This window comes from Equus asinus, chromosome 9 (assembly GCF_041296235.1).
Source record: "Equus asinus isolate D_3611 breed Donkey chromosome 9, EquAss-T2T_v2, whole genome shotgun sequence".
NCBI lineage: Eukaryota > Metazoa > Chordata > Mammalia > Perissodactyla > Equidae > Equus > Equus asinus.
In genome coordinates, this window is record NC_091798.1 from 24,521,620 (window position 1) to 24,665,798 (window position 144,179).

The window sequence follows — 144,179 nt, forward strand, 5'->3', positions numbered from 1 at the left end:
ATCTGTGCCCATCTTCCTCTACTTGATATGTGGGACACCTGCCACAGCATGGCTTGAAAAGCAGTGCCATGTCTGTACCCGGGATCCAAACCGGCGAACTCTGGGCTATTGAAGTGGAACATGTGAACTTAACTGCTGCGCCACCAGGCTGGCCCCTCAGAGAGACTTTTTTTTTTTTAAAAAGTCTTTTATTAAATATTTCAAACATTTAGAAAAAGTACATACTGGAATAACCGGTCCTAGTTTTGTCACCTGCATGCTCTTGGGCATAGAGAGATACTTTTCTTGACTAATACTTTTCTTCCTCTGAGTATTGCTTCCTCTTTGTTGATACTAGGAGGATAAATGTCAGAGCTCTTGCAGGATGTGTGTGGTGTGACATGACAGAGAACTGGGGTTTCCTTTGATGTGACTGTGGCCTTGGTAGTGTGAATAGAGGAATAACTGACAGTCAGACGCCCTGGTGTGCTGGACTGGCACCCAGGGGAGTGGCCACCACTCCTGTGATTGTGGAACAGAGACGGTTGCAGGAAGTATCCAGTTCAACTGGAGAATTGAAACGGCACCTACACAGAGCCATTCTTTGACTTTTCTTCTTCGGAACACATGTTTTCACATCTTTCCTTTGACTGTGTCCTGCTGTTGCTGCTACTACTTACAAGTAAGTCTGGGCATAGACATTTGCAGTTGGATAGTGCAAGATAAAGATACGAGGATGGACATTGTTTGTAACAGCAAAAGCTTGGAAGTAAACTAAATGTCCACCAGCAGAGTAGTGGGTAAATAAATTGCAATATATCCATGATGCAAACAGTGAAGCTGCTAGACATAATGATATGAAATGTCTCTAAGTCATAATGTCAATTGGAAAAAGCAAGGAGCAGAATAATGCATATGTTAGACTTCTATTTGTGTGTGTGTTGCAGGGGAGTGGGAATCCATGAATGCTTCTTAATGCTCAGGCTCTGGGAAGGGCAGCTGGGAAGTGGGAAAGAGCAGGGAGAGAGGAAGCAGACTTTCATACACCTTTTATACTGTTTGAATGTTTTACTATGTATGTATTTTTTTTTTTAAAAAGGCAATTAATTTTAAACCTCAAAACAGCCATATACTAGCTTCTTATTCAGCCAACGTTTTTATTCATCATGTACCCGGTGCTTTAAAAAAAAGGAGAGAGACATTTATATTAGGATAATGACCCTTTGTTGCTGAACAGACAACTAGCCCAGATGGATGAGCTGTTTTCCTGGCTGACAATGGCCGGTTTTCTCATTGTCTGTTTCCATCAGCCTTGCCCTCCGGTGTTCACTGGCCTGGGCCACAGGTCTCTCCTAGGGCTTCGGTTCTCAAAGTGAGGTTCCTAGACCAGCCATGTAAACAACTCCCAAGAGCTTGTTAGAAATACAAATTCGTAGGCCGCACCCCAGACCTATTGAATCAGGAACTCCAGCAGGTGAAGCCGGCCATCTGCATTTTAACAGGGCTTCCGGGTAATTCGGATGCCCCTCAAGTCTGAGAATCATTGTCATCGTGAATTATCCTCCAACAGGATAGCAGCAGTGGTTTCGTTTTTATTCTACGAGGCATTATTGGCAGTTTTCCTGAAATGGACCAATCTCACTCGTTGCCTGTGTCTTGCTCTCCTTCCTTCTTTCTTCAGGGTCTTTGGAAGGGGAATACACAGCCAAGGTGGGTCAGAATGCGCATCTGCCCTGCCACTACTCTCCAGCCCCCTCTGAGGATCTCGTGCCTGTGTGCTGGGGCCGGGGACCCTGTTCTGTGTTTGAATGTCATGGTCTAGTGGTCAGCACTGATGGAAAGAACTTGAAATACCAGATATCCAGCAGATATCGGCTGATGGGGCATTTATACAAAGGAGACGTGTCCTTGACCATAGAGAATGTGACTTTAGCTGACAGTGGGACCTATTGCTGCCGGATCCAATTCCCAGGCCTAATGAACGATAAAAAAACAAACCTGGAGTTGGTCATCAAACCAGGTGAGTGAACCTTTGTATGCCTTCTTTATGAACAAGATCCACCTGCAAATCATGTTAAATACACTGATTGCCCTCACCTCTGACCTCCCCGATTACAGCGTGGGTCCCTAAGACCTAAAGTTTAACAGGCCCTGTCAGTGATGCCCAGCCACGTATAATTCCCTCCGTCTGTTTTGAAACTCATAGATAGGATCTAGAGAATGGGAGCAAAGGCCTGGATCAGTTGTTCGAGATGCTGGCCACTCATTAGAATCACCTGGGTTGCTTTTTAACACCTATAGATGCTTGGGCCCCACCCACGAATCAGAGAAATCAGCATCTCTGGAGGCAGAGCCTGAGCACCAGGATTTTACAAAGTTTCCTCCAGGTGATTCTTCCCCACGTGCAGCCAAAATTGAGAATCATTGGACTGTGTGTGTGTGAGGGGAGCATGTGCTTGTGTGTTTGAAGATTTATAGAGCGTGTACTTTGTGGCGAATGGAGCTGAGTTCAAACCCAAATCTGCCTCTTACTATCTGCGTAATCTTGGGTAAGTTATATTTAAATGCTGTGACCTCTTCCTCTATAAAATATAACACCCATCATATAGGTCATTGGAAGGATTTTAGCAGAAGTTTTATGAAAAGCATTTAGTGCGGCCTTTTGTGGCCGTTAGTTCTATTATTAACAACGAGACCGTGACAATGATGACTGTAACGTCCTTCTCAAAATGTATAAGAAACATTTTAAGTGTGTGATACACTCTCAACAAGCCCCAGCGAGGTTGGAAAGTTAAGCATGTGTTTCTCTTTCTGTGCCATGCTGCCCCTCTGATTCCCCGAAACAAACGCTCTGCTCTCATCCTCACGTTGGTTTCTGACATTAGCCAAGGTCACCACTGCTCCCAGTCCATGGAGACATTTCACTACAGCCTTTCCAAGGATGCTCACCACCAAGGGACATGGCTCAGGTAATTACACATGGGGTGTAGGAGGAAGCCTTTGGCCAGTTTCTGAGTTCAGAGGGTTTTGAGTATGCGAAAAATATGAGAAAGTTTAGGAGTGGAGGCATGAATGTTTCTGTGCAGCTGAAACAGTGTTTGAGGGGAGGGAGGTGGTGGAGACAAAACTTTGCAGGGGAAAAAGGAGCCCCAGGCTAGGATTCTGGATTAGTCACGACTAACCCTGTGGGCTGGGCCAAAGCCTTTCACTTCTCTGGATCTCACCTTCCTCTTCTGTCCAAGGAGTAGGTTCAGAGACTTTTGGATTTCATGACCCAGTAAAATTCCCAACCCCCCAAAAAGAATATTGGTGATCCACATATTTTGCCAAATAAGAGAAGACAAATTTCTATCTACTCTTACCAACACTGCACCAAAAAAGGGACAGTCTTTTAAATTAAGTAAGTTTAATTTAATGGAAAACTCATTACAGAATCATTATTTTCTGATTTACTCCCAGACTGGTGGTGTTTTGTCGTGAATTGGCTCCAGTCCATATTTGGGGTTGGTTTAGGTGATTTGTAGGATCCCTTCTAACTGGAATAAAGCCCATCAGCTTCCTCAGATTCCAACCTCAGAAGGAGCAGCTAAATTCTTTAATTAATTCAGCAAGGACTTTTCCACGCTGCTCTGGAAGAGAAGATAGCGCCAGAAGGGCAGACATCAGATCACACTGATCAGGGAGGTTAATCTTAACTATTTCCTGTAAGAGTCCTAACCTCTCTGGAGCTCAAGCTTTTGTTCCATAAAATGAGGTTAATAATAGTTAAGTCCCATTTCCTAATCTCATAAACCTCTTATTTATGTAAATAAGAAAATGTGTCTAAAGTGCTTAGCCTAGTATCTAATCATAGTACGTATTCAACGCATGTTAGTTATTGTTATTAATATTATCAGTAAGATCCGGAAGCAGAATGAGATTGTGGTTAGGTGCTTCAGTAAGAGGTAGAATGGGTGTTAATGTCAGCTCTTCATACTGGCTTTATGAACTCTGTAAAGTTGCTCAAACTCTATGAGGCTCAGTTTCCTCACCTCTACAACGAGGGTAATTCCAGTGCCTACTTCATAAGATTGTTGTAAAGGTTGAATGTGATGATGTATGTAAAGTGGTCAGCATAGCACCTGGCCCACAGGAAGTGCCCACACATCAGTTATTATTATAGTTATTAACTTCAGCTCTCTAAAGTTTCAATCTTTGGTTGTTCTTTAGCGATTGGTAGCCAACAGCTCTTACGCAATTAGTGAGGAAATTAAATATGAGGGGGACAGATGATCATCCTCATTGTGGGCTAATCGAGTCATACCAGATGTTTATTGTATGCCATTGTTATGTTTTAAAGAATCCTACAAACGTAGACCCAGAAGGGACCTCAGGGATCATTTAGTCCCACTTTCCGATCCTGTGCCCCAAGGCTCTTTACAACATCACCAAGTGGTCATTCACTGCCCACACACCTTCCTGGATGGGGAGTTCACTTCCTCCCAAGGCAGTGCCTTTCCTTAGAATTGCCTACACTACGAGCAGAAGTCTCCTTCCCTTTAGCTTTTACTTGTTAGGCCATTCCCTCTAGGACAACAAAAATGTAGCCATTTCTTGCATCAGGGGGTATAGACACAGTACCTATAGTCTCTGAGCTTTTCAGAGGCCCGAGAAAATATTTAAACAAACAAAAAATAGCTCCAAATAGGAAAATAAAATGAAAAATTGAAATTGATGAATATTTAATGGCATTTCTTTTTTTTAAAAGGATTTTATTTTTCCTTGTTCTCCCCAAAACCCCCGATACATAGTTGTATATTTTTAGTTGTGGGTCCTCCTAGTTGTGGCATGTGGGATGCCATCTCAGCATGGCTTGATGAGCGGTGCCATGTCCGCACCCAGGAGCAGAATGAGCAAAACCCTGGGCCGCCGCAGTGGAGAGTGCAAACTTAACCACTTGGCCACAGGCTGGCCCTAATGGCATTTCTGTAGTATGTAACATTATGTCAATTAGTTACCTGCCAGTCAACTCATCTGTAGTTATACCTATCTTTTCTTGAATGTGGAATGTGGGTACATTTGGTATGTTTGCTATAAAGTGGAGTGGAGCCTTAACAAGTAAGAGTCCCAAGGATTCTGGAAGTTCCTAAATCCAACTTGAACACAGAACAAATGCGATCTCTCTTCTACCTGAAGGAGGTAGGACCGGGTCATGGGTGAGTCCTCAGCTCTGAAGATAAACTTGGTTTGAATTTCAGCTTTGCCAATTAATAACTGTGTGATCTTGGGCAAAGTACCTCTCTGAGACTCAGTTTCTTCATCTGAAAAACGTGAAAATAATAGTACCTACCTACCATGGTGGAGATTAAAAGAGATTGTACATGTAAAGTGCTAAACACCATCTCTGGCACATAGTACTTGCTGGATGGTAACGACTGAATTTTTATACTTATAAGACCATCACTTCCACCCCCACTGTTGCCTCTACCCCAGCCAAGTCTTGAGTTCTTTAGGGAAAATATTGCAAATTCCTCCAGCTGTCCCATTCATCTTTGTTGATGGCTATCTATGTGAAAATAAGCCACGATAACCCAGCAGTGGTCTATTTTATTGATTATTTTCACTGTAAAATGAAGCAAAAAAAAAAAATGCCATCAGACAAGAAAAAGTCATCATCATTTAGACCAAGAAAAATAATTACAGGGAAGCAGAAACTGGGTTTGAATTAGAAAATCTCATGTGTGGTTAAGATTCATGTTTACTTAGCCATTCCACCAATGTGGTTTTTATACTTTAAATTCCTCTTTTTTTTAAAAAAAAATAATTTTAGGCAGAGACTAACCTTTACAATGTTTAATTAAGTATGCTTTTAATACTATAAAAGCATAATCTATGAAAACAGCAGTTATTCAAACCCTTTACACACAAGGGTTTTACATTCAAAGGTTTAGACTTTTAGGTTTCCAGAAAGTGATCATGACATTTAAGAAGTTTCAGGGACCGGCCCTGTGGCTGAGTGGTTAAGTTTCAGTGCCCCCAGGGTTTTGCCTGTTAGGATCCTCGGCGCCGACATGGCACCACTCATCAAGCCATGCTGAGGCGGCATCCCATATGCCACAACTAGAAGGACCCACAACTAAAAATATACAACTATGTGCCAGGGGGCTTTGGGGAGAAAAAGGGAAAATAAAATCTTAAAAAAAAAAATAAGTTTCAGAGTCTCTGACTCAGCCAGAAAAATGAGTATGCATGCTTAGTTTTTCCAAAGCTGACGACCTCATCTTGATTTTCTAGAATGCAGTGTCCATGAAGTCAGGGCCTGTACCAACTGATCACTGCTCTGTCCCCCGTGCCTGGCATAGAGTAGGGGTGTAGCACAAGTTCATAGAATAATGGATAGGCAGATAAATTAATAAACCAATGAAAAGGAAAGGAGGTGGGCTGGCAGCTGGGCAATGTGATGTGCTGAGCAGTAGTGACAATGTTCAGGTGAAGGTTGTTGAGGGCAGCATAGTTGAGTATATGCTTAAAGCCATGTGGACCTAAATTGGAAGGCCATTTTTGTCATTCACTAAGCTGTGGGATCTTGGGTAGATCACTTACCTTACTAATTCTCAGCTCCTTCATCTGTGTGATGGTGCTAGTAGTCCCTATTTTAGGATAGTTGTGTTGAATGCTAAATATTTCATTTAAAGAGTTCAGCACAATGCCTGTTCATGGTAAATTGTAACTGTAGTTGTTATTATATTCATTTTTAGGCAACCAAATACTCTATCAAAATAAATTATTTTTAAGTTTAATAATAATTTTTTATAAAAATAAATAATTTTTAATATTTGCATAAATGTTAAACTTTTTCAAGAAAATTAACCTTTGTTATCTTTTGAAGTCTAATTAGAATATAATGCCTGCCTGAGTGTTATCACTGTTGTTGGAATTTTGTAGACCCCATTAGGGTCCTGTGGACATAACAAACCACATATTCAACACAGGGCTTCCTGGCAGAAGTCTCCATTTCACAGAGATTAAGTAGCTGGGTTCATTATCTAGATGAGAAAAACGTGGGCATCCTAAAGTTGATTTGTAAGTGTTCAGTAAATTTTCTTGGGCTCCCAATTAATTATTGTAAAGGTTATGGGAGCAGAATTAATTTCAGATAGGATTATAGGCATCTTTAACATTTTTTTAAACTCAGATAAAATAAAATGTTCCTAACTCTTCTATTGGCTGTTTTTCCTCTTTGTCGCAGAGACACAGACATTGGAGACCCTCCATGACAAAAATCTAACAGTAAGTAACTGTGTGTGTGTGTGTAAGAACTAACATTGTGTTCAACTTAGAGAAAAGAAAGCGTGGCTTTAGCCTTCCTTCTTGCCCACTCCTTCCTTGGTCTCCCTTAGCTTCAGATTCCTTGGCTGTAACATGCTGCTGATGACAATTCTAACCGCAAAGGCCTGTTGTATGGAAGGAATGAGGTGATGCATGTAAGATGCCTGGCACATAGTAAGTGCTGGAAAACCAAAAAGAAGTAGCATTAGCATTTTGTCCCTCTTATCAAATTTCACAACTCTATACCACTGGGGAGGATTTGAAGACCCTCCATCTCCCCAGAATGTTTCTTCTTGCTTCCATTGCAACCCTAATGAGAGAGATTATTTGTTTGTTTAAATTTATTTATGTATGCCAGGAGACTGGTCAGGAATATTCTAATCCAAGAATTTATATGTGTAACTATCAGCAAAGCAGTATTACAATTAACCACAATTTTAGTGTCCCCTACCTTCTCAGAGTAAAAGAGAAAATCACTAGAAAGCAACCTTACAGAAGTGACTTAAAAATTCTTTGAGGACGTATCCAGGAGTCCACAGTCACCTGACTCAATCTCTTTTGTGTGTTCACAACTGAGGCTCAGCATTTTGTGTTTGTCCCTCCCATCTTTGCGATCAAGGACGGCCTTTAAGTACCTCTGTGTGCCCACAGTGCTTAATGCACAATGCCTCACACACAGCACTCCTGCAGTAAATGTTTATTGAAGGAATGGAAGATTAATTTCCTTGACTTCCTTGTTTTAAAAGTGTTTACTCTTATTGTTTAAAGGGGGAACATGGACTGAAATTTTAGAAGCAGATGGACTTTCTGTGTGACTCTCAGTTTTTAAAACATCAACTTAATTAGAGCAATAGCAATAATAGCTACCACTGATGGAACATCTATCATGTACCAGGCCCTGTGCCAAGCATTTTATATTTTTTCTCACGTAATTTTCTCAGTAACTCTACAAGATGACTCAGCTCTTGGCGACAGCGCTGGGATTTGAACTCACAACTGTCTGGTTACAAAGTCCTGGCTTTTAAATCACTGTCTTTCTGTGGAAATAGGAGTTTCATTGCAAGACACCAAATTTAGACCCCTCTGAAACTCCTTGGGAAGAACAAGGGATCGTGAATGAACAGGACTCAACTCTCAAGCCCATTTTTGTTTGGGGAGTAGGGGAGCCCATTTCTAAGAGCTCCTTCTCCACCCACAGCAGAGGACGGCACATGTTATTCCCTTGATAACTCCAAAGATTAAGCTAATCCCTTTCTTTGGGTGATTTGAGGCTTGTCTAGAAGGGGACAGATCAAGGGTGGTTTCAAGGTCCCTGCAATGCTGTGATCCTATGAAAGGGATAGTCTGAGGCACAAGTCATGAGATTGGCTGAGTGCACAACCGATTTCTGGCCATTGGCTGCAATTCTGTTTGTGTTTCCATAGCAAATATCCACATTGGATAATGAGTTACAAGACTCTGGCGCGACCACCAGAATAGGCGTCTACATCGGAGCAGGGGTCTCTGCTGGGCTGGCTCTGGCTCTTATCTTTGGTGCTTTAATTCTCATATGTAAGTCATCTAATGTTGCTTCTCTCTCCCTCTGACAACAAACTGCTAATATAGGAACCAACATAATCCTAGATAGAAATATAAATTTACATTTGTGCCTAAAGGTCATTAGAATAAATAGCCTTTAGATCTTTCAAACCCTAACAACAATAATAGCTAATTTTTATTCAGTGCTTACCATGGAACAGGCAGGCATTGTGCTAAATGTTTTATTTACATTTTCTCATCTTCACCATCTTATAAGGTAGGTAGTATTGTTATCCCCATTTTACAGCAGAGGAGAGTAAAGCTTAGAGAGAGTAAACCACCTCCCAAGGTTTCAGATTCAGTAAGTGGCAAAGCTAGAATTCAAATCCAGGCTGGCTGATTCCCATACCTGTTCTTTTATCTTTTGTTAAGTAAACAAAACTGTTTAATTCATGAATACCTCCAGGTTTATTAGGAAGCACGACGAAGAAAATCACGTCTGTGCATTTGTCCGTCTTGTTTCTCAGGTGTAGGTCTTTAGAGAAGGGCTGCAAGTCCTTTTAACACTGGTTCATGGCCAGGATTGCAGCATTCGTATTTCCCTCCATCGTGAAACTCAATACATTCTTTTTTTTTTCCCGCAGTTACTTATCTTTATTTTTAAAAAAGTTATTAATGTATAATTTGTATACAATAAACTGCATATTTAAAGTGTGTTCAACTTGATGAATTTCAATAGATGATTACACCTGGGAAACCATCACCACAGTCAAGACCCAAACACTTCCATCGCCCCAAAGGCCTCACATACTTTTCTAATTGTGATATATTCTCTTCTCTTTGAGGGCAGATGCCAAGGTCTTATACCCCAGGGCTTCGTGCATTCTGGCAGCTTTTCTCGCTAATATACAAGCATGGAGTTCCTGGAGGGTGGCCAACTGTCCTAGATTTGCCCAGGACTGAAGGGGGTTCCTAGGATGTGGGACTTCCAATATTAAAATGGGACAGTCCAGGGAAAACTGGGATGAGTTGGTCACCCTAACTGTGTAGCTTGAAGCTACTGAGGGCTTTACAGGCACTAAATCCTCATAACTACCCTATGAGAGAGGTATTAATACTATTCTAGTTTACCAAATGGAGAACCAGCGTGCTGGAAGGTTAAGTAACTTACCCAAAGTCACACAGTTAATTGATTTGTATAGGGTTTGAAACCAGGGTTGTCCTATTCCTCACCATTAAGTTGTTCTGCCATTATCAGTAGATGAATTGTTCGGAGAAAGAAACTACCCCACCCACACTTACTTGATTTACACAGAGGTAGCAGTGGAGTTTGTGAATTGATCACCCGAATGTTAAGTCTAGGGGTTGATAAGGAGCAATGATAACACTCACTATCTTTTTGAGTTCTGCCAAGGCCTGGATACTAGGGATCATTCTAGTTTGTTTAAAGGGGTTTGAAAGGAGGGTAATGAGGAGTTAGAAAAGTCTGATGCTTTGCACAGACATATTACTCCAAAAAATATGGCTACTTAGAAGAACAGATGGGAAAGTCCTGTTTGATTTATAATCTTTTTCTTAGAAGCTGCTGGAGAAAATCTTATAACCAAGGTGACAGGTTTTTAAGTCATGACATCAAAGCCATAAAGTGGCACTCAATAATGGCCAGCAATCCTATATCTTTCTAGGGCACTCTCTGAGATGAGCTTCCATACTTCACTGCTACTCACACCTCCCTCCTGTCTCATTCAGCTGATGAAGTATCAAAAGCCTGTTCCATCTCCTTTGCCTTAGCCTAGACTTCAGTCCTCCTTTTATCCCTTTCTCCAGAATCATCTCTCCCTTTCTATTTATGCTTTTTTTTTTGAGGAAGATTAGCCCTGAGCTAACATCTGCTGCCAATCCTCCTCTTTTTGCTGAGGAAGACTGGCCCTGAGCTAACATCCGTGCCCATCTTCCTCCACTTTATATGTGGGACGCCTACCACAGCATGGCTTGCCAAGCAGTGCTATGTCCGCACCCAGGATCTGAACTGGTGAACCCTGGGCCACTGAAGCGGAACGTGTGCACTTAACCGCTGCGCCACCGTGCCGGCCCCCTATTTATGCTATTTTTAATAGCATAAAAATATGTTCTAGTTCACACATTCCTTTCCAGTTACTCTCATATCTCTGCTCTCCTTCACAGCCATATTTCTCAAATGAATTGTCCCTACTTCTCACCCCCCTGAATTCTTCAACCCACCATGTAACTTCTACCCCTGAAGCACCATGGAAATAGTTTTAATCAAGCTCACCAATGACCTCCATTTTGCTAAATCCAATAGACATCTCTGTCTTCATTGTAGTCAATCTTTCAGCAGTATTTAACCAAGTTACTCTCACTCATTCTGGAAAGTATTCCTTCTCTTCACCTCTGAAATATCACTCTCCTACTTCATTGGCCATTCCTTTTCAGTCACTTTGTTATTTCCACTTCTTTGGTTTGACTTTTAGATGTTGGGATTCCTTAGGGCTGGCCCTTTTCCTCTCTATACACCCTCTAGGTGATGACCTATATTCCCATAGACTTAAATGTCATCCTTAATTTCTCTCTCCAACTCTCAGAGTATTGGTACTGATTTCCAACTGTCCAAATGCTATCTCCACTTATATATCTCCCACATTTAACATGTCCAGAATGGAGCTCTAGATGCTATGTTCCACCTTCCCAGAACCCAACCTCTCCCTCTCTGATCTTCCCCATCATAGAATTTCACCACCATCCATCTGGTTGCTTAGGCCAGAAAGCCAGAAGACATCCCTGAATCTTCTTTTTCCTCACTCCCAACTCACAATCTATCTTCAATTCTTACAGAGTCTTTCTCAAAAATATATCTAAAATCCATTCATTATTCTGCATCTCTCTCAGTCACCACCTTACTGTGAGGCATCATCATCTCTACTTATCTCCTTATTTTTTATAACCTCTTTTAATCCATTCTCTGCATAGCAGCCAGAGGGATCTTAAAAACCCAATCATATCATATTTCTACCTTTCAATTATTTCTTACGGGTCTTAGAATAAAATCCCAACTCTTGAATATTACTTAAAAGGTCCTATAGGATCTTGCCCCAGCCTGCCTCTCAGATCTTATCTTGGCCACTCTCTTATTCCAGCCATGATTTCAGTTTCAGGCACTCATCACCATCTTTACCAGGGGTTCTCTCTACTTGGAATGTTCCCCTTGTCTCTTTACTTGCCTGACTCATTCTCTTCTTTCAGAACTGAGCTTAAAAGTCATCTCTTCTGAGAATTCTTTCCTGACCACGCTCTCTATTATCTGTTCCAGTGCACTCTTGGTTTTCTTTATAGCACATCATAATTTGAAATTATTTTATTTTCCTGTTTACTGTTCTTTCTTTCTTTTTTTCTTAAATGCCTCCCTCACTAGAACATAAGCTTCATGAAGTCAGGGCTCATAATTCACATTTGTTTCCCCAGTGCTTAGCATACTGCCACATAGTAGGTGCTCTATATATTTTTTGAATGTGAAAAATGCATCTTTGTTGCTTTCTAGCATGGTTCGTGTAATAAACCAAGACACACACTGGTAGTTTGACTCAATTCAGTATAAGAGGAGACCAGATTTCCCTAAACAATCCTTGCCTCCAGCGAGCCCATTTTATTTCTTATCTCATTTATTTTATGAAAGCATTTTTAACTGACTTCTCTTCCCCCTTTTACCTAGGGTATTCTCATAGCAAAGAGAAGTTACAGAATTCAAGGTAAGAATGATGGGTGGGGTAGGGGAAGGGGGGACTCTTGGAGACTCCTACTCTACTATGGCTTTGATCTTTGCTCTAGAAGTCGTGCCCTGGGACTTTGGGATATAAACTTACACTTCCTTTTTGCTGTAGGCCTAGATTTATGGAATGCAAATTCAACACATTGCTCTGTTTACCGCCTGATCCTTCTAGCTTCCTTAGTCCTAAAATTACAGATATAGAATTTATCTCCCCATTGATAGGAAATGTTTGTTTATTTCTGAATTAAGGATTTTTTCGATGAACTAACCCTTCAGTTGATTGAGCACCTACTACATCCAGGCTCTGGGCTGGCCATTGGGTTACAGAAGTGAACAAGAAACCCAGAGTCTACTGTCAGGGCTTTTACAGCTCAATCCATGTGTTCTTAACTCTGATTGCCTATTAGAATGACCTAGAGCATTTAAACATACTGTTGGCAACCCCAAAGCAACTATATCAGAATCTTTGGGGATGAGACCTAAGCATAGGTATTTTTCTAAAAGCTTTCCAGGTGATCCTTGCAAACAGGGATGAGAACTACTGGTCTATTATATCTCGGTCTTAGTCTCCATTCCTAACTATATATATATGTATATACACATATATACATATATATACACATATATATATATATACACATGCACCCATTCCAAATACACATAGCTTACATAATTTTTACTAGATTTTAGTGACATTTGGTACATAAGTAGAATACAAAGTATTTTAAGAAAAAAATGACTCTGTCCATTGAGTACTATCTAAATCACTAATAATTTTAGACTAAGTGTAGACAGTATAATTATGAAGAAGAAATAGCCTGCAGTAAAAAAGTCAAATAAGGACAAATAAAATATTTAATTATCAATGGTTTTAGATCATCTGTGCCAGTATTCTTTATTAGAGCTGAAATCTGAAATGTGATAATATCCATAGGTAACATTTACATGCATGAATTCTTTAATTTCACAAATTATTTGTGAAATTATTTGATTGCTATTCATCTCTGCCTATAATTAGCCTCCATAGAAAACTAGGAACTTGTCTGCACATCAATAACTGTATCCCTTAGCATAGCACTTGATACTTAGTAGGCGCTTAATAAATATTTTATGATTGAATGAATAAATACTCCTTTACAATGGCCCTGTGAGATAGAGCACTTATCATTCCCATTTTGTAGACGAGGACCCTGAGACACAAAGTTTACTGATATGCAACCTCTATGGGATTTCTGTGTTTTGTTCACTTCTGTACTCTTGCTACATAGAACAGTGTGTAACACACTAAGAATGTCTTGAATGAATGAATGAAAAAACCAACCCAACTTACCCAAGGTCAGATGGCTGGTAAGCGACAGAGACAGAATTCAAACTCAAGTCTGATCGGATCTATCACGTATTCTTTGTTTTTTCTTTTCGAAATTGTTCAAGCCCACAAAAGAATTGAAATAACAGCACAAGGAACAATAGAACCCTTCACCTAAACACGTGATTTAATGTTTTGACACGTTTGCTTTATCTGCTTCTTTATTTATGTAATACATGATTTTTTTCTGAACCATTTGTAAGGATGATTCAGACATCTTGACACTTCACTTAAACACTTCTCTCTGTACTTCCTTAGAATAGGGATGTTCTCTTAGATAACACATGCCATTTTTATACCTAAGAAAATTAGGGTTAATTCAGCTTTCCTCAATTGTTCCCCAGTTATTCTATTGCTGTTTTATGGGGTTTTTTCCTCCAGCCAGGACCCGATCAAAGATCATGTACTGCATTTGGTTGCCATCTTTTCAGTAAAGCCTATTCTCTTAACTCTATTCTATGTTGCCTGGGAAGTGCTAAACTCAACTGCAACATTTTATTTCCACAGCCTTGTCACTTTGGCCAACCTCCCTCCCTTGGGATTAGAAAATGCAGGAGCAGAAGGGATGCGCTCAGAGGAAAACATCTATACCATTGAGGAGAACATATATGAAATGGAGGATCCATATGAGTATTACTGCTCTGTTAACAGTGAGCAACAATCCTGACAACGTCTGGGTTGTCACCTTTCAATGCCATCAGATCCAACTACTTCATTTTTGAGCTTGGTATTCTTTGAAAACTGTGAAATGTGTCAGCTGACCGGTTTTAGAGGCTCTGTCCATGGCCACCAAGCAGAGTTTTTCCATTTTCTGAAGATAATTAGCTCACTTGGGGATTGAACTGTGACCTGCACTCTACTTATGCCCATCACTTCTGTATTCCAGCCAATGGTGCTACCCAACTCAGAGAGTGCTAATCAAGGCATTAGAGATCTAATGAGCTTTTATACAAAGGAGGAATTCTTAATATGGGAGCTCTGAAATTCCGGGAAATTCCATCTTATCATGTGTCCATGAAGTTCCCGAAAATATAGGGAAAATTATGTGCTGAGATATATGTGCATGTCTTTTTTGGCACAGAAAGTCTAAAGGAGTCACTGATTTTCAAAGAAATCTGTGACCCATAAAAGGTTAAGAAACTACTGGAGTAGGAAGATGGTCTTGGAAGTTCCCTCTGAGTCTCAAGGTTTATGCTTCTTTGAATGTTGATTCTCCAACAGTAAGTGCCACGGCACAGCTCTGCTTTGCCATTTGAGAAGACTGCCCAGCAAGGACTGTGTTGTGGCAGGCGTTCCCGAGAAAAAGGAAGTGCACTTGGTGTGTTTTGCCAAGTTTTGCTTGTGGTGCACTCAGAGTGAAATATCTCTGACCAACTTCTCCATTCATGGAAAGGACTGGACCTGTGTTTTTCACAGAAGAAGAAGCAGTGACTGGGACGTAAATTCTGTTTCCTGGTGGGAAGAAGACAAAGGACTCCAGCAATCTGTGTTTGTCGGGGTCAGGTCCCTTACGGAAAGACAGTGTTCCTAAGGTTCAATTCCAAGATGGTGGCGACTAGGTCTGCTTTGCTTATTTTTTGCCTTCCCAGTGCCTGGCACAGCTCTGACACATAATAGAAATTTACTAAATATCTTTGGAGTGAAAAAAATTAAATAAGCAGAAAGGTAGCTTTCTAGAAAGACTTTTCCACTGGAAGCTTAGACAGATCTCTGTAACTTCTCTTCTTGGAGAAATCACAAATACCCTTACGCTCCCATATGTGCTCTTATCTAGGCCGAAGTGGCCTTTGTTTCTCAGCCTCATCTCCCAGCTCAGACCCTTGGAAGTCTGTTACTCTCTTGCCTGTTTCTCCCTTTCTGCCGAACCCTCAGCAGCACATGAAGAATCAATCAACAATACAACCTGTTGCTGCCTGAAAACTGCTCCTCCCCAGGTGGTGACTAAAGTGCTACTGTGCCACATGCAGAAGATCGTGGTCACCAAAGATGCAGGCAGCCTGTTTGTTTGTTTCTAGACGTCTTCCTGGCAGTTTTGTTGTGTGCATTATAGTGTTTGGGCTGCATCTAGACAGTTTTGGGAAGCACTGGCTTTCTAGAAGTTGATATGTAAGGGAGATCATTTTGCAAAGTTATAGGCAGTTGCTCTTATACATGCTGAAAAATTAATCGTGTAAATGTTTTAAAGTAACGAAATTCTAGGGGGGGGACTTAGAACATATTTGGACCAAATCAGGGGTTCCCCCTGAAAGAGATTCTCATTACAAAAATCTTTATACAAGGGTTAATATACAAGAATGATCATTGCAACGGTGTTTGTAAGAGACTCCTTCCATCAATGGGGGAATAATTGATTATTATGGTGTGTCAAGACACTGGTGCAGTTAAAAAGAATACGTGGTTTCATCATTGAGCTATTTTGCTAATTCAAGAAATATTTATTAAGTGCTTACTATCTGCCGGGTGCTCTGGTGCTGAGATCATAGAGACCAAATAGACACATCCCTGACCCCGTACAACTTCTAGTTGATCTGACAGGAAGGAGGACTCATTCCCTTCATTCATTCAGTGAACATTTACGGGCACCTACTTCGTGCCAGACGCTATTCTAGTCCCTGGAAATATAACAGTGAAAGAAGCAGACACAATCCCTACTTTCACAGAGCTTAGGTTACCTGTCAGAGGGAAATACTATATAGCTAAGTCAAAAGAAAAAAACAGTTCTAAAATAGTGTATATAGTCGGTGCTAATTCTTTTTTTCTTTAAAAAATCTGGAAGAATATACCCAAATTAATATGGTTAGCCCGTAAGGGCAAATGGTCAATAGATAGATTTTTCCTTTTTCCTTTTATGTGCTTCTGTAATTGTTTGAATTATTTTCTCCATTTTCTTTTGTAATAGAAAAGTTAGAGTTAAGCATGATGACAATGTTTTCCTGTCAGCCCACCCTCCTCATCACAGAAAGAAATGAAGAAATGAATACGTTAAGTTCAAGGTCATGGCCGACAGTAGGGTGTGGCAGCAAGCCAGGACTAGAACCCTGGTTTCAATTATTTGGAATGGGGACTCAGTTGAGAAGTGGCAAAGAAAAGGGGGATAGCTGGAACATTTGGTTGGAGGGTTCTCAAGCTTGACAAGGGCTCAGATTTTGGCCAGTTTTCAGAGGAAACTTGTACAAAGGAGCAGTATGAGTCAAAAATGTTAGTTTCAAGCTTCTAGATCCTCTTTTTCTCAGTCATATTGACTGCAATGATTAAGGTCATTCCAAGTCACTCATTGACTGGTAGCAGTGATTTCTTTTGTGAATTCTTATTCAGATTCCTTCTGCTTATGGTTGTGTCTCACTTTTTCCAGAGAAGGCAGTGATATCTATTTTTTAAATGGTTATTTATGCTACTCACGTGTGGTAGTGGTGGTGGTGGTGGTGGTGGTGGGACATCTGTTTAAATATGCATATTATTTTAATATAATTGTTTTGTGGGTGGGTCACCTTTGGAAAATATTTCACTATAGCTTTATAGTCTACACGAAAACCTGCTTCATGATAAGTTGATTTACTGTTCTTTATAATTTCTACATTTTGTATTTGTACTTACTCATTTTAAACCTAGTTCATGTAAAACAAATATTTTATATTCCAAAGCAGTGTTTATCTTCTCTTTGTCAGCTCTGAAATGTCCATATGTCTATATCTAATCTGTTTTCGATATTTTTATCCACAATGTTACTTGCCACTACTACTCAATTGCACACTGAATTTAGTTCTTGTTCAGAAGCACTTAAGTAAAAAGTGACAACTATGTAATGGTAGGTGAAGGTTGTTTCACACGGTTTTGCTATACCAGTGATATAGATTTTTGATTCATTTGTTTATCCCAAAGTTCACCACTAAAGCTTAAAAAAATCTCTTGACCTTAGCATTGGCTAAATCTGAGGGTTGAAGTAAGGATCCAAGGGCGAGGGAGCTTTAAACTCTGCCAGCTGCCCAGGCCTCAGCGAAGTCCTCCGAGCAACGTGCCTTTCCTTACTCTCCCAGCAACCCCTCTACTCCAGCAAAAACTCCTCTTACATAAGCAGCAGCCAAACAGCTTCTAATCACCATGAGAGAAATAAGTTATCTGAACTGATGGAATTTCAGGTAAAAATTAAGAAATACTGCATTTAGTTATCTGGCTGCCTTATTTCAAGAAAATGTGTGGTCTTCCTTCTGCTTCTAGAACAAACCAAGTTCTTTCTGGCTCCAGCGCCTTTTCATGGAGTCGTTTCCCTCCGTTTGGAATACTTCCCTCAGACTGTTTGCAGAGCTGTCTCTTTCCCATCTTTGTGTTTCTTGCTTAAATATTATCTCAGAGCTTTCTCTGACTACCCTATCCAAAGTATCAACCTCCCCATCTCTAGTCCAGTTTATTTCCTACGTGGTTTACTCAAATCTGAAATTATCTTATTTGTTTACATTTTTGGTGGTTTGTCTCCCCTGATCATCAACTAGAAAGTAAACTCGATCGTTCATCTTAAGCCCCAGGGAGCCAGTATAATGCTTGATTTGTAATGGATACTGAATAAGAACTTGTAGAATGAATATATGCCTGCTATATTGCAAACTCAAGCCGTGGCACAGGTGCCACAGATAGAAACATTCGTGTTTGCCTTCAAGGAAGTCCAGCAGGGCAGCCTGATGGCCAAGCAAATGATGACAATCAAAGGCAGTAGGCATTGACAGATCTGCATACTAGATTCTGAATGATACAGAAAAGAATTTTTTGATGATTTCTTTATTTTTTTCTTTCTTCTGGAAATACTAATTCTTGTCTTTACCACTTGTTTAATTTCACTCTATAAAATTCCAAGTGACTCTCAGAGAATAAGGATTGCCTGGCACACAGCAGGTGCTCAATAAATATTAACCAGGTGAAGGCATGAAGTGATACAGGTGACATGGATTCTAAGAGCAGACCCCCAAATAAATATAGAGTGACCTGCTGTGTTTTCTGCTTTGTAGAAAAACATGTGCATTGCCACGTTAGCGCTTGTATGGTTATTGAAGCATTATATCATAACCTTCCATGTTTCTAGGTGCTTGACGATGTCTGAATGTAGCTTTAGGCAACTTACGGTGCTTTCTTTTCTGTCTATCTTGGATAAAGAAAAGAATGGTTGTGATTAGACTGTGAAAAATACGTGAATGTAAAAGACTTCCACTTTTGTAGGAACAGACAGTTTGGGGACTTGCTTGTTTTGGGGGCATTTTTCTTTAGTTAAAACATTTTAGGGCTGGCCCTGTGGCCAAGTGATTAAGTTCACGTGCTCCACTTCAGCAGCCCGGGGTTTTGCTGGTTCGGATCCTGGGTGCGGACCTAGCACAGCTCGTCAAGCCATGCTGAGGCAGCATCCCACATAGGACAACTAGGAGAATCGACAACTAGAATATACAACTATGTGCTGGGTGGCTTTGGGGAGAAGAAGAAAAAAAAGATTGGCAATAGATGTTAGCTCAGGGCCAATGGTTAAAAAAGAAATTTTACATACTCTATATAAGCAGTACATTGATATATTGTTTGGAGTCCCATTGCCCACCACCACTGATACAGTGCCTTGACAAGGGTTTTGACAAAGCTCAGTGTACATTTGGAATAATTGCCACTAGCTCAGGAGGTTCAACTTGGTTTGCCGTCCTGCAGTGGTCTTGGTTTGGGAGAGTACAGAGTCCCTTAGAAAACCACCCTACCTCTTCTTGGTAAAATCCCATGCTATCACCACCGGTCTTCCCTAAAATGGATGTGGAGGAAATGTCTCACAGTCATGTGATAATGCAGCAAGGCTCACTGGTTGAAAGTGAAAGTTTTAGTTCAAAACCAAATCCGTGATGTTATCAATATTTTTAAGTAGACAACAGCCATCGTTTGGGGTGGGAAGTGAAAAAAGGCTCCCCCTCATATCAGAATTTCTTGGGGAAACATTCTGCTTCACACAAGTAGCACCCTCTAGCTGAAGGATTTCAGCTCTCGTCCAGTTTTCTGACATCCTTGTCAAACACTTCCAATGCTTCAAAACTGGAGTCTCAGTTGACATCTTATTAACATGTGAAAGATGTGTACAAATTATACTGGTGCACAATGTGGCTCTACCTCATTCTTATTAAAGGTGGAAGCTTGTTTTCCTAAACTTCTCAGGGCAGAGAGTATAGGTTTGTTGTTTGTTTCGAGTGTTCCATGGCTTAGCATGGGTGTTCAATAAGCGTTTGGTGAAGTCATATTTGTTGAGTGACAAGACCAGTGGAGTAGAAGTAGGCAAATCTGGCTTTCACTTCTGCATCGGCCCCAAGTGACTTCTGTGAGTCCCATACTCTATTCCTCTTTTGGGTCCTCAGTTTATTTATCTAGAAATGAGAGAGTTTGCCCCAAGTAATTTAACGTCCCTTCATGTATAAACAATCTCGAAGTCTGTATGACTTTTCAGGCCTAGAGTCCGACCTAAAATCAAGATGTGTGCTAGATCTTTTAAAAATGGCCTAGCAGAGAGCAAATACTGTTCTAGCCCACTAGTGTCTCCCTATAATCTATTTAAGTTATTAAGTGGATCAAACCCAGCAAAAAGATTGGCAGACTTTGAAGATACTTCCCAACATTCTTATGTGAAGGTGTGGCAAAGAGATAAAGAATGGAATTCTGGGAGAAAGTTGTCTGTATCCATAAAAACCTTTGGAGAAAGGATCAGTCACAGACCACCAGTGGAGCTGGAAAACTACCTCCTAACTCATCTGTAAGTACAGCCTCCTGGAAACCTATGCCAAAGAGAAAACCAGAATTTTTCTGGTTGAACTTTCTCAGTATTATATGGGATATTAGGACAATGATGATTGAGCTAATAGAAACTAGGGGAAATTCACATAAAATAGAGTTCTTTGGATTTCTTGGGAAATCGATTCTCATTTAAACTGCAATAATCGATTTACACATTTGAGTTGTTTAACCTTCTCCTAGGCAACACCAGCAAGAGGAATAGAGAGGAAAAATTAAACCACAGTGGGAACACTGTGGTGCCTTTGGAGGAAGCCATACTTATTTAGGTTTACTTGAAAGCTGTTTGACTTTAGAGTCAACACATACCTTTGCTGGGCCTCTCCTCATCTGTGAAATGGGTATTACATAATATTATGGAAATGGGAATACATGTGTCTAGAGCATAGCTCTATTAGCAGTTTGGTTCATTGACTTTTGTGATTTGTAAAGTAAAAATATTTGTAAATTGTGAAAAATAACCAGTTGTGTAAAGTGTAATCTTCATTAAAGGAGGAGCCTAGTATTGGCTTCTGACTTTTCGAGGTTTGATAGTATGTAGTTTCTTCTGTGTTAGAACCTATGGAGTTTGCAAAGATTAGAATGTACAAATGGTTTGGTTTGGTTGGAGTTTTGTGAGGCTTGAGGTAGAAGGGCGTGGCCAGCTTGCAAAGGCAGGCAGCTTTCAGAATTTGGACTTTGGCACCGGGAAGACATTGAATGCTTCTAAGGTGGGGGAGATACCCGATTGGATTATTTAGACAGATACCAGAGAAGGTTAAAAAAAAATGAGCTCTCCTGGGAAGTGGCTTCTGCTAGTCCTCCCCGACAGCCTGCAGCTGCAGGGAGCTGGAGAACAACATCAACCTCGTGGGCTGCTCTCGCTTTCACGACCCCTACCTCCAGTAGCACCGGAGTGCTACCAGATGGTTGTGCTTTGGTCCCTAGTCCCTTCGCTCTTGCTGACATGCTACCCCAGGCCATGTCTAAGCGGAATCCTTTAGTTGGGCGCTGGCTTCCATCCCTCCTTTGCTGTACAGATTTTCCTTTTCCCAAATCAATTTTATTTGCTTCACTGGATCATCTCCAGATCATACAAACATGCTGTTATTTTTATCATCCTAAAAAAACTTTCTCTTGACCCTACTCCCCAACTCCCCCGTCCTTTTTTTTTTTTTTTTGCAGCAAAACTCCTTGGAAGAGTTCTCTGTCTCTAATTCTCTCCTCATTTTCCCTTTCCTTGTGAGCTTTTTGAGGAGTAACATACATAGGGAAAGTGAACAATTGCTTAACTGCTCTTTCCCCAAACTGCTTTTGTCAAGGTCGTTAATGATCCCCAGCTTGCTCAGTCCTATAGACAAACCTCCTCCCTTGCTGCCGGGAGCCCTGTTACCGACGCCTATACAGCCGTCTGACAGGGTCTGGGCTGAGAAGGGCCGAGGGGCGCAGGGACGCCCCTCGGTGAAGAATGGCCGGCCGACACCCCTGATATTTTCTGAAATGTATGCATGCTTTCTATCAAGGTTATGACTATACTTGTTTCTGCTTTTTATTCTTGAAGATATATAATTTAACTTAGCTTTTCAGCCTGATGCCTTACTAGCAAAATGATATTTTCTCCGGGCAGTGTGCTCAAGGGACAAATAGTCCTACCCCCTGAAAGACAAAGAAATGCTTTCACCCCCTAAGGGGCATGGGAATGTAAAGATGTTTAACTGCCTGCTGAGAACGCACGTAGTCCTGGGGATAAGATACCTGGGAGTTGCTTTTTGTTCCCATTAACCATCTGAACAATGACTAGATGATCAGTGGGGGCAAGGGTAGCTCCCCCAATTCGTGAACAGATGGGATGCTGTCCTGTCCCAATGTCTGGACCTTCTCTCTGCCTTTGATCTCACTTTACCATAAATTACTTTTGTTTCTGAACCCATACATCTATACATGAAGAACAGAAGATTCAAATAGACCCCATCCCTGACATCCATGTATATTCGTCCCAAAATAGTAGAGGAAGTCATTTCTATACCCTTTAAAGTTTAGAAGTTAAATTTAAACATAGTCTACGACAACAGATGTTAAGCTACCTATCTCCTTTAGTTTAGAGACAATAAATAATAGTTAATTGCGGAAAAGATGATCATTAACCTTGTGCTCTATAGAATGGAATGCTAGTAAAAATTCTTGTGCTCGCTTTGTACTTCCTGATCTCTCTGAGAACATTTGTAGAGCTATTTCTGTACTAATCCTGAAAAATATAAAAATGACACTTGTGCACAGTAAAGACAGACTTGATTGCACCGACTCAAGTCTCACGTCTCCTTCTTCACTGCGCCGACTCCGTCCCTCCCTCAGGAGCCTGGACTCAGCTGGAGCAGAACTCCGGCACCTTGCCTTTGCAACATTTGATTCATGATCACTACTGCTTCACTGATGCATGTGCTTCACCTGGCTTCCAGCATGCCATTTGCTTTCTGCTTTTCCTACTGCTTCCTTGGTTTGCTGCTGCTTTTTTTTTTTTAAGATTGGCACCTGAGCTAACATCTGTTGCCAATCTTTTCTTTTTTCCTTCTTCTTCTCCCCAAAGCTACCCAGTACTTAGTTGTATATTCTAGTTGTGAGTGCCTCTGGTTGTACTATGTGGGACGCCACCTCAGCGTGGCCTGATGAGCAGTGCCATGTCTGTGCCTAGGATCAGAACTGGTGAATCCCTGGGCCACTGAAGCGGAGCATGCGTACTTAACCACTTGGCCATGGGCCCGCTCCTTTGGTTTGCTTCCATTTGTGCGTTGGTGCCTCTTCCGCCTCAGCCTTTTGTGGAACATGCCAGGGCCTAGTCCTTTGCCATAGGCATTCCTTTGAGCATCTCCTTCAGGTTCATGACTTTAAAATACCATTTCTATGCCAATGACTCCCAAATATGTATCTTTTGCCCAGACCTCTCTCCTGAACTTGAAGAGTCTTCACTTGAGTGTCTAAGACATCTCAAATTCAACATGTCCAAAATCCAGAATATTTCCTCTCAAACCGGTGTAACATGCAGCTTTCCCTGTCTCAGTTGATGGCACCTCCAGTCCTTCATGTTGCTCAGGCCAAAATGCCTTGGAGTCATCTTTAGGCTCCTACTTTTCACATCCTGCAGGAAATCCTGTTTGCTCTGCTTTCTAAACATCGAGAGCTCTGGATGTTCATTGATCATCTCCGCTGCTATCCTTTCCTCTCTCCTGAAATACTGCCGTAGTCTCCTGACAGGTGTTTTTGCTTCTCAATCTAGCAGCCACAGCATTCCTTCTCAAAGGTAAGCCTGGGGGCTGGCCCGGTGGTGCAGTGGTTAAGTTTGCATGTTCTGCTTCAGTGGCTCGAGATTCGCTGGTTTGGATCCTGGGTGCAGACCTACACATCACTTGTCAAGCCGTGCAGTGGCAGGCGTCCCACATATAAAGTAGAGGTAGATGGGCACGGATGTCAGGGCCAGTCCTTAGCAACAACAGGAGGATTGGCAAGCAGATGTTAGCTCAGGGCTAATCTTCCTCAAATAATAAAAAGAAAAAGGTAAGCCTCATCCTGTCACCCCTGTGCACCTGCAGGGCACTCCTTCTCATGTGGAATTAGCAGCTGGGAGTTCGTGCTGGGTGTCTGAGCCTTATCCCTTAACTGGGCTGTATCCTTCAAGGGGTCACAAAGTTGACTCTAAGGGTAGTGATTTATGGAGGTTGTATAGCTCAAGTACAAAAAATCCATCGTGCTGTTCAGGAGCCTCTAGGGCACAGTGGAGGCTCTTATGGGAGATGGGCTTGTCAGAAAATTCAATGCTACAGAACAGTACAGTTTTAACATCTCAGAGCCTTGGTTATATGTTCCTGTCTTGGCTCTTGCTCATCATTTCCTCTGCTTAAAACGCTCTCTGCCCCTTCCCCCATTCTCCAACTGTGAACCTCACACATCACTTGTGTTAGAGATTTCCTCCCACTCCCCCGCTCACTCCCCCAGCTGATGAACGGTCTCTCCCTGTGCCTTTGTCCTTCCATTAGTGTATTCAGTCAATATTTATTGGGTCCCTTACAACGTTTCAGGGATAGAGCAGAGGATGGAAGGGAAGAGCTCTGCCTTGAAGGCGTTTATGGTCCAGCGTTGAGTGCTGTCCAACACAGTAGCCATGAGCAGCTGTAAATTACTTAGAAAAAAATGTAAAAAATTTTAAAAACCCCAACATCAAATTAAATGAAGAAAAAATTAAATTCCTCAGTCATACTAGACACATTTCAAGTGCTCACATGACGCCCACAGAGACCATCTCCATCATCACAGAAAAGTTCTACTGGATAGCAGTGTACAAGAGGGAAGAGAGATGGACAACACACACACACACAAATATTTCACAGGAAACAAGGTAGTAAATGCTATGTGGAGAACTGAAATAGAGTGATACAGACAGAGTGACTGGCTACTTTAGATGGAGGGACCAGAGGAATGTCTGAGAAGGTGACACGTAAGCAGTATCAGAATGAACAGTAGAACTCCAAAATTGAGGGAGTGAAGGAATGGGGATCTAGGCAGAGTGTGCCACAAGGGAAATGTCCTAGAGTGGGGATACGTTTGAGAGAACCCTGAGCGGCTAAGCCCTTTGGGCAGGGGAAAGAGTGGTAGAAAAATCTGAGAAGAAGGCAGGGCCAGATCCCTGGGGCTTTGTAAATCTGGATGAAGAGTTAGATTTATGTTTTCTCAGAAAGACCCATGGGAGCGTTGTAAATGGGGGAATGCCATGCTCAGATTATCTATTTACTGTTCATATCATTCTGCCTGATTTTATTAGTTACTTGCTTTCTTACCTGTGTCTCCACCTGATTGCACAATCCTGGAATTTTTCATCCTTAGTATGTTGAGTCATACCCCGTTAGCCTCAGTATATTGGTAATAACTATGGAAGAACTGAATTAAATTAGAAAAATTCTTATCACTGACCTATTGACCTTTGGCTGAGTATCAGAGTATAACAAAACTAGCCATAAAATATTTTGCCTCCCATATAAATAAGGCATGACTTACTTCTGTGTGAGGCATTTCAGAATTTGTTTCCCCGCCTTTGATGGTGGTTGCGGTGGGGTCAATAGTGTCCCCTTGAAGTGTGTAAATGCAGAGAATAAGAGGATGACAGGTATCCAAAATGTGCTTATTCCATGGTAGAACTCATCTTGTGACTCAGGTGAATTCAAGCGCAAGGCATCGTAAAGCCAGAAGGGCTATTACAGATCATATGGTCCAAGCCCTTTATTTCATGGAAGAGGTGAATTTTGCCAAATAGGCTTGGGGACAGTCTTTGTGAAGCCCCAGTGACAGGAGACATCTTGTGTTCAAGGAGCTGGAGGAAGGTCTAAGCCAGGGGCCTCCTCCAACCCAGGCCAACTTCAGACACCGAAGCTCCCCAGGGAGGCGGGGGCAGGGCAGGCTGGAGAGGGTATACCTGAAGAGGGTAAGGTATAGGGGCCCCATGTTGCCATCTAATTTTATTTCACAAAAAGCCAAAAAGCTGAGTTTTAATGTGGGCTCTCCAGATTTTAAAATTCTAGCCTTCGAGAAATGAATTTTTCAACCCTGTCTTATAAAGCCTTCTACAGGCCAAATATGGTCTTTGAGCCACCAGTTTGTAGCATCAGGCTTTAGATCTCTTCCAAGTGCAGGCGCTGCCGGGAGTCAGGGGTTTGTATTCCAGGGCAGGACTTACAGTATACCGAGGCCATTATCCACTTCTCCATGAAGCCTGTCACGGGCTTCAAGAAGGCTAGAAATGGAGCACCAGCTTCCCTGGGAGGATGTCACTGAATCTTTAGACCAGAGAGGAGTTAATGAAGTACTAGGCAGTGTGACACATGTTTATATGGTTTAATGATTAAAAGCAAAAGTCATGGGACCAGCCCAGTCGTGTGCACATTCCGCTTCGGCAGCCCGGGGTTCACCAGTTCGGATACTGGGTGCGGACAAGCCATCGCTTGGCACGCCATGCTGTGTTAGGCAACCCACATATAAAGTAGAGGAAGATGGGCATGGATGTTAGCTCAGGGCCAGTCTTCCTCAGTGAAAAGAAGGGGATTGGCAGCAGTTAGCTCAGGGCTAATCTTCCTCAAAAAAAAAAAAAAAAGAGCAAAAATCAGAAGACCTCGTCTGGAATCTAGGTTCACTTGACCTCTCCAAGCCTCAGCTTTCTCTTCCATGAATGGGGTTAAAAGCAACACCTGCCTAAAGGACCCTGTAAGGATTAAACGCATGTCGATGCTTGGCACAGAGCCCACTACTCAGTAGTCTCCGAAAACCTTGTCTAGTATTAATGCGTATTTAGATTTAGTTTTCAAAGTTGTCCCACAGCACTTTTGCTCATTATAACAATCCTTTGAGGGAGATACAGCAACTATTTTTAGTGCTACTTTACAAATAAGAAAGTCAAATCTTGGAGTTACTCAGTAACTTGGAGGGATACTCTGCTTCCTAAGTGGCAGAGCTGGGATCTGAACCCAAGTCTGGTCCAGACTCTGCTTCCTGAAACATTCTCTTGACATCACTCAGTGAGATGTGGTCTGAGTCATTGCTTCCTGTAGCATTAATGGTTGGACACAGTGATTCACATTCTTGCATAATTCTTGCTAATGGCAAACTTGGCCGAGTGACTGAGGCTGGGGACTACTCATTGTGGCCAAAAAGGAGGAAATACTTTGCACTCGCCAAAAGGCCAGTTGACTCTCATCTCAGGGGCCCAAGGTAAATGAACCTTGGCCACAGGAAGACTAGTCTTTGCTCTGGTGTTCCCCCAACTGAGTCAGCCTCTGGTTTCCTTCCTGTTTGCTCCCTTGTCTCCTTTGTCAGCACCAGGAGTCAGTTTGGATTCTGTGTGCAGAAGGAGCTGGGAAGTAAGGGGCTGCTTCCGAGAACAGCTTTGCCAGTCTATTGGAAGGTACAGATCACTCAGCCACCCTGGAGCTAACAGACATCTAAAGTGTGCATGTGTGTGTGGTTTCTCATTGCTAGTAGGGCTGGCTCATGTGATACGCACAGTCAGGGTGAAAGGAGAAGTTGCACTCTGAAGATTAAGACTTGTTCCTATACTGTCGGATAAGGGGCACACCAACCAGCCTGTTTTCTCTTTCCTTCAGGCCAGTGCCATCATGTGTCCTCTGGTAGCCATCTCAAGCCTCATACTACTTCTGACAGGTAAGTGAATAGGTGGGCTGGGGTTTGGATGCCCTGAGGAGAGGGGACTGCAGAGGGTGTGTGGGTGTGGTGCAGGAAGATGGATGTCCTTGGGCTTGCTCTTGGAAGGTAATGGGTCACGTAGTGAGCAAAGAATCAGGCTGAAATCTTACTCCCAAGAGATTACTTAAATGCTACGAATTACAAAATCCATGAATAAATGTGCAAGGCACAATGCAGAACAGTGTGTCATGTGCTGCCATGTGTGTATAAACATAAAGAGTGAGTAGGTAGTTGTGTATGCACGGATTACTCAAGTGTATGTAAGAAATAGTAACAGTGTTAGGGTGCAAAAGAGACGAGTCCATTTTGTGCTGTTTGACACCTTTTTTTAACCAAGTACAACTAATTCTTTTAAAAATAAAATATTTTAATTCAAAACATTTTATGAGATAGGGGAAAAATTTAGAAATAGACCCATTCTAAATTTTAAAAACAGTAATCTCTAGACGTGGTATTATGGGGGAAAGTTCATTTTTTATTATATTTCTACAACTTGGTTTTTATAATTAGAATGTCTTATCTTTGTAATCCAAAAATGGTACTGGGCAAATTAAATATTGTAAGAATTCCAGTGAAAAAATCGACTCTTATTTTATGTAACAATGACCATTTTATTCCCAGAGCATTTCCCAAATTCATAGCCCAGTCTTAAATATGATTGATTAGTTGCTGAGTCTTAGACCTCTTTTAAGGGCCACCTTGACTGCATTTGGCAATATAAGATTTTTATATTGCTGCCACAGGATAGAGTTTTCGTGTTGGTTTTTAAGTGACATGATTGAGTATTTGATTGAATACTTTCCAATTCTCTGGTTTCACCGGGGTAAGTGGACCTTGCTCAGTTGTAGGGCTGTCAACAACTTGTGAGAAGGGATTCCTGCTTGAACATTTTGGATGGATCCTAAAGCCCATGATAAGCCTCAGTTCCTCCTGGAAGGATTAGGAACCAATTTTCTAAAAACTGGTTTCTGAAGAGTTGACTAGACTTCCGCCTTTAAGCCAACAACACTTTAAACAAACCATTAGCTGTGCTTTTTTTTATGAGATGAGTTGTAAGGTGACTTCATTTGCAATAGCAGTTTCAAAAACATTAAAAATTAAAACTTTAAATGCAATGGAATTTTTAAACATATTTCAACTGAGACAGTGATTGAATCTAGAGGAAAGGAAAAGCCACGTGTATGTATTACCTGCTTAATAAGTAGATAGCTGGACACATGATCAAATACATGGCTCATGTATTACTGGAGTGTCATTTGGTTCAAACCAAATGGTTTTGGAAAGAAATTTGGCTATATTCATCAAGAGACTAACACATTTCTGCCCTTTATACTGGTACTTGCTCTCTTAGAAATTTATCCTATTAGAAAACAATCTTGAATACAGAAAAAGTTTGTCATATTTTGTCTACAAATATAGCTAATAAACAGTAATGCTGATAAAGAATATGCTAACATAGAAAAATACTTATAATAAATTAAAAAATTTGAGATATAGTCATATGATTACAAACCAAATGAACTTTACAAAGAAAACAGTCAAAATATGTTTAAAATTAAATATTGAGGCCGTGTGCTCTGTTTTCTCTTTATTTGTAGATGCTGTAGTTTCTTATACACAAGTGAGTGGAGTGGTGGGTCAACCTGTTACGCTTCTCTGCACCTACTCAACGGCGAATGGAGCCATCACGACCATGTGCTGGGGCCGAGGGGCATGTCCTATGTCTCAATGCTCAGATGAAATTATCCGGACTGATGGAACCCATGTCACTTTTCAGAAGAACATACGTTATAAGCTAAAGGGAAACCTTTTGGAAGGGAATGTGTCTTTGACCATAGAGGATGCAGTCCAGGCTGACAGTGACCTGTATTGTTGCCGTGTTGAGCACAGGGGGTGGTTTAATGATATGAAACACACCATATCGTTGGAGATAAAACCAGGTGAGCTTGTCTTCCTTCTTCCTGTGATCACTTCATGGGGGTTAACTGAGCTAGAATTTTCTGTTTGGTAGTAATTTTCTCTTCCTTTCATAGGGAAAGAGGACGTTCCTACTATCTTGTTTTCCAGTGACTCTTAGAAAATAGAAGAACTTTTACTTGTGTAGAATGAAGTATTAAGACCAACCTTGATTCAAAACCATAGACTAGAGGGTCTTCCCAGTCAGCAAACCATCTCTTAAAACAGTGCTTCAAAAATGCTAGTAGAGGGACCAGCCCCGTGGCTGATTGATTAAGTTTGTGCCCCATGCTTTGGCTGCCCAGAGTTTGCAGGTTCGGATCCTGGGTGCAGACCTACACTCTGCTCATCAAGGCATGCTGTGGCTTCATCCCACATTAAGGAACTAGAATGACCTACAACTAGGACATACAACCATGTACTGGGGCTTTGGGGAGAAAAAAAAAAGAGGAAGATTGGCAACAGATGTCAGCTCAGGGCCAGTCTTACTCAAAAAAATGAAAAAAGTGTTTTCTTAAAAAAAAATGCTAGTGGGTTCCTGATAAAGCATTCAGTATTCCATAATGAAATATAGTGAACATTTTTATCAAACTGAATTTATTCAACTTAAAGAACTGCCCTTTTCTCTGAGATTATGTCTTAGAAGAATTTTAAAATATCCTTTCTTAACATTTTAAAATGATTACAGAGAATTTCAAATATCTAAAGTAGGTAATATAATATAAGGTACTGTTAAGAAGATATATCACCCAGCTTTAACAATTGTCAACTCAATCTTGTTGCATATACGTTTATAAGCATACATAGTTCCACCCCCTCCCTCTGCCCTTCTTTGGATTTTTTTTTTTAAGATTTTATTTTTCTTTTTTCTTCCCAAAGCCCCCCGGTACATAGTTGTGTATTTTTAGTTATGAGTCCTTCTAGTTGTGGGATGCCGCCTTGGCGTGACCTGATGAGCAGTGCCATGTCCACGCCCAGGATTCGAACTGGGGAAACCCTGGGCCTCCGAAGCGGAGTGCGTGAACTTAACCACTTGGCCATGGGCCAGCCTCCTTCTTCAGATTTTTTGAAGCATATCTCACATATCACAAAATCACTTGTTTAAAAATTAAAATGATTTTATTGCCATATGAAAATATATGTATCCCAATATCTGTTCACTAGTTGCTTTTAAGAATTTCATGAAATCTAAATATCTGGGAAGTTCACATTTTCCTGTCTTGATGTAGACATCTTAATTTTCTTTACCATTCGATGAAAGGAGTAGGTTCTTCAGGATTTCCTGGTTTCTGGTGTTCTTTCCTAATGAATCTCCATCCACTAAGGTCTTCTGTTGGTAACAGGACCCAATACGCTTGGCCCTAAGAAGCTATGTCTCTTTCTTTCTAATTGAGAGGAACTTGATTTTGCAATCTCCCAACTTTTGGACTCGGCTTGTTTCTTTTATGAGGGCAAGTAAGATAAGGTCATTCTGAGGGAGAAAATAGCTGACTTTGGGGAAACGTAATCTAGAAGGCAATTTAGGGAAGCCAAAAGAGGCTGGGGATATAGTGTACTAAGGATGGACATGAGGAGGCAGCATGTGGAGAAGAGATTGTGGGTACGACTTTTTTGGAGTTGTGAAATTGTATTATTGTTCTGGCTGACTTTTAAAAAAATGACAGAAAGAAATTAGTAGGAGAACTTTATAGTGCTTAGAAATTCCTTAATAGGCAAGTATTTACAAAGCCACTACTCTGTCCAGTGGGAAGGAGATCCTCCAATAAACCAATTCTTTGCTTGAATTTTCTTGCACTTTTCACAGGCTGCACATACTCTTCAACTTTCTGTTAGAGCTTTTCCACACCCTTTCCACACTCAAGCATCTACCCTTTAGTTTCCTAGCTTCTTCCTGGAGAAAATATTTACTGCTGAGGAAGACAAATTCGCTAGTCATGCCAATTAGGTTTCCTCCTCTTTATTGTTTCTGTTATGATTCTTTGGTCAGATTTTTTGCTTGCTTGCTTTTTTCTCTAGATTAGATTTTAAACTGGAGGGAGGGGATTGGATTGTCCTCTTCTTAAAAGCCTCTGACTACACATTAGATCAGGGTCAGTAAACTATAGCCTCTGGGTCAAATCAGATTACAAAACAGGCCAACCAACTCTTTTATAAATGAAGTTTTATTGGAACACAGCCACACCCGTTGTTATACTATTCATGGCTACTTTCATGCTGACAGTTGAGCAACTGCCACTGAGACCATAGTGCCCTCAACGTCTAAAACATTTACTAGCTGGCCCTTTACAAAAAGTTTGCTGACCTCTTTAGACTAATGCCTTGCACATAATAGGCACTAACAAGTATTTGTTGAAAAACTTTTTTTTCTCTTCAAGGGGAAAATTGGCTAGATGCCAAATTAAATTGGGTCTCTTAGAAGACTTTTCAAATCAATTGCCCCCTATCCGAGGAACCCGAGGTTTTCTTTTATCGTTACTAGAGTTGAAATTTAAAAGAAACTTCTCACAGGAAAAAAAATGTGCCTAATGAGAAAAAAAGTACACAATCTTGATTTAGCCCTTCACTGACTTTCTTTTGTGCCAGGTACTGTGTTTGGGCTTAATTCTGGGTTCAGCTTACCCTCTGGGTAGCTCTGAGACCTTCAGTAAGTGGTTTGGAATCCTATGCCACTTCCGGTTCTGGAGAGAGTCGAAGTTGTCACCTCTCCTTGTTATCTCTTAGGTGAGAAGGAACCTTAAAAGGTCTAGTCCACCTTCTAACCAAATGTATAGATCATCTGTGTGGTCTGGTATATGCTAGTGGGTGTGAGTTAAGCCTCATTTAAGATGCAGGGTCCTTGGGAACTGCATTGGGTCCATCAGAACTGACTGAGCTGAATGCTATTTATTTGGTAACTATTCTGGGCCTGGAAACTACTATTTAAGTCTTAGTCATTCACCACTGAGAGGACAAAGATAGCTCCAACTCTAGACATTTCCCCTTACCTCACAGATGTTTAAGAAGATACAAAAATCTAATATGCATGAGTGGTCTTTTCAAAGTGCTTCAATGCAGATCCCAGATGCCATTTTTCACCTCCGAGCCTTCCTGAATATATACCTTTCAATGCAACTGTTTCCTTTTAGCAAACACGTCTTCAAGCCCTCCTTAGTCACAAATTCCAGTTGACCAAGGACAAGAACTCTGAGTTCATGGGAAATTAGTGTCCGGTTCTGCCTGGGGACAGTCTCTCATAGGTTGTGTTGGTGTATGTACAGGCCCAGCACAAGGCTCTTGTTTCCTGCAGCCTGATTGATCCTTGCTTTCATGTTGATTTCTAACTCTAGCTGAGGTCAGCAGTGTTCCAACATCACCTAGGGTCCCTACCTCTGCTCCTCCAATGCCAGCACCTATGCTGAACCTCAAGCCAGGTAAACAGATGTGTTTCTGAGCCCAGAGGCCTTCTAACGAGAGGCTGTCAACCATCCAGGGCATTGTGTTAAGGCGGAAGTACAATTTATGGTAAGGGTTCTTACCTGGGTTCCAAATGAGGGCTTTACAGGGTCTATGAATCCCTTGGCCTAAATTATGTGCACCTTTTGAACATATAAGCATTTTCAGAGTGAGGGGACCCATAGCTTATTGTCACATTCTCAAAGGGATTCATTATTAGCCAACCCCCACCCCCTGCCACTCACAAAACAAAAGCCAGACCACTGATCTTGGACATCTAATGAGAACGGTGTGGATTTGGCCCAGTTGAGCACAGATTTATGAGGAAAGTATAGGGAATGCTGGAGTACAAGGGTCAGGTTAATGAGCTTCTCTCCTCACAAGAAGTCATTTCTCTTCTGAAGTCAGACGTTCCACTTGAGGATAAGATTTCAGTGAGGTTAACTAACAGAGTGAGGTTACTCTGTTTCCTGTGTACCAGGAACCATGCAAAGTGCTGTATGAGTATTATATTGCTTAATTCTTAACCCTCTGCATTGTAGATGTGATTCAATCCTATTTTATAGCTGTGGGAAACGAGGAACAGAGTCTAAGTTCATTGTGGAAAGTCATATGGATAGAAAGTGATTGAGTCAGGATGCTGTCTCCCTTAATTTGAATTTGGGGCTTATGCTTTTCACTCCTGGATCATGCCTTCTATCACAAGCATTGAGCTCATGTTTGGATGAATTTGTCCTGATCTGACATTCTCGCTGAAAAAGCCTTTATACAATTACCTTGTCTTTTCAGGGCAGTCAGTGACTTACACAGTTTTGCTTCTAGCATCCTTTAATTTATTTATGTAGCGTGGAAATTGCAAAAGATGCTATTTATACTGATGAAAAAATGAACTTCAGATTTAAGGACTTCAGGGTTTTAAAACTTACACGTTTGTTTCTTCAATTCAGGCCATATGGTTTGTGCTTCACATTTCTGATAGGTATGACTTTAGATTTAATACAAATGGAGAATAATTTGACATATAGGTGGAGAAATAGCTTGCTATTCTGAGGACAAGTTTAGGTTCAAATCTTCTATTTCTAGGATTAAAAAGATAACTTTTAGTGGAGATTCTCAAAGCCTCCAAAACTCTTTGACCCCTTTTGAGCCCTTGAGGTGGCTCAGGATTCTGAGGAGTAACAGAGATGTTGCAAACTTTTAGCCAGAAAAATCTGACGGAACACATTGATTTCCCTTGACTCTCATTGAACTGTGTGTGTATTTCACCAGGAGGATTGGGCTATGAGCTGAGTTTGGAAGAAAGGGCTTTAGGTTAAAACCGAGATTTTAGAGCCATAAAACTTTGCAAGAAAAACAGCTTTGTTCCAGGCAACTGAACACGCTAGAGAATCTGTTGACTTTCTCAACATTGATTTAGTTTCTCAACACTTAGTTTAAACCTGCGAAGGTGGATGGATTAGTGGACCTGATTTGGTGAATATGCATTAGTTATTGACTTCATTTAAAGCAGAGATTTAAATAAAAGTGTTGGTTTATATGTCCATGGAGGATGGACCTCCTGGGGGATGACATTAAGTGAATTGAGTCTTATCCTTATCCTGATAGTTTCCTAAAGTGTTTGAGCTTAGAGGTGAACTTTATAACACAGGAAGGAAGTGAATACTGGAGCTAATCCACTACAGGGATGTTTATCTTGCATCCACTCCCTGGCTGTGCTCACTGCCTCTAGTACATGCTACTTGCCTAAAATCTTCATGGAATGTTTGGATGTAAGGTTGTAGGAGAAGAGGAGTAAAGAAAGATGCCCACAAAGACCCAACCTTGGGAAAAAAGGTAAGCTCAAGAGGTCTTTTGCACAGATCTAAGTTGGATAAAGAATCTGATCATCTGCCTTTCTTGTATTGTTCTGTTTTTAGTTCCTAAAGAGAGCTACATTCTGCTAGAAGTTTGAGTATTAGAGGAAAAAAGGAAAACATTTCAGAACATGAAAAAGGGTGATGTTGAAATGTGAAGACCATCGTGAGGGAGAGGAAACAGAAAGACCAATGAGAGGCAATAAGGAAAGCCCAGGTTTGAGAATTCTTGTCCAGCCAGCACCAGTAATTTGCTCTGAAATTCTATGGTGCTATAAGGGGAAGGAACATAAATACCTTATAAAGAGGCAAGTGACCAAGTCTGCAGGTAGGGGGAGACAGCTGATAGAAAATAAAGGAGTAATTTCAAAAAAGGAAAGGGAAACACAGCCTGGTATTGGAGAATGCTTAGTGAAGCTTTCAGGTGAGAAATGGAAGATGGATCAGACAACACAGGAAATCAGTTTTAACAAAAAGAGTGACCAGAATGCCACTGCAGGAGGAGCCAGGGTCAAAGTCTGCCGAGAACATTGCTTTGAGGGTTGTCAATCTTTACCAAGGCTCAGATGTTGGATAATATAGCTCGCTTGAAGAGATCTCAGGGAATTAATTGGTGTGAGGATGTATTCTGTGCTGGTGAGTGTGTGCATCTCCCTGGAAACGTGTGGATGGATAATTGGGAACTTGACTAAGGCGAGGAAATCCAGATTAGGGTTGTTATGAAGGAGCAAGGGCAGATTCGTGCAAACTCCCAGGCCCTGTTCTGTGAAAGTGAAATGTCATTTGTATGAATAAAATCTTAATTGGGTGTCCTGCATAACATGCACTGTCGTAGGAATTATACATTTAGGGGGATCCTAGGAGTATAAAAAGTGTTAAATAATTCTATCTATAGGTAAGCTATCCAGATCATTATCTAGCTCAGATTTATTCATGATAATGGAATACCTAGATGCCAGTGCAATGACTCAAGGCCATCTTTGAATAAATTTCTAAAAGGGAGTTGAAAAGTAATTCCTGATTTTAGTTTTCTTTTCTGTTTTTGTTGGGGATGGGAATTTTCCTCCACAAATAGAACATAGTTATCTCCTTCTTTTCATTCCAGTAGCTACTTCATCTTCTCCAACGCAGACAGCAGAAACCCAGCCTACCACCCTTCAGGAAACAAGTACAACTGGGGTAGCAGTGCTCTTTTGCCCAACAGGTAACTTCATTTACTTTCCTGAACACCTAGGAGCACTCAAATTGTGATAATCATTGACAGATTGTTAACAGCACATATTCTGGAATAAGACGGATGTGTCTTGTGTGCCGACACTGGCCACTCTAATCAGCTATGTGACTTGAACAAATGTCTTACCCTCTCTGAATCTGTTTTCACCATTTGTAAAATGGATGGAATATCTACTGATCTGGTAGAATCCTTGTGAAGATTACATAAGATGAAGCGCTTGGGACATAGTCAAAGGGAGAAAGTGATAGATACAATAGCAACTATGACTATTACTTAGAATGTCCAGAATACAGATACCTGACTGGCATGGGTAGCTTGTACGATTTGGGAACACCCACATGCTTATCACTATTTTTCTAAATCAAATGAACCAGTCTTCACTCCAAACTTATTACTGGGGAGCCTTAAAACAATTAAATCCAGACCAAACTGGTCACCCAGTTATGCTTCGCCTAAGCCCCAGAGCCTAAATACAGTGAGGAGGCTCCCCTGCTGCCTTATCAAGCTTGTATCTGGTCATTTTGAGATGGGTTGAGGACACCAACACAGGCATCAAAGAGGCATGCCCCACCAAAAAGTCTTCCCCACTCTCCCCATTCTGGGCGGGTCCCATATAATCTCTGCTCTTTTGAAATATAAGATTGACCTGTCTTTACTGTGGTAGAGACAGGTGATACTGAACCTTGTCATCTTTCCCAGCTAGCTTTGTTACCCATAGGGGTAAGTTTGGGGAGTGCCACACACAGAACCCCTTTTAATGCAGAGCTGGCTTACATGTCCTTGTGCCTGTGCTCCATCCAGACAAGGTCAAGTCTTGCAAGACTCCTCATGTGTGTGACTCATTTGTACCCAGGACTTGCCAATCTGTAGGGGGCCCCCATTTGACCTGCCTTTTGCCAATCATTCCTGGAAGCTGGTTAATTTAAAATGGACCTGCCGGGAGACTCACAGTGGGCCCATTCAGATGGGATTAGATAACGGTGATATTTAGTTTTGAAAGTGGAATCCTTAGTGTGAACTGTTTCCATGCTCAAAAACAAAGTGAAAACAGCTAAGAACAGAGGATAACAGTGATAGGAGCAGCTGCACCCCACACTTTTGGGGTATGAGGAGAAAGAAAGTGGGAAAGGGGAATCATTCTCTAAAATATCATGTCACTAAAACCTGGTCAAGGTAGAGCTTTCCAGAGCAGAGCAGACATTGGAGCAGCTGTGTCCCCATGACTGTGTGCCTGCTGCCATCTTGGCGACGTACGTGAGGCTCTGGAGCCAAGTCCTCGCTGTGCCTGAGTCAACCTTCAGTAGGCTGAAGCCTCACAGAAGCAAAGAATATTCGTCTGGAAGGGATTTTCATCGTCATATGGTCCACCACCCACCTTTGACAGATGTATGTGCCAGGAAACTGTCATACATTATCTCATTTAATTCTTTCAAGGCAGGCCTTATTTATTGCCATTGCCAGTTTGAGGAGGCCCTATAGTTCTGCTTTGGAGTCAGACAGCTCCCAATTCAACTGCCAGTTACTAGCTGTGTGCCCGTGGGCAAGTTGTTGCATTCACTGGATGTTTATGATGCTTGAAGGGCACCATATTTGGAAAGTGCATTTCACACTGTTCCTCCCGAAACTGCTCCTTCCATTATTACATCATTAGTAGTAGCTGATATTTATCTACTATAGTGTTAAATGCTTTACATGCAATATCTAATTTAACAACTTTATGAGATGGGTACTGTTAATAGCTTGTAGTTCAAGGTTACACTAGATTCTATCTATGTCTATATAGATACACACAGACATACATACATATATGTGTATTCAAAGGACCTTGATTAAGGTCACATTGTTAAGGGACATTTTCAGCATTAAACTCAAATTTTATCTGATTCCCGTCCCTGCTATTTTTACTGCATGATGCAGTTCTACACCTGAAGGGCTACCTAAGGAAATAACACAAGTCACAGACAGAGCCTAGACTGTAGATATTTCTTAAACCTAGATATTCCCTTTGGCTAAGAAGTGGTCTCCGAATGAATAAAATGTAAGCACAATAGTAATGTAAAGATTTTGGGGGATACGGTTAGTCCAATTTTATTACCCCTGAGATTCTATGGCTTTGTCAGTAGTTAGGGATTCCGACGACCCGTAGTATTTTCATTTGATGGGAGTGCAAAGTGTGTGCTGGTTATGAGCAGAGGCTCTTGTCCTCTGCTAGAGTTGGAAACTCGTCTGACCACTCCAGGTCTGTTCCCTCATGTATAACATGGGAAAGGAAATTGTTATAAGCATGGAAAGTGCTTAATAGATGGTAGATTTTTTTTGTTGTTAGTACTGTTGAGTTGATTCTGACTCTTAGTTCAACAGAGCAGAACTCTGCCCGGTCTTTTTGCGCCATCCTCTAACCTTCTAGCGCCATATCAGACAACGCTCCACTGCTATTCACAGGGTTTTCATGGCCAATGTTTTGGAAGTGGGTGCCGTGTCCTTCTTCCTAGACTGTTTTAGTCTGGAAGCTCCACTGAAACATGTGCACCATGGGCAACCCTGCTGGGATTTGAAATACTGGTGGCAGAGCTGTCAGCATCACAGCAACACACAGCTGCCAGCATGGCAACAGACAGATGAGTGGTGTGGTTTCTTGACAGGGAAATGAACCTGGGCTGCAGCAGTGAGAGCACCTAATCTAAACCACTAGACCAGCAGGGCTGGCTATACCAGTAAACACTCAGTAGATACTCAGTAAAAAGAGAATTCTGTTTTTGACCTTAGTTGCCCAGGAAGGCCAACAACAGATGTTCGGTATTACAAAATAGATATTTCAAAACTGTTAAAATTTGAATTTTCAAAACTTTAAGGCATAATATCCTTTTCTATTTTAGCTTTAGGTAGTATAAGGTACATTGGCCTTGTGGGTGATGTAACAGGTATTTTCTAAAGTTCTCCTGGATTACCATCTAGGCACACTGGCATATAGTGCAGGAATTGTATGCCACCTGTTTTAGATACCTTAGTACATTTTGCTCACATTTTGAATGTAAAGCCAATGTAATGTCCATTCTAAATAGAGTGTTGCTGATCTCTGAATGTGCATATGGCCTCTGGGCATTTATTGACAGGTTCTCAGTTGGCATGAAAATATTGATTACCTACCTTTAAGTGGCACTTTTAACCTGGTTCCAAGAATGAGCATCTGTGACTCCCCCAAAATTCTAGGTAAAACTTTGTGTGTACTAGCACTTTTTTCCATAAAGAAGAAAGCAGGGGTCCATTTTCAAAAGGTCCGTGACAAAATGGTTAAGAAACACAAACTTAGAGGATAAGCTCATAAATGTTAGTAACTTGGTATAACTTTCGCAATGTCTGCAGCATTTGATCATATTATTAGTCAGCTTTTCATCCATTACCAGAAGGCAATGTGAATATATTTAGTGTCTGCGGTGAAAATTCAATATTTTTTGTAATTCTAATTAATTTTCCTTCTTGTCGAACAGATGCGAATGACACTGTGACAGAGTTTTCAGATGACCCTTGGCATAGCAATCAAACTGTAAGCATATTTCTTCCTACTTTATGAGCCAGATTCACATGTATATTTCTCTGGAAGCCAGTTACATTTAGAGATTACTTCTGTAAGACTAGCCCACAGACTGATTCTTTCCAGTTAAAAAAAAAAGGAAGAAAAGAATTCGCCTCTTAAGTACGGATGTTTCAATTAATTTGCAAAGTTCATAGAGATGGACCAGTTTGTTAGAAATACCTGATAAGTGATATTTTACTCTGTACACACACACACTCTTGGCCAAAAATTGGAAAAACAGAATGAACTAATTCAAAGAGAGTGAGTTAACCCAACGTACCAAGGAAGACTTCTTACTGTTAGGGAAGTAACATGCTTTGCATCCATGTTGTAGGGCGGAGGACACCCCAAATAAAATATTACATAAGTGAAAGTGTGCTTACTTAAACCCAGGCCCCATAATGTTCTTTTCCAACCCAATTGCTCTCCTATATGGAAATTTGGAGACCACTGCTGAGTTTTTCTATCCATAAACCTCTTCATATGGTTACTTATTAAGGTTTTAGAGTCTTAAACGCCTTTGTGATTCTGTAAGTTGTTCTCATGCTTTTTCCACAGTGAGCTTGGAAAAATCTAAGGGGCTCTAGTCTCATGATGCACATCCAAGTCCCATCTTTGCAAATAAGTCAGATAAATTTATCAATAGAACATTTTCTTTTAGCTTCTCTGAGAGATACAATGTTTCCTTTTACTATGTGCAAATAACTATTAGAAACAATAAACAAAAAGAGTTTGAGGTATGAGAATAATCCTTCTGGTTGCATGTGGTGAAAATGACAACGCAGCCATAGTAAGGCGAGTTCAAGCTCAGGCAAGGTGGAGTGATTTAGTGTTGGGTCAAATGGCTTTATCTTGTATACCTTTGTGACGATGAGAACACTACATAGGAATGACATTAAAAATTTTAGCAACTTGTATGACATGGGCACTGATTGATCTGATGGATGTCGGCTGAATTCGTATATACCTGCTAAATGTCAGAACTGCCACCATGTAAATGATTGTTATATTGCTATATGGCCAGATTTATGCTGGATTTTCAAAATACTTCTGAATGGTGAAATATTTCTTGACCTCAGTTATCTATGGAAAAGTTATGCTTAGCAGCAAGTAGGAGCAATTTAGAAGCAAGTTCACAATAGGCGGTAGCAAATTCATGGGCCTTTTGTACCTTGACTCTGAGGATGTCAGAGTATCTCCAGGTATCTTGAAAACATGCAGCATATATTTTGACCCAGTAGGTCAACTTCCTGGACTCTATCTTGAGGAGAGAATTGAAAAGATGCATGAAAATGTATGAGAAAAAAAATGTTCATGACTGCTACTTATAATCATGAAAATGTTGTAAACCACCTAATGTTCAGGGGTAAGGGATTAATGATGTGATCAGCATGGTGACAGATAAAAATTAGACTACTGGGGGTGAGCATGATCAAGTATATTCAGGAATTGATAAACAATAATGCACACCTGAAATTACACAATGTTATAAACCATTATAATCCCAATAAAATTACTTGAAAAAAAAATTAAGCATGCCCACATATCGCCATTAGGAATATAGTCACTATAGTGCATTTTCAGACATGGGAAGACAGTTACTATTGATTGTTAAGTGAAAAAAGCAACTTTTAAAATAGTATATATCCTGTCGTACGTACTGAATACGGTAATCGTTTCTGATAAAAAAATACCAGAAGGATAAAATTCTGGAAGAGTATATAATGAAAAATTATAATAGTGGTTGATTTTGGAGGTTAGGATTACGGTTGATTTTAGTTTCTTTAAGCTTAGCTGCACATTCTAAATTGAACATGCAGCTTTTATGGAGTATAATATTTTACAAAATGAAAGCAAAGCCTGCCTCCTGCAACCCCAAGTTCCATCTAACCACTGTACCGCCCAGTGGTAAGGTAATAACAACATGACTTTTTCCTGCCAGACACAGATCATTCCTGCTTTAAGCAAGGATGGCTCAAACACTGTTACCTGTGCCTATGTTCCTCACTGTGTTTATCGGGAAATACCTGAAAGTTCCTTTCCCAAGAACTGTATTTAATCTGTAGTTGATGGACATAGAAACAGAGGTTCAGAGACGCTAAATAACTTGTCCAGGGTTGCACAACGACTAAGTAAAACAGCTGGGATTCTGACTCTAGAGATTAAACTCTTACACAGAAAGAAACTGGATCCTTCTCTCTGATCTTCCATTTCCTTTCTGTTAAAATACCTGCGCTGTGGGATCTCTTCAGGATTAGAGCTAAGCTATGAAGAGAGGCCAAGCATAACGCCTGGCATATTTCAGGCTTATTCCGGGAGGTGGTGATCCCCTATGGACTGCACTAGGAGATTTCAACAAAATTCCGCATTTCTACCCTATTGCACACCATTTTAAGTTAATTGTTAATTGGGGCCATGTCTGTGAGCAGATACTTTCAAGTCCATTTATGTAGACATAGATAGAATCTTAAATGATAGTTAAAAAAAAAAGAACTGTAATCATGGACCAAATTCACTAATTGGGCACATTCAGATAACATCACCAAGTCAATTTATATATGAACAAAAATTGTTTTTTTTTATTTTTTAATAAGAGGATGCATTTACGGAAGTAGCTTACTGATCTTTTAAAATACGTATAATAAAATGCACCCATTGGAAGTGTACAGTCAGAGCTTTGACAAATGTATACAGCTATGTAAATGCCTCCCCAAGCAAGATAGAAAACATTGCCAACATCTGCAAGTACATTCTGAATTTCAATAGAACTTCACCATATGCTGACAACCTCAGATCCTTTGGTCTTACCCTTCCTGGTCTAGAAGTAGCCAAGGGCTAATAAAGATAAATGGGTCTGGGTATGTCATTTTAGGAACTGTTTTCTACCCATAACTCTAACAAGATGCTTTTTCAATCTCCTGATATTTCCTCAGCGTGTGCTGGTGGCACAGAACGCACGGACGACCAGCAGTGGGGGGCTGTACATTGGGATCAGCATTACTGTCATGATATTGCTCACTCTTTTGGTGGTCATGATTATCAAAAGTAAGTCATTTCAGAATTATGTGTAAGGGAACAATGCAAGGGTTCTAGAGCCAGACTGCCTGGGTCAAGCAGTGCCACATGGCATGTGATTTTGATCTCACATAACTTCCCTGTTTCTTCACCTTGCCCTTTTTTTTTTCTTAAAATGATTGACCTGTAAAGAGAAAAGTGAAATTTATATTCTCTGTAGGAGAAATTAAATACTAAGGAATAAGAGTTTGTTGGGTAGAGTTGGGCTTTGGAAGGCAGCACTCCATTGTAATATATAAGATTTGTAGGGGGCTGGCCCAGTGGCTCAGCAGTTAAGTGCGCACGTTTCGCTTCCACGGCCCGGGTTCGCCGGTTCGGATCCCAGGTGCGGACATGGCACTGCCTGGCAAGCCATGCTGTGGTAGGCGTCCCAGATAGAAAGTAGAGGAAGATGGGCACGGATGTTAACTCAGGGCCAGTCTTCCTCAGCAAAAAGAGGAGGACTGGCAGCAGTTAGCTCAGGGCTAATCTTCCTCAAAAAAAAAAAAAAGATGTGTTCACTCCTCCTCCTCTCCCCTCCCCTCTTGTCCCCATGAGGAACGATAGCCTAGAGAGTTTTACAACTCATTTAACTCAAGAGGCAATAAGACTTTGGGAAGGAAACTGATTTCAGGGATAGGGTTAGAACAAAGTTTCAAAAGCAGCTATCCACCAGCGGCGTGTGTGTGTGTGTGTGTGTGTGTGTGTGTGTGTGTGTGTATAACCTGTTGCCCATGAAAGGACCACAGTCATCCATTTTTTAAAGTGAAATATAATTATTAGTAATTGCATTAAAGTAAGTTTGGGCACGTGGGTGAATACACTAAACCCTTAATGAGCATGAGAGCCTTTATGCTAAGAGGCTTGTTTGGGTCCTACAAATTCAGAAGGAGTTACCTGAAGTTACAAGGGACGAGGCCAGTCTGGGGTTTTTTTCCTTTATTTTTTAAAAAATTCTTCTAAATTTAATTTTTTCAGGCTCTGAGCTCTGTACAGATTTTGTTCATATTAAAGTCATAGCAGAAATAATATACTTGTTTAGAAAAATATCTTGTGAACTCTTTGGCTGACGTGTTTAATTTTCTCTTCAACTACTTCCCGATTTAGAATATTTGAGCACTAGAAATAATCAGGAGCAACTCGGGTAAGTTTGAAAGGGTTTGTGTCAACACCATTTGATGTTCCTATTCTAGTAAAAATAAAGAAAACTTTCTCTCTGTGCCTCTCCTCTTTTTCTCCTGAACTCTCCATTTTATACCCTAGATCTTGAAAAATCTAGTTTAGTGAGGACCTCTGTTGCTGTCCACACCTTTCTGTGATATTTTTAGCTTTCTATATTTCCCTGGAATTGTGTCAAAACTGCTACAGAAAGAGCATCTCGATCATAACCTCTTAGAGCAAGAGAACTAAATTGTGAATTGTGTTCGATGGAACATTTGAATGAGTTTGGTTTGTTCTTTGATTTCATTCAGTGCTTTATTGAATGCCTAGTATGTTCCAAAGAGATGAAAAAAACAGACAGAAAACATATAAACAAATAAACAGAGTCCTCTTAGTGCTTCCAGACAAATACCAATGGGGAATACAAAGAAGGATAATGGGCTATTGGAGGGAGCCCTGAGAAGCAGAAGGCAGCTCTGCACAGATCTAGAGGAAGACACTCCAGGCTGAAGAAGTGCAAAGACTCTGTGGTGGGGCAAGTACCTCCCATTCTCCAAGGTCTCCATCATCCCCTATTGTTCGGTACCCAGAGGGCTCTGCTCATTTCCATTAGTTATCTGGCCTCATAGGCATTTGAACTTATAGGCATAGGCAATTTTTGTAAATCCACTCTACTGCCCATTTAAAACTTAAATCCCCTTTACTTGTATCCATGCCCTGTGGTCATCTGCCGGAACACCTGTAATGGTAGGAAACCACCACTTCCTCATCCAAGAGCCTGCTTCATTGGTACAGCTTGGGCTTTAAGCAAGGTCTTTCTTTTCATAATTCATCCCTCTTAGGCTGCCATCTATTATTCCTAGTTCTCTTTGGTGGGATGTTTTGCACACAGTCGTTCCTACATCAGAGTTAACGACATGAGCCAATCCACAGGATGTGCCTTGAACAATACCCAACACACTGTAAGTGCTCTGTAAATGTTGGCTTCTATTATTGCAGTCATGCCCTTCACAGCAATCCACCTGTGAGACAGGCACTATTATTCTCAGTTTACAGATTGGAAAACAGGTTTAGAAATGTTAAGTGACGTCCAAGGTCACACTACACAGCAGGTAAAAGACTCAATCTTAGGACTTTTAGAGTCCAAAACCCATACTTATAGAAGTTTTTGACTGTGTGCTTCCAAGATTGAAGGAAAAAAATACTCCTTATTGGCAGAAAAGCATGGAACATAGCATTCTTTTAGTTGATTTCTGTCCTTTGCTAACTTTCTTTAAAGGTCCACTTTTTATTACCTAATTATAAAAGAGAATATTTATTTTAGGAAATGTCATAAAATATAAAAAGCAAAAAAGCAAAAATGGGCATTTCCTTGTGACATTCTTTTGGCAGCTATGTCACACTGACTCATTTTTAGCTACCGATACCTAAACTGTTTCCGCACCTGTATGACTGGCCCATCTGAAAATGAGCTGAATGAAGACTCAATATCATTTCTAGGCAGGCTTAGGTGACAAAAACAGTCACTATATACAAATTATGAAACAGCAGCTGTATCAAAACTTCACACATGACCTTTTTGTACACGATGTGTGAATGTATGTGTTATAAAAATCATCTAACCCATGGCTTTCAAATTCTGACCATTAAGACACAGGAAGGTTTTTGACAGTGTGATCCAACACACACTTATGTGAAACAATACTATTTTCTTACATCCAATATGCTCTGATATTTTGTATTCTATATTTATTTTAAATACTGGACGTAGACTACTAAATGATTTAATGACCCTCTCTCAAGGATCATAATCCACATTGGAAAAATACCAGCCAAACCATTTCTTAGCCACCTTTGAGAATATGCACCTTGATCTAGTACTTTAATTTGATGTCTGGTATCTATCTTCTTAGATTTTCAATTTTTGTATTCTGTTACGTGAATCTCTTGAAGGAGACTACTGAGTTTTTTGACTACTTCTACCTGCATATTAAACAGAGTTTCCTCATCTTGATAGTCACAACCCTGGAAGCTTCTATGCATTTCATAGGCTGTGTCAACAGGGCTCTGGGAGTTGTAAATACCCAGTATTGCCTGAGCATAAACAAACGTGCTGCTCATACTTTAGAATTGGTCTGCTTTTCCCTCACTCCTGTTATTCTTTTTGTAGCTTGATTTCATTTAATGACCCTCAGACTGGAGCTTTGCAAAGTGCAGCTGAAGTGCATGTCCGAGCAGAAGACAATATCTACATTATTGAGGACAATCTTTACGTCATGAATTAAGACCCAGTGGCCGCTAAGGCTTTACGCCCTTGATTACAGAAGACAGTGACCAAATATCACCAGGTTAGAGTGCTTTTAAGCTCCAGGATGATTTTTCTGTTGGTTTCACATGGCATTCCACATGGCAGTGATGTTGGAGAGTGTGACTCTGGCTTGTCTGTGTAAAGTCAACCTCATCAGTTAATATAGTTCTAATGTTTTATACTAAAACTGGCTCCATCTTTCTGATCATTGCAGAACTCTCTCCCAAACAAGAAATGAACACTTTAAAACTGTATGTTCTCTTTAGACCTTATGAGTCCTGTATCCATCAAGAATTTTCATTGGGAAGACAGGAAAAGAACCTCTATCTTGGTCACCAACGTTCTCAAGAAAAGTGGAATAGGACTTAAAATCAGCAAATCCAATTTGGAACTTAAAGGACTTCATTTGGAAGCATTTTATGACTATCTCTTGTTTTTTATCTTGTAATTCCAAATATTAAGTTTCTCAGGTCCCCCAAGGGTTTAAAATCACAGGAGTGCACAGGTCTTTATGTCCCCCATGTGTGATTTCGCCATTATAGGTAGAACTGGTTTCTCATGGCTCTGGAAATATAAGGTATTAAGTGCTTTCTCTGGGACCAGGATGAGTATTTTAGCAGTTAGAAGCAGCTAAGGGGGTGAGTGGACCAAGCAGATACCAGGGGAAGAAGATCAATTGCCATGTGATTTAACACATATATGTTATTTCTGCTATATCTGGGTCACAGTTCTAGGAAATTATGTGGACAAGTGTCAGGCTCTCTGCACTAGTCTTTTAGAATGAGACAGGGCAGAAATAAATAAAAGGAAAAAGGAAAGGGAAGGAGTAGGGAAAAAGGCTTTCTGCCTTAGAAAAGTTGTGCAAATATAGTAGTGTTGTTTGAGAGTGTTACTAGTTTCAACCAAAATTCTAAATTGTCCCCAAACCACTTTGATTTTTAAAATTGTTTTGGAAGGATGAAAGGGTTTTTTCATATGAAATCAATTCCAATGCTATTTTTTTTCACAATTCAATTAAATTTTTGGTTTTGCCAAGAGAGTTAAACAAAGGCTAAAGGTAAGGATATTTTTAGTCACCAGAAGCATTTCTACATGAACAAGGCTGGGTATTAATTTCAATATGAGTAAATGCTAAAATAAATCATGCTTGGGGTTCAGACTACTCACACCCTATTGGTTTAGGAGGTCAGGATGCTTGTTTTCCAAGGCAACATTTTTGACACTGTTCTGCAGAGTTCTAGGAAATTAATAGGACCTATGAATAAAGGTTATGGGGGCAAATAGAATTGTTAAACATTCTACGTTGGATTTGTCAGATGCTGCTGGCCTGATCTGGTCTAAACAATTTTGTTCAAACTACAATGTTTTTCTTTTAAATTCAAGACAATGTGCATAAACACAGGGATTTCAGATTAAAGCCCAGATTTGTAGCGTCTCTGGAAAGACCTGGCAGCATTTAACTGCATTACTGTGTAGTCAGGGCCCCGTTCGATAGCATTACATCCCCTCAGCCCCCCAGTTCTTGCTTTTCCTGCACACTCACGTTTGTTACCTGCTTTGTGGCTGTGGGGCTTTGAATTTATGACACTTGCTCTCTTCTCCATACCCTTCCTGGAGACTTATGATGGCACATTAAAGGCTCTGGGAATCTGGTTAACTTTGTTTGCTCCATCGTTTCCATAACTTGTTTGAAACCCATGAGCACAATGACTCCTCGCATACCCATATGTGGGAGTGTGGAGGAAGCAGGTGGCACACAGAATTAAGAATAGGACCTGAGTTCTAACCCTAACTCTTACCAGCAACACTGGATGACATAGGGCAAATCATTCCTTTTTTTTTTTTTTAATTTATTTATTTTTGTTGTTTGTGAGGAAGATTGGCCCTGAGCTACCATCTGTTGCCAATCTTCCTCTTTTTGCTTGAGGAAGATTGTTGCTGAGCTAACATCTGTGCTATCTTCCTTTATTTTATGTGGGATGCTGCCACAGCATGGCTTGACAAGCGGTGCTAGGTCGGTGCCTGGGATCTGAACCTGTGGACTCCAGGCTGCTGAAGCAGAGCACGGACATTTAACCACTAGGCCACCAGGCCAGCCCCAGGGCAAATCATTCTTTATGCCAAAATTTTTTTTAGATGTATTAGAGATAATCATTTCCGTACCTGCATTGTATATAGTGATAATTCCAATGACATGCTACTTGTGAGAAGTCTTTGAAAAGTGAAAAACACTACAGAAATGCAAAGGTGGTTTTTTTGGTTGAATTCGCAGTAATAGCAGATCTAGCATTAGTGCTCAGTAAAGAGTTTCAGTGGTGTAGCATTTTAAGTCTTGCCATACGGTACCTCTTTTTTTTTTTGAATAATGCTTCTTTTTTGGAAAAATTGATTGTGTGGGTAATTTGGCTATAATTTTATGCTGCCAAAAAAGCTTGTCAGTAACTGAGAGGGTGAATGGGTTAGAGGGAAGGAAGGGGCGGTATTTAGTTAATATTAAATTGTTTTCTGTAAGTATATCAATCTTGTAGAATGTATTGATTTTTGTTTTCGACCCTTTGAGACAATTGGGATTCCATTTTCTACAATCTGTCTTGGGACATTAGGACACGGGTGTAATTAAGACTGTATATTTAAACTTAGGAAATTTTGCACATCTTTAAGAAGTAGCAGAACCAATCTTTCACTGACGGCTGTGAAGATAATTCTGTGAGTACAGGAAGGTGTGAGGGACTCCTCATCACTATTTTCGTTTGTGTGTATACTCACCCACTAATAAAAGGAATTTTCACTTTCATTTTGAAGACTGACTTGCTTTCTCAGCCTCAAAAGTTAGTCAGGGCCAGGCATCTTCAACTTGCTGTGGACTCACAGTCAAGGGCATGCGGACCAAGATTTGAGAGACAGGTGAGCCCAGCATCCCTCTCAGTGCTGGGGGTGGAGCAGAGAACAACCCTGAACTCCGGTTCCCAAGGAGTTCCAATTTAGTAGAGAGAAACTCCAAAACCATCAATTCTAGTGCTGATTAATGCTAAGGAAAAAAGAGAATATAGTGATAGAGCCAGGTTCTCAACTGTGGCATTTGGGGCGAGATAACTCTTTGTTCTGGGGGGCTGTCCTGGGCATTGCAGGATGTTTAGCAGCATCCCCAGTCTCTACCCACTAGAGGACACTTGTGCCTTCCGGTTGTGACACTACAAATGTCCCCACACATTACCAAAGGTCTCCTGAGAGGTGATACCCGCCCTCGTTGAAAACCACAGTGAAAAAGGATGCCTGGGGGGTGTCGGGATGTGGGGGTGTGGGGAGCGGGGTAGCTTTAGCTGGGCCAATCAGGAGCTGCTTCTGGGAAAGAGGTGATATTTGAGTTGAGATCAAAGTAAGGTGTAGGCGGCAGCCGTTTGAAGGGGTCCGCCAAATGCAAGGGCCTTGGGGCAGGAAGAAGATGTGTGTCAAGAGGGAGAAAGTAAGCTGTGTTTTAAGGACTGAAAAAGCCAGTGTGGCGCCCCAAAGTGAGTGAAGAGGAGTGGAGAGAAATGAAGCTGGAGAGGAGGGCATCGGATCTCACAAGGTGCTGGATGAACAGTGCTCTGGGAACATGTCTGTTGAGGAAAAGCCCCCCTCTTGGACAACAAAGCACTTTAGCACCTTAAAGGGTAAACCTGCTATCCATCACCAAATTATATTTGAACCTTTATTAACGTGCTTCAGTGACACTGTTCAAAGTTCAAATATAAAAAGCCAGTTTGGTTGGGGTGACAGAAGAGCACATCCGTGGGGGAAGGAGGGGAGGAGAGGGGTACATCCTGAGGGTGAGGGGCTTTCCACAGGACTGAGTGTGGGCACCCAGGCCTAGGAAGAGGGGCCCTGGAAGCTGAGGGTTGGGGTGTTAAAGTTTGGCTCTGATCACACTGGGCCCAGCAGCAGCTGAACCCACTCTTCCCAGACTTGCAGCTTTGAAATGGGGTGGTGCAGGGGATGCTTCAGTTGGTCCAAAATGGATTTTTTTTTTTTTGGAGGAAGATTAACTCTGAGCTAACATCTGCCACCAATCCTCCTCTTTTTGCTGAGGAAGACTGGCTCCTGAGCTAACATCAGTGCCCATCTTCCTCTACTTTTATATATGGGATGCCTGCCACGGCATGGCTTGACAAATGTTATGTAGGTTCACACGCGGGATCTGACAGGATCTGAACTGGCGAACCCCAGGCCACCAAGCGGAACAAGCAAACTTAACCGCCGTGCCACCAGGCTGGCCCCGGGTTTTTTAAATAATGTGTTTTGATGTGTATTTTTAGAAAACAATGCATCAAAACCACGATGTAATGGATATTGCTTAGAATGACTAAAATTTTAAAGTTAATTAATCTAAAATAACTGGCAAAGTTTATGTGATGCCCAAAGCCGGGGAAGCAAGGGGTTATATCAGCCGGGAGCTTGTTAAAATACAGATTCCGGGGACCTAATCCTAGAGATTTTCAGTAAAACAAATGGAACCTAAGAAATAACTTGTTCATTTGTTTAAATTATGGACAAGCTACTACAAATTATTTTACATTTCAAACAAAATGTTTAGACTTCATGAAAGAATACACAGAAATAAGAGCAGACAATGATGCTCCATTTCCACTTACTTCAGGGGTAAATTTCGGGAAATAAACAAGAAAGCATTATGTTCAGACTGTGGGGGTACCGGGATGCCACTTTTGAGGCTAAACAAAATTCTTCATTCAGAGTACCCAAAATAGAGGAAAACCAAGAAACATAGGGGAAGCATATTTGCACTCTGGTTTTCATAGCCTGGTTTGTTCAGGGATGGTTCTTTAGGTTCATAGCACGCTCCAGAGGGAAAGGAATAACAGTGTGTCCCTTGCTCGCCCTCTGATGGACCCCTTTTGTCACTTGGTTGTGCACAGCTTTGGAGGGGCTCAGGACACACTTCCTCCTAAGACTTGGTTTCCTCTTTGACTCTTGATCACATCAGATTATCTGAAGACATGTAGATAAGAAGCCATTGCACCGCCCACTGCAAAGGGAATGACAGCCAACAAAAAATAAGGCGGTGCCTTTAGTAGACTTGACGCAGAAGGGAGCAGGGTGTGAGGAACCGAAGGGGCTTTCCTACTCTGACTTGGAGTCTTTGGTGGCCACCAGTGCTTTTCCCGAGCGTCCCCTGAGTCCTTCCTCCACACAGCCACAGGTGTGATCTAAAACCCAAGACCCGACTGTGTTACATGCTAGCTGAAAAGCCTCCCGCTGCTCCCCAGTGGATAGAAGTCTCTGCTCCGTGTAAGCCCTTCACAGCTTCTCCCTTGCCTGCTTCGTGCAGCCCCTCTCTGCTGCGTCCAGCAGATGGAAATGCCTCAGATACCCACTCGCCACTCTGTAGGTCAACCCACCTTCTGGGAAGGCTTGTCTCTGTCTCTCCACGGGGCATGTCATTCCTCAAGGCTCAGCTCAAATGTCACGTTGTCAGCCTTTCTGGACCTCACCCCCTTGACAGAATTAATCCCCTCTTATGAACACTTCTGTGCAGCCGTTTTTAGTTACTTGACGAATATTACAGTGCATCCCATATGCCAGCCATGGCACTGGTGCCTAGCTCAGGCCCTTGTGCGCAAGGTCAAGCCCCACCTAGTGTGCGTGGCACTCTTGGGTAAATTGCAAAGAGGCCCCCTCCTCCTTCTGGCTGACACAGCTCCTAGCCAGGGCAGGGGCTGGTCAAACAGAGTCCGGCCTGGGATCTTTGTGCTGTACAAACTACAGCCACCAATAGTGACCCCATATAACTTAGCCCTCTGTATTAGAGAAGTCTAGGTTGATGATGCTTTGTATACTGAGCTCATTGAGGGAAGCGTCTGTAGTTTCTCCGCACCTAGCTTACACATAGTAGGGGTGGGGTAGTGAAGAGTGTCTTTAAAACTCTTTTATGAGATAGAAACAACTCTCTTCATATGACTGGCTGGAGCATAAGAGTGTGTGTGAACCTCAAGGACTTTCTGAGACTAGTAATTTGCAACCTTGGCTGTACATGAGAATCACCTGGGAAGTTTGGCCCACTACCCACTCCCAAAGGAACTGAATTAGAATCTCAGGAGGTGGGGCCCAGATAGTGTTAGCTTTTCAGTCTCCCCAGGTGATTTCAATGTGTAGCCGAGGTTGAGAACCAGTGACCTAGAGGGACTCGGGGAAAGAAGATGACAGCATGTTTTCTTGTTCTGTGTCAAGTGCTCTGGAAAAGCATAAAGGATACAAACCAAAACAGGAAAATATCAACAATGGACTGGGACAGGTGAACAACCAAGTAGAGATACGGTTTGACGCTGGGTGACAGTAGATCTGTTCTATGCCTGGCTTCCATGGCAACAGTGTTATTTTGGTGGCAGCCGTGGGAACAAGAAGTCTAAACGCTGCCACGCTTCTGTAACACTTCTCAGAAAGCCGGCCCCCAGCTGTCCAGCTGACTGTCCCTGGGCTTCCTAAGAACTCAATGTTTTTTTTCTCAAGTTGTAACAATAAGCAAAGAAGAAAGTCCCCTTTGGCCTGTGAGGGCATGCTCTAAGGTAACCTTCTCTGTTCTGTACTGTGGACTGCTGCGAGGGGGTTTGCTCTGTCTGGCAGACCCTGCACCTGCTTGAGCCTGAAAAATGCTTGGATGATGACTGGCTGACACTTTTCTCGATGGACTTTCCTTCTTAGAGCAGTTTTAGGCTCACAGCAAAATTGAGCAGAAAGTACAGAGTTCTTCCTCTGCCCAAAACATAGAGCATGTGCCACCATCAACATCTTTCCCAAGTGAGGTACATTTGGTACAATTGATGAACTGACACTGACACATTATCAATAGAAGTACATTAGGGTTTATACTTTGTTTTGTATGTTCTATGGGTTTTGACAAATGCATGACATGTACGCACCATTAAAGTATCGTACAGAACAGTTTTACTGCCCTAAAAGTCTTCTATGCTCCACCTATCCATCCCTTCCTCCCCCTAAACATGAGACAACCACCAACGTTTTTATTGTCTCCATAGTTTATCCTTCCAGTATGTCACGTAGTTGGAATTCTACAGTATGTAGTCTTCTCAGATTGGCTTCTTTCCCTTAGCAATAAGAATTTATGTTTCCTCTGTTTCTTTTCCTGGCTTCATAGCTTATTTCTTTTTATTGTGGAATAATATTTCATTGTTTGAATGTACCACAGTTCGTTTATTCATTGACCTGTTGTAGGACATCTTGGTTGCTTCTAAGTTTTGGCAGTTATAAATAAAGCCGCTATAAACATTCGTGTGCACGTGAAGGAGCATGATCAATGGGTTGTATGGTAACAGTGTGTTTAGTTTTGTAAGAAACTACTAAACTGTCTTCCAAAGTGTCTGTCCCATTTTGTTATCCCATCAGCAAGGAATGAGTTCCTGTTGTTCCACATCCTTGCCATTTTGTGTTGAAATTTAACCATTCTAATAGGTATGTAGTGGCATCTCATTGTTTTAATTTGCATCCTCTAATAACATATAATATAGAACATGTTTTCCTATGGTTATTTGCTATCTGTATATCTTTTTTGGTGAGGTGTCTATTCATATTTTTTGACCAGTTTTTCATCAGGTTGTCCATTTTCTTACTGTTGACTTTTGAGAGTTCTTGGTATATTTTGCATAACAGTCCTTTATCAGATATGTCTTCTGCAAATATTTTTTCCCAGTCTGTGACTTTTCATCTCATTCTCTTGAGTGTGTTTCGTAGAGCAGAAGTTTTTCCTTTTAATGAAGTCCAATTTATTACTTTTTTCTTTTGTGGATCATGTCTTTGGTGTTGTATCTAAATAGTCATTGCCATACTCAAGGTCATACAGATTTTCTCCTGTCTTATTTTCTAGGAGGTTTTTTTGTTTTTTCCTGAGGAAGATTTGCCCTGAGCTAACATCTGTGCCAGTCTTCCTCTATTTTGTATGTGGGTTGCCACCACAGCATGGCTGCTGACAATTGGTGTAGGTCCCTACCTGTGAACCAAACCCAGGCCGCTGAAGAGGAGTGAACCAAACTTAACCACTAGACCACAGGGCTGGCCCCTTCTGGGAGTTTTATAGTTTGTCATTTTACATTTAGGGCTATGATCCATTTTGGGTTAATTTTTGCAAAGGATATAGGATCTCCATCTAGGTTCATTTTTTTGCATGTGGATATCCAGTTGTTCAAGCACCATTTGTTATAAAACCAATCCTTTCTCCATTGAATTGCCTTTGCTCCTTTGTCAAAGAGCAGTTGACTATATTTGTGTGAGTCTGTTTCTTGACTCTCTATTCTGCTCCATTGATTTATTTTTCTATTCTCAGGCCAATAGCACACTGTTAGAATTACTGCAGCTTTATAATAAATCTTCAATTTGGGTAGCGTCAATCTTTGACTTTGTTCTTCAATATTGTGTTGACTATTCTGAGTCTTTTGCCTCTCCATATACACTTTAGAAACAGTTTGTCAATATCCACAAAATAACTTGCTGGGATTTTCATTGGGATTGCATTAAGTATATAGAGAAGTTGGGAGGAACTGACATCTTATCAATATTGAATCTTCTGATCCATGAATATGGAATGTCTCTCTATTTATTTAATTCTTTGATTTCTTTCATTAGAGTTTTGTAGCTTTCCTCTTATAGATCTTATACATATTTTGTTAGATTTATACCTAAGTATTTCATTTTTTGGTGCTAATGTAAATAGTTTTATGTTTTTAATTTCAAGTTCCAATTTTTCATTGCTGGCATATAGGAAAGAAATAGACTTTGGATATTAACCTTATAAGTTGCAACCTTGCTGTAATCACTTATTAGTTCCAGGATTTTTTTTTAATGTCACTTCTTTGGGATTTTCTTCATAGACTGTCATGTCATATGCAAACAAAGAGACTTTTATTTCTTCCTTCCCCATCTGTATAAATTTTATTTCCTTTTCTTGTCTTATTGTGTTAGCTGGGACTTCCAGTATTATATTAAAAAGGAGTGGTGAGAGGGGATACCCTTTCCTTGTTCCTGATTTTAGTGGAAAAGCATCTAGTTTATCACAAGTATGATATTAGCTGTATATTTTTTGTAGATCTTTTGAAAATCAAGTTGAGTAAGCTCCCCTCTATAGAGTCACAATTTTTAAGAAAGAAAATTCACATTGATTTTTCTACCCCCAACTGGTCTTCCATTCAAATTTAACAAATCTTTATTGTGCAATTGCAGCACAGACACTTTTAAGATTTCTTTTTGTATTTTTTTTTTTTAATTATCACACTTTCTTCTTTTTTTTTTTTGAGGAAGGTTATCCCTGAGCTAACTACTGCCAGTCCTCTTTTTGCTGAGGAGGCCTGGCCCTGAGCTAACATCCGTGCCCATCTTCCTCTACTTTATATGTGGGATGCCTACCACAGCATGGCATGCCAAGCAGTGCCATGTCTGCACCCGGGATCCGAAGTGGCGAACCCCAGGCCGCTGAGAAGTGGAACATGTGAATTTAACTGCTACACCACCGGGCCGGCCCCACAAACTTTATTCTTTAGAGCAGTTTTATTTTTTCCAGTTTTATTGAGATACAATGATAGCACCGTATAAGTTTAGGATATAATGATAGCACCGTATAAGTTTAATGTGTAAAGCATAATGACTTGACTTACATATATTGTGAAATGATAAGCACAATAATCCATCATCTCATATAGATATGAAAAAAGAAAAAAATGGTATTTTTCCTTGTGAGGAGAACTCTTAGGATTTACTCTCTTAACAATTTTCAAATATACCATATAGCAGTGTTAACTATAGTCATCATGCTGTGCATTACATCCCCAGTAATTACATATCTTATTACTAGATGTTTGTGCCTTTTGACTCCCTCCTTTCAATTCCCCTACTGCCCACCCCCCATCTCTGGTAACCACAAATCAGATCCCTTTTTCTATGAGCTTGGTTTTTTTATTTTAGATTCCACATATAAGTGAGACGATATAGTATTTGCCTTTCTCTGTCTGACTTACTTCATTTAGTTTAATGCCCTCAAGATCCATCCATGTTGTTGCACATGGTAGGACTTCCTTCTTTTTTCTGGCTAAATAATATTCCATTGTGTATACATACCACATCTCCTTTATCCATTTGTCCATCCATGGACACTTAGACTATTTCTGTGTCTTGGCTATTGTAAATAATGCCGCTATGAACATGAGGGTGCAGATATCTCTTCAATGTAATGTTTTTGTTTCCTTCAAATATATACCCATAAATGGAATTGCTAGATCATATGATAGTTCTATTTTTAATCCTTTGAGGAATCTCCATACTGTTTTCCACAGTAGCAGTACCAATTTACAATCCCAGTAACAGTGGACAGGGGTTCCCTCTCCTTCACATCCTTGCCAGCATTTGTTACTTTTAAGATTAAGAATAGGAGAAATAAGTATAAATCTTCATGACCTTCGATTAGGCAATGGTTCTTAGCTATGACAGTAAAAAGATGAGCAACCAAAGAAAAAATGGAGAAATTGGACTTTATCAAAATGTAAAACTTTTCTGCATTAAGGGATACTATCAAGAAAGTGAAAGACAACCTACAGAATGGGATAAAATATTTGCAAATCATATGTCTGATAAGAGTCTAGCATCCAGAATACATAAAGAACTCTAACAACTCAAGAACAAAAGGACAAATAACCAATTCAAAAATGGGCAAAAGACTTCAGTGGACATTTCTACAAAGAAGGTATACAAACGGCCAATAAGTACATGAAAAATGCTTAAAATTGTTATTCATTAGGGAAGTGGAAACCAAAACCACAAGGAGACACCACTCCACAGCCACTAGGATTGCTACAATAATAATTTTTAGAACCCCAGAAAATACTAAGTGTTGGTGAGGATGTGGAGAAGTTGGGACTCATACATTGCAGTCATGAGTGTAAAATGGTACACTCACTTTGGAAAACAGTCTGGCATTCCTCAAAAAGTTAAATATAGAGTTACCATATGATCCAGCAATTCCACATCTAGGTATATATCCAAGAGAATTGAAAATGTATGTTCACAGAATAATTGGTACACTATTATTCATAGCAGCACTACTCTTAATAGCAAAAAAATGGGAACAACCCAAAAGTCCATAAGTCATGAATGGATAAATAAAATGTGATATATCCATATAATGGAATATTAGCCATAAAATGGAATGAAGTACTGATTTATGCTACAACATAGGTGAACCTCAAAAACATTATGCTAAGTGAAGGAAGGCAGACATAAAAGGCCATATAGTGTATGATTCTGTTCTATGAAATGACCAAAATAGGCAAATACATAGAGAAAGAAAGTAGATTAGTGGCTGCCAGAGGCTGGGAAGAGCAGAGAGTAGAGACTGACTGTTAATGGGTAGGGCTTCCTTTTGGGGTGATGAAACGTTCTGAAATTAGACAGTGGTGACGGTTGTACAACTTTGTGGATACACCAAAAAACACTTTAAAATGGAAAGCTTTATGATGTGTGCATTGCACTTCAATAAAAAAAAATTAAGAGTAGGAACAGGACTTGGATTGATTGATAGAGGGACGTGTAACTTGGGGACTGTGGGAAGAAGGGTTTTTTTTTAATGGCATCCAAGAATAGGGAAAGAAAAGCTTGGGTTGAAGGCATCTGGGCTTTGAACAAGGACCATGACTATGAGAACTTTATGAGATATCTTGGTATATGCACATTCCAGTCAGCTGTATGTGCAGCCTTCTGCTTTCTGTTGGAACTTTCCCCTCTGTCTGCGAGCATGACAGACAAAAGCCCCTAACAACTTTCCCTTGACCCTTTAAAAACCTCTAGCTAATCCCCTTTCTCTTTCTTTACTTCTGAACCAAACTTTTCTGTTCCAAATATCCATTTCCATGCCTCCCATTTACTCCTTAAACTGATGCAGCCTGGCTTCTGGCTCTACTCCTCCAATGAAGCCATAAGCCAAAAGTTCAATGTCAGTGCAGTGGCTATTTCTCAATCCTTATCACACTTGACCTTTCTGTAGCATTTGTCACCACTGACCAAACCATCCCTCTTACAACACTCTTCCCTTTTGCTCTCAGTGATTGGTACCATTTGTCCTGGTTTTCTTCCTACCCTTCTGCATTTCCTCTTAGTATGTGTGGCTGGATCCTCTTTGTCTCCCTAAGTGTTCGTGTCCTCCAGGACTCAATCCACCACTTACTTCTTTCTTGACATCTTCTCCCTACTTACTGGAGACCCCCAAATCTCTATCACAGGCAGATCTCTGTCCTGAGCTACAGACTCAGCTGTGAACTGTAAGTTTATGTCTTTGCCTAACTGGGGCATTTCCAGCCATTGTTTCTTCCCGTTTTCTCAGTTCCTTTCTTCCTCTCTTCTTGCAACTCCAATGATATGAATGTTAGCTCTTTAGTTATAGTCATTCAGGTCATGGAGATTTGGTTCATTTTTTCTTTTTTCAGTCTATTTTCTCTCTGTTACTCAGACTGGGTAAATTCTATTAATGTGTCCTCAAGTCCTCTGCTTCTGTCCTGTATTGTCTGCGCTTTAGTATGGAGCATATCCACCAAGCTTTTATTTCAGTTATTCTACTTATTGTATTCTTCAGTTCCATGATTTTCATTTGGTTCATTTTTATAACTCCTTTTTCTTTGTTGATAGTCCTAGACATTTTTATGGACAAAGAAACTTCTTAAAGTGATGGCCATTTATATAGGTATTTCAGTATGTATCTGAAACATAAAAACAAAATTTGTGTGTAATCATCATTTCACCTAAAAAAACTAGTGATAACTCTTTAATACCAGTTCATATTTGAATTTCCCTGATTTTTTCACCAAGTGTCTGTTTATAATGGATTCTTCCAAATCAGTATCCAAACAAGACCCATCGATTAGATGTGGTTGTTTGTCTTTTAAGGTTCTTCTCATCTGGAACAGTGACTCTTCCCTTTTTTCATGTCACTGACTTGTTGAAAAACTACATTAGTTGTCCTGTAAAATGTTTCACATTGTGAACTTTTCAGATTGTTTCATTTCCTGTAAATTGGAAGTTAAGAGCTAAATGCTTGATTAGATCCAATTTCAATATTTTGTAAAATATTTCACAAGTGGTGTTATTAAAGTGCTGTTTGTAACAGTAAAAAATTGGGGAGCAGAACCTAACTATCTAGTAAAGGAGACATTTAAATAAATTATGACATATCCATACAGTGTGCAATCAATCCTGGAGACATTAAAAAACACACAGTAGAACAGGGTTTAAATTAAAATTTGAGAATATGAAACCTGATCATGGTGCAGTAAATGAAAAAAGCTGGTCACCAAAGCATAGATACGCCATGGGTGATTATGACTGGCAGAATCTACATCACGACACTATCAGTTAGTGGTGGGATCATAAACTACTTGTCCGGTTTTTCTCTCTTAAAGAAAAGAGAGATACATAATGACCATGCATTGCTTTGTAATAATACTAACATGAAACCAATGGAAGTCTCTTACAAAAGCATCCCTCAGAAACACAACAATGTAAAGAGGGTGTAAAGCTCTGTGGCTTTCTGCAGGTTCCTCAACTACTCCAGACTGTCTTCTTTAAAGAGGCGCCGCATGGTGAAACAAAGCAACATATGACTGGCGTCAGGAGCCCAGAAACCTGGGCAAGCGGGCGATAAGACAAATTAGAAACAGAATGTAAATATTCTTTAGTTTAACAAGGAGAGTCGTTAGCTGCTCCTTTTCAACCCAGAGATTCCTGGAGCCCTTAGCACGTGAAGGCCCCACCCCGTGACTGAGACACACTGGGTGGTCACCCTAAGCACAGTGCAGACATGTCATGTGGCACCCCTGCCTTCCCCATGGTGTGGGGCACCAGAGGCCAGCCAGGCCACAGCTGGCGCCTTACCATTTCCTCTTTGGGCTCCTTCTCCTTGTGTAGCCACACCACCGTCGTCCTCACTTCTTATTTCCAAAGGACTTCCTCCTCCCTGACCCTCACCATCCCCTCATTGATTTTTACCATATATTTATTCTGCAGGAACCTCTTCTTTGAGGCGGGGTGGGGTGGTGACCAGATGTCCAGGCTCTAATCATACAGAAGAGTCTGGCTCTACCACTTGTTAGCATGCATCCTCAAGCAAGTAATTAAGAACTACTCTCAGACTCAGTTTCTCCAAAGTGTCGTTAGAAACACGGAATGTGAACTTGAAGGTTTTCCAAATATTTAACATCTGATGACAGTTTTGCTACTTTTCCAATGGCAAGCTTTGGCGCTAAGGCTGAGAAAGTTTTTTCTCCTCTACTTTCTCCTCTCTCCTTTCCAACAAAGTATTTTCAGAGAACAGTATTCAAATGATATAGAGGATGTATATATTTCCTCTGAACTGCTATGTAAAATTTAGCACAGCTAAAAGAAATCAAAGGAGCGGGTGACAATTATTCTTTTTTCTCTTTGCTTACACCCACTCCCCCATTTATCAAAGGGAAATTATCATTAGCTGAATATATGCCAACGTTGTTTCTTTGTATTTTATTTAGTTTTAAAAGAAATGCACTTAAGAAAAATTCCTTATATTTCTACAGAGCTTTACATTTTACAATATTTTTTGACATATTTTGTTGGATGGTGTTTTTTTTTCCTTAAGTTCCGCTATGTGCTTGAAAAACAGCTATATTGAGGTGTAATTTACATACATAAAATTCACCCATTTTAAGTGTACATTATATTGGCAAATGCGTACAATTATGTAACCACCATCACATTCAAGATACACATATTTCCATAACTCCACCAGGTTCCCATGCGCCTCTTTGCAGGTGATCCCCTCCCCTCCCCTCCCCTCCAGCCTCAAGCAACTGTTCACTGTAGTTTTGGGGTTTTTTTTTTGTTTTTTTTTAGGAAGATTAGCCCTGAGCTAACATCCGCCACCAATCCTCCTCTTTTTGCTGAGGAAGACTGGCCCTTAGCTAACATCTGTGCCCATCTTCCTCTACTTTATATGTGGGATGCCTGCCACAGCATGGCTTGCCAAGCAGTACCATGTCTGCACCCGGGATCCGAACGAGCAAACCACAGGCCACGAAAGTGGAACATGCGAACTTAACCACAGCACCACTGGGCCGGCCCCTAGTTTTGTTTTTTTTAGAATTTCATACAAATGGAGTAGTATAGTAGATAGCCCTTCATGTCTAGATTTTTCACCTGGTGTAATGTTTTTGAGATTCATCAACATTGTTGTATGTATCAGTAGTTTGTTCTTTTTTATTGCGAGCAGCATTTTGTTGTATCAACATTCCAGTCTTTGGCTACTGGGAATAATGGTGTGGACATTTATATACAAGTCTTTGTGTGGACATGCTTTCATTTCTCTTGGGTAAATACTTAAGAGTGGAATTGCTGGGCCTCATGGCAAGTGTAAGCTTAACTTATAGCTAGTTGTCGGTGGGAAGATGTTTTGGCTCATCACAAAAACTTCATGCCAGAGGAAGGCAGCTCTTCCTACTTTACAGGTGACGAAACTGAGGCACGAGGAAAGCTTGGTGGTTTACTCAGACTTTTCTACCAGTAGACTTTGGACGTGCTAAGACCAGGACATAAATCTCTAGTGCTCACTTGCTTTCAGTTTGTTTTCTTTCTTTTTAAACCTTTGCTATAATACAAGAATGTAAGTTAATTGTTACACAAAATTAAAAAGACATAGATCTGTAAAGGAAAAAGGAACCAAAAATTGCCCATTTCCTCTGCTCAGAGGAGACCATTATTAGCACTTTTTCATTTCAGGCTTGTGTGTGTTTCTTCTTGCAAAATGGGTTCAGAAATACATAATCTTTTGTGTCTTGATTGTCACATTCAATCATGAAGATCGTATTCCTCAATTCTATCCTGGAGATTTTCACATCAGTAAATATGTATCTACAACATTCTTTTAAATGGTTGCTGAGTCTTTATAATGGGGACTCAGTATGAATCTTCATATTAATGACACGTCACTCAAGTTATTTTCAATTTTGTGCTATTGTTAGCAATAGTCTTATATTTGTTTTTAAGAATTTATCTGTATCTCCACCTATTTCTAAACCATATTTTTGCATTTTGAGATGATCATTTACTTTTAGGAATTCTCCTTCTTCAAAAGTTCAACTTTGGTTTCTTTCCAAGTTACCCTAGAGATGTTGGTGGGGGGTTGGACTTGCTGTATAGACGGAGGAATGGAACTCATCTCAGTGAAGAAATATATCTATTATGCAAGACACTCAGGTGGTGGGTTTTTTACTTTGTCTCAAATACTTTTTTTATTTGAATATGGAAAAAACCCCTCCCACCTCATAAAAGAGGAACTTTGGGTAAAAATTTGGCAGGAAAGGATCTAAAAGAACAAGCTTACTTTAGCAATGCAACTCCAGAAGTTTCACTTCTCCCTCTTCCTCTTCTCTCCCCAAACTAGAAAACTCTCAAAATACATGGACCCGGTTGAAAAGAACTTCAATAATAGAGTTGGGGGTGGGGCTGATGGCAGGGAAAGGCCAGTTCTGTACGCAGCCAAAATGACAGTGATAAAAATAATCCAATTCCTCTCCAAAAGTGTCTGTTCCCAAATTGTCTCTGTGGACTTATATGGACTAAACTTATTCCCCTTGAGTTCCCATGAAGAATAACTGTTCGTGAAGTCTTTGCCAGAGAAAACAATAGGATAGGAAAGTCAACAGAGGAGATTCATTCACAATTAAAATTCTTTTTCCACTCCCAGTTCTTCATTTTCTAAAAAGAATATTTTTAGACACTTGAGGCAGAAGGCAGTTTAGGTACGGTTCAGTACGGTCTCTTCATTTTAGAGATGAGGAAGTAGTGGAGAATATCACGGTTAGATTTCCATTCTGATCTATGTTTTCTTTTCGCTCTGAAGGTTCTTCAATTCTTGGCTTATGTAACTCTTTTTGGACAGAGTTGTTTCCCTAGTAACTCCTTGATTCACGAGGACTGGACCGGGTTTTCTCACAGAAAAGTATTTTCTTTCTTCAAAGGATGAGGTTTGAATCCCTCAGGACTACAGTCATGCCTCGCTTAAGGACGGGGACACATTCTGAGAACTGCGTCTTTAGGCGATTTGTCATTGTGTGAACATCACAGAGTGTGCTCACACAAACCTAGATGGTGCAGCCAACTACACACCTAGGCAATCCGGTACAATCCGGTACAATCGTATGGCACCACTGTCGCATATGCGGTCCCTCGTTGAGTGAAACGTCGTCATGTGGCACATGACTGTATTTCAATTTGAGGAATAACTGTTTGACTTCCTTCACTTAATGCACTACATTTTTCCTTATCCTTAACATTTCTTATTTTGTTCCCTCCTGTTTTGGAGGAAGAAATAGCTTTGTTCCTGCAAAGGCAAACTTTTCATATGTGTTCTTTTTTCCCTCCTTTTATAAAAAAATTTTTGAAAAGTAATCCGTGTTAATTGAATATGAAATAGAAAGTAGCTAAGATATCAACAGCAATCTCTATCTCATCAATAGTTGTCTGGAAAATGTAAAAATAAGGTATAAATCATATTATCAATAAAAAGCATAAACAATTTAGTAACTAACCTAATCCAGGGTGCACAAAACCTTTATGAAGAAATATTTAAGACAGTATTAAGGAAAACAAGAAAACCTGATGCACCAAGTCCATGGATGGAATGATTTAACGTTTGTAAAGATATGAATTCTTCTTTAATCAATCATCTTATTCAAGCCAATTCCTGTAAAAATCTAATAGTATCTTTTTTCGAGTTTTATTGAGATGTAATTGACATATAACATGGTATTAGTTTCAGGTGTACAACATGGTGATTCGATATGTGGATACATTGTGAAATGATGGCCACAATACATTTCATTAAGATCCATCACCTCACATAGTTATGAATTTTTCTCTTGTGATGAGAACTTTTCAGATCTGCTCTCTTAGCAATTTTCAAATATACGATATGTACAGTGTCATTAACTTCAGCCACCATGCTGTACACTGCATCCCCAGAACTTAGTGATCTTATAACTGGAGGCTTGTAGTTTTTAACCTCCTTCACCCATTTTTCCCACCGTCCATCCTCCTAACAGGATCTCTCTAAGTACTCAACAACTGATTCTAGAATTTTCATGGAAGAATAAAATAGCTAAAAAATTTTTTTTAAAAATCAAAGGCAGTGGGAAGCTTTAGACTCACGCTTCTTTTTTTTTTCTGCTTTTTTCTCCCCAAATCCCCCCAGTACATAGTTGTGTATTTTAGTTGTGGGTCCTTCTAGTTGTGGCAAAGACTCACCCTTCTTAATAGTAAAGCCTGCTACAAAGCCATTGTAAGAAATAATGTGATACTGGCACAAGAACAATAGCAAAAAAAAAAAAACAAAACCCAACCCTCAATGCAACAAGAAAAACAGCACAGGGCACACACACACACTCACATGCATTTATCTACCTGTCTAATATTCTACATAGCATATGATAGAGATGGGATCACCAATCAGTTTAAAAAGAATGGATTTTTAGCAGAAAGTGATGAGAAAACTAGCTTAGGTTATAGAAAAAATAAAGTTGGAGTCCTATCTCATATCATATATAAGGGTGAACTCCAGAAGCCATTAAAAACCAATTGCAAAAGTAAAACTATAAAGTTAATAGAAAAAATATAGGTAAATATTATAGTAATCTTGGAGTGGGAAAGGAACTCTTAAACAAGCCCCACAAAGGAGAAGCTGTAAGGATAAAGCTTGACGGATTTTAATAAATCTTTATTAAGGATTTCAGTTCAGTGAAGTATTCAATGGACAAAGTTGGTAGAGGGATGACGGAGCAGAAGAGATTACTTTTAATGTTCAGAGATGACATTAAACACATACAGAGAGAGAGAGGGGAAGAAAACCAATAGAAAAATGGACGAAGATAAAAGAAGTCAATTAACTGATGGGGAAGCAAACATTAACCAGTATGTGAAGAGATGATTAAATTCACTAGCAATCAAAGAAATCCACAGAGAACGAAGTTGCACATTACATCCACGAGCTTGGCAAAAATTATAAAGAAGGATTATGTTAGCAAGGATGTGGGGAAACAGAACTCTCACTCATAGCTAGTAGAATAAAACTGGTCACTTATTCTGGAGAGAGATTTGGCAGTCCTTACAGAAATTGTGTGTGACTAGCCTATGATTAAACAATCGCCTTGCTGGATACCTACCCCTAAGAAAATCTTTCTCAGGTCTGTGTAGGGACATGTATGAGGTTGTTCAGCGAAATATTTTTGTGTTAGTGGGGAGTTGGAGGCAAACTAGGTGTTCATCGTTAAGATGATGGATGAGAATAATAGGGGATATGCCTACAATGGTATAATACGTAGCAACTAGAAGCTATAAGATAACTGTACGGTAACACAGTTAGATCTTAAAAACATTGGTTGAGTAAAAAAGGAAGCAGAATGAGATCTATAACAGATATTTTGTAAATTTAAAACCTAATATACAAAGCAATACTATGCATCTTTCAAGGATACTTACATATCCAAATACATTAGAGAAAAATTGGGGTAGGTATGGAGGTAGCAGGCAAAATATGAGGAGGCTTAGTAGACCAATGATGATATTGCGCCTTAAACTGTATGATGAACTCAGCTCTGCATCTGTGAAAAAATGCATTCACTCACACAAAGAAAATTTATTCATTCAACAAATACTTAATGAGCACCTGCTAAAAGTGAAAAAAAAAATGCTATCCAAAATTCACCACGTAGAAATAACCACTTTTGACATTTTGTCCACCTGTGCTTGTTTCTCCACGTCCTTCTTCTGTTTCTGAATCTTTGACTAGCAAAAGCTATACTTTTCTGCTGAAACATAATTTTCCTTTTGAATGAGAGCTTTACCAACTCTAAAAAACTTAATTTTTTTCCCGTCCTAAAAATAACCCATTCTCTTTACCATCATCATCTGCCTGTTTCCCATGTGAAGATGATGTCTTCAAATAGTTAACCAAACTTACTTTTACATTCACTTCTCAATCCGGAATGATTGTTATTTCTTCCATCCTTCTCTTAAAGCAGTTTTCTCAAAGGTTACCAATGGTTTCTTAATTTTAATCAAGTGATCTTTTCTCTGTTTAAATAAATAAGCATTTATTGGGTGTACACCTTGATATATAGTATGATGCCAGGATTGGTGCTAGGTGCTGGGGCTACAAGAAGATCTTGTACGGTCTCTACCTTCCAGGAGATCACATCTGGTTAGAAAGTAGAGAAGGAAATGGATAATCTTAATATAATGTTATAATTACAGAGATAAGGTGTGCCCAGCTTGCTACCGGAGCTCAAGCAGGAGCTTTGGATTCAGGAAGACTTTTTGGAGAAGATGCAGTTGGAGTGTTGAAGGATAGATCAGTTAAGTAAAATTAAGGAATTTTAGACAAGTGGTTCTCAAATCAAACTGCACATTTGAGCTTTAAAAAATGCTAATGCCTGGGCCCCACCCAAGACCAAAGACATCACAATGTCTGCAGAAGAACCTGGCATGTTTTTTACAAATTGTGATTTTGAGACGTTGCCAAATCTAAGAACCACAGATCTGGTCTGACAGAGGAGCAACAGCAAGGCTACAGATGTAGAATGGTAGGCCATGTGGCCTCCAATCCCAGACTGTCTCACTTGAAAGAATGTTCTTAACCATTCCTCACTGCTGTTCACATGACTGAGGTGATATTAGGATACCTTGCATTATTCTGTGCTTAAACAAACCAACAATTTAGTGGTTTAGAGCAATAAAATTTTGATTTTGTTTTTGCTTGCTTCCATCAAGGATCACTGGGGGAGAGTTCCTGCTTGATGTTAGTCTCATTCAGGGACCCAGGCTTGTGGAGCTTTCACTATTTGGAGCCAGTTGCTCTGTCATACAGAGGGAAAATAGTGAATTGGACACCAATTCTTACAGGTTTCCACCTGCAAAGGACCCATGACACTTCTGTCCATACGCACTGGCCAAATCAAGTCATGAGGCCATATCCAGCATCCTGGGGGGGTGGGGAGGGGGGAGGCACACTATTCTAGCATGTGCCTGGAAGATAACTGGAATATTTGTCAAAATCACTATCACTAAGCTATAGGAAATCAAATTGAAGTCAACTGGTGAAGGCAGTCAGTTATATTCAGTCACAGCTGTAACGTGACCTGGAAGTAGTGATTTCACCATATTTGAACCAACTAGGGTATCCCCAGGGTAGCTGAATGCTGTACTTTTTTGCTCTTACATCTAATCTTCTCACTTTCAATTTCTTAACCCAAGTTCTGACCTTGCTAGCAGAATTAAGAGTTGGGTTTCTAAGATTTCAGAACTTTCTGTATTATTCAGATGGAGACTCTCTTTCATTTCCAGAGGGTAAAATCAATGTGATGACGACTTCTTGAACCAATCGGAACATGTATCCACTCAGGCTCCATTTCTCCTTTTCTATTTGTGGATATCCCTTTGTAAGGATGATTTCTAAGGCCAACTGACTCATGCCAACTTCCTCCTATATTTGTTTCTATTGCTTATAAATCGAAACAATATTTTCCTAATTCCTTATGATTTCAAAGAATTTACTCATAGGTAGTCTCATTTAATCTCCAAATCAATTTTATGATGAAGGGATTATTCAATCCTATTTTACAGATGAGGAAATTGAGGTTCAGAGAGGTGAGACGAGGTCTCACAGAGATTTCTCAAATATTTGCATCTCCTGACAGCCACTCTACACTTCTTTCTACTTTGTATCAGTTTCTCCCTTTAATGAATCAAAATATTCATTCATTCATTCATTCATGACTCAACAAGAACTTATCTAGTAGAGGCTGGCCTTGGGCCAACTACAAGGGGAGTATTTACCTGGTCCCTTGTCTTGGAGGAGTTCTCTGTTCAAGAATATGCTGTCCATTGCTCAATCGACAGCCTTTCCTTCTCCTAATAGAACTCCATTTTTTTTCAGGAAGCCATCAAATTCTATCCCTTGATCTCAGAGACCCTAAGTCCCTACCCCAGGCTCAGGAGATGGCCCTGATCAATCTAAACCAATCATAGATGTCTCACAGGATGGACTTAAGGGTTAGCTAGTGGCCTTGTTCTGGGTAATAAGTTATATGGGGAAGTCTGGTTAGAAGGGCTTCCCTTCCCAAATAAAAGTCAAGGAATAATGATGTGAAAACCCTTATGACTCTCCTTTCCTCTTCCCAAAGATGAGTTTGATGTCGAGAAGTACATCAGCCTTCCTGTAACTATGTTGTGAAAAACCAACATGGAGGAACAGAAAAGAAGAGCCTGAGTCCTTGGTGATATTTTTGAATCTCTGGGTTGCCTGCATCCAGACTTCTTGTTGTGAGAGGAAAAACAAACCCCTTATGTGGTTAAGCTTCTGTGAGTTGGATTTTCTGTTACTCATAGTTGAAAGGATTCCTAAGTGATTCAACTGACTATTTTGGTGACAGACTCATAAACAAATTCTTATTTGTATTAGAGTTCTTAGTCATTGCCTGTCCACCCCAGCCACTTCTGAGGGACTGTATCCCACACATAGCTCACATGTCCCAAATTGAAAATGGAATGATGGAATGATTGAGTTCTCTGCAGTGGGATCTTTCTCCACATGGGCGTGGCTGATCCTAGGCAACTAACCACAGGCCTGCCAGTGAACTACAACCTGCAGCCTGCCGTGGAAATTGGGAACTGGAGGGACTAGAGTTCTCTTTCAGGAATCTGTAATTTAGAATTGGGAGAATGAGTCTGAACTCAGAGGCCTGAGTTGAGGGTCACAGAGAGGATTTGGGGCTGGAGTGTATGATAGGGACCATGAGTGAGCTGAAATCATAAGGGAGCTGGTCAGGGGGAGAGCTCCAGAGAAAGGCAGAAAGAGACACCCAAGAGAAGAGCAGAGCAAATGATGCCTTGGAGGTTCCTGATGGGGTTTTCATTCCAGACCACATGTGCCCTTGTCATGAGTCACCTCCTTTTTGGGACAATATGAGTGAAGCTCTGCCTTTGTCCTCAAATAATCTCTAACTAATATACTAGACAATAAGAGCTATATATATTTTTTATTTTATTACTGAAGTAACAGTGGTTTATAACATATAAATTTCAAGTGTACATCATTATATTTCAATTTCTGTGAAGATTATATCATGTTCACCACCCAAAGACTAATTACTATCTGTCACCATACACCTGTGCCCTTTTATTCCTTTCACCCTCCCCCCTCCTCCCTTCCCCTCTGGTAACCCACCAATCTCATCTCTATATCTATGTGTTTGTTTGCTTGTTATTGTCATTATTGTTTTTGTTTTTTTTGAGGAAGAGTAGCCCTGAGCTAAGATCCTCCACCAATCCTCCTCTTTTTGCTGAGGAAGATTGGCACTGAGCTACCATCTGTGCCTATCTTCCTCCATTTTATATGTTGAAGGCCTGCCACAGCATGGCTTGATAAGTGGTGGGCAGGTCTGCATCTAGGACCCAAATCAGTGAACCCCGGGCTGCCAAAGTGGAGCACGTGAACTTAACCACTGCACCACCAGGCCGGCCCCATCATTATTGTTTTTATCTTCCACTTATGGGTGAAATCATACGCTATTTGGCTTTCTCTGTCTGATTAATTTTGCTTAGCATAATACCCTCAAGTTCCATTCATGTTGTCGCAAATGGCAACATTTCATTTTTATGGCTGAGTAGTATTCCATTGTCTGTGTGTGTTTATATACACCACATCTTCTTTGTCCATTCATCCATCGATGGCTACTTAGATTGTTTCCAAGTCTTGGCGATTGTGAACAATGCTGCAATGAACATAGGGATACAAATATCTTCTCAAATTAGTGTTTTCATGTTCTTTGGATAAACACACAGAAATGGAATAGCTGTATCATATGGTAGTTCTATTCTTAATTTTTTGAGGATTTTCCATACTCTTTTCCATAGTGTCTGCACTAGTTGACATTCCCACTAGCCAATGTATGAAGGTTCCCTTTTCTCAACATCCTCTCCAATAGTTATTTCTCGTCTTTTTAATTATAGCCATTCTGACTATATTTTGAGTTGTTTTTAACATCTTCCAATCTCTCTTTCCTTGTATGTGTTGTGTAAAATGTAATATGCCTTTACAGATTTGTTGTCAGGATTATATGTGAACAGAACCTAGCACAAGGCTTAGCACATAGCCACAGCTTAGTGAATATTAATTCTTCTCCATTTGCCTAACAACTAGGGATGTATGGAGGTAGAATGGACTACTTGGAAGGAAATATGCAAGCAGAAGCTTGGCTACGTATGTCAAGCTTTGGATAGATATGTAAATTAGTGATCCTTTACTTGCCTTTCTTTTCCAAGATTCATGATTCTCCGTGTTTCGGATTGAACCAGCTTTTCCAAGTGAAGCATTCTATTTTTTTTTTTTTTTTTGCCTTGTATCAATCCACACAAGGGAAGGGGTTAAAATGAATGATTATACTACGGCATATGCCCGCTCTACTCATATGCCGGACCAGATCCACATAGACTGGGGACGGGTTGGTTTCACAAAGGAAGGGATGTTGAACAGGCAGTGACAAGATACATCCAACACAACAGATCATCTGTTTTATCTGTGTTCCTCTAACACTACCTGAATAACAACTACTTGAATAATAACTAACATTTGTTGGGTGTTTACTATTTGCCTTGTACTCTGCTAAATGCTTTCCATGGACCATCTCATTTAGGGCTGACAGCAATCCAAGATATAGGTACTATTATGTCCATTTTATAGAGGGGTAATTGAGCACAGAGGGGTTAAGTAAATTGCTCATAGCCACACAGCTGGTATGTGATCAAAATGGATCCTTGGCAGTCTGATTTCCCATCCCACAGGAAATCACAGAAAATAAGAAAGCTGATGCAAGGGTCAGAGTAAAAGGAAATTTGCTGAATAGACTTCTATAGTTGGCAATAAGCAGGAGAGGCCACCCTTCTGCCCCCACTAAAAGAACTCAGAAAATAGCCCCCTTTCCAGGTGGAAGTCATTTCCTGACCTCAAGAGAATGTGTAGTCATAGACTGGCCACGCTGGAGAAGATTTAGAGATCTTACACAACTGGTTAGTTCTGGACACCATTTTAACGAAAATGCTTCCAATTGTGGAATTCTTTCTTTTATAGGTTTTACTTTTAGGCTTAATCATCATCTGCAAAAAATGGGTTCCTCGTTGCCCTCAACAGTGCCTATACTCCTTCCTGTGGATCACCAGGCCCTTCACGGTCTGCCCCGGGCCTGTGTTCCAGCCCCCTTGCTCGGCACGCTCACTTCTTCCCTGGATCTGAAGTCCAGTCAGAGTGAAATTCACACACACACACACACATACCCCAATCATAGTCCTTGGATCACTACATCGTTTTATTGTTGACCTACATATAAACTTGTTTTATCTTATTCTATTTATTTCCTCATTTAACTTTTGGTTTTAGTAAGAACATTTAAGTTCTACATTTACTTTTAAACACTATAAAAAACACCTGTAAAGCAGAAATTCTTCAGTTAAAGTGCCTTGCTGTTATCACCACTGAACTTTTACGTGCTCTTCACTCTCCTTGAAATTCTTTCCGCTCTGCCCGACCCTCTCCAATGTCCTTTAGGTCTATTCCAAAAAGTGTCCTTGACTCTGTTCTTCCATCTTCGAGACTGAGCTAGGAATCTTTTCCCAACAGTCCCGTAGTGTTTTGTCCTTTCCCTGTCACATCTTATCACATGCTGAATCGTCTGTTAACTTGCTTTTCTCCCACTAGGAGGCACTAGCCCGTGAGCTTATGGAAGACAGGAACGGTGATCTAACACTGCAGTCTCAGCGCCTAGCGCAGTGCCTGGCACATAGCATGGCCTCAATAGTTCAGGGGTTGGCGAACTTTTTTGTTAAGACCGGTTAGTAAATATTTTCAGTTTTGCCGACCACACAGTATCTGTTGTATTTACTCGACTCTGCCGTTGTAGTGTGAAAGCAGCCATAGACAATATGTAAACACATGGGCATGGCTGTATTACAATAAAACTCTTTTTCACAAAGTGGTGTGGTGGGCTGGATTTGGTCCACGGGCCGTAGTTTACTAACTCCTGCTATAATTGATGAAGAATTGAATGAGTAAAAATGAATGAGTGGGATTACATCTAACTGGATTTACCAGATGGGAACTACTGGTGACCACAAAGAGCTCTTTATTGGAAAACCTGGATTCTATTTTCTTCCTATTACTTAAGAGTCGTTCATCTTCTCTGGCCTCTGGTGGCCTTATCTTCAACGTGGGGCCTGATAATACCTTCTCTGCTTGAAGATTTGAAACCTTCAGGTCCTGAAGGATAGGATCTGTGCCTTATTTGTCTTTATTCCCAGAGCCTAGCAGAATTCCCACATGCCTTGATAGATTGACATAGATTGACAAGCACTTGCTGAATGATTGAAAGCTGAGAGTGAAAGCAGGTGTTTGGTGAGGTAGGTAGTCAGACCAGATAATAGTGTAAACTCTTAAGATTGGAAAAACTTCAGCCATCCAGCTGAATTACCACTATGTAGAGGCGCTTCTAGGTTTAAGAACTTGGGGTCTTTGGATTCCGAATGACTGAAAACCCAACACAAATTGCCTTAAGCCCAAAAGAGAGTTTATTGGCACATTGATGTGCCTTGTTTCAGGTGCTGAAAGCTTGTCAAAGACCTAGGCTTGTCTATTTCTCCGCTTGCCTTCTGCCTGTTTGGTTCTCTTATCAGGCGGACTTCACTCATTGGTGGCACAATGTCTAAAATTCTGGCTCATATCCTCACAGATCAAAGACCAGTGGAAAATAGGGACGGTTTCTATCTCTCAAAAGTCCCAGTAAATGTGCCAAGATTGTATTTTCGGCTTTGTTTGGGTGACTTGTCCACCCTTGAGCCAAACACCATGGCCATGAATGAAATCAACTTCACATGCACTGCATTGGCTGAGAATGAGGGCGGACTGGCCCTCCAGCAGCAAACCTCTATATGCAGAAAAAGAAGACGGCAAAGACATGAAATACCTAGAACTGCTATGGACCCTTTCTCAAGAATAATATGCTTTAATACAGTAATACAAAGTGAACATCCACTATTAGAATGTTTGTGAATTCCCTGAAGCCTGTCCATGGACCTTAAGTTAGAAAAAGAAGAAAACCAAGCTTAGTATCTTTTTCCAGTGTGTGACCCCTTCCAGATATCAAGTTACTATTAACATTTGCATTTCTAAAATAAAAGAATATGTACATTTAGAAAAACAAACTTTATTTTAAAATACCTTTAGATTTAGAGAAAAATTAGGAAGATAATACAGAGAGTTCCTATACAACCCACATCTATTTTCTCCTATTGTTAACTCTTATATTAGTGTGGTATATTTGTTGCACTTAATGAACCCATCCTGGTACATTATTATTAACCAAAGTCCAAAGATTTCCTTAGTTTTTATGTGTTGGCTTTTTTCTTTCTAGGATTCTATCCAAGAGACCATGTTACATTTTATTGTCATATCTCTTTATGTTCCTCTTGGCTATAGGAGTTTTTCAGACTTTTCTTGTTTTTGATGACCTTGACAGTTTTGAGAAGTACTTGTCAGATATTTTGTAGAATGTCCCTCAATTTGGTTGTGTCTGCTGTTTTTCTCATGATTGCGCTAGGATTATGGTTCTTAGGAGGAAGACCACAGAGGTAAAATGCCATTTACATCACATTGTGTCAAGGCTGCATACCGTCAACACGATTCATCTCTGTTGATGTTGACCTTGATCGCCTGCCATGTCTCTCCACTGTAAGGTCAGTCTTTTTCCTCCTTCTCCACACTTTATTTTTTTTGGAAGGAAGACGCTGTGTCCAGCTCATACTTCAGGAGTGGGAGTTATGCATCATGTCTTTGAGGAGGGAGTATCAGCATAAATTATTTGGAATTCTTCTAGACGGAAGATTTATCTCTTCTCCCCCACTTATTTGATTCAATCACTTATTTATAGCGGCATAGATATTTATTTTATCCTTTGGGTTATTATCCAGTACTACTTTATTTATTTTGCTGCTAAGATTTTTCCAACTTTGGTCATTGGGAGCTCTTTCCTTTGTTCCCTGTGTTCCCTTAACAGTCCCATCATTGTTGGGTTTTGGGGGAGTACTTCTATACTTTCTAGCCAACGAGATGCTCCCGACTCATTTTAAATATTTCCTGCCCCAGTCCTAGGGCCCTTTCTCCAAGGAGCCCTGGTCCCCTCTACTGGAGAATGGTATTTAGAAATTAAGATCTGGGTGCTAGGTGTGCTCACTATGTACATTTTAAAAGTAAAATTATTCTAAAAGGCTTATAATTAAAAAGTAGTCAGTTCCTTCCCATAAAATTTAAACTTTTTGGAGTTTTTTCTTCTATTTTTTCCCTCCATATTACTAATAATGTGCTTATACTGATATTGTCAGATCAATCAATTATGACATTATCTATTGACCTTCCTTAAGGGTGAATAGAGTTTGGCTTTCTTGTACCACCATCCCACTTTTTCTCTGCCCATCTTCCCAATGCAGTCATGTCACAATTTTGCATTAATCCAGTAGCTACAGTTTACATTATTACCAGCATATAATTATCTTTCACATTGAACAAATACTTTCAAGAACTATAATTACATATTCTTTCTTGTGTAACATTTTATGTTTTCTAATTGTACTAATTGCCTCATTTTTTCCTTCTCTTGATTTCTCAAGTGTCCATCAAAATTCATCCTGAGCGTTCTAACCTATCTGTCAAAGACCTTTCAAATCTATTTCCAAAATACCTAAAAGCATGAAATAATCTTACCAGTTATACTCACCACCACCACCCCAAACCTCAGTCCCCTGCGCTTCTGCTCCAGCCCGGTTTGGTGGTTATGGTAACTAGTCTCCAAAGATGCTTCCCTTCACCACCAATGAACTTCTTAGTATCCACATCCTTGTATTGTTGCCTCTACTTGAATCTGAGATGGCCTTATAACCTGCTTTTTGACCATTAGAATACAGTGGAAACGATACTGAATCACATCTAATGCAGATTCTTCCTGAGCCTGTTGGAACGCTCATTTTTGAAAAATCCAGATATTTTGTAAGAAACCCATCTGCTTTGAGCCTGCCATTCTGTAAGGAAGCCCGAGATGCCTTATGGGAAGGCCACCTGGAGAGAGAGAGTTGTCTGTCCAGCCTCTAGCTCTTCTAGTCATTCTATCAATTTGTTAGACATGTGAGTGAAAAAGCCATCTTGGATGTTGTCTTTGTATCTTTTTCACATTGAAGACCTTCCCTAAACGTCTAGTGATCCTCGGGTATCCATTCATATTTACAGTGACACATGAAACCTAATTAGGAATGCTGTGTGCATGACTGCGGCTCCTGCACTGGTGACTTTATTGAAGGGGATGGTGCGGGATTGTTGGGGGACACCCAAATATCGATATCTGTAAGCGTTTTATTAGGGCCATTCAGTTTATCCAGAGATTAAATCCCCCAGTTTAGTGGACATTCAGCAGGAAGATTTTCTCTGAATCCTCTATTTTCATTCTATCCCCTTGTTTTCTGGCTTCTCTGAGTCCAGAACCTCACCCAATATTTGTGTTTTCCCCAATACCTTCAGTGTGAGCAATGTTGAATGTTTGAGGCTTGTTTGACGGGTTACAATCAAATGAGGATTTTTTCTTTTAAACCTAGAACATTTGTGCATTCTTAAATTCCCTCTCTGGGGCTGGGTAGGAGCTGGCTGCTGGTGTGGTTGGTCTTCTGGCTGCATGACGCTAAGGATCACAGGTCAAAGGAGGGTGTGGGGATTAAGAGCATGGGCTTTGTGATCAGGAACTTTGGGGCTTGAGTCCTGTTTCTGCAACCTTTTAGCTGTGAATGCCATTTAAGTATCTCCTCTAAGCCTCAGTTTCCTCATCTGTTAAATGGGAAAAATAATATTATCTAGTTCTTAGAGTTGTAAGAATTAAATAATACATCTATATCACTTAGCAGAGTGCCTGGCTTATAATTAAGCATTCAATAACCAACGGGGATGATATAAATCCGTAATCTAAATCTTTAGAAATCACACCTGGTTGGTGAGCATTGATTTGATTCCTCCTCTAATTGGTTTTGTGGTCCTGGATATATCACTGATTCTGTAGAGTCCCCAAGGGTTATAAACATCATTTAGTTCAAGCCCTGTAATCTGGTTCATGAAGCATCTTTTGTGCTCTTCCCCATCAACTGGCTTCACTAACAAGTGCGGGCATTGGGCCCAGACCTTGGGCTTGTTAGTTGCCTGAGCCTGTCTTGTGATGACCACAGCATTCTTCCTCTATCGAGCCTCTTCTTTCCTTGTCCAGTAAAGTCTAATGGTGATTCTGGTTTATATGACGGTTGATTATGGTTCTGCTTTTCTTTCTCCATTATCAGGGCACGGGGGCCAAGGGTCTGGGCGAGGGAAAGCCCAGAATGGGAGCAGAGCCACATTCCCATCTAACTTTCCCTGGGTCCCTATGAGGAGTCCACGTGTAAACAACTACCCATGGGGAGAGTTAATTGCATTTTATTATAAGCTGCACAGTAGCCAGGTGGATCGTGGTTCATGTGCAGCTTACACATGCACATACACACAGGCACACACATGGATGCTCATGCACATGTAGGAAATACCCCTACGTGCACGGACAAAGGAGTACATGTCCACCCACACCATCAGTCCACATATTAGCACACTCACCCTAGTGGCCAGGAGAAAAGTGCTTAGCACATTTTATCGTGCGTCCTAGATTGAGGGAGGACGTTCAGGATGGGGGAAAGGGAAGGTTAGGAGGCAAAAAGAGAAATGAAACTAAAGGTCCCGCCCTGTCAGCATTAACTGGAGTATAAGAAATGGACTTTGGACAGATGGACAGACTCTTGGGACCTACCAACAGTCAAAATGTCCGAAAAGCCTCTCATTCTCTGGGTGCTGATTGAGCTCGGGCGGCTTTATCTGAGTAAGTGTTCTGAAACCTTCCATTCACGAGGCTGGACAGCCTGGCACCCTGTGAGGGCTTTCCACGGCTGACTGGGCCTCAGGAGAGAGAAGCCCACTTCTTGCTGGCATCCCCCCAGGTGTTCTTCTTTAGAGGGTCTCTCTCCTTCCTTGTTTCACAAGGTTCACCCTGAGACTGCTTTGGGGGTTTTAGGGTGGGGTAATTTGTGTTCATATAAGAAATGACAATTTAAGAAGAAACACAGGAATAAGGGGTCAGATGAAGCGGGGAAAAGAAACTTCATCTGCAGTGTTATTAGCACAGTCAGGGCTGGGGCAATTTGTTCCAGGAAGAGCTCTTATTATAATTCTTTTTTTTCTCTTTATTTTCAGGAGTTTTTGTTTGCTTTTTGTTTTGTTTTATTTTGCTGGGGATGAGGCTTCAAGGTGAGGTTTCTTTTCTGCACATTGTTTCCAGGTTTTGGACAACACAAATGGACACACTCAGTTTGGGCCAGTTCAGACCGTTGCCTCCCTGGTGGTACAGGGCACACGAATCTTTCAAATGTGCTTCATGAGAAAACATCTACATTCCAAGGAAAACAAATGTGTTCTCTCCACCCCTTTGTCAGGTTGTTCTTTCTGTCCTTCTTTCCTCTATGAGTCCGCACACCCTCAGGTCTCCACCTGAGTCAGGCTCTTCCTGAGCACCCGTGGCCTTGGGACCACTGTAGGTGTTTCTGCTGTGAGTTCCTGTCCTCCCTGGAGTGCTCATCAGAGAACTGGTCCCCTTGTGCTAATTCTCTTAGCCGCCTCTCTCCCCACATACTCTGTAGGAGTGAGTGGAATGAAAGCAGTCCCGGTCACTTTCTTCATCAACGTTTTTTACTGTTCTTTGTCTTGTCCTTGGAATTTGAGGTGTGGAGGACTGTGTTATGCTGGAAGTTGCCAGAGTCTGTGTCCGCATTCCCTGCTACTGGCTGGATGCTGACTGAGTGGGCTTCTCCAGCTTTATTTGAAGGAGGCGGCACCTGCAGAACTGTCAGTTCTCCATTTGTACCTTTTCTAAAATGACCAATTCAGAAGAGAGAGAATCACCGAGGATCAGTCAGAGCTGGATGTGCTCTTAAAAGATGCAGAATCAAATCCTTCTCTCTGTAGAAGGTGTAACTGAGACCTGGGTGGGGGAAGGGTCTTTCTTAAGGTCCCCACCTAGAGAAAGAACCAAGCTGGCAGCAGAACTGAGGTTGAACCCACGATCCTGGGTAATTCCCCAGAAAGGGGAATTGATTTGATATCAACAATTCCTTTGCTCCAGTATACACTTGCAGATGGAAGGAAGAGTTTCCTGTCCTATTTCTACATTCTAAGTGCTTGGTTACTTGTACGAATTCTTTATTAATTTCATGTAGCATTTTCTACTTCATCTCATGCTTAGAACTATACCTCAGGGCAGTATTCTCTCTGTCCTTTGTCTTATGATAATAATGAGGGCAGGGTTATTGTGCCTTTCCTCCAAGAACACAAAAGCAGTGGCTGGCAGAATGAGGTTTTTAACATAAGCCTAATGGGTGTTTTTCTGCCACACCAAATTGCCTGCTTCCTTTTTTTTAATACTAATTTTTGATCAGATGAATAATACAGAAACACCCTTGGTGAAAGAAATGAAAATGTTATAAAGCTAAAATCCCTTTTGACTACTACCCCCAGCCCAGTCCCTTTCCCCTGATCATGGAGGTGACTGACACAAGGAGCTGGGTGTACATCCCACCAGCCACTTCTACATGCATTTGCCTTCATGTGTCTGTGCCCACAAAAAAACGCAAACTGTCTTATTTATTTATTTTACAAAATGGTTTTATATTTTATGCGTTGCTTTGGAATTTGCCCTTTTCATACATTAATGAGGCTTGGAGTTTTCATGCCAATTGATATAGATCTCTCTAATCCTATTAGTTGTCTACATATGATTCCACGGAGGGAATCCGCCATAGTTTAGCCACTTCTCATATACACCTTGTTCATTCCATTCACATATCTATGAGGGCTGCAGTAAACATTTGCAAATAGGTCTCCTTGCACACGTGTGTTTTTCCGGGGTAAATAATAAAACATGAAATTGCTCTGGCTTATCTGAGACATGCATGTTGAGTATTCACAGAAACTGCCAAATTACCCCTAAGCACAACTGTACCAATTCACACCCCATTTCACTCCAGTAGGTTAAGTCATTTCTTAGATCTCTGTCTGGCCAACACTTGATATTATCAGTGTTCTAAATTTTTGCCAATCTAGTAAAAGAAATTTACTGGCTTCATTTATGAATTGCCTGTTAAGTCCTTTGCCAGTTTTTCTCTCGTGTCTTTCCTTATTGAGTAGTAGCCTACTTCCTTCTATGCTATGATACTTGGGAAAATAAGCTCTTGAATCTCTAGGAGAAATCTTGCACGTTGAAAAAATTAATTTACCAAATATTCATAGGAACTAACTCATATTTTAGAAGTTATAGGTCTGGGTGCATGTTTTCTGTGTTGCTAACACAGCTGAGGGTGAAGACAATGAATTTCTTATTTTTCTCTTGGTTTCCTCGGGGGCAAAATGGGATTCCACAGCATTTACAATCTGGGAAACACTTCCACGGCGGCAAAGCAAAGAGACTGTGAGTTCAGGGAAGGCTGCAGACTGGTCTGAATTTGGAATGACCTTCATCATGAAAGCCAACTGTGAAAAACCCAGGCACCACAATGTTCTGCTTGCTATGTGAGCGACTCTTAGGGCTGTGCCTGCCTTCTCTTAGAGAAGGATATCTGGATGTTCCTGACACCTGGGTCAGGGAGGGACAGGGTGCTGCTGGCCGTGTTTTATACAATTTAGCCTACTGGGTCAACAAGATTTGTGAATAGAGAGTCTCACAGGAGGGTACTTTGGAGAAAATAATGAGCAGAGACCTAGGTTCCAAGAGGGAGCAGGATGTATCGTGAAGATTTGGAGCTTTGGCCTGCCTGGCTCTCACTTCAGTAGCTTTTATTTGGTTTAGAACAATCGCTGATGCTCAATTAAACCAGTGGGCTTAACATTTGCAACAGTGAAAATGTTTTGCAGATTCTCAAAGATGGAAGTAACCTTAGGAGAGCTTGTCTAGTGATCCTCAAACCCAGGATGAGTGGCCAATGATATCAGAATGACCTGGAGAACTCGGTTATATACATTTCCATGGGCCTTGGCTCCAGAGATTCTAACTCTGGGTTGGACAATAAAATATGTATTTTTTTCAAGTATGCTTTTTTTGGGTGAGGAAGATTGGCCCTGAGCCAACATCTGTTGCCAATCTTCCCGTTTTTTTTTCTCCCCAAAGCCACCCAGTACATAGTTGTATATCCTAGTTGTAGGTCATTCTAGTTCTTGTATGTGGGGTGCCACCACAGGATGGCTTGATGAGTGGTGTGTAGGTCCACACCAAGGATCCGAACTGGTGAATCCCGGGCCACCAAAATGGAGCACATGAACTTAACCACTTGGCCACAGGGCTGGCCGCAAAATATGTATTGTTTTTTTGAGGAAGATTAGCCCTGCGCTAACATCTGCCACCAATCCTCCTCTTTTTGCAGAGGAAGATTGACCCTAAGCTAACAACTGTGCCCATCTTCCTCTACTTTATATGTGGGACGCCTGCCACAGCATGGCTTGATAAGTGGTGCGTAGGTCCATGCCCAGGATCCAAACCAGCAAACCCCAGGCCACCGAAGTGGGGCACATGAACTTAACTGCTATGCCACTGGGCCAGCCCCATCCAAAATATGTATTTTTAACAAGCTCTCTAGGTCATGCTGATAAGTAGCCAAAGTTGGGGGACATGGATACTTTATTTTAGAAATGGTGATACCTTCCATCTCACATATCTAACATGGAAAAACTAACCCTCCAGTATTTTCATATGTCACAGCTGCGATTCTAGATCATTCTTATGGTCCCTTCCAGTCCTAACATTAAAAAATCCTCAAACTCCACCTAATTTCATATTCTCTAACAACAAATAAATGGTCCAAAGCAATTAATTTCTACTTCTAAAACTACAAGTAGAGAAGGACAATAGAATATAATTCAACAGCCTATCTTCCTGCCATAGTCCTCTCTGGGTTGGAAGACAGAGGGAGACCCATTTGAGGCATTCGTCAGTAGTCCATGATCACTGCTTATTGAGATACAATGGGTAGAGTGCTGGTTTTGGACCTGTTTACATGAGTTAGTGGAATTGGGTTAAAGGGTCAGGATTTTTCACTGGAGAGTTTATTGGTTTATTGAATAGTACTCAAGATGAGAGTTTTTAAGTCATCAAAAAGGTCTTGCTGTGGAGATGAGTTCAGAGACTCAGGTGGGTCAATTGTTTCCACTTGGAGGCTGGAAGGGTGTAGAGTCAGGAGCTCAGCAGCAGCGAAGGGCACATCAGAATTTAGGTGAAAGAAACAGATACACTATGACTCTCTTCATCTGCCTAGAAGCATCTATCTGTGCAATCCCTGTGTGGCATATTTGAGAGATTTTAGTACTGCACGACCTAGTTTTCTCATCTTTCCTCACAGCTTCAGCTTCAGAGATTGTCATGACAGCGACTTTGGGTCAGACTGCGACGTTGCCCTGTATGCACTCCTTCTGGTCTGAGAGCAGCAACAGCATGTGCTGGGGCAAAGGCCAGTGTCCCAACTCCAAATGCAATGAGGAGCTCCTCCACACCGACGGGGGGAGTGTGCTCTCGAGGAAGTCGTCAAAATACGAACTCCTGGGGAATATCAAGAGAGGCGATGTGTCCTTGACCATCTTCAACACCAATGAAGGTGACAGCGGTGTGTACTGCTGCCGCATAGAGGTGCCTGGCTGGTTCAACGATGTGAAGAAGAACATTCGTCTGCTGCTGAGGAGAGGTGAGCCCTTGAAGAGTCTCCTGTCTGTGGAAGGAGAGACTTAGTGGTTAATGGATTCAGTGGGTGATGTTGGAGAGGCTGTAGCTGCTTAAGCAAAGAGTGGGCAGATTAAATTTGAGATGCGGGGCTGGCCTGGTGGCGCAGAGGTTAAGTGTACACGTTCCACTTCGGCTGCCTGGGGTTCACTGGTTCGGATCCCAGGTGCAGACATGGTACCACTTGGCAAGCCATGCTGTGGTAGGCGTCCCACATATAAAGTAGAGGAAGATGAGCACGGATGTTAGCTCAGGGCCAGTCTTCCTCAGCAGAAAGAGGAAGATTGGCGGCAGATGTTAGCTCAGGGCTAATCTTCCTCAAAAAAAAAAAAAAAAAAATTGAGATGTGTTGCTATGACTAGAGGAGCCACGGTATGAAGCAATGCCCATGTGGGCCAGGAAGGCCACAGAAATGAGTGAGTAGGGGTTGGGGGTTGGGGAAGGGAAGCAGGGAATTGCAGGGTCAATCTGAGGAGGGCGGCTGCTTCTTATCTAGGGGATTGTTACCTTGCAGAAATTTGGGTCCGGTGTTTACAGATCTCTCAACTTTTGTGTGAACTATATGGATTTTTGCACGTTGGCAAAAATTTCAAAATTTTAAAGAAAATACTGGGTAAACTAAATAAAATGTTTCCATGGGTCAGCTTCAGCTCGTAAGCTGATCGTTTGCAACTTCTGGCAGAGGGAAAGGGCATGGCATTTGGAGAGAGTCCTAGCAGTTTTCAGGTGTTCTTTCCTTCTGTTGTTATCATTGCTTTTGATAACATTTGGAATATGGTGGAATTCCTAAAGATATAAGCTGCATGGAGGGCAGGCTACAGTTGAATTACGCTAACAATAATCACCTTTCCTGCTTGGCTGGAATGGAGCCTCTCAAAAGAAGCTCTGTTTTCAATCTGCATCAATAATGGAGGATTCTTGAGCTCTATTCCTAACTGGATTGGCATCTTGGAAGGCAGGGTCTAAATAGCCATACACTTAACAAGATTTTCAGTGACTCAAATGCACTCTGAAATTTGAGAACAACTGACGTGGATGCTTTTAAGTGGAGAACTTTCATACACGTTAGTATATTTTTCTCTCGAAGCAACTTTGAGATAGCAGGTATTCTGATCTATTGAAGTTAAATGATGCCAATCTGAATCTTCTTTTTTCAAGCCTAGTATAACCAGATATTATTTTATAAAATGCTTGTTGACCTCAATACTCTATGGGGTCATTTCTAAGTTACTTGAAACTAATAGTGTCTCTTTGGTCCATTAGAGTTAATGGAAATTTGGCATTTTTAAGAGAAGGTGGTATAATGTACATCTGAAAGCTATATAATGTTATACTCCAATGTTACTGCAATAAAAAGAAAAGAGAAGGTGGTATCTATAGAATAACTGTGGCTAATGAACCCAAATTCAAATCCTTAGAGGGTGAGTGGTGTTGGCATGAACTAATCTTTAATATCTGAAAGAGACTACATTCTCATGCCATGTTGCATACTTTGGGCTCACTTTTTCTCAGATTTTAATTTTAATTTTATTTCATTGTAAAAAGAACACCTAAGATGAGTTCTACCCTACCTTAAAAAATTTTCAAGTGTACAATATATTATTTTTAACCATAGGTGTAATCTTATACAGCAGATCTCTAGAGCTTATTTCTCTTGCTTGACTGGAATTTTGTGTTTGGGCTCACTTTTGATGCAATTGTTCCTTCACTCATTCGTGCAATGTTTATGGAGCACCCACTACATGCCAGCACTGTGGTAGGTGTTAGATTTGTAGCAGAGAACAAAATAAATACCAGATTTTCCCCTTCTGGGTCTAACGGAGTAGTGGGAGAAGCAGGTGTTAAACAATAATCATCAGATAAATGTGTAGTTATGAAATGCTATAAATGTTGTCAAGGTAAAATACAAGAGCTCAAAATCAAGAAACCTAATTCTTCTTATAATATGGATGACCTCCTTGCAGAAGTGCCCTTTTAGCTGAGAGGTGAGGGTTAAGTAAGAGTTAGCCTAGTGAAGAGAGAGACCAGGAAGCAGTAGGTTCAAAGTTCCTCCAGACAGAAGGTTCCTAATATGTTCGAAGAACTGAAGAAAGGCCAGTGGACTGGGGGAAAAGTAAGATGAGTAGATTGACAGGAGATTGGAAAGAAAGAGCCAGATCAGGTGGAATTTTGTAGGCTGAGGTGGGGAGGTGGATTCTTTATCTTAAGGGCAAGGAGGATCCAGTAAAAAGTTTTAAGCAGGGGACTGACATAATTAGATTTGTCATTTTAAAAGATTGTTATAGCCAATGTGTGAAGAACGGATCAGAAAGGTCAAGCATAGAGGCAAGAAACCCAATTTTTGTGGGCACTAGAATGGTCCCAGCTAGTGGACTAGGTGAGGGCAGCAGGAATGCAGAGAAATGGATGGATCCCAGATATATTTGTACTGTTTCCCTTTTCCTCCATCTCCACCTGATACCAGACATCTCTTCTATTGGTTACAGCCCCAACAACCACGCAGTCAGCAACAACCCGTCATCCAACCACCACCACTGCTGTGACGACAACCACAGCGGTGCTTCCAACAACAGTCATGACGACACCTGCCCTCACAACCAGAACACCACTTGAGACAAAAACCACCACTGCCCTCACAACAACGGCAACCACATGCCCTCTGACAACACTGAGCTCCCTTCCTGAGGCAACCACAATGCTTCCAACCATTGAACCTCCCACAGAGGGGCCTACCCTCCCTTCAGGTATGTGGTACAATTGGCCGTTCTTTCTCTTCTGCTGGTCATATGTATCTTACTCTCTTGGAACAGGGTTCTCCCATTGAACGGGGCAGTCCAGAGACCTGCTCTTGGGGGCGTGTGTGTGTGTGTGTGTGTGTGCATTAGTTTTCTAGAACTGTCATAACAAATACCACAGAATGGGTGCCTTAAGCAACAGAAATTTATTTTCTCACTATTCTGGAGGCTAGAAGTCTGAGATAAAGGTGTCAGGAGGGTTGATTTCCTTTGGGGCCTCTTTACTTGGCTTATAGATGGCCATCTTCTCCCTGTGTCTTCACGTGGTCTTCCCTCTGTGCATGTCTGTGTCCTAACCTCCTCTTCTTATAAGGATACCAGTCACATTGGATTAGCCCCATTCACATAACCTCATTTTACCTTAATTACTTCTTTCTCCACATATAGTCACATTCTCATGTACTGGGGGTAAGAATTTCAACATGTGAATTTTGGGGGGGATACAATTCAACCTAAACTGCATTTGTGTGTGTGTGTCATTGAGGATGTGGTTTCACTAAACTGTTCCTTTTCTTTGTTTTATGGTTTCCTTTCTTTGTCTGTTTTTTCCTTTTGTGTTTTTGAAAAGTCAGCTTTTTTGACACTCCAGTTGACCTTCCAGGAGTCTTGGAGACATTTATTAAAGAACCAGGAAAAGTCACCCCGGGTCAAACTCTATTTCCCTCCTGCCAGGGGTTAAATCTCTGCCTGGGAATTGGAGATTGGCTGAGCAAAGTCCTCTAGAGGCCTTAAAATATCCCTTGATGATGAACTGGTTCTACCCTTGTTTCTTCTTTCTTTCTTTCTTTTTTCTCCTCAATCCTTCTTGATCCTTACCTTGGACCTCTCACTGAGTTACTAGCTCTGTTACTTATGGGGGCTTATCAAAGCTCCCACCATGTTTCAACCTTTGATTCTGAGGAAAGAACATTGGGAAACAATCATAAGTTGGTTTGAAGGCTTTCTTAGCTGCCTTTTATCACACATTTTTTCTCTTCCAGAATCAGAAACTTTCCCTCCCTCCAGTGACTCCCAGAGAATCACCGAGGTGACTTCTGGAGACATTGCCTTACTCACATCCAAAGGTTTGTGGACACACACTCTCTCCTCATCCCTTGGATTAAGGAGAATAAAATGTTGTTGAATCAGATGACTAGAGATAACTTTTGGGTCCTCTGTGCCATGAAGCCCACCTAGGACAAACTGGTGTCAGGGTAGCATTGTGGTTCATTGTGGTTCATTCAATTGTGGTTCATTCATTCTTGTGGCTTTGAGAGAGAGAGAGAGAGACAGACAGACACCAACCTTGATTCATTCGTGCAGTTCTCCATGATAGCATATCTCTGGAATATCTGCCCTTCCACTCCAAGCCAGGTAGTGCTTAGCTGTCTCGTGATAATTCCAAGCACATCAATCTTCTTTTGTTGACCTCACCGGCTTTTTACAGTGGAGGGAGAAGTCTTTCATTCACTCGTCCTTTGATCCATCCATTAAGACTTCTTTAGGATTTACTAGGGCCCAGGGTCATAGAATGCCTTGAAAATAAGATGTGTTTCACATCCTTGGGGATTCTAAGGACTCTTCTAAGGACTCTTCTAAGGATTTAGAGAGGACTGCCTGGGCTTGACTCTCAGCTCTACTCCTTTTTGTTGGGGGTCTCTGGTCTGTTTATTCCCAGGTTTGTTGTAGAGTTGTATAACTTCATGCATGTAAAGGTCTTAGATAAATGCCTGGTACATAGTAAGCACTCAAATGGTAGCATCTCAAAAGATAGATGTTATCTTAATGGGGCTTATAATCAAGCAGAGGAAAACAGACACCTATGGTGCAAAGAGATCAAGGCTTGTGATAGTACAACATAGGGAGGCAGTGCAGTAGAGCGGTTCATGTGTGTGCTCTAGCGTCATTCTGCCTGGGTACAAATCCTGCCTCTGCGTGACTTTGAGGAAGTTACTTAATCTCTGTGGGCCTTGGCTTCCTCGTTGGTAAAAAGGAAATAATAGTAACATGTATCCTGTGTCTCCTTCTGAGGATTCAGTGAGAGAATGCATGTAGAGCAATTAGAACAGTGTCCACCATGTACTGAATGCTCAGAAAACATTAGCGCTTCTTTCTAATGACAGAAGTTGGTTTAGGGGAGAGGGTGGCACCAAAAATAGGAAGGGAAATATTTACCTATTCCTATTTTCTCTTTTCCTTTGTTTTTTCCTGGGTGCAAATGTCGGGTTCTCCAGTCAACATTCCAGGCATCGATGTGGGAAATGAGTGACTTGGTGACATTTCCTCAGCCAAGAGGCAAGGGGGCTGTGCTCCTGAGAGTGGGTTGTTTTGGCCATGGGAACAGTCTGTCATCTGCCTGCTTGTCTTGGGATTCAGCTATTTTGGTTCCACTGTGGTCACGTCTTACATCCTCCCGCAAGCTGGGATGAAAGCGAAACATGCCCAAAGCATCTGTGCTGGCTTCCTCCTCCACTCATTTCTTCGAGCCCTCTGTTGGGATTCCCCTTCTTCCTCAGCCACTTCTGACTTGAAGCTAGGAACGCTAGTAGGAAAATCACGCATTCATTTTTCAAAATGTTCCTAATTTATTTTAAATTACACACATATCACACTTATGTATTTTTGTTAGGATTACATAAAAAAAGACAGAAATAAAATTCTCTCTGACTCCCTGTCTTTAATCCCAGCCCCTCCTCTGAGATAATCACTGCTATTAGTTGAAATGATCATTCTTCAGATCTTTTTCTGTTCCCTTGTGTGTGTGCACAGATATAGAAATAGACAATTTGTTTTGTGTGTGAATTTTTAACAAATGCTATCATACTGTATGCAGCCTTTTGCATTTGTTGTTGTCACCTAACATTATGCCTTGGCCCGCCTTCTTCTTCAGTCCATGTAGATCTGCACCATTATGTTAAATTGCTGGGTGGAATTTTATGCTACAGATACTTACAGTATCCATTGTCCAACGAGGGTCAGTTAGGTTGTTCTAATGTTTCATTATCATAAGTAGCCTGCAGTGAACATCCTTGTGTGTGAGTGCCGCCTTACATGTTTATGCAAGTGTTTCTCTAGCTAGGGTGGTGACCCGGAGGGAGAAATGCTAGGCTGAAAGAAGTGTGCACTTTTAAATTTGATAGCTATTTCCAAATTGTCCTCTTGAAAAGGCTGTGCCCATTTATTTTCCCACCCACAGCGTATCTGCTTCCCCATATCCTCCCTCCGCTTGATATGACCATTGGTTTAATTGTTTTCAATCTTCTGAGAAAATGTCATCTCCTTCTTTTGTTGTTCTGATTAACAGAGAGTTTGAGTGTCTTTCCATAGGTTTATTAGCCAGAAAACAGCCATCCTTTAACTCTGTGAAGGAGGCAATGTGACATCACTCATAGAGGCTCAGAAGATAGAATTGGAAGGGACAGACAAGAGGGAGTGCAAGGGGGATAGGTTTTGAAGGAAGCTTGTAAATCAAGACGAAATGCCAGGACGCTCTAAAGTGGAAAAGCTTTGGCAGGCACTAACTCGTACAGGGGGAAGACAGAAAATCTGGACTGGTTGTTGAAAACCTAAGGGAAATGAGGCACTGAAGATCCAAATCTTTGTCCATGGGATGGGGTAAGGGTGGGGGCTATTTTCTGGCAAAAGAGAGGGTAGCAACTAGAAAAGGGATGCAGAGTGGGTAAGGAGTTTTCAAAATGTTATCATCTATGCCATTTAAATCTTGGACTATTTTAGACTGAGTTGCAGGAGAGCAAGAGGTCATCTGATGTTTTACCCTCTTCTGTAATATCCCTGATAATTTTCATTTCAATCCTCCTTGACAAATCCCAGGAGAGAAAGAACACTGCTATAATAGCCATAGGCTGCACTGCGGAAAAGGAGCTTGTCACAAGGCGGTCTGTGAGCCTCCGTGTAACATCTACTCGTTATGGAAGAAATCAGAGTTTATAGAGCATGTATCATGTTCTGACACAATGCCAAGCTATCCTCATGGGGCCGTTTGTGCAACCCCTCTTTAGCAGATGTTCGTATCCCTATTTCATGTAACTTTCCCAAGGCCACGTAGCTCTCAGGTGCCAGATCCGGGAAGTCCAGCTCTGATTCCATGCTCTTAGATCTTATTTGATCTCGCCTTGCCTTCCAGTCTGAAGTGAACAGTCATGTTCTTTCCCTTTACTGTCTTCTCTTCCCATTGGATTTCATAATGAGACATTCCTAATAAGAACGGCACTCACCACCCACTGAGGACTTAGCTATGTGTTCTGTCCTGTACCAAGGGTTTTTAACATATGTTTTCTTATTCAAGTCTCACAAGGACCTTCTAGTCAGGTACAGCTATTATCTCCATTTTACAGATAAATAAATGGAGAGTCAGAGAGTTTATTAGAGAAAATAACACCTGTTGAGGTCTATCTTTGTTTGAAGACTGTGCCCTTTACATGCATTACCTCATTTGATTTTTCGCAAAATCCTGCGAGCTAGACATGATTATCACCTCCATGTTAGAGTTCAGGAAGGTTGCATAACTTGTCTGGTAAATGACAGACCTAGATTTAACCCATGCCTGTTCAACGCGGATGCCACACTAACATCAAGCTATGCTGCTTCCCCTCCACCCCATCTCCCCCTCTGAGCCACTTCCAGAGTGAGACTTCTTCTCCATCCACATGAAAAAGCTTTCAACCCAGTTCAGAGGGCCTGCGTGCCTCTGTGGGGTGCTCTACCCCTAGCTAAATGTCCCCAGTTCCCTCCTCATTTCTTCATGTAATTTTTAGGTGGCAAGGCTTCTACAGTTGAGGGCTGGTTTAAATCCTTCAAGAGAACCTTGTAAAAATTATTATTCCCTAAAATTACCATTCCCCAGAGTGGCAGTTCTTCACCTCCACTCTGTGGCTGCCTAGAATGGAGTCCAGAGATGTGGAGTGACTTGCTTAAGATCGCCTACCTGGGCAGAGGGAAAGCTGGGACTCCCAGCCAGGTTTCAGGGATTTTAAACTGTGTCCATGCACTCCTAGATGGCGCTGTCTGTGAATGAGCTAGGGGGTGGGGGCGGGCACCCTGAAATTCTATATATAATCGTGTGTGTATGTGTGCATATATATTTTTCTGGGGGGAGAAGTCTAGGACTTTAATTAGATTCTTCAAGCGTTCTGCAAAGCCCCAAATGGTTAGGAACCGCAATTCAAACACAAACAATTAACAATAACAACAGCAACAATAAAAACTCTCCTAGGATTCTCCCGCACAGCTAAAGAAGTCTGTTGGGGAATACAAACCCTTACCTCTCTAGGAGCTCAAATCATTCTGTCCAGCCTGAGGATTAATTTCATTTATGGCTTGGCAGCAGAAATGTGTGAAATGGCCCCAAATTACTCCCTAAAGACCCAGTCTCTATTGGGTCGGGGCTCTGAAGCCAGGCAATAGAGCCACATGACTATGTCATTTCCTAAATAAAATCGGGTGGCCTGGGATTCCGTCCTCTGTTGATTATGCCTCAGGTTCACTTTCACCGCCTCAACAATATCCCAGATCCTTTATTTCTCGTCTTTTCTCCTCACAGTCTTCTGGGTAGCATTGGGTGGGGGTAAAAGAGCTCAGCTGGGGAGTCTGAAGGCTCAGGGTTATACCCCAGCTCGGCCATTTTGTGCTGGGATTTTTCTTTTCTTTTAGAATCTCAGGTGAGTGAGTTGTTCTATCCTTTTCTAAATCTCAGTTTCCTCCAAATATACAGTGGAGATAACAGTAGTATTTATTTCATACAGCTGTTAAGTGAGGAAATGCGTGAGAAAAATACCTCATACATGATTACTGATTAGTAGATAATAGTCTTCGTGACGGATTCCTGATTCCTCCCTTCTTTACATCTCTGCTGTGTTTCTACTCACGCACCTTCGTTGTTAGGCCAGTCCAGCCAGAGAACAGGGCCGCTTCCAAAAGCTCCCAGCTGACTCGCTGTTCCTTGTAAGCACATGGGCACTTTTTTGGTTTTATGGGTTTTTTTTTTTTGATTTTTTTATTTTTCCCTTCTTCTCCCCAAGCCCCCCGGTACATAGTTGTATATATTCTTCATTGTGGGTCCGTCTAGTTGTGGCATGTGGGATGCTGCCTCAGCGTGGTTTGATGAGCAGTGCCATGTCCGCGCCCAGGATTCGAACAACGAAACACTGGGCCACCTGCAGCGGAGCATGCGAACTCAACCACTCGGCCATGGGGCCAGCCCCGGTTTTATGGGTTTTTTAACTGCTAATCACATGAGGGAAACACCCGGTGAGTGACAAAATTACAAACTTGGGGCAGTTACAGAAGCTTTTAAAATCTCATGGTAGTAATTCTCGACTCACTATTAGAATAAATCTGAGATTCTGAAAGCCTTCACTGACTCCTCTTTAGGTGGCTCTGTAGAACTCTCAATTATTGGTTTGATTCCTGTGGGTGGACATCTTTAAGCGTCTGCTGCCTCTCAGCTGTTTTGTCACTCAGTCTGTGTAGAGTCCTCCCTATAATTTAGGCTTAGAAATCAAGTTGTGACTGAAAAAGAGCCATGGTCGAGTTTGCCATGCAAGAGCTTCCAGATTCATGTTACTTATTTTATAAGACAACTCCAAGTACATATCTCCCACTTTAGTGCCCTCCTCTGCTTTTAAGGTGTTTGGTCTATAGACACTGCCTGAAGAAGTCCTAACCAGGGGGCAAATCCTCACCTCCTCTCTAAATCTGCCTAGAGTGGAGCTCAGAGGTGTGGAGTGACTTTCTCAAGATCACACAGCTAGACAGAGGGAGAGCTGAGACTCACATCCGGGTTTCAGGGGTTTTAAACATTGGTCCATGAACTCCTGGTGAGGGGTGTTATCTGTGGAAAATTGGGAAACTGAGCCCCAGAAAAGGCCAGTGAGTAGAGAGAGGCCTTGTAGTGAGTTAGGAAGAGAGCTGAGACCAGAGCCCAGTTCTGATTCCATGTGCAGGGGGCCAACTGTCTCTCAAGAGCTTCCCTGAGGGCAGATTTTCATATTTGCTCCCCTGGTATTAGAATGCACCTTTTTTCAGCCCCCAAATGGATCATTATATCCATCACCAGCATGAAGTCAAAGCTGTAGAACAACCTCAAATTGAATGCACCCGAATCCATATGAGGATTTTGCTGTCAACCCAGTAAAATTGGAAGAAATGAACATTGCTTGGGTAATAATAACATTGTTCTTTCCTTGAGATTCTTCCAGCAACTTTTTCTTGGTCCTAGGGGTAGGATGGTGGCAGAGTGGAGTGGGGATGCTTTTAGAAACATTTTTTTCTATTACTGTATGTTTCTCTTTTGCAAAGCCAGCTTCATGGTCTGGAGCAAGCTGGCCTTTGCAATCGAATAGAAGGGTTCATAGGGAACAGTGGTTGGAGATGGAATTTTATCTTTATCTTGGCATTTGGTTTGGATATGTGGAAATGAATAACATGATATTTGGTAAAGGTCTTTCAAATCTGTCATGCATTAAACATGGCATATCTAGTTGCCTCTCTGTACATGGCATAGGACATATCAACACGAGTAGGTCATGACCTCTGTTCTTAAAGAAGTCACACTTTGGTGGGATAGACAGACTTGTACATAACAACAAATCATCCAGGGTGCTTTGTTTTGGATAGAAGTATGAAAAGGTGTCCTGGGGCCCAAAGAAGAGAGAGATGGATTCTGTCTTGGAAAGGAGGGCCAGGATGATTTCACTCAGTGACCTTGGAATTGGTTCTCCAAGGACAAGAACATTTCGTTGAAAAGGGAAGGGTGAATGGGCAGGGAGAGCAGTATGAGCAAAGACAGGGAGACTTGAGAAGAGCATGAAATCTTGGGAGATTGTTTAATAGTCTGGTTTAGTCTAATGGAGACAGGAAGCTGGGAATGGGCTAGGTTCTTAAAGGACTTGATTAATGGTCTAAAGAATTTAGATTTCATCCCAGGGTCATAAGGAACTGCTCATGTCTTTTGAGTAGAGAATGAAATTTTCAGTTCTGTTTTAGGAAAAATTGCTCTGGCAAGAGTGTGGAAGATGTATTGGAGGGGAGCAAGCCTGCAGGCAAAGAGGCTACCAGGAGACTCCTGCAGTAATTCAGGCTGGAGATGAGTGTCTAGACCAGAATGACAGCAGCAGTAACAACAAGAGGGAACAGAGTCAAAGCCATTTAGCAGTTAGAACTGAAAAGACTTGGTGACCAGAGTAAGAATGAAGGATGACTAGTTCTCCATACTTGGGAGATTAGATCAATGTGATGGGTCCACTGGTGAAGGAGCCTCAGGACGAAGAGTGAAATTTGTTTGGGAGATCTTGAGCTTGAAATGCCTCTGGGAAACGTCTAAGAGTCAGTTGGAAATGTGGAGCTGGGCTGACTTACAGATGCCTGGGTGGGGACAGGTGTCTCTGATGAGTGCCACCTACCTCTGATCAAATAATAGCTGCTATGATGATTCACGTCGTAAGTGCTGAATAGGGACTTGCCACCATACCAATACTTTCATACACATTATCTCACAAGGGACAGTTCAGGGCTATAGATATAATTTTGGGAGTCAGTGATAATAAATGACACTTATCAAGTGCTTATTATATGCCAGGGCTGGGCTCGTGCTTTCAATGCATTGTCTCATTGTGAGGCATTATCTGGATCTGTGAGGAAGATTCTATTATTACATCCGTTACAAAAGAGAAGAAACTGAGGTTTGGAGAGGTTAAGAAATTTGCCAGAGTTTGAATTCCCAGGTCTCTCGGCTCTTGAAACTGAGCTCTTAAACACTTTTTTATATTGTCTCATTAGCAGAGCTGGTAATTGAAGCTTCTGTGGGATCATCTAAAGATAATTGTGTGAGATGAAGGGAGGGATGAAGAGGTGTAAAGGGAGAAACTTCCACCTCCCTAAAGCACCAACTACATTGGGAGAGGGTGTGGTGGAAGCAGAAAAGCTGGCTGAGGTGGCAGAGAGGGAGACATCAAAAGTAGGAAGGGATCCAGGAGAGCACAGGGGCAGAGGAAGCTGGGCTCACACAGGTTATGGAGGGTGCAGTTAAATATTAGGGAATTCTGAATGCTGGTCAAGTCGGACGATGCATTTAGAAAGGCAGCCACGAACTGTGGCAGAGGGACCATTAAATGAACAGTTTTAGGTCTGTGGGTGGATGCCCTGAAGAACAAAGATGAACAACTGTTAGAGAATGAATGTTAGGTGTTCTTTCAAGAAGTTTGAGGGTGAATATTTAAAGGGGAGGCGGGGTAGAGAGAGAGGGGATAGTGAATAGAGGAAGGTCTGTCCCAGGGTTGGAGAAGGGGATCCCCTCAAAAATGGGGGAGGTAGGGTTTGATCTAAAAATGGAGATTAGAGAGGGAAGTAAGGATAGAAAAGTAAAGGTGTAAGAGCAATCAGATCTCATGATGACCTCCTAGGGAAGCAGGAGAAGACTGGGAACCAAGACTTTGAACTTAGAGATCATCCACGCCATGTATACCTGTCCACAGACTGGAATCACAGGGAGCTTGGTGAAAATATAGGTTGCCCTACTCTACCAAAGACTTGCAGAATTAGAGCCTCCGGGGGTCCAGGAAACTGTATGTTTAACAAGCTTCCTCAGGAGATTCTTTTAAAGCCAGCCCAGGCCTGGCCCTAAGGAGGCATTTAGGAATTGCTGGTTTAAAAACACTCTCTTTATTCTACATAGAAGGAAACTGAGGCACAGAGGCATTGAAAAGTTCAAAGAGAAGTGGGAAATAAGCCCTAGGTAGGACTCTCTTCTAGCTCCCAAATCAGAGCTCTTTCTGCACCCTGCACTACTTTATTGAGCACAAAATCGAGTCCTGTCAGGACTTGACACTTTTCTGGGTCCTCAGTTGATCAAGGACATAAAGAAGTCTTAGGAGGAATTGCTATTCTCAGTACAAGTTCAGCAGAAGGAACAGAGGAAGGCAGGAGAATGAAGCAAAGCTCATTTTCACTCACAAATGCCATTGTTAGGAGGAAAGAAATTGGATGCAGTTGATTTCAAAGTCAACATCTTTCGTGAGGCATTAGCTGATTTGTTTTATCTCTCACGCCCAGTGCCGGTCACAGGCTGGAATCGGTAGGCCAGCAGGGGATGAAGGAAAAGGACAAAAAGTGGATTCTCATGATTCTTCTCACAATAGCATTATATTCTACCAACCATACAAATGATTTTTTTTCATTAATAAAGTCGGAATTGAAGCCGTGTAATTCTAGCATCTAACAGCTCACCTTCAGAAAGGTCAACTAAATAAGAACAAAGAGAGTCGCCAAGCTTTCAGAGAGGCATGCCCGTGGTAAGGCAAACAGAGAATGAAAAAGACATAAGGTGCCAGCCACTGAAATACACCTGGAGCCAGCCCTGTGAGGGGTCCTCATTAACGGTTAATCAAGTGAGCTGGGTGACCACTCTGTAGACCGAAGCATCCTTCTCACACCGAGCCAGGCACTGGAGAGAACTCAGGTTTCACAAGGGGGTAGGATGAGTAGGTAAACCTCAACGAGTTCTGTGATGAGGTGAGGTATCTGTTCTCCCCACTGTGAACAAGTCAACGATCAGGTATCAATGCCCTTTAACAAGAGCCTAGCTGCACTTGTGGACCGCTGACCCCTGTGATGCTCAGCAGCATAGCAGAGGGGAGCAGAAGTAGAATTTGGAATCGGATGTCATTGCTCTGCCAGTTACTAGTAATCCCTACCAGTTATGCAGCTTTGGGCAAGATATGGGACCTCTCTGAGCTTCAGTTTCCTTTCTTTCAATAATTCTGCCAAAGTTTACTTACCTTATAGATTCATTTTGAAGTTCAAATGTGATAATAAATGTGAACACGCTCTGGCAGAGCATTCTCTGAGCTCAAACGTGGAAAGTACTCTGGACTGGGCTTGGCCTGCTATAAGTGCTTGGGGTATGGTATCCATTTGTTATTGTTTTTGTTGTTGTTAATAATTCTGAGGATTCTTAGTAAAATGTGCACCTGGCCACCTTCCTCAGTCAAGATTTATTGATCAGCTGGTGTGGGCAGATAGTGCTGGACGGTACCCTTCAGAGAGGAGCCCAGTGGGGAAGGATTGGGGATGAGGTCTTGTCTGTGCATCGCTGAGACCCTCAGATATCGGCATGTGAGAGCAGAAGCCTGGGTGGTGACTCGGGGATCTCACAGGGCTGATGAGTTTTTTGTTGCTGGGCTGTCTTCGGAGGCAGTGGAAGGTTGAGGTCAAGTTTGGAATTGAGTGATTCTTAAATCATGGTGTTCTAGAGTCTCTGGTTTCCTTCTATTACCTCACCTGCATGAAACGTGAAGTCATCTCATTACTCCTTCCTGTTTATGAACCACATTGGGTGCCAACACAATTTGCTCTCTGTTCCCTTTCAAAATTCAAAAATTGATCCCACCCAATTTTGACCTTGGAGCTAAGGAGTGCCGGACTCAAGTATGTAATGCTCTGTTTGTTGATTTATTTAAGCATACAGTGCTCTTTTTGATCATTCTACATATTAAAAACATGCATAGGTCTCCAAAACTTAAAGGAAATATGTGACTTCAATAAATGTGTGTTTCTACTTTCAAAGTCACTTTGAGAATCCAGATCTGTGTCAGTGCTAACAGGCAAAGTCAGAGAAGATGGGTTCTAGGCACTTCCTTTGTTACTCATTACTCTGAAACCTTGAGCAAGTGAAACTCTCTCTAGATTTTAGTTTTACTTTTGATTAAAAAAGAAAGGAACCAAAGGAGATAATTTCAAATTCCTCTCAACTCTAAAATATTCAGTCTAAGGTGTTGGGATCCTTTCACTATCGTTTGGATATTTTAAGACCATAACCCCAGTGATCCAGAAGGGGGCAGCATAAGCCAGACGTTACCGATAAAAGAACAGAAACTTCTCTGAAGGCTTGAAGTTGTCACTTTTAAAATTCTAGGATTGAGTTAAGATTGTATCCGTTGAATTGACTTATTTCAGAACTAAATTTGTTTTAGAAATAGAGACAGATGAGTCCCAGAGTCTATGAATTCAATGATGAGTCAACATATGTATTAGGAGTTTTAATATGTAGCCACTGAGAAGATACAGTGCTTTTATTTCCAGTTGATTTCTGGCATGAAGCCCAATGGTTAGAGACTTTGTGTTTTCAAGTAGGATTTTAATATGATCTTTTTCTTTTCTCTCAGAGTGATTACAATCATGACGTTTTGAGTTATTCAGAGTTGGGTTCAAATTTCCTTTTATTATCTATGTTACCTTGGGTGAGCAATTTAAACTTTTCCAGCCTCAGTTTATACATCTGTAAGAGGGGTTTTATGAGCATTAAATGAGATATTAGGTGCTCATCACTATGCCAGGCATGCAGTAGTGCTCAATAAATTGATTCTCAGAGAGAGTTTCTAGTAATTTGGAAGCAAATTTCTGCTAATGGCATGGGAACAGAGGGAATATTCAAAATGAATTCTTAGAAGATTTTCAGGTGTAAAACTTCAATGCCATTCCAGAACTGCACAGAGCACATAATTTTATTGGAGTGAGAGAGAGAGTGGGTTCTAGAATACCATCTTGGGCATAACCACCTTGAAGAGGAATTCTCTCAAGACCCTGGAGTCTGAAGGTTGAAGTTTTTAAGATTAAAATTGTGCTCGGATATAATATGTCTAATTCCCTGACTCTATGGGTGTTGTTTTTGCCTCAGTAGACTAACTTTTCCAGGAATCAGCAAATTTTTCCTGTAAAGGGCCAGATAGTACATATTGAAGGCCTTACAAGCCGTGCTGTCTCGGTCGCAGCTCCTCAGCTCTGTCCTCCTAGGGCAGAAGCAGCCAGAGACGATGCGGAAACCAATGGGCGCCACTCTGCCTCTATAAGACTTTACCGAGGGACATTGAAATAGGAATTGCCTGTGGTTTTCATGTGTTATGAATTACTATTCTTCTTTTGATTTTTTCCCAACCATTTAAAAATATAAAAATGATTCTTAAAACTCAGGCTGGATTTGGCCCTCACGTCATAGTTTGCCCGCCCTTGATCTACAGCGTCCAGTTACAGGACACGTTCCCCAGAAAGGGCAGAAGTGAGTCTGTTTCAGTAGGGCTCTTCCAGAGCGTGCACTGAACACTGCCTCCTACCCTACTAGATTGGAAGTACTTTGAAGGTAAACATTGTGGGTTTTTTTTTTTTTTGAGGAAGATTAGCCCTGAGCTAACATCCTCTGCCAATCCTCCTCTTTTTGCTGAGGAAGACTGGCCCTGAGCAAACATCTGTGCCCATCTTCCTCTACTTTATATGTGGGATGCCTACCACAGCATGGCTTGCCAAGCAGCGTGTAGGTCTGCCTGATCTGAATCAGCAAATCCTGGGCTGCTGAAGTGGAGCGCGGCAACTAAACCGCTGTGCCACTGAGCCAGCCCCTAAACATGGTTTTTTTATGCTATGGTTTTAACATTTAAACTTTATTTTTCATGCTCCAAAATAAATAGATGCTCTTGTAAAAGAAAAAGTTAAAACTCTATACAGCGAAAGTTCCTTGTATTCCAAATATCCCCAACCACTCCCCAAATGACCAAGATAAAGAGTCAATTACTCTGAGAGTTTAGGCTATATCCTCTCAGATCTTTTTTTTCTAATAACATAGTGACGTGTATCATGATTTTTTACAAAATTTTTCACAAAGTCATTCTCTATTCTTTGAAACTCACTTTAAAATTCATTCAACAATTTTGTTCAACAAATCTTTACTGCAAAGCTACTATGTACCATGCATATATCAGATTGAACCTTATGAAATAAGGTATTTAAACCATTTTAAAAAAAACTTTTTATTTGGAAATAATTTTAGATTCATATGAACTTGCAAAAATAGTATGGAGAAGTTTATACATTGCTCTAGCTTCCCTCAATGGTATCATAATACGTTACTACAAAAACCAGGAAGTTGACATGGGTACAATATAATTAACTAGTCTACAAACCTACCTGGATTTCACCAGTTTTTCTATGCACTCAAGATTTAAAAAAATAAACCATTTCTGACTTCTCAAAACAACCAATATGTGTATATCCTGTACATCTTTTACGTCAATGCTCTTAGATCTAGGGATGTGCCTTTTCTGATAGCACCACCCAACGCTTCTTCAGCTGTGGGTTAGTGGGTTTCTAACAGCTGTCTTCAACATTGCCCTTAGAAGGTCACTGTGGCAACACTTCAGAGAAATGACACACACCCTAAGAGTTTGCTCTTGACTCAGGCTTCTGAAAGAGTTTCCAGTGATTACCACATGATACATAGAATATTTTACAGTTAAAATGTTCACATTTGAGAAAATTTAGAAATTATACAAAAGTACTCCTAAGAAAAAATGTTAATTGCCTACAAGATTTCCACTCAAAGTCAGATATAGTTGGCCTTTTAGTATTTCTTTTTAGTTTTCTTTGGAGAGCAAGAGGTAGCCTGTGTTTGTCTGTCTATTTCAGTATATTTTTGTATTTACATAGTCATTCCCTATACTAAGTATAGCTTTATAGCCTTTAAAAAAGTTATTTTGTAATGATAGTTTTCTCTGTTCATTCAAGTTCTTTGTAAAAAGTCACTCAGAAATATAAAGGTCAAAAAGGGGGAAGGAGATCAGCTGGTGAAATATCAACAATTCAAATAAACAAACTGTGGCTCGGAGAGAGGAAATGTCGTGCCCAGGTTCACACAGTTGAGAAACCTGGGGTAAATACTCAGTATTTAGGTAAAGCATGAGGGAGGCCAGGTTGCAGCTTCATGGTGCTCTGAGGTCTGGGGTTATGTTTTACAGGAATTCCATTTTGCTGGAGTACCCGTGTCCTCTGGCCTGTGGACCCAGGAAAAGAGTGGTTAATTTTAAGATAGTTTTTGTTGTTATTAAATTTTAATTAATTTACTTTAAGATAGATAATACACGTACATGGAAAAGGTACAAAGCATACCAAAAATTTTAAATGAAAGGTCAATTTTCCTTTCATCCCTTGTGCGTGGCTCCAGAGCCACTGTTCTCTTAGATCTTAGTGATCAGTGTCTCTGTATTAGTTTCCTGTTGCTGCTATAACAAATTGCCATCAACAGTGGTTTAAAACAGCACAGATATATTATCTGATGGTTCTGGACGGTGGGAGGCCAGGAATCAAGGTGTCAGCAGGGCTGCATGCCTTCTGGAAGCTCTAGGGGAGAGTCCATTTCCTGCCTTTTCCAGCTTCAAGAGGCTGCCTGCATTTCTTGGCTTGCTGTTCCTTCTTCCATCTTTAAAGCCAGCAGCATTGCATCTTCAACTCTCTCTCTCTCACCTCTTCACCCATCATGTTCTTTCATCATCACATCTCCTGTCTGACTTTGACCTTTTACCTCCCCCTTATAATGACCCTTGTGACTACATTGGGCCTACTGGATAATCCTGGATAATCTTCCATCTCAGGATCCTTCACTTAATCACATTGCAGTTTCTTGTGCCATATAAGGTAACATATTCACAGGTTCTGAAGGTTAGCATGTGGACACCTTTGGGTGTCATTATTCTGCTTACCATAGTCTCCAAACTATGAGAGAAAAATGACTCATTCTTCTCTAGATTCAATTAATAATGTATTCTTAGCAGTAAAACATTTATATAATTTTTTCACACATACCTCTACACTAATATGTACATTTCAAAATATATCCCTTCCAAATAAATGATTAAAAGATGAGATTTAAATAAACTTAAATGGAAGTTCTCATTTTCCCCACTCCCAGTGGATGGCCTTGTACATTCATGGTAAGCACTGAGCCCTCTTTGGAGACAACTGTTCTGGACCATTTCTTTGCCAGATTCAATGCTAGTAGCAGTACTGAACATTCCTTCTTGCATCTGTAGGACATGCTATCTACACGGTACAATTGTGCTTTAGCTCCAGTATAATGAGATCGTTAAGAGCATGGGTGTTGATGTCAATCAGACAGGTTCAAATCTAAGCCCCACCACTTACATCCTGTCCAACCTTGATCATGCCGCTCAACCCTCTGAACCTCAGTTTTTCACTAGCAATATGGGATAATGTCTGTCCCATACGGTTTTTTGTGAGGAATAAATTCATTGCAATGTTATTAATAATATGACCTTAGACTAACACTCTTTTGAGTTTAATGGTAGGCCTTTCAATTGGAGTTAGTTTTCTTACTTGTGCTCAGACCCATTTCCTGGCTCTTTCTTAGGTTGGTTACCCCTATCAAAGTCTACTCTCACCCTTTCCATGTCAATTCCCTTTAATTTTTGTATTGGTTCCCCAGGGCCGCAGCAACAAAGCTCTGCAAGCCAGGTGGCTTAGAACAACAGAAATGTGTTCTCTCACAGTTCTGGAGGCTAGAAGTCTGAAATCAAGGTGTGAGCAGGGCCATGCTCCCTCTGAAGGCTCTGGGGGAGCATCCTTCCTTGCCTCTTCCAGCTTCTGGTGCCCCAGTGATTCCTTGGCTTGAGACAGCATCACTCCAATCTCTGCCTCTGTGTTCACATGGCCTTCACTGTATGTGTGTGTGCCTCTGTGTGTCTTTCTGTGTCCTCTTCTTTTTTTATGAAGATACCAGCCATTGGACTCAGGGCCTGTCCTAAACCGACGATGATTTTATCTCAAGATCTTTAACTGATTACGTCTGTAAAGATGTCCTTTTTCTAAATAAGGTCACAGTCTGAGGTTCTGGGTAGATATGATTTTGGAGGGGACACTATTTAACCAACTATAATTCTCCTCTTGCTCAATTGCTTTTCTGGCAAGCTCTGGGAGGCTCCTGCCTTTGCCTGAATGTCCATGTGTCAGAGTTCAGGGCCTTGAGAACACAAGGGCCAGGAGAGCACAGACAACATAAGAACCAGCCATCTTGACTTGTCTAATCCCAGCCCCTAGCTGTTAGCATTGCTACTTCTCACAAGGAGGAAAAATTGCCATCAATTTGTGTTTCTTATTGCTATTTGGTGTATAATGCTGTGGCCCTTACAGTGCTGCCCATGGGGGCTTTTGGCATTTTCTGAAGAAAAAAGAGAAGAAAAAGTGCTGTTTGGTGTCACTTGGTGGTATTTGTGCTTGTAGACTGTCTCTCCCATTAGACAATTCCAATTTAAAATACAGATTAGCTCTGACAAAACTGACCCAGGCTGTCTTTTCTCTTTGATGGTTTCAATTTCAGGCTTATCCATCACCAATGATTGTAATACGACAGGATTTTGACAGAACAGGGGTAGGAGTTTTGAATTCTTACCTGCAATTTCCAGCTTGAGGGGATAATAGCAAAGGGAAAAACAGCAATAACTGAGTTGTAGGATATGAAAATATGCTGAATTTCCACCTCGGAGTTTTATGCTCCTTGGTATTCAACAAGTCACTTTCCCTGTTGAACAAATAAGCTCTCTTATACCAAATTATGAGCTTTACAGAACCTATCACATCTCTTGTTTTACCTTGAGAGCGAGGAAGCTTGGGGCAAACAATGATCAATTTCAGTGGTTATTAGCCTAGATATTTATTATACCCAGGCCTTGTCTTTGTGTGGCTTTATGTTCCGTTTCTGTTGGAGGGTTTTATTGCAAGTATGATTTTGTGTCCTTCCTAAGTATTTTCCCCAGCCATGGCTTCCATGACACTGCTCTCACTTTCTGCTTTCTGCCCATTTCTTCGGCTCCCTTTTCCTCCCACTCCTCTGCCCACCATTTAAGCGCTGGGTTCCTCAGGATGCCTGCTCTTTTCTCTCTCTTGACATACAACCTGTGGATTTCTTATACACTGAGGATTTTAATGCTGCCCAGATACTGCTGACTCCCAAATCAGTATCTCCAACTCCAGTCTTTTCTTGAGTTTGATTTCAATTCATATCCATTAACTGCTTGTTAGGCGACTAGTGTTTGAGTGTGTCCCTCAAGTACCTTATACACTCAATGACTCTAACTTTGAGCTCCTCACCTTTTTCCCCCAAGACCTGCCCTTCTGCTCTGCTTCCGCTGTCCCCAGTCTTAGTGGACAATTCAGGCAATGACCCAGTGGCTCAAGTAGGAGACTGCGAGTTCCCTAAGACTCTTGTCTATTTCTCACCCCCCACATTCAATGTCCATATCCTGTTGATTTCCCTCCTAAGCATTTCTGAAATCTCTCTCTCTCTCTCTCTCTTCTTTTCTACTAGCTCAGAATTTCAGACCTGGAATCAGATGGTAACTCTCATCCTGGCTGTTTCTTTATCTTCCTAACCGCTCCATAACATGTTTAAAACATTTCTGTGTTTTCCTGTTGCTTACAGAATTAAACTGAGACTCATCAGCATGGAACAAAGGCCTTCCATGACTGGTTCCTGCCCGTCTCAATCTCATCCCTCATTTTACACCTTCACAGCTGCTTGCCATCTCACATGGGAGCCATACTGTTTCACACTTCCATAGCCTTGCTGATGCTGTTCTGTGTACCTGGAATACCTTTGCCACTTTTCTTTGCAAATTCTTATACAACCTTAACTCAGCTCAGGTATTATTCATTCAACAAACATTTATTGAACATCAAGTATGTGCCAGACAGTGTTGGGGTCCCAGAGTGGAGCAGGCAGAGAGGGACTCTGTCCTCATAAAGCTTAATTCTAATAGCTCTTACTAAACTACGATGTGCCAGGGCTTCTCCCTCTGCCTGCCCTCTCCAGCAGCCTGTCTACACTCCATTATTACCCTTGGCCTGTTAGGCTGAAATAACCATCTGTTCTCCCTTACCTACTGTACTATGTATTTCTTGAGGGTAGGGGTCATGCCATATTCACCTCAGCATTCTTTGTGTCTGGAATAGTGCTTAGCACTAGGTAAATTCTCAGTGTCTTTACCCTGTTGAATTCAACTATCAGTTATAAATACGTGACTGCAGCCTCAGCTTAAACTTCACAGCCGTCCTCAGGATATGCTCCTAGGATATCCTGTACTATTTCTTCCCAGAATTTTGCACAGTTGTAGCTAGTAATTTTTTCAACTATTTACGTTATTTGTTTAAATTTGATTTTCTGCACTAAGTTGTAAATTCCACAAGGTTGATGAAATAACTAGCATAGTGCATCCTATAATAAGTGCTCAATAAATATTTGTTAACTGACAGACTGACATTTTCCTGCTGGATAACAATCTTGAACGCGTTACTGGGGTCTACAGAAAACTTAGACCCAATTGCCTGCTGGCCTAATGCCTCACTCTACACATCTGTAAAATGGAGATGTTCCTGTGGGATACTGTCGGATAGCAGATGAGCGAGCTTTAGATACAACCATATCAGAACAAATATGCATAAATAAAGTACACAAAAAAGGAAAGATGGGATGAAAAGATTAAACATATCAAGGGAAATTCCAGATGAGCTTTGAAATACCTATTTTAGGATGTGGTATTTTATTCTCCCACAGGAAATATAAACATTTTCTTCTCTTTTTCCTTCCCAGCACCTGAGACAGCAATTACTGGGCAAGATGAAGTTGAATCAGAACAGGTAAAATTCTTTGCGAGGTATTTGAAGTATATGACTTAGATTTTAAAAATCCACAGTACAGGTTTGCAGAAATGCACTAGGGGAGCAGATATGTCTAAGTGGCAAAATGAATCGCAGCTGTTATGAAATAGCTAAGGAATTTGTAGACTTCAACTCTTGGCAGAAATAAAGTTGATATTGTGACTTCTGTATGTGCAGATGCTTTGAAAAGCAAAAAAGGAAAAAGTACAAAAACATGGAAAATCATGTGCGTTCCTTCTGTGTGGCCGGGATTGGTGACATCCTGCAGAATCGGCACCTGCCACCAGCATTCCTCTCATTTCCTGAGAGTATCCTCCATTAGTGTTTATTATTACAAAAAGGATTCAGGCCACTTTAAGTAAAAACTTCAGGCAGTATAGACATCTATAAAGGAAATGTGAAGTTCCTCCTTCCCTTCTGTCTTTTTCCTCTGCTCTCTCCTTGGAGAGAGATAGTTGTCCTGTCCTTGCTGCTCTGTTGGAGAATGGGACAGGAAGGTGAGCATGGAGCCTGGCCTGGGCAATGGGAGATGGCAGATCCCCCCGACAAGAATGAGATGCTGCCTGTCAAGAAGCTCTTCTCGAACTATTTGGTGCCAGGATCCCTTTATACTCATAAAAATTAAAACTGAGATGTTAAAAAACAATATTTATGAATTCATTTAAAAACAAGAATAACAAACTCATTACATGATAACATTTTTATGAAAAATAAGTATATTTTCCCAAATGAAAAAATGTTAGTGAGGAAAGTGGCGTGGCTTTACGTTTTTGCACCCTCATTAATGTCTGGCTTGATAGGAGACAGAGAGATTCTCGAATCTGCTTACATATTGCATCATCAGGGTGATGACATCATTACATCACATGTCACGTCATCTCTTGGACATCTCATGAGAGAACGACGGTGGAAATGGCAAAGAATGTCTCTTGGAAATCATTTGGACCTCACAGGTCCCCTGGCTACACGTTGAGAACCATTGCTGTAGAAGATTTGAAATTGAGTTCCATTTTTTTGTTTAATCTTGTTGCCTCTAGAAGTCTAAGTCCTCCCTGAGAAGAACGCACAGGGCTAGGGGGAGCTCAAAGGATTCAGGTTATGGCCAGCAAAGAGATTTAACAATGGAAAACAGTTCACAGCCCAGTTATTTTTTTATCTTCAGACCCTCGAGCCCCACAGCCCATATGCCTGACATCTAAGACTGAGGAAATTTGGGGGCCTGGTAAAATGTTTCAGGTCTGCAGAGATTTTTTAGAAAATTCTGATTTGTAATACTAGCTTCGTTTTGATCTTGAGACACGTCGGACAGAAGGTGCTGAGACGCAGTGAAGCTGCGGGCGATTGGAAGATAAGATTGGGAGGGGAAACTCATGTGAGGATGACGTTCAAAAAGGAATGACCCAATCGCCTTCCTTGTGTCTCACCAGATAAAAATGGCTGAGAACTTCGACCTGCTGATGATCATTGCTCCCTCCCTGGGATTTGTGCTGTTGGCCTTGCTTGTGGCATTTTTCATTCGAGGTAAGGAGGACAGGACCAGGTGGGATGGAGCCCTTCAGAGCTATGGAGACTCCAGGAGGACCTGGGAGCAGCTTGATTCTGCTTCCTGCCCCTTTCTCCGTTCCCTTCTCCACTCTCCATTTCTATCATTGTCTGCATCCCAACTGAGGAGTTAACAGTCAACTCCTTCTCCCTAAGATACTCAGGCTTTGTGTATCATCCTTCTGATAGAATTTATATTTTGGAAAAGAAAAAAAATAAGAGCACCTTCATTTATTGGACACTTATTCTGTGCCAGTCCTGATGTTATACTCTTGACATGCCGAACTCATTTCAACCTTATTACTGCTTAAGTGGAAAGTCCTATTATTCTCATCATCTTGGCCAGGGCTCCTCCTCTGGCCAAGATTGCCCCAGGAATAGAGCCATCAATGATGTCTGTCTTTGTGTTTGTTCCTTTAAAGCAAGCTTTCTTAACCTAGGGTCCACAGATAGACCTCAGAGGACATTTGAATCCCTTGAAATCATGTGCAAAAGTGCTCGTATGTTCATGTCTGCATTTTCAGGGGATGGGGTCCATAGTTTTTATTAGATTCTCTAGCTGGTCCATGACCTTGCACCCCACCTCCCTGCCTTCAAACAGTTTTAAAACACTACAAAAAGGAGTCATGACACAGGCTTTATAGTTTGCATGCGAAGTATAGGCATATGGCACTTAGTCCTATTGTAAAATGAAAAAAAATGTTGTTCTGCAGTTATTAACAGAAGCTGTTTCAAGGTAATAAGTGAGGAGATAAGACTAGTAACCATCTCAGCTTGTTTGATGTGAAACTTGTATATTTTAACACCTGTCCCTGATGAACACTGCAAAAGGAAATTTGGGACTTCATGGAAGCCTGCCATGAGCCCTCATAAAAGGGTGTGGTACAGTTTTGAAAATTCTGGGTATGTCTCATAGGGAAGTGTTTTAAAATTCAAGGGACTCCTTGAATTTTGAGGGGCAAATGACTCAAGAATGAAGCCGCTTAGCGCCATGGCCCAAACGCTGGAGCAACTTTGTAATTGATGGGCACAGTCTTGGGGTCCAAAGAAATCAATCGTTTGACCTGGGAAAAGGAATGGCTTTCCCTGCCAGAGCCAGCCCCTAACTTCTCCCCTTTGGACCACCTCCGCTCTTCCAAAGGTAGCTTTGCCCTTCCCCCAGCACTTCACAGGTTCTGGCACGGGTAGTCTGTTACAACGTTGCCTTGTCTTTTCAGGGAAAGTCATGAAAACCAATTGTTTCCAGAAACACACAAGGTAATTTATCTTGCATGACTGATTGTTGTAATGATTGTACAAGCTGTTACAAATGATTAGATACTACTCAGTGGTTTAATGACTTGTGCTTGTGTTCTGATTAAATACTGGGCTGGAGAGATGTGGCATTAGAGATGAAAAAGACCTGGGGATTTAGCTGACGTTAACCTCCGTCTTGATTAACACTGTGTTATGTTTGTTCAAAATGCAAATACACAGACAGGTTGCATTAATAGCAGTAAGACACACAAAAGAAGGTGATAAGGCACTGTACTCTGTGCTGGAAATTCTTTGTCCAACTCCAGCCAACTCACTTTAAAAAGACCTTGTTAAACTGGAGTTCTTGGAGAGGAGAGTTGGCAGGATGGAAAATGAAAAGACACGTAGAATATCATTCCTGGGATTTGGTTCCTCTGCCTGTTTAGACCATGGGAGCAATTCCTTTGTTTTTATCTATCTATGGATATATTTATTTATTTATTCATTATTTTTTTGCTGAGGAAGATTGGCCCTGAGCTAACATCTATGCCAATCTTCCTCTATTTTGTAGGTGGGATGCTGCCACAGCAGGGCTGCTGATGAGTGGTGTAGGTCTGAGCTCAGGAAGTAAACCTGGGCTGCTGAAGCAAAGCGTGCTGAGCTTAACCACTAGGCCACAGGGTGGGCTCCTTTTTTGTTTTATTTTTCTTAAAAATAGTTTGAAGAGTCTCTGGAAAGGGATTTTAGATATCTGTCATGTTCTATACCTTTTTGGAAAGAAATGAGAAAATTTGGTATAACCTGTGATGAAGACCTTGTCAAATCAATACCATAGTATTTATTAACAAATAAATATTAGCAACTAGGGAAACTGAGGCTTAGCCAGGTGACTTTCCAAGGTTGTACTTGGAGGTCCTTTTGGTAAATAAACACATTTAGATCATTTCATATTTTGCTAGTAACAAACTTTAATTCCCTTATTAGAATAGATTGGCAAAAGCGCTTATTCCCTGTGGCCTCAGTTTTCCCATCTGAGAAATGAGTGGCTTGGACTGGATGGACTGAAGGACTCTGGTCTTGGTGTCTCCCATTATCAGCCTCTTTCTTCTCTTTGTAGGTTAGACAACGCTGGAGAAAGTAAAAATGTCCTTGATGACATGCAGCATGGAAGAGAGGATGAAGACGGTCTTTTCACACTCTAACATGCCACTTTTCCTTAGGATTGAGGATTGGGACATGATGTGTGATTTTTTTCAAAAGAAGTCTTAGAATGTTTTGATTTTTTTTTTTAAAGCCCCATCTATGCCATTGTTGTCATTGGTCCGGTGCTTTCACAAATGAAAGGTACTTTAGAGACCACACCTTCTCTGCCCCATGTTTTACTCTCCTCTGTAGCATCACTGCTAAGTGATCTTCCACATCATGCTTGAACACTTTCAGTGATGGTGAGCTCACTACCACACTCAAGGAAGTCCATTCAATCTCAGGGCAGTTTCGAGACTAGAAATATTTAAAACAAAGTCTATCTCCAGATAGCATCTGCCTATGGGTCCTAGTTGAACTCCTCGTGCTTACGCAAAATGTGTCTAATTTCTCTTTTACCTGGTAAAAGTAGTGCTCCAGATGCTGGAAAGAGAACCTCAGGCCTCTCCAAATTGCCTTTCCTCTGGGACATGATTTCTGGTCCTTGCTCTGCCCTACCTGCCTTTTCCTTGTAAGCATTTGTATCTCTCTTTTTATGCCCAACTTTCAGAGTTCAGTGCCCCAGCCTAGGTATGATGTGAGCAGCCCTGGGTCTATGCTTCATCAGTAATGCAGGAAATGATGTGGAATTACACCACAGTTTTGGCTCACCTCTAAAACTGCTAGGTTTTCTACTATTTTCTGTTCACATTTGAATGTCCTTAGAGGTGACCATAGCATCACATCTTAACGCTTGCTTGGGGAATTTAATTTTGAAAACAACCAAGAGTCCATCAAAGCAAAATGTGGTGAACGGTGTAGACATTCAACCAGGGCCAGCGCCTGGATGTGACAGTAAGGTGGTCCAGATTAGTTTCTCTAAATACAGTTTGTGAAAATTTGTTCCTTAAAAAGAACAGGTTTATTTAAAGACTTTAATAGCTAGCAGCATGAGAAACCTTGGAGAGAGATGAAAACAAACAGTTGAATGAATGAATAAAAAGAATGAGAGAGGCCTTGGGTTGGGCAGAAATGTGGAAAGTCAACCAGGTCTGAAAGAAATTTCCCTGAAATACTTCCAAGTATGTTTAGGGCAATAGCAGCATTAATGAAATAAGCACACAGTCTTTCAAGGTAACCACCTTTTGTATTTCTACTCTCTTGATATTACCTTTAAGAGAGGAAAATAGTCAGTCTTGATTATATTGTGCAGTCAAGGCTGTGCTTGACTGGTACAGCCTGTAGATTTCTCGTGTGGACCCAGCAGTTAATCTAAAAATCCCCCTCTCACCCGGGCACTTGAAGAACAACTCGCCCAGAGGACCGTGCCTTCTGGCTCATTCTTTCGGTGCTGAGCAGAGTGGCAGGTTTGGCCTAAGTGAAGGAAACAATTGGCAGCCTGTGGGTAGCTTCTTTTTGGGGCTTGACTTGCTCCTCTATGTCAGCTTAAGATACTAGAAATGATTTTGGCTAGTGTGCTAAACTCAAGTTTAGAAAATGAGGGGGAAAATGGACCTAAAGTCAGGTTCAGGGCCTCAGTTTCCCCAACTGGAAAATAGAGTGGGACTAGATGACCTTGTATAGATAGTCAGATCTAATATTTTGCAAGTCGATGATACAACCCAGCCTAACTTAGTTCATGCTCCCTTGTCATCTTCCAGAACCACCACCACCATCAATGCCACCACTAACTTGGGTCTGATTAGAAAAAAGAAGACAGCAAATACTCCCTAAACAGAATATTTAAGCTCAATGAATACCCTTCTGTTTTGCAAGGGGGCCATCTTCAACCTCTTCCCAAGTATATTTCTGAAAATCCTCCATTAGACCAAAACACATTTAAATGACCAATCACAGTACTTTAGACCTGGTGATGGCCTCCAGGAGCCTCTAGCCTAGTAGCTCTCAACCTTAGCTGAACATCGCAATTAACTAGAGAATTTTTTTAAAATGCCAATTCCCAAGTCCCATCTTTAAGAGATCCTTTTGCAGTTGGTCTGGGGTGTGGCCTGGGTGTCTGAATTTTTAAAAAAATGCCACAAGTGGTTCTAATGTGCAGCCAGGGCTAAGAACCACTGCTCTAGCTCAGTGTTTTTCAAACTATGCACTTCAGATCAGCAGCCTCAGCATCCCCTGGAATTTGTTGGACATACAAATTCTTGTCCCCACCCCATACCATCTGAATCAGAAACTCTGGGGGTTGTGGGGTGGAGCCCAGTGATCTGTTTTTTTAACAAACCCTCAGGTGATTCTGATGCACACTAGAGTTTGAGAACTATTGCAGCACAAAAAATCCTTAACATGGGGATAGAGATTTCAAGAAAAGATTCCTCCTTAACCAGGGTTTGGTGGGGGTGGGGGTGGCTATGCTGAGCATGGAGAGTTTCCAGCAGCGGCAGGCCAAGGTCCAGGTGGAGGTCCCTGTCAGAGACCTCATTTAAGCTAGCCTTACTTTCTGCTTGGACTCCTGCAACAGCTTCCTCACCACACTCACCAACTTCACTCCTTTCCCTCTCTGATTTGTTCTCCGTGCTGGGGCAGAGATGACTTTTCCAAATGCAGATCTGAGATTCTTGTCTCGTGACTTCTACCCACAGTGTAGCAGAAGCACACTTAGGGTCTCCCCAAAGCTAGGGTGGCAGACGATGACTTCAGAGGCCAGGCAGCTGATACAGATGAGTGAGGCAGTGGGACGTGATGTGGCCTGTAACAAAGCAGAGTGTGTGTGCGTCCACTTAAAGGCATTAACATTCAAAGTTAGTTAAAATAACATCCTAGGTAAGCTACACAAGGCAACCAGTTTGAGACTCAAACATCCAGGGGTTGGGGGTTGGTTTTACCAAATGACGAATTAGTGAACATATCATTCTTATACTGAGACTCCCTGATCAGAGGAGGTTGTTGGAGTAGTTGTTGCTCGCTTTCCCTCTCTATGCAATCAAGACGCCATCTACAAACTTCTTAGTATCTATTGCGTGTCCAGGACGAGAAGAGAGAATCACTTCCCATTAAGGAGCTTAAAAATCTAAATGAGACAAAAACACCCATGGAAAAGCAATAGAGTAGGCTCAGTGTTGTTTTTCCATTTCCCCAAGGAAGGACTTTGATGGAGAAGTGCCTCTTTTGGCTAATGTTTATCGGTGGGTCCACAGTCAAACCTTGAGGATTTAGAGCAACCTAATTCTGCAACCTTGACCTTGGCCTTTCTAGGCTAAATGAAAGAGAGAACATCCAATCCTTAAGGAGCATTTGCTGTGTTCTGGGCACTCTATTAAGTGTTGCAAGGCAATTTCGCATTGAATCCTCACAGCCCGATGAAACATATTATTTCTGCTTTCGGAGCTGAGAAAACAGAGACAGGGGAAGGAATTTGCTCAAGGTCACGTAGTCCAACTTCCTGTGACAGAGGCGGGACTTGAACCAGGCTGGAAGGACGCCATACTCTTAACCACTACCCTGTCCTTCACAGCGAGGCCCGAATTTAGGACTTCATGCATAAAGAACTGCAGCATTGACCTGTGTTCGTCCCAAATGGATTCTAGTTTACTCAGATCCTCGGCAATCTGAGTGTTTTGATGGTTCTCCAATCCCAACCCCTTTATCGCTCAATCTTCCCTTGTCCCCACATTATTTACTCAGAATCTTATTTGCATTTGCAGAGGAAGCTGCAAGTGGAGAACCTGGCAGGAGCCTTAATGAAGCCAGGTGGGACACATTTAAATGGGAATGTGTTGAACTAACTCATGAAGAGCTGAAGCCAGCTGTCAGCGGGCTTAATGAAAGGTTAACAGGAATCCGGCAATGGGTGGCTGGGGAGACTCTCTGTCTCTCTAAAGAAAACAAAAAGTTGAGAAGTGGGCTCCCTGGGTGGATGCAAGAGCAGAAGGAGGAAGCCACTTGTAACCAGAAGGCTGGGTCTCAAAATAGAGTTTCATTTGGATTTGTAAACATGTTACAATCTTAAAAAAAATTTAAAAAGCACTGTGAGTTCTCAGCTCTCTGAGCATCAAAGGACAGCGAAAGGGAGGGTTCCCGAGTAAGATGAATGCTAATACTGTTATGAGGGAGCTTGGGGAGCTCTGGAGAAGGCTGCTCACAAGACAGAAGGCGGGTTCATTTTCTAATTGAGCTGAAAAGGTTCTGTTCCACAGTTGTATGCTTTATCAATGTTGCATGTAGAGTAAGGGAGTGGGAGAGCAGGAAAGACCCTTACATATCCTTCGATTCACCTCCTATTTTTTTAGCTGATGAAACTGAGGCCCAGGCAGGGGGAATGAGTTACCCCAGGCTATACAGTTCCAGGGCAGAGACCTAAACCATGTACCCTAGACTTATCTCTCTGGCCATGTCATAAACTTGACCTTGTAGTTTTCTAAGTCCACCTGCATCTGCCTGATTATTTATCCTTCTGAAGTCACATTTATTAAGTTCTTGTGGGTGCATGCAATTCAGCATTTCTTCTCTTTGAGCCGTCTTTCCCAGCAGACCCACGACTCATGACTGTCACTCCCAGAAAGAGGAATTGGAATGTGGAAGTGCAAAGCTTGGCTGTTCTGTTGTTCTCTTAAGAACACTACCAAAACTAGGGGGACCAACTTGTCCAGGTTTTGAAATTCAGAGTCCTACACGTGGGAACCCCCTTGCTCCCCGGCAAACTAGGATGGTTTGTCAGCTCAAGTCCATAACTAAACTAGAGATCAAAAACAACAGCCCTCTGAGTTCTTTCATCCTCAGCCCCTGCTCTTGCCTTTATCGCAGTGATGATTTTAGTCTGTGACTGTGCAATTGGACCCAAGTGGAATTTAATTTGTTCAGATCCAGCAATAGAATAGACTACAATAGAAATAGAATAGCAATAGAATAGAAATCTAGATTCTAGCCCCTTGCTATTCAAGATGTGGGGCTCAGACCAGCAGTTTTATCTTTATCTGGGGGCTTGTTAGAAATGTGGAATGTCAGCCCTGCAGAATCAGAATCTGCATTTGGACAAAGTCTCTGTGTGATTCACATGCATGTTAAAGATTGAGAAGTACTGGTCTAAAGCATTGATTTTCAAACAATGTGGCTGCACTTTGAGATCATACGGGGAATTTAAAAAATACTGATGCTCGACTCCCCTCTGAGGTCCTGATTTAATTGGCACGGGGTAGACCTGGGCATCAGGAGCTTCTAAAGCACCTCAGGTCATTCTAATATGCAGCAATGTTTGCGAACAACTGTTCTAAGGGGAGGGTACTTTGCACCAGAAAGTCATGTTGCTAACTCATCAGAGAACTCTCGGCCTAAGTTACAAGTTTATGTGGGTCTAATAGCCCCACATGATTTTGCTCAAAGAAATGATCAATAAAATTGCTCAAGAAGATCTGAGGAGACAAGATAATGACTTTAATCTCCCAATTACTATGGATGAGGCCTATTAAAGTAATTAAAAACCAAGAAATAATATTTGGTCTGTGGAAAGTAATAATGAGAAAACAGAAAAGATAAACAGAGAAGGAATGTCTGGGCGTCAAGGTGGTGCTATTATTCTCTTCAGAGACATCAGAGGGATAATGAGGAGATGACACTAAGATTATAAGAGAAACATGGAGGATTAGTAAGGTGGAAACCTTTGTTGCAGAACAAGAAATTTGGTAAAAAGGCAACTATCTGCCCTTTTGTAACTGAATATAATGGGAGAAACTCCTCAGGGAACAAACAATTATTCCTGCATAATAGTTCATTCTCTCAGTAAGAATGTATTCGGCTGCAAGTAAGAGAATATGAAAAAGTAGTGACAATTAAAAACTTTTAGTTATTTCACATAACTAGAAATCTGGACTTAGGCTGTTTCAGGGTAGATTCAACAGCTTCACTAAGATGAGATATTTGAATCTCTGTGACTTTCTTGGCTCTTCCTTCATGGTTGCAAGATGGCCGCCACAGCTCTAATATGCCCTCACACAAAAGCATCCTCAGCAGGAAGGAAGGAGGTGGATGGGAAATGGGACTTTTTCCCTAATGTCACTCTTATCCTTCATCCGAAAGGAAAATCTTTCATAGCAGTTACCAGAAGACTTCCCCATATATTTCATTGGCCATATATTTCACTGGGTCACATGCCTATCCTTTGGCAAAGGAGGATGAGATTTCTAAAAGCAATTTGCACCAATCATTACTCAGCTTCCAGGCTGTGCACATTGCCATTCAGCCAAAACTTAGGATCAAGCAGCATGAGAGAAATTGGGAATGGCTGTTGGGTAGACAACCTTGATTTCCGCCACGTTCACTCATCCAACAAAAGCTTTTTGCATGTCTCTGGTGTGCCAAAGGGCCCCATTGGGTGCTGAGATATAGGAATGAAGACGACAGACACCGTCCCTACTCCCAGGCAGCTTATAGTCTACAAAGCCATTGCCATCTTTACGATGCATTTCATGATTCCACGTATTTGGATCATTTCTTATGTCCCTGTGAAGAGACATAAACAAAGAGAAAGAAGGGATAAAAAAGGATCAAAGTTTAGAAATTCTGCCTACACACTTTCTTGAAGCTGTGGAACTGTACCTTTGATGCGAGTGTTAGGAGTCAATGGAGGAATGAGGTGGAAACCTTCAACCCTGGGGGAGGGTGAAGGCAAATTATAGCAAAAATTCTTAGCTACAGAGAAACTTTATAAGCTTGGCAGAGAGTAGTCAGCTTGGTAAAGACGCAGTCATAGAGAAATGGGAATAACCACTTCTCTATTTCTATGCTGTTTCATACTTTCCTAAGCATTCTCAAACACACAGTACTCTGTGTCAGAGGAGGGTCATATCTCCATTTCACAGAGAATTAAAATGGAAACACAGAAAGGTGAAGTGCCCATCTGGGTTCCCACCCTAGTTAGGACTAGAATCAAGTATCCTGATTCCTCCTTGATCCAACGGATAAATATCATCTTTATGGGGTGCCCACCATACCAAAGTATACCTGGCTTTGTGCTTGGACCTAATAACAGGACTAGTGATTGCCATTATAATGATTTGAGCATTACTCTATGCCAGGCACTATGCTAAGCACTTTAATGCATTAGTTTATGGAATTGTAACAATCTCTCTCTGAGGGTGTTGCCAGTTTTATCCCTGTTTGACAGTTGAGGAAAGGAAGCTCAGATGCATAAAGTAGCTAGTCTGCAGTTGAGCTGGGCTTCAAAGTCTGGAGCAGCCCCAAAGCCTGGTCCTTAACCCCATGCTGTGGCCCCTCTGGGTGAATAGAGTACCCTAGGGACCCATCTTGATTGTACTCTGGTATAAGGTGGAAAGGACTATTCAGCTGGGAGTTGTAGGTTTTCCCCTAACTGCCTTAGTCAGATTAGACGTTCTCCCGCCCTGGTCTGTCTGAATACCACCAACCAGGAAATGGGTGGTGGAGTGTGAAGGGCATGAAGCCAGAAGCGTCTTTGGGCCTGGGTCTCACATTCTTGAAGAGACTCAAGTTTAGATTTACCTCCAAGTGAGGCCATATTTTCAGAAACAGAGACTGAATAATCAAGATCTAGCATTTGAAATCTTCTCCAAATTCGTCCACCCCTCCACTTTTAAAATACACCCTGAAAGACCTAATGAAAGCGGGAAAGAAAGCGGCCTGGGTCCCATCGTCTGCAGAGAAGCTTGGTCCTGCCGTCCTCCTCCCTGGCCTTACCCTTCTGCAGCCTCTTATCTCTTTTCTCCACCCCGGTTATCTCTGTTCCCTCTGCACTGTTTCTTTCCTTCCCCTTCTCTCCTCCCTCTGAGATGCCGTTGGCATCTTATCTCCCTTCCACAGCTCCATCAACAATGTCCTATCATTTTTTTCTCCTGATTCAGGATGCCTCTGCATCATTTTAATCTGTTCCTCTGAGCTTTGGTTTTCCATCTCTTCCCAAACTTTATCTCGGAGCCTTCTTCACTGAGATGAAAAAAAGGCCTGAACGAGATTACGTAACCTGACAATACCTTCTGGCTCGGGATCAAGGTGATTAGAAAAGACAGCAGTCTTGCTTCACTATAATGCCATGGTATGCTGTGGTGAAGAGGTTTTTTGATTAACCAAAGACTCACCATAAACTAATGCTACAACTTCCCCCCCGCCCCTTTATTTAACTATTGCAACGCTGTGGTGTATGGAAAGAGCCACAGGTCTTAGAGTCAAACTTGCCCAGAATCTGAAGCTGTTCTTGCCCAACCAGATGGCCCAGGACAAGTGACTTGGCTTCTCTTACTCTCAGCTTCATCACCTGTAAGTTGAGAATAATAATGGGACCCTCCCCATAAGTAAGCATTAAATGTAACCATGCCAGGAAAGCAATCGGCACAGCTCTGCATGGGGCAGGTGCTCCATGACCAGCAGGCTCTGTTGTTAGCTCATTCTGCAGCCCCAGCAAGTTTAAAGTAAGTCTATGTTTACTGAAACTTGCTGGCAGGACGTGCATGGTCACGGCAGGAGGCGCGTAGTCCCCCGGTAAGGATACATCCAGTGTCCTTGGAGTGCTGGAATGTTGAAACTGTAGGCTTCTGGTCTGTTTCAGAAGCTGCATGTGTGTCTCCTGATCTGCAGTTCTCATACTTTAGCGAGACAAAGAATCATCTGGGAATGTGTTAAAATGCATACACCCGGGTCCTACCCCCCTGAGACGCTGATTCAGTGAGTCTGGAATTGGGCCCTACTGCTTACATTTTTTATAATCTCGCCAGTGGAGTTCTGAAGCAGGGGCTGCAGATCCACTGACAGTGTGGCCCAGAGGCTCGCATTCAATCAGTGCTTGTATTAACTATTCTGATTCCTAACCACACTGTCCTGCCATCATTTCTGGACTCTGTCCCTGCTTTACCTTTGTTTGTCTTTGGATCCTGTGCTCAGCTCTGGCTTTGCTCTGATCTTGTTCTTTCTTGGTCCACCAAGGTCAACCCCAGGGCATTGCCCGCTTCGTCTCTGGTTTTTACCTTCAGCCATTGCTCCTGGTTCACAGCTAATTTTCTTGAACACCCCTACCTGCCTGAGGTTTGGCTCTGGCTTCCAATTCTGCATTCCATCCTAAATTCTTCCTGGGTGATGCTGGCACTCCTGTGGCTTCTGAACACCTGTTATGGTTGTCATTTGCCACCCTCTCCTTCCTCTCATTTATGCTTTTGATATCAGCCACACCTTTGGACTTCCAATGTGATGGAGAATCTTGGAAGATGGCAAGGGCATCATTTTGAACTTGAATCATGTTTAAAAACACCAGGATTGTGGAATGTAGACAATGCACTGAATGATTATTGCCCCTAAGATATATGCTGGGTTAGTTTTTATTTCAATTTTAAATCCATCTCATATATTTTGGTCCATTGTAGGGTTTTCCACCACTGCCAAATGATGAGGAATATAAGAAAAATGCTCTGGTTTCTATCTGGATTCTTACTTTTTTAAAAATGTGGAGATATATATATACATATATATTTATAACAAAATTTACCATTTTAATCATTTTAAGTGTACAATTCACCTGTATTAATTACATTCACAATGTTGTACAACCATCCCCATCATCTATTTCCAAAACTTTTTCATCATTCCAAATAGAAACCTTGTAAGCATTAAGCAATAACGCCCTGTTCCTCCTTCCTTCAGCCCCTGGCAACCACCGTTCTACGTCTTTATGAATTTGCCTATTCCAGATATTTCATGTAAGTGGAATTATACAATATTTGTCCTTTTACGTATGGCTTATTTCACATAGTGTAATGTTTTCAAGGTTCATCCGTGTTATAGCTTGTATCAGAACTTCATTCCTTTTTATGGGTGAATAACATTCATGGTATGTATATATCACATTTTGTTTATCCATTCATCTGTTTATGGACACTTGGGTTGTTTCCACCTTTTGGCTATTGCGAATAATGCTGCAGTGAACGTTGGTGTACAAGTATCTCTTCCAAGTCACTGTTTTCAGTTTTTTTGGGTATATGCCTAAGAATGGAATTGCTGGATCATATGGTAATTCTATGCATAGCTTTTTCAGGAACCACTTTCCTGTTTTCCAAAGTAGTTGCACCATTTTACATTCTTACCAGCAATGTATGAGGGTTCCAATTTTTGTATATCCTTACCAACACTTGTTATTTTCCTTTTCCTAAAAAAAACTTACCCAGTAAGTTTTACCTACTACCTTACCTACTGCTTACCTAGTAGGTATGAAGTGGTATCTCCTGGTTTTGATTTGCATTTCACTAGTGATGCTGAGCATCTTTTCATATGTTTATTTGCCATTTATATATCTTCTTTAGAGAAATGTCTACTCAAGTCTTTTGCCCATTTTTAAATTGGGTTATTTGTCTTTTGGTGTTGAGTTATTGGAGTTCTTTATATGTTCTAAATATTAATTTCTTATCAGTTATATGATTTGACAATATTATCTCCCATTCTGTAGGTTGTCTTTTCATTTTCTTCATAATGTCCTTTGCACAAAAGGTTTTTATTTTGATGAAGTCTATTTTATCTATTTTTTGTTGTTGTTGCTTGTTATCTTAGTGTCATATCTAAGAATCCATTTCCAAATCCAAGGTCATGAAAATATACCTCTATGTTTCTTCTAAATGTTTTTTAGTTTAGTCTTATATTTAGGTCACTGATTCATTTTGAGCTTATTTTTGGATATGGTGTGAGGTCCAGCTTCACTTTTTTTGCATGTGGAAATCCGGTTGTCCAAGCACCATTTGTTGAAGAGACTATTCTTTCCTCCATTGAATGGACTCAAAACTCAAGCTCTTAGCTTTCTTTCTTTGAAAATACTAAGTGTGTTTGTCTGATAATTCCACTATTTGAGGTCTTTTGGGCGCTGTTTCTGTTGTCCTTCATCTCTGTAGGTTCTTACTCATGGTGTCTTAATTTCCTGTGTGCTTGGCTCTCTTGATTGTATGGAGGTCATTGCCTTTGAAAATTATTTGTAGGATTAATTTGAGTCCCATAATAATGCGATCTTCTCCAGAGAGAACTTGCGTTTGCTTCTGCCAGGTACTTTTGTGTGCCACTGATCTAGGACCACCAAAATTCAAGTTCAGTGCTTAAAATTCCATGGATTACTTAGGTAACTTGGAACCAGGTTGCAAACCCATGTGAAAACAGTGTTACTATTGGTTCACCTTATCCTGAGGGCATAGCTCCTTTTCAGCCTAGCTTATACTAGGTAGTGGTTTATCAAAGTCCCTTACTTGGGTGAGTTCTAGACCTTGACACTTTTTCTGTAACTTCATGAGACATCCCAAACCACATTTCAATTTTGCAACTATTCCTTCCAGATTGGAAAATGTTTCCAAGGCAGAAGCAGCTTTGAGTTCTAGACTTAGCTCTCATGTTTAGCATATTCTTTAGTTTTAGGCCTAGTGATTTTTCGGTTATTTTGTTAGATCGTTGATATTTTAAAGAATATTTTAAAATATTTTGCACAGGTTTTTATGTTTTCAATTGGATGGCTGATCTAAATTACCTGATCCACGTTACCAGAACTGATTGTCCTTGAAAATGTTTATTTTCCCAAGAGCTTTTCCAATGCTAATTATTATCAAATTTATTAACAAAACTATTTTCTTTGAAACAAAGATGAACAGAACAAAAAGTTAAACTTAGTTCCACAATAAGATTCTAGTGTCTACTTAATAGCATGCATTGATTTATTCCCAGTACCAAAAGTCTACTTCCTAGTATGTTGATACATTTAACTTGGAGGAAAATAGACCAGAGGAGATTTGGTGTCTGTCTATAATCAGTTGAAGGACTGCCATTGGGAAGAGGAAGTAGTCTTGTTCTATTTGATTTCAGAAGGCAAATTTAGGACTGGAAATGGAAATTCCAAAAATCAGTTTCTATCTAATCAAAGGAATGCTTTACTAGAATAACTTAGAATAGGCATCAGTGGTGAATATTGTGGAGAATAGGCTTTTGGTCACCCAGTATTTATTTGTTCTGTTTTTCCATCTGGACTGATTTCTTTGATTCCTCTCTTCTGTCCTTTTGTTATGTATAGTTCCCTTACTGCTGTCTCATCCCTATCCAATCATAGCATGTAAACTGAGCCTGGGGAATCAGACACTGCATAGCCCACTCTCCATAATAATGAGTGGGTCAAGGATGGGCACAAGGCCCAAATTTTGTCATTAAAGTCCAAAAGATACAATTCTAAGACTTTTCTTTGAATTATCTGCAATGCTCATTTTTTCCTGATGGCTCTGAAGGAGAGAATGGGAGGCTGAAGCTCCCATTATGCTATCATAAAGAGAGTCTATTTGAGAGCAAGTGGAGCTCAGTTAAGGGAATAAAAAACAAACCCTGGTGACATCAGTTGAGTCTTGATCATGCCAAGACTGAAATTATGGTCTTTGACTATTCACGTTCCATGATATGAGAAAATAAATTCCCATTTTGCTTAAGCTAGTTTGAGCTGGGTTTCCTGCCATTTCAAATGGAAAGAGTTTTCACTAAAATGGGCAGTAAGTTCCTCATTCATAGTAGTATTCACACAGAAGAGGATGCCCAGATTATGTGAAAGGTTGGCTTGGAGTACGCCCAACTCTAAATTCTTGGCTTCTCCAGAACTCTCCTTTGTTTTGCTTTTTTTCTGCCCAGTGGACTTGGTAGCTTCAGAGACTCCAAGAACACCGGGTTGGCCATCCCTTAGGGCCAAGCACCAGAGAAGTTAATACGTGTCCAGGCCTGGAATATGTATTTAATGGAGAAATCCATAATGTTTAATTCTGGAATGAATGATTTATAGAGAGTTGGATTATTCACTTTGCACTAAATTAAGTTGTCTTGTTTAGCTAAAACAAGGCTTTCTGACAGGATTTTCGTCATAGCCTTGGCTGTGTAATGAGTTCTTTTGCTAGGATGAATTATTGATTAGACCCTTGTGTCATCTGTTCTGCAGATGGCGGAAAACTGTTTAATTTTGAAGATGTTCATATTCAGACATACATGCACAAAGGAAGTTTTGAACACTATACTTTAACTCTCTATTATTTAATCACCCCATGAATATTTATGGAAACTGGATCTGAGTTATATCAGTGTTGGGTTATTTTTAGGCCCAAACAAGTAATATTCCCCATCTGCGGATATAAGTATTTTCTCTCTTTTTGTTGTTATAATTATATATGTTTTAGGTCCAGATGTTTAATTTATTTTTAAAAGTGGGAAAATTTCTTTTCGAGTCAACTGAAATACCAAGTACTTAATAATAATGACTTACATTTTATATGATGTGTTTAATCCTATAAAGTGGTTTCACCTCAATTTCCTCAATGTATACTAGTTAATTAGCACTTAGCACATAGCAAGCACTATGCTAGGAACATTACATGAATTATATTATTTAATTCTCCCAAATCCTGACAAACTTGCTACTGTTATTATCCCCATTTCATACATGAAGAAATTGAAGTGTTGAGAAAGTAACTAGCTTGCCCAGAGCCACACAGAGACTCACACAGAGCTAGGATTTAAACCCAGATATTTTGATCCTGGAGTCCAAGCTTTTAACCCATATCCTAAACAATTTCTACAAATCTTATGGCCATTAAAAATTTGGGGGGCTGGCCCCATGGCTGAGCGGTTAAGTTCACTCACACTGCTTTGGTGGCCCAGGGTTTCGCCAGTTCGGATCCAGGGCGTGGACATGGCATGGATCATCAGGCCATGCTGAGGCGGTGTCCCACATGCCACAACTAGAAGGACCCACAACTAAAAAATATATATACATATACAACCATGTACCAGGGGGCTTTGGGGAGAAAAAGGAAAAAATTTTTAAAAAATCTTAAAAAAAAATTTAATATGACCATCCTCATGGGAATCTAGAATTCTACCAGTAATCATTGTGAAGGCATGGCATCATTATCCCCATTTATCAGAGAAGGGAAGTAAGATAGAGAGATAAAATGACATGATAAAGGGTCATATTACTTCATATTAGGCTATAATTCCTTTCATCACCAAGAGATATCAAAGTATTATCTCTAGATTAGATAGAGCTTTAACTGAAGCAAGAAATCTTTCATTTGAGTCTCTTACACTACTTTATGCCATTATAATGGAAATAAAATTTAAACAATAAGTCTAAGTGTAAAAAAACCCAAAGTACCTAATTTTCTCTAAATCTGACTCTAGACCTAAAACCTGGTGGTCTGTAAGGAAAGTAACTTTCAGTCATTTTTGGAGGCTCCTCTCCCCTTCCCAGACATATCTGTGGAATTTAAAAAAAAAACGTCTCTCATATTAAGGTACTAAAGTGGAGCTGGGCAGACAGGAGGAGGAGAGGAACAAATTCCTTCTTCAGGATGAATCCTTGAACTCATTAAATGCCTGAAATGCATCTACAAGTTTTCTTAAGGAAGACAGGATTACTGGGACAGAGATGCCATTCCCATCAGAGTCATCTCCCACATTCCTAAGTTTACTGGATTGTTTCTACTGACTCTCACTCTGACGATCATCTTGGGCCTGGAATTTGTTAAAAGACATTCTTTTCCTTTTTTTTCTTTGCCTTTGTTAGCCACAATTATAAAACCTTCCTTCTCCCTTCAATAAGTGGAACGTGATTCAAGTGGTACTTGAATCTGTGCTTCCCAGTCTGCAGTCCTAACAAAGCCTGAATAAACTTCTCTTTGCTTTAAGTTAACCAAAGCCTACGTCATAATTGATTGACACATCCAAATTTTGAAGAGATGAGTTGTGGCCAGAAGTTGGGGGAAAGATCCTTCATTTTCAATCCATCATGGCTGCCACTGAAATGTCCGTTATTAAGCCTGAGGTGGGGAGGGTGGGGTCTCTTGAAGACAAAGGTCTCAGTTACTTTTAAGCCAAGCTTGGGCCCAGGAATATTTATTTACCTAGGTGGAATCCCCAATAACTAGAGTCCAGCCCCCAAGACCCTCAGGCAGCCATTTCTCTCTCCAAGATTAGCTACATCTCTTAAACACTACACTGGAAAAGTGTCCGTTAATTTGTGGGTTACTTCCATCTTCTTCCCATTCTTGGGGCAACTCATCTTTTTTTCTCTTGCTTCAACCTTTCTGCTTCAAAGGCACTCCCCTCTCTTTCTGCTTCCTGCTACCCCCTAAGCTTGAAAAGGAGTACAAGACCCTAGAAAAGAAAAGTCACTAATGTTCTGAGGATAACCTCTGATTTTAATTTTGCAACACAAATCTCTCCAGAAGTATGAGAGTGAAGCCAGGTACCTGAGGGTTACAGTAAATATTCAATAAGAACATGACTACTGAGTGATGTCAGCATCATGGCACAGTAAGTTGTTCCCCTAGTCTCTCCCCTTTAAGTTACAACCAAACAAACATTCATTAACCAGGAGAGGATTCCCTGCCCAGCACAACAGGACTTCTGAGAGATCCACACAGCTATACATCTGAAGGTGGCAGGACTGGATACCGGGGAGGCAGTGAAACTAGGTGAGTACACCCCTCCCTCTCCATGGCAGCAGCAAGCCAAGTTGTGGATCCTTACAAAGCAGCCAGCATGACTGTAAGTGGAGGTGGGGACAGGCCAGCCTGTGTGAATGCTTTTGGAGTTGCAGCCCAGCCCAATGGGGTGTCCACTATGCTGCAGTGGCCCCACCCATGGGAATGCTCCACAATAAGTGGCGGCAGCTCAGGCCCTGCAAAGGTGTCCACCCACTGAGCACAGTGCAAGGAGAAGGCACCCTACCCACTCAGAAGGTGCCCTCACCCACAGAGCAGAGCAGCCTGCAGGATCCACCAAGTGGCAGCTCAACCTCTGTGTGGGTGTCCCTCCACCCTAGCACAGCGCAGGTGAGAAGGTGCCCCACCCACTCAGAAGGCATCCCACTCATGGAGCAGAGGAGCCCAAGAGACCCACAGAGTGGTGCTTCAGCACCTGTGTAGGTATCCCTCCCACCTAACATGCAGCAGCTCAGCTGGTCCCCTCCCAAGCACAGAGCCCCACCTACAGTGCCCAACCTACGTGCCCAGCACAGAGGCCCTGCCTACATGAGTGCAACCTGCAGAGCAGCTACAGCCAGCCTGCACAAATACAGAGTAACCCTACTCACACAATTTCCAGCAGATGGGGCAGGATCAGAAAGCAGCTCCTGCTCCCCCTCAGCAGTAGTAGGGGGAATCTGTGATCTGATACTACCACAAAAGTAGTTGCTGGCAAAGGTTCAATTAATCAAAAACGTGAAGAACTCTAGTAACACTTCATAGCAGAAGGAACATGACATGTCTAGAAACTAATCCTGAAGTCACAGAAATTTGCATTCTAAATGACAGAGAATTCAAAATAGTTGTCATAAAGAAACTCAATGAGTTACAAGAAAATTCAGAAAGACAGTTCAATGAGCTCAGGAATAAAGTTAATGAGCAGACGGGATACTTTACCGAAAAGATTGAAACTCTAAAAAAAACCAAACAGAAATTCTGGATGTGAAGAATGCAATTAATGAGATATGAAAATAATCTAGAAACCTTAAAAACCAGAGCTGACGTTATGGAGGACAGAATTAGTGAATTAGAGGATAGAATTACAGAAATGCTATAGGTAGAGGAGGAGAGAGAACTAAGGAGGAGAGAGAACTAAGACATTTTTTAAAAAATGAATAAATTCTTTGAGAAATATCTGACTCGATTAGGAAAAGCAATATAAGGATTATAGGTATTACAGAGGGAGAAGAGAGGGGGAAAGGAGCTGGAAGCTTGTTCAAAGAAATAATAGCTGAGAATTTCCCAAACCTGGGAAAAGAACTGGACTTACAAGTACATGAAGCCAATAGAACTCCTAAATACATTAATGCAAAAAGACCCCCACCAAAGCATATAATATCAAAAGTGGCAAAAGTCGATGACAAAGAAAAAATATAAAGGGTGACAAGGCAGAAGAAAATCTACAAAGGAATCCTTATCAGGCTGTCAGTGGATTTCTTGGTAACCTTACAGGCTAGGAGAGAAGTGGATGCTATATTCAAAATACTGAAAGACAAAAGCTTTCAGCCAAGAATACTCTATCCAGTGAAACTATCCTTCAGATACAATGGAGAAATAAAAGCTTTCCCAGATAAACAAAAACTGAGAGAGTTCATTGCCACTAGACTTCCTTTACAAGATTATGAAAGAAGCCTTCCTACCCAAAACAAAAGGGCAAAGGTTTACAAACCTTTGGGCAAGGAGATAAATAGACAGACAAAATCATAAAGTTTCAGCTCTCTATCAGAAGAGGTTATCAAAGAATTATAACACAAAAGATAAAGAGAAGGAAAGCATAAAAATTAACTATAAACCCTTCAATTTAGTCACAAACTCACAACACAAAAAAGAATAATTTGTGACAACAATAACTCAGAAGGGGAAGAGGAAAGGAATGGAACCTGCTTAGGCTAATGGAGATAAAAGGCTATCAGAAAATGGACTATCTCATCTATGTGATCTTTTATACAAACCTCATGGTAACTACTAAACAAAGAATCGGAATAAAGCCACAAATTATAAATACAGAGAAAACTGAGAAAACCATTGGAGAAAACCCCTAAACTGAAATAGCAGTCAGAAATACAAGGGAAAAAAAACAATGGAAATATAGAACAACAAGAAAATAAGAGATAAAATGGCAGTATTAAGCCCTCATATATCAATAATTACTGTAAATATAAATCGATTGAATTGTCCAGTCAAAAGACACAGAGTGGCAGGATGGATTTAAAAACAAGACCCCAACAATATGCTGCCTCTAAGGAACACATCTCAGCTCTAAAGACAAACATAGGCTCAAAGTGAAGGGATAGAAGATGATACTCCAAGCAAATGGCAAGCAAAAGAAAACAGATGTTGCCATACTTATATCAGACAAAGCAGACTTCAAGATAAAAGACAATGAGAGACAAAGAAGGGCAGTATATAATGATAAAAGGGACATTCCACCAAGAGAAAATAACACTTATGAATATATATGTACCTAACACAGGAGCACAAAAGTATATAAGGCAACTACTAACAGATCTAAAGGGAAAAATTGACAGCAACACAATAATAATAGGGAACCTCAACACCACACTTACATTGATGGATAGATCATCCAGACAGAAAGTCAACAAGGAAACAGTGGTCTCAAATGAAACACTAGACCAGATGGACTTAAAAGATATTTATAGACATTCCATCTCAAACAAACAGAATACACATTTTTCTCAATTGCACATGGAACATTCTCAAAGATAGACCACATGTTGGGAAACAAGCCAAGCCTCCATAAATTTAATAATATTGTAGTCATATCAAGCATCTTTTCTGACCATAACGCTATGAAACTAGAAATCAACTATAAGAAAAAATCTGGGAAAACCACAAATAAGTGGAGACTAAACAACATGCTACTGAACAACCATTGGGATCAATGAAGAAATCAAAGGAGAAATAAAAAAAATACCTGGAGACAAATGAAAATGAAAATACAACATACCAACCCTTACAGAATGCAACAAAAGTGGTTCTAAGAAGGAAATTAAAGCAATACAGGCTCACCTCAACAAACAAGAAAAATCTCGAATAAATAATCTTAAACTACACCTCACAGAACTAGAAAAAGAAGAACAAACAAAACCCAACATCAGCAGAAGGAGGGAAATAATAAAAATTAGAGAAGAAATAAGCGAAATAGTAATAGAGTCTTAAAAAACAGTAGAAAGGATCAGTTAAACTAAGAGCTGGATCTTTGAGAAGATAATCAAAATTGACAAACCCTTAGCCAGACTCACTAAGAAAAAAAAGAGAGAAGCCTCGTATAAATAAAATTGGAAATGAAAGAGGAGAAATAACAATGGAAACCACAGAAATACAAAGAATCATAAGAGAATTCTGTGAAAAACTATATGTCAACAAATTGGATAACCCAGAAGACATGGGTAGATTCTTATACTCACACAATATCCCAGCACTGAATCAAGAAGAAATAGAGAATCTGAACAGACCAATGACAAGTAAGGAGATTGAAAAACCTCCCAAAAAAAAGTCCAGGACCAGATGGCTTCTCCAGAGAATTCTACCAAACATTCAGAGAGGATTTAGTACCTATCCTTCTCAAAGTATTCCAAAAAATTGAAGATGGAACATTTCCTAACTCATTCAATGAGGCCAAACTTACCCTGATACTAAAACCACACAAGGACAACACAAAGAAGGAGAATCAGAGGCCAATATCACTGATGAACACAGATGCAAAAATCCTCAATGAAATATTGGCAAACTGAATACAGCAATACACTAAAAGGATCATACACCATGATCAAGTGGGATCTATACCAGGGACTCAGGAATGGTTCAACATCCACAAATCAATCAATGTGATACACCACATTAACAAAATGAAGAATAAAAACCACATGATCCTCTCAATAGATTCAGAGAAAGCGTTTGACAAGATCCAACATAGATTTATGACAAAAACTCTCAATAAAATGGGTATAGAAGGAAAGTACCTCAACAAAATAAAGGCCATATACAACACATCCACAGTCAACATCATACTTAAAAGTGAAAAAATGAAAGCCATCCCTCTGAGAACAGGAGCAAGATGAGGGTGCCCACTCTCACCACTCTTATTTAACATAGTACTAGAGGTTTTGGCCAGAGAAATTAGACAAGAAAAAGAAGTAAAATTTATCCAAATTGGAAAGGAAGAAGTGAGACTCTCACTGTTTCCAGATCACATGATTCTATATGGAGAAAACCCTAAAGAATTCACCAGAAAACTGTTAGAAATAATCAATAACTACAGCAAAATTGCAAGGTACAAAGTCAACTTACAAAAATCAGTTGCATTTCTATACACTAATAACTAAGTAGCAGAAAGATAACTCAAGAATACAATCCCATTTACAATCACGACAAAAAGAATAAAATATCTAGGAATAAATTTAACCAAGGAGGTGAAAGACTTATACTATGAAAACCATAAGACATTATTGAAAGAAATCGAAGAAGACATAAAGAAATAGAAAGATAGTACATGCTCATGGATTGGAAGAATACACATAGTTAAAATGTCCATATTAGCTAAAGCAATCTACAGATTCAATGCCATCCTGATCAAAATCCCAATGATATTCTTCATGGAAATAGAACAAAGAATCCTAAAATTTATGTGGAACAACAAAAGACCCCAAATAGCCAACACAATCCTGAGGAAAAAGAACAAAGCTGGAGGCATCACAATCCCTGACTTCAAAATATACTACAAAGCTATAGTAATCAAAACAGCATGGTACTGGCACAAAAAGAGACACACAGATCAATGGAACAGAATTGAAAGCCCAGAAATAAAACCACACATCTGTGGATAGCTAATCTTTGACAAAGGAGCCAAGAACATTCAATGGAGAAAGGAAAGTCTCTTCAATAAACGGTGTTGGGAAAACTGGACAACCACATGCAAAAGAATGAAAGTAGACCATTATTTTATACCATATGCAAAAATTACCTCAAAATGGATTAAAGTTTGAATGTAAGACATGAAACCATAAAACTCCTAGATGAAAATGTAGGCAGGACACTCTTTGACATTGGTCTTTTTGAATACCATGTCTACTCAGGCGAAGGAAACAAAAGAAAAAATAAATAATTGGGACTACATCAGACTTAAAAGCTTCTGCAAGGCAAAGGAAACCATGAACAAAACAAGAAGACAACCCACCAACTGGTAGAAAAAATTTGTCAATCATATATCTGACAAGGGGTTAATCTCCAAAATATTTAAAGAAATATAACTCAATAGCAAAAAAACAAACAACTCAGTCAAAAAATGGGCTGAGGATATGAACAGATATCTTTCCAAAGATATATAGATGGCCAACAGCCACAAGAAAAGATGTTCAACATCACTAATTATTAAGGAAATGCAAGTTAAAACTACCATGAGATATCACTTGACATATGTCAGAATGGCTATAATTACCAAGACAAAAAAATAACAAAAGATGGAGAGGATGTCGAGAAAAGGGAAACCTTTTACACTGCTGGTAGGGATGCAAACTGGAGTAGCCACAATGGAAAAGAGTATGGAGATTTCTCAACAAATTAAAATAGAAATACCATACCATTCAGCTATCCCACTACTGGGTATTTATCCAAAGAACATGAAATCAACAATACAAAGAGATTTATGCACCCCTATGTTCATTGCACCATTATTCGCAGTAGCCAAGATGTGGAAGCTACCCAAGTGCCCACTAACTGATGAATGGATAAAGAAGATGTGGTGTATGTATACAATAGAATACCACTCAGCTATGAAAAAAGACAAAAGCATTCCATTTGAAACAACATGGATAGATCTTGACAGTATTATGTTAAGCAAAATAAGCCAGACAGAGAAAGACAAACACCATATGATTTCACTCATACATGGAAAATAAACAAACATATGGATAAAGAGAACAGATTAGTGGTTACCAGCAGGAATGGAACTGGGGACTGGGCAAAAGGGTTAAAAGGGCACATAGGTATGGTGATGGATAAAAATTAGATTATTTGTGGTGAGCACAATGTAGTCTTTGCAGAAACTGATATATAATAATGTACACCTGAAATTACACAATGTTATAAACCAATATGACCTCAATAAGTGAAAAAAAAGAGAAAAAATCAATAAAGTAAAAAAAAAGAACATGATTACTTTTCGACCTTGTTCCCAACATAGACATAGATGAGAAGAAGTTAATCTTGTCAATTTGCTGTTTTCTTGTTTAACCTGAAGGATGGCTCAAGGGTCACGAGGATTTATGAACTTGTTTTGCAGAAGAAAAAGAATGCCCTCAAGGAAGTTATGATCACCAGATAATCAGCCCCAGGCTGCTGTTGATGGCCAGAAGTCAGATTGCCCAAGGGCTTATCTGGAGTGAAAGAAACATGGATTACCCCTTTTTTCTCCCAAACTCTTCCTGCCAAGGCCCTTAGCTCTATAAAGCCCTCTCTTTTCTTCTCTTGTTAAGGTGCTTTTGTGAGAACCTGTCCTCCTGCCTTGTTGTTTTGGTCAATTCGAATAAACCTTTCTCTATCTGCAAGCACAGATATCTCAGTGATTGGCTTACTGTGCACTGGGCACAGGAAGTTGAGATTAAGAGGTTTGGTATCAGGAGCACAAAGATCCCACTACCTGGTCTGGGTGGCATGGTGAGACAAACTGAGGGAAATTTCCATAGAGGAGATGGAATCATATGGGCTACCATGGTTTTCCTAATTATGGGGATATTCAAACAGACTGAAACATAATGTGTCAGGATATTGTAAGGGGGATATTTAAATGTAATTTAGGGTACTCGATGTTTAAGGAGACTTTTTACCTTGGGATTCTATGTTAAGAGGAACTAGCTGTGCTTATGCCCACTGTACATTGTGGAATACTAAGATTGTTATCTTTATACGACAAATACTAAAGAAGCTAAACTCTGTGTTTACTCTTTGTAGACTCTGTGTGTATGTATGTGTGTTATCCTTCTTTTGGGAAGGAGCCTGATATCCTGACCAAAGCTTAGACTTCCACGCATCCGTGACTTTAGAGTTACTAGGCAGACTCCCTGAAGCAAAGTCCAGGAAATGCAGACCAGCTGTCCTCAAGGTAAATGTGAGTTCCTCAGAGTGATGTGCTGGGAAGCACAACCAAGAAAGCCAAAAAAGACCAAAAGGACCTCAGGCAAGAAGGCCTTGTCTAATCCAGGGTTCAGCGAAGGGGAGAAATTGGAGGGCATTTTTGCCTGTGATCTGAAGACCCATAGTAGATATTGTTCTTCTTATTGATAAAACTGTAGACTGTCATGGCCCAGGAGGGGGCTTAGAAGATGCTATAAAACTGTAGGGGGGGAAGAACTATTCCTCTACCCTCCAGGTTCTTCTGCGTGGTCTAAAAATTAAATTGACATGAGACAGAATAACTGGAGAAAATCAAACAAAGTTTAATAACATGTATACGTGGCAGAAACCCAGGAAAACTGAGTAACTCACCGAAATGGTGGACACCACTGCCTTAAATACCATCTTTAGCTAAAGAAAAAGGAAGATGTCGGGGGTAGTGGTTTGGGACTTCAAAGGGGAGGAAGGCAATTCACATGGAGATGGAAAAGCAAATGTTTGGTAAACAAATGTTTGCCATACCTTGCAAAAAAACAATGGGACATGGGGAGGACTTTGATCAGGTGAGCCTTGCTAGGTTTCTCCCTGTCTGACACCTAGTTCATATTATACTATAGTTGTCTTATGGTGGTAGCGCCTGCCTGGGACAGGCCTTAGATCGTAAATTCTTTTAGATAGGGGAAAGTTCAAAGTTTCTTTCTGAGTCTTTTGTTCTTAAAAATAATCAAGCCAATGAGACATATTTTGGGGTGGCAAATTCTGATCCCCCACATTCTAAAGTCTTCATGTTACATGTGAAGAAAATGAGGAGCCGGCCCAGTGGCACAGCCATTAAGTTCGCACATTCTGCTTCTCGGTGGCTTGGGGATCCCTGGTTCAGATCCCAGGTGTGGATGTGGCACTGCTTGGCAAAAGCCATGCTGTGGTAGACATCCCACGTATTAACGTAGAGGAAGATGGGCATGGATATGAGCTCAGGGCCAGTCTTCCTCAGCAAAAAGAGGAGGATTGCCAGTAGTTAGCTCAGGGCTAATCTTCCTCAAAAAAAAAAAAAAAGGGAAAATGAGATCCGGAAAGGGCACAATTTGCGTGACATCAGATGGAGATAGTGATTAAACCTAGACCAGAGCCTTCATTGCAGCCTTCCTCCCCTGGGGCTCAGGGTGAAATTGGGATGCTGTCCTTCTCTGCAGGAGTATCTTCCCAAAACATCAGTGTCACACCAAGATTTGAGAAAATTATGAGTTTTGAACATTTTTCAAGGCTAGCCTGAAAAGAGAGGGACTCCTCTGCTTCTTTGTATTCAAAGCAAGGAGCATTTCTCATTAGTGCTACTCAACATCAGTGCTACTCAAATTGTATGTGCACATGAATTGCCTGAGGATCTTGTTAAAATGCAGATTCTGTAGGTCTGGGGGGGGGGGGGCCTTGATTCTGCGTTTCTGACATGCCCCCGAAGCTGCTAGGGTTTTTACGGGGCTTACTGGTGTAGGCGGCTGCAACCAGAGCCCAGGCTCAGGCTTCATCCACTCTTGGGCCTGGCTGCACCACCTTCTGCCTCTCAATGACCTGTGCCTATTTGACGCACTTGGATCAGAGCCTCACAGATCCCCTGTGAACTCATTATAGGGAGAATGAGGTGGGGTAGCCATTTCCAGTCCGACTCCCTTTCTGCATGAAAGTACCCCGGGTCAGAGTTTGGTAACAAATCCGGTTTCGTTGAAATTCTGAAGAGGCTCCAGGTAAGGTAATTTGGCAGCAGACACCCTTGCAATTGGTTCCTACTGCATTTAATTCTAAAATCTCCTAGACACTGTGGCTTAACAATGTTTGTTGAATGGAATGTGGGTAAATTTTCAGATAGAGGCTTTGAGGGCATCCTCATTGCTCTATAAATCAAATTGAGTACATCAGACCCTCACACTATTGAGACTTGCCTTCTCTCTCCTTGCCCCCTCCACCGTACCAAGAAAACCTATTTGGAGCTTACAGAAGTTCATTCTGAGAATTTCATTATCGTTGTGCCATTCATAATTCATTATTTAACCTCTGTGGATGGCAGGAAGTGAGATTTTGAATAGTCCCACTGGAATAAAATCACAGGGTTAATAATCTCTGCTCTTTGTGAGTAATTGGAAAAATGGTATCCTGGTAACAAGACATTAGCAGAAAACGAGTTTCCACCAATTTCCATAGGATAGAAGAAGTCAAGTAGTGACTAGAATAATTTTGTTGTAAGTTTTGTTTCCCCTGACTCATGCATAACTGGGGCAAACCTGTGGGCACTGCATTCTGAGATTGACAGCTTATAATTTAAAAACAGTGTTCAACCAGAGCTATTTGATATAAACACAAGCATCTGGAGCCCCTTTCCTGGCTAAAATAGTGGTAATGCACACTATCTGTTTTGCATTTTTCTTCTTCATGTAACTGACAGTGTAGAGATTGTTCCACATGTCGATGAAAATAATCCATAACCAATCTATAAATGAAAATTTGGGAGAGTTTATTCTGAGCTAAAATGTGAGCATCATGGCCTGGGGCCTTTCTTGCCAAAGGAAGAAAGGGCACCAAAGAAGTGGGGTGTACAAAGTGGTTATATACCCCCCAAAAATGATGTTTCACATAGGATTGAAATGTCCTTTTTACAATAGTCGAGAGACTGCTCCATCGGCACAGCGATTGATGGACACAGCAGGTAGGTTGCTGTCTTGGTGGACACAGCAGGGAGGCAGTTCTGTTGTCTGGAGCTGGGTGGTCACAGGTGAGCTGGGTGGTCAAAGGTGAGCACAGCAATCAGTTCCTAGCCTAAGGAAAGATGCTTATCCTTAAGGAAATGCCAATGTGGGGGGAAGTTTCATCTTTATCTTCAGGGCATTTGTTCTTGCCATAGTTAATGTTTAAAACAGATATACAATGTGTGCTCACCGGCCACAGTCAGCCCCTTTTGGAAAAAACAAAATCAGGCCGAATTAGGTTTACACCAAATGGCTTCCTCATATACTCCAATATATCCTATTGCTTGCCATTTCTATTTGTCACACATCAGCATACATAGATAGGATTCGTTGATTTTTAAGTGTTGAATGGTGCTCGACTGCAGGGAGAATCCATAATTTATTAACCATTTGCATATTAGTGGGCATTGAGGATTGTTTCCCAGTATCTTTAACTTGCAGTTTTATGAAGCAGAGTGAGAGAAAGGGAAGGAAGCTCATGGTTCCCTGAAGCTAGAAGAAATAGTGTGAGCAAAAGCTAGTCACGACTGAACTTTGGAGTCTACTCGAGTCTTCTAGCAATCCTTAGTGAGAGGAAGACATTTCTCCTGAACTGGGGGTCATGAAGATGGGGGGAGAACCAAAAAGGCTACTGTTGAGGCAGAGGAATGCACAACCAGTGTTCAAGTTCTCAGAGAGGGAACAGCAGAATACAAATGTCTCTTGGGGTCGGAGAGAGCCGGAGTCTTGCTCCAGCCTCAGCATTCATGACCTAAGAATACATTCACCTTGGGGCAGAGGCCATAGATTATGGAACTGTTAGTGCCGCCTAAATAACTAAAATAAATACAGCCAATGGTTAACATATTTTAGTATCAGGGAAGCCATCTTAGAGAGGGGAACTATGTTGGAACTATAACAAGACACCCCGTTTTCCTTATTAGCAATGCTCTAGTTTTCACGTAGCTTAGAGAAGTACACATCTGCTTGCTCTGCTATGTTTGTAGCCTTGGCTTATACATAGACCTACCTATTCTGATAAGGCAATTACTGTGTTCTTTCAGCTTTTCCAGGGATGTGACAACCTTCGGGATAAAACCTCTCCTGATATCCGTCACCAGAGAAGAGAGAAAGGGATGCTCTATGGTCTCAAGGACTACAACTCCAGACGGTCAACATCCCAAGATCCGCCTTTTTCAGCCCATTTGCCCTATAAAGCTGCTTCAAAATTTTGTAGTTTTAAGATGGTTCTTTAGGACATGAGTCCACCATCTTCCCCTTTGCTGGTAAGCTGTAATGAAAAGACCTTTCTCTCTTACCACCTTGCCTCCTGACTGTTGGCTTGTCTTGTGGCAAGTAGAACACCCCCTTTGGCGGTTACAGAACTAACCAGCAGCTGGCCAGGCACTGTTGCCAAGGAAGTGTCAACACAAATAATCCATAATCAATCTATAAATCAAAATTGGGGTGAGTTTATTATGAGCCAGGTCTGAGGACTATAGCCAGGGGCTTTCTTCCCCAAGGAAGAAAGCACACCAAACAAGTGGGGTGTATGGAGTGGTTATATACCATCTTAGGACAAAGCATACATTGCATATGATAGGATGTCCCTTTTACAATAGTCATGGGATTGCTTTGCTGGTACAGCAGGTCAGTGGTCAAGAGGTAAACTCAGCAAGTCAGTAATTAATCCTGTTTCTAGGAAGAGATGCTGTTCTTTAAAGAAACACCAATATAGGCGGAAGCTACATCCCTATCTTTAAAGGCATCATTCGTGTCTTTGGGACACTGTAAATGTTTAAAGCGAATGTACAAGGCATGCTCAACAGGCCATGTCAGGCCTTTCTGGAAAAATAAGGTCAGGCTGAATTAGTTTTAAACCAAATGGCTTCCTCATATACTCCAGTACATCCTATTGTTTTTCATTTATTCATCAGAAGCAAGCACAAGGGGAAAGAGTTTGCTAAGTAAGGGAGGCTGAAGCTTATGTGAAGCTATGTCCAGGCCTGGCCGACTGCTTCAGGGCTGCTCCTGAGGGCCATTTGTGCTTTTCGGTTTGTTTTTTGCAGCAGGCTGCGTACTGTTTAGTTGTATAGATGAATTTGCTCTGTTTCAATATCTCATCTATAGTTAAAGGGATCTGGAGCCTGGCAGAAACTCAATGAATTTTTAGCTGATTCTGATTCTCTGGTCCTGTATTTCTGATAATCTGTAACCCATTTTTGCCTTCATGCCCCACTGTTCCAAACAGCTCTGTTCCAAATGCCATTTGTGGAAGCCAGCATGTTCCAAACAGAGCATCTTATAGTCTTGCCTCTCCTTACTGGGCTTTCTCGTATTCATCATCTCACATCCCTACTGCCTTATCCACTTCAGGCCCTCATTATCTCCTGTCAGTATTATCATACTGGTTTGTCTGCCCATGGTGTTTTTCCCCCATCTATTCATCAAGGACCAATGCTTCCAGGGAACTCTCTAAATCACAACTCCAATCAAAGCCCTCACTTTCATCAAAACCTTTGATGGCTCACCTTGCCCAGAGGTTGCCAGCAACCTTCCTTGGCTGGGCATTTAATGGGTTCTGTGAGCTGTACATCCACCCTACCACCCGCCTCCCTTTCCAGGCACAGCTCTTATCATTTACCATAAGTACCTTCTTCTCTGCAAAAATGGTCAGAATAGAGGCTAGAATCCACAACCTCATCACTGCCTTTCTAGTTTGCTTCACTGCTTTTCATTCTATAAGACAAATAATTTCAAAAACAAGTTCTACATCTTTAAAAACTATAATGTAAGGGGATTGGCATTTTCTGGGTTAATTGCATTTTCTATATCATTAAAATTTTCTTTTTCCCTTGACCCATCCTCAAATCACAAATATCTCTTCTGGATTTTGTTGTTAGGAATATTTTCAAGGATGATCACAGTTTTTTTGCAATGTGACTCACTCTCTAAATAAAGAAGAGCCGCCTTTAAGGCATGGTGCATGGGAGCCCTGGGAAGCCCTGAATTCCCAGTAGCCACTACACACTTCTGTGGAAGAGAGAAAGTTAGAAGAGAAATGATTTTGGGGCTAACACTTTAAAACAAAAGCAAAAGGCAGGAGGTGCCCACAAACATGCAGTCCATCCAAGAAACGCCCTGCCGTGGACACTTTTTCTTATTTGTTGAACTTGTTTGATGTTGTTAAAGCAAATAGCCTGACAATAGTTAAAGTGGTGAAACAGATTCACCCAGGAGTTATTGAAACAGGGGAATAGATACCTCAGCATAGAACTGGGCTCAATTCAGAATATACCACGGATAAGGAGGGATTGATAGCCAAGGAGCAACGTGGGAGTCTGTGGATGGGAAATTTACTAATAGGAAATATCAGGGTAAAGGGAGATACTGGTTAAATCAACTTAACGGGATTCTTGCTGAAGGCAGGCCCAGAGTGATGAGACATCAACTGGGGGATGGAGAGGGTAATCAGGTATCAGTTATCCTCAAAGAGTAGGGGATTCTCCATAAACTGACTTAGCAAGATTCTTGCTCTTGGAAACCAGGCCCAAGGATGAGGCCTAGTTGAAAAGGGCTTCTAGGAGCCTGCCCAGAGTTTGGCTAAGGAGAGAGTCTTTGTTCGTTTCTCGCCTTTTTCATCTGCAACTTTTCTGAGGACTGTTCTAAAATGTCGTCTACTCTGCCTTCGATGTTTATTAAACAATGGTCCCACTTGTATTAAAAAAAAAAGGTTGGTGTCCTAAGGCACGAGGCATGTTTTGCCTGGGCTTAACACACTAACGTTGATCTCAAAGGAATACAAAAAGGATTTTCTATTGCTTGAGGATTTTGATTATTTGGGATGGAAGACTTGAGATTCTCTTTTATTAGTCAAAGAATATTGGAGCTACACTGATGGGAGTTTATTCACTTAAGCTTTGAAAACTCTTCTGTCCACATTCTGGCAAGCTTTCCAAACCAAGATCGTCTACTCCTTAACCATCTGCAATTTGCAGCAAGACAACAGTCTTCTCCCTGGTAATCTTCTAATTACTACCTCTTCAGATGGAGGTGAGGCCTTGGGTGGAGAAGAATGGAATAGTGGCAATGACTGAGAGGTGACTTTATGTTCAAGCAAACCAAATATATACCAATAGCATATTTACAAAATATCTCATCATGAGAGCTCTTCATCCTCTGAGGGGAAATAATTGAGTTGAAGATCAGTCTTATTGATTTTTGTCTGATGCAGTCATTTTGATTCACTTTCAAGTTATTTTTTTTCACCACCAGAAAGTTTTGCTTTGCCAGTATGCTTCACAAGAAAGAACTGAAAGCCAGTCGGGGGTGTGAGGAAGGGCGTTATGCTTTTCTTTCCCGCATAACTTTACCAACTGTAATACCAGATTTACAACTCAATTGTTTCTAGGCATTTCTCTTTGGGTTTTACATTTTCCCATTGGGATAACCAATATTTCTATGCAAAATAATTTAAAATAGTTATGACTGGCTTTAAGGCATGCCAGATAATTGCATTTTTTAGAGTCTCTTTTTTTTTTCTCTCTGTCATGAATGGTTGTTTTTTTACTCTCCTTGCTAACAGTAAATTTCTGTATGCCTTTTCCTTGTTTGCAACAAATATTTGTTGAAGAACGGATTTGGATAAACACTTTGGGTAGCTCTCAACTTTACAAAAAGAGGGGAGATTAAGAGGGCATCCTTGTGCTTAGCTGGCAGCATTTTTATCGGACACAGGCTAGTTTCTCTGGTTCCCCCAAAAGATTATTGTCAAAAATAGAAAAGGGGCTTTTGGAACTTGTAGCTCAAAATGGTCTCTCAGTGGGGAAAAAGGGCAAAATTTTAGTTTTGTTTTAAGTGGCCTATGTCATTTAAAGGAGTATTTAGAAAAATTATGTCCCTGGACAGCAAAATCATAATTGGATATTTTAGAGATATTAAATGGTAATTCACTCCAATTGAGTTCCTAATAACACTGCTAAAAATATGAAAAAGAAAACTCTCCCATTGCCACATTTTTCTTTAGGGTGTGCATATATTTATTTTTCCCCTCATGATTATTAGCTATACATTGGCATCCCCATGATATTGTATTTACTGCTTTATATGCTTCTGGCTAAAAAGTATCCAAACTTAGGACCTTAGCTTTGTTCTTTTCACATCGTGTTAATCTTTTGAATCTATTTTCTCTGTCTTCAAAATTCTTGGTAGGAAGGAAGACTCTCTGGATTAAAAGAGAGTGTTGCTATTAAAATGCAACTCCGGACCTGTTGGTCTAGCACAACTCTGAAAAAGTGACTGAGCATCACTGGGTCATTGATCATGTGGGCTTGTCTGCAGCACATCTCAGAGGAGGCAAATGCATGAAAAGAGGCTCATGAATTGCACTGAAAATACCCTCAGAACACAGAGTCCAGAAGGCTCTGTCCCTTTTCACCTTCGTACAATATTGATGGATCGGGTGTGCATGAGGAGTCCGAGACAGGTGATGTGCAGGAAGAGTTTTCCATCCTGGCTGCCAGGGACTCTATTGTGACAGGGCAGTGCAATGCGAGCACTGTGAGTACCAATAACTCTAATTAATGTAGCATCTTTCTTTTCCCATCTGTTTATCTCCTTCTGCAGAATTTAGTAAAGGGATGGGATTGGGGGAGCTGTAACAGGCAAGGGATGAGCAGATTTTGCCCCAAAACCTTATTGTTGCTAAAAACTTAGACCCGCCTCCCCCCCCCCCCCCCCGGCAAGTATTACAGACCATCCAATAGGAGCAACTCATGAGAAGACATAACTGTTGACCAAACAGTGCTCCAAATGTCGGAAAGGCTAGGATTCTATGGACTAAGTAGCTTTCTGAGTCTCTGAATATATTTGATCTCTGCCTTCTGAGCGTACTTCCACCAACTCGTCTCTCTACCACTTGGGAGCCAATGAGCAGGAATTAGAATGCTGCTTTTGGATTCGGATAGGCTACTCCTTGTCCACTAACAAATGCAAGTTTGCTGAGCTGCCTAGGGTAACGAAGACTTCCATGAATATGAAAAAAACTTGCCGAACTACAGCGTAAGAATGTTTCAAGTGCAATCAAAGTATAATTGGGAGGTCATGGTTGGTATTGGTATTAATATTAATAATTTGGTTCTAAGTTTTATAACAGCATGAGCTGTAGAATTGAAACCCACAGCTATCAGAGATGATTAAGGTAGTATAAAGATTACGGGGATTGGATGTCAAAATATGTGGCTTCAGATCCATCTCTTAGCCCTATCTCACTTGTGTGATCTTGGGAAACCATGTCGCATCTCTGGGCCTCACTTAACCCATTTGCAAAATGAGAATTTGATAGGAGGTATTAAACAGGAGGTTATTGAAAATGCATTGGGGTAGTTTTTGACTGCCACTGTTGGAGGACCGTACTACTGGCATTTAGCTGGGATGGTAAGTGTCTTGCAATGCAGGGGACATTGAAGCACAAAGAAAAATCTCATTTAAAATGCTAATAGTGCCCCAGCTGAAAAACACCATGATGATCTTGACCTGTATTGTAGCCTGGATAATGAACAATAGAGCTCATGAGAAATGGGGCTAAGGGTCAGAAACAAGAAACCATTGCCAGAGAACTTCTTGATCTGTTTTTATTTTTTTTAATGAGTGCTTTTATAGGAAAGAAGAAAATAACATTTTCAGCCAGCTTTAGAATTCCTCTTGGTCATGCTGGCCTCTAAGACATTTGTAAATCTTGTTTTCATACTTCCATGTTGTGTTTTTCAAGTAGCACTTGAGATATTTCATGAGACACGTGTAGCCACAGTAAAAAACAAGGTGCCCTCCTTCTCCTTAGCCTGTCCCTGTCTGGTGTGGGGAGCTGCCCAAGTCAGGGCGGAATGAGAAGCCCCATGTAAATAGCAGACTCCTGCTTCTGTGTGTGGCTCAGAGATTACATCTTCCAGAACAAAATCAAATAACGCTCTGTGAAAACAGTCACCTTGGTCCCAAAGTGATGGGCTAAAAATGCTCATTTTCCTGGAGGAGTTGGACAGACCTAAGCTCAGGAATCAGAGAATGGGGAAGGTTGTTCAGAAAGGTCAATTTCCTCACTATACGGGTAGGGAACTTGAGGGTATCGAGGACTTATCTGAGATCACACAGCAAGTTAGTGGCCAAGCCAACCCCGGAGGTAATGGAAGGTAGAGTGTCTTGGTTTGGTACCAGATCTTCCCTAGGTTTCTTCTTAGAAAAGTTCTGACTATAGGTGAAGCCCTACCAGCAAGATCAAAATATAACGGGCCTAAGTGCCCACTAACTGGCTAGCGTCTAGTGTACCAGTGATTTGAATTTCCCTGGCACTGGGCTGAGGGTTGTAGAGATACCAAATGACCCTGACTTAGGCTTCTTTTGGCGGAGATAGTTGCCCAGTTGGTGATGGAGATTATATTAGTCAGAATTCCTATGGTAAATGGCAGAAAGTCAGTCAGCTGAAACAGTAAAGGGGTATTTGGCTTATGTAATTAGTCAGGATGAGAGGTGAGATGCAGGGCTCAGGGAAGACCATCAGGACTCTCACCATTGCCTCTCCCTTTACTAAAGGGGGGCTGTGTGTGTGTGTCTCTGAATGAACACATTTGGCAGGGGTGTTGGCAGTCCCGGACTTCGAGCCTTCTAGCACCATCACAGCAAAGACAAGAGAAAATCATTCTTATTGGCTCCAGCAGATGCCCCTGAGGGAAAGGTTCTGTTAGGGTCATGTTCTGTCCCTGAACCAACTGCTGTGACTTTGGAACTAGGTATCTCTCCTTGGGTGAGCAGCTTGATTAGTACCTCAGATGGTAGGGGACAACGTGGGGATATTTACTGTTTTCATAACCACGGGGAAAAATGTTTCAGTCATCCAAAACCATAAATATACACAGCATAATCAAGGCCAAAATATCTAACATAGGAGATGCTTATGGCTGGAGTTAAAAAATACAGAGTTAGGTCCCAGATAGGAAAAAATTTATGGAGAGGTCAGGACTTGAATCAAACTTGAAGGTTCAGAAGGGAATGGCTGAGGCATTGAAAGAGTAGGATTTTGTAAGCGTTAGGGGATGAATCTGATAGGATGGAGAGTTACCAAAGAGGACATCAGGTCTTACATAGTATTTGTATTTCCAGGATCCTGTCTTTATCCAAAGTACACAGCAGATGTCCAATAATTCTTGTTGGGTGAAAACTGCTTAGCCACCATCATATGGTACTGTGGCTACTGCTACAGCCTTCTAACTCAGGAGCCGGAACGTTTTTCCTGTAAAGGACCAGATAGTAAATATTTTTCGATTTGTGAGCTATATAGTCTCTGTCTGAACCACTGAACTCTGCAGTTGTAGCATGAAAACAGCCACAGATTATAGTAAACCAATGAGCATGCAGTGTTGCAACAAAACTTTATTTACAAAAACAGGCGGTGTGCTGGATTTGGCTTGCAGGCTACAGTTAACCGATCCCTGTTCTCACTTAGCTCCGTGCTTCCACTTGTACCAACCTTGGAGCCAATTTTCCATCCAGGAGTCGGAGGGGTCTTTTCAAGGTAAACTGAGAACATGTTACTTCCTAGCAACTAAGACGTGCAGTGGCTGCCATATTTGTTTTAGATAAAAGGCCAGCTCCTTCCTGTGTGTCCAAAGCCGTGTCTGGTCTGGCCCCTGACTGTTTCTTGAACCTCATCTCAGCTCCTTTCCCTCCTCAACATGTAGACCAGGCAATCTGGCCATCTTCTGCCCTTGGGACTTATACAGCTCTGTCCTGCTTCAGGGCGTGTGCATATCCAGTGACCTCACCATGCGCTCTTCTTCCCTTCCTCCTCTTCCTTCAGTTCAGCTAAATAGAACTTCCTCGCAGAGGCCCTCTGTCATCACCCTGTCTAAATTGAGCAAAGCCGCCTCACTGGTGCTTTCTACCTCAACACTATTTGCTTTCTTTCAGAGAACTTATCACAACGTGTATTTATTCACTCATTTGTTTACTTCTTGTCTGTTCCTTCACTGGATTGGAAGCTCAAGGAGGGTAGACCATATCTGCTCCATTCATCCGGAAAAGGATTAAGTATACAGTGGAGCTCTATAATTGTGTTTGAATGATTGAACAATCAGAAGGCCGCAGACTGAGGGTTTCGTTCTTACCTTAATTTCACCGACTTCAGATTCAAAATATGAGCTTTTCATGTCACAAAAACCAGGCTGTCCAGGGCTTCCAATTCTCATACCAGCTGGTCCTCTCTCTCAGCAATTTGGGTTTATTTTCAAGATTATGATGTATTTCAAATGCACAGAAAAAGAGAGCCATGTGCCTACCACCCAGATGCTAATATTTTCATGTTTGTTTCAGATTCTTTCTGTATTCTAAGCACTTTAAGTTAATTAAAAAAATTGTAAACATTTATAAATCAAATACAAAATTTTAAGAAAGCAATTAATTTTTTCTCAGACTTTGTTTGCCAGAGTGGGATTTGCTTCTGAGAAAATCCTGGTTGAGAAAGGACCTGGTTGGGCCAGCACAGTAATTCATTAGTTATCTTCTGCCCACTTCCCCCAAAAGAATGTGAAGTTGGATCATAACAGGGCACAGTTATCTCATTTGGGATGGTTTTCAATTTTATTGTCAGTGAGAAGCTGGTTGTCAAAAACCTAAGCTGAGGAAATAGACTGAAATTGAGCATACAATTTAACTGAGTTTTCTTACAGCAAGGTAGGAAAACAGGGCTGACTTTCACGGTCTCATAAGAACCAACAGTGATTCTTCAGGAGACAAACTGTTTCCTTCTTTAGTACAAAAGATAATGTTCATTTGCCCATCTCCCATGTTTATTCAGCATTTTCTCCATCATCTCCACCCACAGCTCCTTTCTCCCCGTTTCACTGCTTCCTCCTCTTTCTTTTTTTGGTGCAGACCTTCCTGGCAACCGTCTGGATAGAGCCCTCAGATCGGCCCCTGCTCTTTCTTTAGCTCTGGGAGCGAGAAAGAGAAAAAGAACAATGTCTGCAGGACAGTTTCTGTGAAGTTCCTGACATAATTGTAGAAGATGATTTTCAGACATGAGATCCTTACAACTC

The 144,179-nt window shown here is 41.0% G+C and overlaps 2 protein-coding genes across 6 annotated transcripts; both read left to right on the forward strand.

Moving 5' to 3' along the window:
* Nucleotides 1-425: 425 nt before the first annotated feature.
* Nucleotides 426-19,459, forward strand: HAVCR2 (hepatitis A virus cellular receptor 2). Of its 2 annotated transcripts, XM_014842700.3 has the most exons (7): nucleotides 426-661; nucleotides 1,661-1,999; nucleotides 2,865-2,948; nucleotides 7,208-7,248; nucleotides 8,712-8,838; nucleotides 12,533-12,569; nucleotides 14,463-18,053. In XM_014842700.3, the coding sequence occupies exons 1-7, from the start codon at nucleotides 607-609 to the stop codon at nucleotides 14,620-14,622; spliced, it is 843 nt and encodes a 280-aa protein (XP_014698186.3). In that variant the 5' UTR covers nucleotides 426-606; the 3' UTR covers nucleotides 14,623-18,053. The 2 variants fall into 2 exon arrangements, with proteins under 2 accessions (XP_014698186.3, XP_070373263.1); XM_070517162.1 differs by lacking the exon at nucleotides 2,865-2,948 and having other exon boundaries at nucleotides 14,463-19,459.
* A 1,008-nt stretch (nucleotides 19,460-20,467) lies between these two features.
* TIMD4 (T cell immunoglobulin and mucin domain containing 4) lies at nucleotides 20,468-108,937 on the forward strand. Of its 4 annotated transcripts, none has more exons than XM_070517160.1 (14): nucleotides 20,468-20,712; nucleotides 27,869-27,926; nucleotides 29,567-29,908; nucleotides 36,315-36,413; nucleotides 39,932-39,987; nucleotides 42,951-43,062; nucleotides 82,142-82,480; nucleotides 85,002-85,259; nucleotides 86,291-86,374; nucleotides 104,731-104,777; nucleotides 106,226-106,319; nucleotides 107,558-107,597; nucleotides 108,148-108,257; nucleotides 108,694-108,937. In XM_070517160.1, the coding sequence occupies exons 1-14, from the start codon at nucleotides 20,611-20,613 to the stop codon at nucleotides 108,696-108,698; spliced, it is 1,746 nt and encodes a 581-aa protein (XP_070373261.1). In that variant the 5' UTR covers nucleotides 20,468-20,610; the 3' UTR covers nucleotides 108,699-108,937. The 4 variants fall into 4 exon arrangements, with proteins under 4 accessions (XP_070373261.1, XP_070373262.1, XP_070373260.1 ...); XM_070517161.1 differs by having other exon boundaries at nucleotides 36,318-36,413; XM_070517159.1 differs by lacking the exon at nucleotides 20,468-20,712 and adding an exon at nucleotides 27,474-27,669.
* The last annotated feature ends 35,242 nt before the right edge of the window (nucleotides 108,938-144,179 follow it).

What these genes read in the sequence shown, in the direction of transcription:
- HAVCR2 (XM_014842700.3), top strand. Translation starts at nt 607, where the DNA reads ATGTTTTCACATCTTTCCTTTGACTGTGTCCTGCTGTTGCTGCTACTA. An exon ending in GGAGTTGGTCATCAAACCAG is followed by an intron (nt 2,000 to 2,864) that starts GTGAGTGAACCT and finishes TTCTGACATTAG; the next exon opens with CCAAGGTCACCACTGCTCCC. An exon ending in CACCAAGGGACATGGCTCAG is followed by an intron (nt 2,949 to 7,207) that starts GTAATTACACAT and finishes TCTTTGTCGCAG; the next exon opens with AGACACAGACATTGGAGACC.
- TIMD4 (XM_070517159.1), top strand. Translation starts at nt 27,481, where the DNA reads ATGAACCTTGGCCACAGGAAGACTAGTCTTTGCTCTGGTGTTCCCCCA. An exon ending in CTTTGCCAGTCTATTGGAAG is followed by an intron (nt 27,670 to 27,868) that starts GTACAGATCACT and finishes TCTTTCCTTCAG; the next exon opens with GCCAGTGCCATCATGTGTCC. An exon ending in TGTGGCATTTTTCATTCGAG is followed by an intron (nt 106,320 to 107,557) that starts GTAAGGAGGACA and finishes TTGTCTTTTCAG; the next exon opens with GGAAAGTCATGAAAACCAAT.